Source organism: Poeciliopsis prolifica, unplaced genomic scaffold (genome assembly GCF_027474105.1).
Source record: "Poeciliopsis prolifica strain line A6 unplaced genomic scaffold, Auburn_PproV2 SCAFFOLD050, whole genome shotgun sequence".
Taxonomy (NCBI): domain Eukaryota; kingdom Metazoa; phylum Chordata; class Actinopteri; order Cyprinodontiformes; family Poeciliidae; genus Poeciliopsis; species Poeciliopsis prolifica.
In genome coordinates, this window is record NW_026562425.1 from 3187169 (window position 1) to 3329029 (window position 141861).

Genomic DNA, 141861 nt, shown 5'->3' on the forward strand with positions numbered 1-141861 from the left:
TGATGAATACTGTATATAAGCAAGATTTAGTCTGACTCCTGCTCGGTGCAGTCAGAGCAGAGCGTACATCAAATTGCAGGCCAGATCAAGCACATGAATACAAATCAGCTGAACCAGCCGCACACCATGTATTAACTTATTTCCAAGGTTGAAATCTGTTCTGCTTTTTGATACAGATGCAGGACAGCGTTGAGGCATGAAAGAGTGCTCCGACATAAGGTCAGATTTAAAGTGCCTTGCAAAAGCATTTGCACCCCACTGAATGTTACAATTAAAAACTTCAGGGGGCGAAGAGATGATGCATGCCACACTTTCCAGATTTTTATCTGCAGAAAAAAAGTACAATAAAAACAATTACAATGGTACCGCTTAAAGCTGCAGTATGTGATGTTTATATAAAAAAGCATGTTTGACATATTTGTTAAAATTGATATTTTGTCACAGTATAAGGCAGATAAAGGAAAAAACAAAAGTGGAGCTTCTCTGCTGAGCACCCTGCAGAGTAACCATGATCTTGTTCTTTTTTTATAATGTAATTGAACCTTTATTTTACCAAGTCAGTTAAGAACAAATTCTTATTTACCTGGCAGGAAGCGAAGTAAACCTAGGCAGATCAAGCAGCACACTTTTACAGTAAACATTAACACTGTTGAAGTCATAAAAAATTTTAAAAAACAACAATTCAGTCTAAAACTGACATTAAATATTTAACATGTGCAAGACATCTTGAAGGGTACTATTGGTGCAAATTAGAGGGTATGCAACGCATATGTGCTTTGCTAAAAAGGACTGCAAAACAATTGCGTAAAAATTACTTCTAGTCAGAATTTTCGGTATTTAACAGCTAATATATAAATGATGTGATCTGTAAGAGGTGAGGCTAAAATACCATTCAGAAAGAACATGTTGTGCCTCTACTCCTGACCATCAATGAGTAGGGATGTTGATACACACCGTTTCCACAACAAACCAGTACAATACTCGCATCGCTGCAGGTGGCGCACCAATCCACCTACCGATCGCCCACTCCTTCTTTCCCTCATTCTGGAAGAACATTCCGACATACTTGAACTCCTCAGAACCACATTTCCGACCCAATTAGACCACATCACATTTTCCGTGGTGTCAGACTTTGATCCTCGCTTGAAAAGTGTTTCTGTGAAAGCTGTAGATCACAATCCAATGAAACCAACAGAACCATCTGTAAAAAGCCAAGATCTGAACCAGATGGCCACCAAAACAGATTCGCATCAACATCTTGGTTGCACCTAGAAATCAGTGATAAAGGGCAACTTTATCCCTGAAAATTAGTTTTATTGTCAGCAACTCAAACCAACCTGTGGTACCGGTCCTACTTCTGGAACAAGGATTTTATTCCAGAAGTTTCCCTCACATGATTCCCAAAAGGACATGGTCAAACACCTTGAAGTCCACAAAATGAATGTACACTTGTTACTCACCAACTTACTTTGTGCTTGTCTAACAAAGAAAATTACAACTAAATACATTGAATTTTGTTGTGAAAATGTGACAAAAGCTGAAAAAGTTCCCATGATGTTAATATTTTTGCAAGGCACTGACTATGTAGGTGCAGAAATATCAAGTTTCAGAAGGAAAAATATCACAGTCAGTCCAAAATGGTTTATTTTGTAAATGGGGGCAGGTGAAGGAGATGAGAAAACATGGTGTGCTACTAAATGATATATTCAAATGTACATGTAATTCAAAGGGTATTACAGTCATCACTCAATATTTATTTTTTTTCTTCTTTTTCTTTTTACACATGAAGTCTTCACTCCAACATGGTTTCCAGATGTAAATGGATAAAAAGTTTATATAATTTTCAACATAAAAATAAGCATCAAGACAATTAATCCTTGGGATGCTGAAATTAATTTAAAAAAAAAGTTACATGCAAAATGAAGACTGATGAATTCATTTTCTCAAGCTGGAAATAAAAAAAAAACCTCCACAAAACAAATAAACATGAGTAACTAAAACGCATTAATTCAGATGACAATTTAAGGTGAATCCTTCTGCCCTTTTGTCCTCAAATAATTAAATCACATTAGCGGAAACTGCATTGTTTGAGTCTTTTATTCACTATAATATAGGTCAATAGGAAATATAAGAAACTGCTAGTAATGACAACTTGAGTGATCTTGGCTAGCCATTACAAACAGCACGTATGTGTTGAGATGCATTATGAAAATCACTACCCAAAATAAATTACATTTGCCAAAACCTAACGCACAGACTGGTTGGAGGGAAGTGGAAGGAAGGGTTAGGAGGAGAGTCGGTCTGGATGTAGGACCAACAGACTAAATGACTAGTCAAAACACACTGTGAACGAAGCTCCTCTGGATGAGTGGAGTCCAGAGGTACGGCTGTAGAGTATAAAGGTCCCAAAGTAGAAACTGCAGTCTTAACATGTGCCATACTTAAAATGTAGAGGAAAACACCCTTACACTCATCAATATGATGAGCAGAAAAGTCCCAAACCAAAGCTTTGAAGTCTTTATTTTTGCTATCAGGAGAGAGAGAAAAAAAATACTTGAAAACAAAAATAAAACACAAAACAGGAGAGGGAGGGAAGAAACGACTCCAGATATTATGCTGAATGCAGAGAAGATGAACTGCACGAGTTGGGTGAGACACTCCGGCACAGGGGGTTATTTCCTGGAGCTAGACTTCTAATATCCAAAAGTACTGGTCTGGAGGACCCATATTGGTCAAGGGCTGTCCATGGAGATGCCTACAGTAAAATACCTCAACAGTGGCATCTTAGCAGGCTGTCCAATAGAGACGCTATGTGCTTCCTGCTGCCTGGTTCTCACCTCCGTCTGAATTACCTGCAGGAAAAGAGAGGAAATTAGTGGGAATGTCACTGCGGGTGAGCAGCCTCAATATATTAAATCAAACCCAGCGTGAAAGCGCAAAAAATGTAATTTTCTCCTGAGGAAGCCACACAAACATGCTGGTTTGTGCCTCGTTCAACTTTGCGTTTTGGCAAAGAAGTGAGACTAGCAAATTAGACCAACAACATTTACTTCACTTTAATGAGTTACAAAAAAGGAACTTGTTATGCAGGAGTTCCACTTTTGGATACATTTTAAGAGAGCTAAATGAAGGCTTACAGCTAATAAAAACCCAGGATTTAACATTAAATAAGACAAAAAAAAAAGGATTTTAACACAGACATGTCAGCCTCCTGAAACGTAAGCCCATGTTTGCATTAACAGAAACACTCTATACTACCCTGTGCTTCCTTTTACATAAATAACTACATCAATGCAGTGTGTCTGTGGTTCTGCTGAGATGTTGAGGAAGCCCTGGTTGCTTTGATATCATCCTTCACGTCATCTACACTGTTGGATCTGGTGTCTCATCTTCTTCTTCAGGTCAGATCCGATTAAAGACCAATCAAGCACAGTATCAAAATGGTGTTTGAAACAAAGTCCTGCTAGGAAATGGAATCAGCATCTCCATGAAGCAGAAGGAAACATGAAATGCCTTAATATGTCTTGGTAGACGGCTGCACTGACTTTAAACTTGTTAGAACAAAGTTATAAAAAAAAACTTCACACTGGACCTCAAGCAACTTGGATTCTGGGATCCTCCAACTCGTCTACCAGACTCTGGGACTTATATTTCCATACGAAATGCAAACATTACTTTCATCAGAAAAGAAGAGTTTGTACCACCAAGCAACATATGTCCCTTTTTAAGACGCTTCTCACACTGTCTCTGGTTCAGGAATGGCTTAAGACAATAAATGTGGCGGTGGTATCCCACATGGGATCGTTTTGTCCTTTGTCCTCAGTCCAATGCTTGTTAATGTTCTGTTATGTCTTGTTTTGTTATGATGGTGTGGCTTATGAAAGGCATCTGTAAATGTCTGCTGTGTGAAACATTCCTGTTTAGAAAATCCTTTTCTATTGTTATTAGCTTTGGGCCTTATTTTTTCAATATACCACTAATAGAATTAATTTAACTTTTTAACCGAATAGCCAAAATAAATTTGTTTCTTGACTCTTCTAATTTACTGAGATACACTTGTATGGTTCAGATAAGCACTTCAAATGAGTACTTTAAATTCTTTCGCATCTGAAAGTACAAGCAGTGGCCAAAATAAAGTTTTACCTTCAGATAAGGATTTAAAATAGGCTCAATTAAGTATGAGTAAATATAAAGTTAAAAGGTGTTGCTTGACTAGCTCCCTTATACACGTCAAACTATGGACCAATAAACAGTGGTTTTTAATCTCAGAAATTTGCATTTTAAGATTGTTTCCTTGCAAAAATAAATCTCAATTTTATGAAAAGTAATGTCACTGATTGTAAGTCAATCCACATACACAACATCAAAAATTCTCATTGTTCTCAACCATTTTATGATAAAATTTTAGTCTCAACCTCAGACAATAAATAATTCAGATCTACATTACCTTTCAAAAAGCTGTTCCTGTACCTGGCGCTCCTGTCTCCAGATTCAAACTGGTTGCACATTTATAAAGCTCTCTTAATTGGACCTGACTGTCTCATGTCTGCCGTCATCATTAGTCAAAATCTAGAATACTCCTCCAACTGCATGCTGCTTTTCTCTGGGCGCTCACAACATGTATGAAAAACGCAGGATTATTTTTCCTCTTGTAAAAGCAAAACATGAATTACTGCAGAAATTGCTTCATCTATCAACCTGCTGCAAGATTAAGCAATTCAGTTACTGTCATCAGATTTGTCAATAGAAACTTAGAAAAAAAATCAGGAAAAGTACACAGACAGACTTTATTGTCATTCAACTGTACATTTATAATGTACATATTGAGAGAACTGACTTGTAGCAGGAGTGGAGGCTGCAGCGGAGGCAGAACCCTTGTCTTCCTCGTCGCTGTCTTCCTCGTTGGACTGCGGCACCTCAGCTTCAGGGATACTTGTCGCCGGGGTCTCCGTCTCCTGCTCCGCCCTGCTCTTCAGAGCTAAAATACGATGATGTAACGCTGCAGCCAGCTGACCTATGTCTTTCGAGCTACCCTAAAGAAACAGAAAGGGAAGCTAGATGTAAGGAACCTTAAAGGTACATATATTGTAAGTACATTCCTGCGTGCAGATGTTTCAGATTTAACAACTGTCTGTAGGCTTCGTGCCCTTTAAGCAACTGGAGGCTAATCCCAAACATCTGGGAAGAGACGCGATAGAGCTCAGTGGGCAGGAAAAAAAAGCATTATTATGTAAATGGAGGCAGAAAATATAATATAAGTGTGTGAAGCAAAAGGTTAGACTTGATGGAGCTTTTTAGGTTAATTAGAAGAAGCCCAATAGTGTTCATCTGGAAATAAGCACCACACCATAAAAACAGAATATTTGGAACATTTTAAGTAAAAGCAGATCAGGAAACTTCTATGTCTCCTAAGGCGAAAATAACAAACAATTAGTTGTCAACAAGGAATTGTATTACAAAACCAAACCATAAAAAAATGATTCAATTCGGGTAAATGGCTATTATAATTCATTAATTGCAAAGTTTTCCAAAAACTTGCGTGCCATCGAGAGTTTGACATTTTCTGTTTGTTGAAATTTGTCACGAAATCAATAACTTTCCCTGCCTGCACTGCATGTCTGAAGTGAAAAAATTCCAAACTAAAAGTCAGGTGACTAAACAAATGTTCCTTGACGTCAGAAGTCCAAGAGAAAACGATTGAGTCTTCACACATATCCATACTCAAAGTCCAACATGGCTGCCATGCATGTAAAAACAAACACCTTCTGAAATAAACAGCCCATTTGGACCTCTAGAAGGTTTGCATCTGAATGAATCTTTCATTTCTTTCATTCATAAATGTGTTAATAAGGAATAAAATATACAACCTATATTTATTAACATATTCCTTTAGTGTTTAATTCCGTAACAAGAGAAGCATACAGCCATTCGCAAAAAGCTAGAATCTATAAACACTTGAGACCTCCTGTAGAAACATGCATAACGGCCTATTTTAATAGTTCAAATATATCAAAAAAATATCATAATATGCTTCTATACGCTCAGTGGAAATTGAAATTAGCACTACCGCAGAAGCTTATATCTATGGTCTTCCTTATCTCCACTTTTGTGGACACAACCAATTAGCTCCTTTTTAAAATGTGATAGCAGAAGTCCAGGTAGCAACATTTTCCTAATCAAACACCAAAAAGCCATTTTTAAGTGCAGAGAATGTTGAAGTAGCTTTCTTCTGATTGAGCTGTGTGCCTCCTTGCAACATGAGACATGTTTTTTTCTCAGTGTGCAATAAAATCTGTCTTCTCTTTCAGAACTACAACATATGGAGTACATTTCTAAAATTAAAAAAAGAGAAAGAAAGAGAGGAGCAACAGCCATACAAGAAAACTTCAGATAAGCACTTCAAATGAGTACTTTAAATTCTTTCACATCTGAAAGTACAAGCAGTGGCCAAAATAAAGTTTTACCTTCAGATAAGGATTTAAAATAGGCTCTATTAAAGACACAAATTGAAAAGTCTCTGATCCGATTTCCCTCAACCATACAAGCCATACAAGCAACAGCCACTTATGTGGAACTTTTATGTTCCACATAAGTTAAATGTGGAACATAAATATAAATATGGGCATATTTAAAAATATCTAAGACTTACAAATAAGGTAATTTAATAAACAATGTTAATTTATTGTTTTGCGATACATACTGATATTAAGAAGACCTTGACCCCCTGGTCCTCTGTGTCCATGGCAGTGATTCGCACACTCTTCTCACTGGCCTTGTCCACCTGCATCTGGGGCCAAAGTTTTGTGTTGAGGATCAACCGCAGGCTGCCCTGCGTCCTCATCACTGCGAAGATTAGGGGACAGAGTCACATGACTAAAGAGAAGTACTGCAAGATCATTTAACTGTTAAGGCTTTTGATTATAAAGACAAAAAAAAACACACACACACACAATAAAGTTACCATTAATGCAATCTGATTAGTCTTAGATGTGTGTTTTAATTTCTTATACTTCAATTCAATCAATGTCATTAAAACAAGGTTTGAAATGATTGGTGTTTTTATTAAAAAGTTTGAAGTAAACCTTATAAATTTACATTAATAAGGGATCAAATTATTCGCATGACTTAGCGCCCCCTTGTGCCATGCAAAAGGTATTGCAGAAGAAATTAAAAACAAGCACTTGAAGCAGTTTTAAGACCTCTTAAAGTCTTAAACTTTGCACTTCTGTTCATTTTTAACAGGGCTGAGGTTCTTCTCTGTTCAAGGTTCGGCAGGTGTGTTTACCAAGACGAGACTGTAGCGTGCCGTCGTCAGTAGAAGCCATATCATTGAGTCTGAGTAACCCTCGACCTCTCTCTATCCACGACTGAGCTGTCTTCTCAAAGACGTACAACTTGCACTGCATCTGTAGCAAAAACAAGGAGGGGGGAATTAAAAAGGGAAACATTTACATCACTTTCAATTGTGTTGAATGCACAAGGCGCGTCTCGTCTTTTTACCTGTAAAACATTGCTTTCCGACTCCTCCCCGGTTTTTACGTCAACCTTCTCTAAGATGCACTTCTTGGCTGTGGCTTTGGTGTAAGCTGCTGCAGATTCTGCCAAAGACTCTGACACACTGTTTGCTGTTAAAATGAAATGCAGAATAAATAATTTACTCCTTGCGTGAAGATTTTTTTCCCTGATCTGACAAAGTAGTCGTTCCCTAACTTGGAAGCAAAACACATTGCCTTTGATCCTTTACAAACTCTGTATTCAGTACAAAATTGTTTGGTCATATTACATCTACAAATTTAAACCTATTTTATTTGGATTTTATACAACAGAGTGCAGCAGATGAAAATGAAGTGGAAGGAAACTAATGCATATTTCTCATAACACCTTTTATTAGAAATTCAAAGAGCATGTACCAACTGTAAACCTGACAAAACATCCAGATGTCCTGACAAATAAGACAAGGATTAGGCCATTTTTACACATGTATTGATCGCAAATGTAACCCATCTGCGATCAATATAGGACTTAATAGCAATCCGAACGGCACGCTTTACATCATTACATTTCCGACTTTCCGACTTTGACGATCTTACGTGAGACAAAACGTTGAGAATTCGGACAACAATGACGCACATAGTGTCGCCACTTCTGTTTTTAATTAGCTTTGTTTGTCTAATTATGACATTTTGCCAATTCTGTCAGTTCCCACTTTAATTGGGCATCTGACACATCAGGCGTTAATGGAAAAGTGGCACAAAGAAAGTCAAAAGAAGGCTTCCAAAATTTAATGTTTTTTTCCTATAGGCAAAATTACAGTTGTCTTACAAAAAAAAAAAATTGTGAAAAATACTGAAAATATTTTTCACAAAAATGAAACAGGATGTTGGTGGGGAAAAGGCTGGAGTTGATGAGAAGTTGGATGGAGCTAAAAAAAAGGGACGATTCTGGAAAAAAAAAAACCTGTTGGAGGAGTCACTTGACAAAAAAGTTCGCATTCAAACACAATCCAAATAAGCAACACAAAATTCTAAAGATCTGTGCAGATTTTCTCTAACACTGGCCAAACAAATTCAGTCTCTAAATGAGCAAAACTGGAATAGAAATAAAAGACTTGCAGCTGCAACTTAAACACTGCCGCTGCAGAGTATTGACTGGAGCAGGGGGGAAAATGCCCACCACACTTGTTAGATGTTATTTCCAAGAAAAATCTATATTTGCTTTTTTCCTTTCACTTAACATATGATACTTTCTGCTGGTCAATAAAACATTGCATCTGTGGTGGTAAACAAGTTCCTTTAGGTAGAGAACATAGGAGAATATAATCAGATTTTGTTTCCCTGCCTTGGAAAAAGACCCTGGAACCTGCAGGCGTGCATGTGGCTGTGTTCATACATTTCTTTAGATCTTACATGTTTGGGTTTTCATCAAAGTCCAGCTAAGTTTTCTGTCATTTCTCATAGTAATGAATCTGAATAGCAAACATTTTTGAAGGGCAAGAGAGAGTGTATTTTTACCCTTCTCTGGGGTCGTTTCCTGTGATGAGGGCTCTGAAGCAGGAGCAGCTGAAACCTCTTTATTTTCCTCGGTTGAGGCCTCGCCTTTTGGGGGACTCTGAAATTTAAAAAATAAATAAATGAAATAGAAAAAAAGATGACTAAAATGTAATTCGAGGTAAATCTCTGGGAAGCAACAGAACTTACCAGAACTCTTTCAGACATATTCTGCCCGAAGACAAATTTTGCTCCACCGTCTGTACTGTTTGTGGCATTTTTTGAACTGAAAGTAAAACAAAGGAGTGAAGAAAAGCTTCAGTCGGTGCACAGAGGTTACCCATGAATTAAATTGAGATGCTAAAAATATGTTTGAGACACAATCTCATTACCTTGGGGTAGAGATGTACTGTAAGAAATAATTAGTGCCCTCTGTTTGAGAGTCCAGTTGCGCTGCGTCTTTTGAGTTGTCTTCTGTGCTATTCTCATCCAACTGGAACAAAAACAACAAAAACATGAGAGGGAATCAAAAAAAACAAAAGAATAAATAAATTCACATGGCAAATTAGCTTAATAGCTTGAAGCTCTGTAGAGCAAAATACACAAATAAGTGCATACAGGAGATAACTCCTTTTAAATTGTTGTCATTTTTCAATGAAATTAGTAATTATATTAAAGTCCTCTAAGTACATCTTAAAGTGTACTTAGAGAAAATCTAATTTAAGAAATGTGTGTCTGTGTGTGTTACCATTAGTCTTACTGAAATATTTAAAACATTCAATAGCAAAATGTTATGACTTGAATTTGGAGCACATCAGTGTTGAGAAAAAAAATTATTTGCAGATCAAACAAAGATAATTTGAGAAAATACAAAATGTTTTTAAATGATCGTTTACCTTTTCCAACTTTTACTGGGAAAGGTAAGTTCAATTCACTTAAACTGAACCTGTCTGACAGCATGAAGTAGGCTATAGGACGTCAAAAAGCAACACAGCATGAGCCAATGTGATGAAATTAAAGCAATTAAAAACAAATTCATTTACATTTATGTATCTGGAAAGGGTTGCAAAGATGTTTCCAAGGCTTTGATTCATAAAAATTAACCACAAAGAGCCAAATGGAGAAAAAGTGAAACAGCAGCCTTCCCAGGAAAATGCAGCCAAGCAAGATTATGTCAAATATGCATTGATGATTCATCCAGAAGGTCACAAACCAACCCAGACCTACCTCTAAAAAACTGCATATCTAACTGGCCACAGTTAAGGTCAGAGTTCATGCAAATGAAGAAAATGGGGCAAAATAGCAAAAGGTGAAAATCAATGCAAACAGAAAAAAATGGCCTGGGCTGCTTTGTCGCTTCATAATCTGGGCAGTTTGCTGTTATAGATGGAAAAAAAAATCTCTCTTTTGAATTCTGAAGGAAATTTTATAGCCATTAGTTTATCACCATTAGCTTAAACATACACAGAGTTATGCAGGAGGCAAAACTACATAACACATCTGGTAGTCCTGAAATGATTGAGGTTCTGCGGCGCTGTAACTAAAATAAGCCTTTAATGCATAAAACCCCCAAGAATTAAAACGATCCTGCAGAAATTGCTCAACATTGATGTGAAAGACTCAAACTCAAATTGAGTTTTATGGATAATCACTGCTCGTGAATAAAAATAACAGATTACAGTTGTTGCCATTAGAGGGTGGCTCTGAGTGGAAAATTACTTTTTCTACAAACAACCAGGTAATACTGGATAGCTTTTGTTTACTCTTTCATTAATGAGATCATTGTTTTAAAACTATATTTTGTATTTATTCAGGTAGTTTTTGTCTCATGTGAAAATTTGATGATCTGAAGCATTTAAGTGTGAAGAAAAAAACAGCAAAAATCAGAATATATTTATGAAAAGAGTATATGCTTTCTAAATGCGCTGTAGAGTATCAACAATCTAACGCAGCTCACCTTTGCTCTGTCTTTGATATTTTGACCAAACACAAAAGACGTGGGGATATCAGAATCCTTCTTGTCTCTTCTGCCCCCATCTTTGTTGCCGTTTGCTCCATCCTCCTCATTTTCATGTTTCTGAACCATTACAAACAAACAGACTTAGCTTTTCTTCTAATAAAGCAGTTTTTTTCACTTTAATAAACCACAATGTTGGTAAATAACACTTCTTACAGGTCAGCACTGGTTTAAATTGAAAATTTAAACCAGGTTCAAACAAATTGAGTTTTATGGATTAAATGATTTCTTTTATCTGCTCACACGCTCACTGCTACGTGCTTGTAAAACCATATAAGACTGACGACAGTCACAGATACAAACCTTCAGGAAGGGTACAGAATGAGGAGAAGAATAAAAGCAAAACTCGCACTGCAACCTTTGCCTCACTTGGTTGCATCCGTAAGGTGTGTTAAGTGTGGCCCAGCGCTGTGACGGTGAATGTCACTCTGTATCTATTCCATTTGTATGACTTGTAACATTTGAACATTTTTGGCATTATAGCCTGTTTTATATGTAACCATATTCCATTATTTCTCAAGGCAATGACTCTGAGGGGTCAGGACCCATAACTGGTAAAAACAAACCTGGGTGTTGCAAAGAGAGCAGAGAGGGTTGTTCCACAACATGAAGGTTTTCTTTGTGAAGCGCAGAATTAAAAATCAAATTGCGATTCTCAAATTTAGCAATAATATATTAGAAAAAAAGTTAAGATTCTTTATATTTTTGGCTTTTATTATAAAAGATTTAGATGAGAAGTTTTTCTCTGGATTGTAAAAGTTTCTGAATCCTGCATGCAACGACTGCTGTCTGCAATTAGTAATGCTAATCACTAATTTGAGATATAATACCTTTTCCATAATAAGTCTGTCTTTTTTTTTTTAACAGGAAAACTTGCATCAAGTTAGCTCTACTTTTTATTTACTTGTGCAACTTTTGGATGCATCCCTGCTCTAACACACCTGACTCAAATGAATGCTTAATAACCAGGCCTTTGCAGGACTTGTTGACATGTAAAAAGGCAGCTAAACCTTTTGATTCACTTGTCTATTGTTTCCATTAATCGGACTGAAGGTGCAGGCCTCTCGTCCAGACTAAACATGTCCTGTTGTAATTTTAACAATAAACAATTTGCATGCATAAAGAAAGCAAAGAATGATTTAAAATTCTTGCGCAGGACATTAAAGTTGTCAGTTAAACGGTTTACAGAATCAGAAACAACTGAAACCAGTGAAGCAAAATTAAGATTATTGATCCATTCAACAGAAATGATGATGAAACTCTCACCAGTGACTTGGTTGGCGTAGTCGAGTGCTCTTTGTTGTTCAGGAAGAAGGACTGGCTGACCAGTGATCCTTCTGGTGACTTCTTCACACCGTTCGTTCCACAAGTGGAATCTAAGTTTAAACACACGACAAAATACATATACGTTGTTAATTTTTCATTTCTTTGTTTCCTGAAACACAATCAGTGCATTAATTACACAGAAAACATTTCACAATAGAGTGTCTGGAAGCCATTCCCATCACTTTTCCTACATTTTATGTTACATTCTTATGAAATTAATGTTTTATTTATAAATGAATGTCTTCCTACAAAATTCTACACACAAACATCCTACTATAACAATAAGGAAAGAAGTTTTCTAAATTTTTTATTTATTTATTGAAAATAGGAAACCATTAAATCATATTTAAGTAATAAAATTGCTGTGTTCAGGTGTGCAACCAGGGAGCAATCGTCTAATTTTGAGGAAAAACAGAAAGGAGTTGAGAAAAAAGGTTAGATCAACACTTAATTTCACAATGAGATCAATAAAGTATTTACGAATTTGACAGAATCCACGCTGTGATTGCAGCCAAATGTGTATTTACTAAATATTGACTTGACTGGGGTAAATATTTATGCAGTCACTTATTTTATGTTATAAATCTATTTATTAAAAATCAGTTTTCACTTTGACAATGAAAAGAGTGAAAATACTTTTATTAGTCACTGCATGTAGCAAGAAACCAATCTAACAAAGTGTCAAAATGGTATTTCTGACTCCAAAGAGACCAATAAAGTCAAAGTTTACAATGTTTACTATTTACTCCTCCTTTTTATACAGTTCAACTAGTTATTTGAGGCAATGTGTCACTATGCACTCTTGTTTGCTATGGCATGCCAGAGGCTCTTGAGCAACAAGTTTGGGCAACAAGCCTGACAGATGAAGTTTGCTGACTGATTTGTGGTCTTCCATGACAGGCAAGCGGTACCTCCCTCTCTATTTTGAAATGTTCTGGCATAAAAAAAGGCAGAGTACTATAACGAGGCTAGTTTATTGTAGGCATAAATGTCTTACTGCTTCATTACATAAAGTCATCAGAAAGTCATAAGAATGTCATGTGAAATGAAGATATCTTCCCTAATCAAATTGAGAGTTCAATAGTATTAAATGTAGAAATAAATTAAAATGAGAAGAAAGTTCTCTTTCCTCTCATTTTTAGCTTGTGTGAGAAATCAAAATGACGTCTTAATGTTAGTCAGAGAAAATTAAAACTTTACATATTTTGTTTCTGTTCATAACAAATATGTCAATAGTTAAGATAAGCAGAGTTCAAAAAATGACCATTTCAATTCGGGATATTGAACAATCAGAGTGAAAAACTCAACTCCTCACTATTTTTTGTTTATTTGTAAGTGTGTGATTGTCATGTGACTTGCTTTGCTTGCTGTGGTCATATTGGTAGACTTCTCAATGTAGTGCAGAAAGCAACTGAAAACCTAGGCATTCAGTTTCACTCTAAAATTTGTCTGTTTTTTAAACTGTAAATAAATTAATGGGTTAAATGTCTGATGGGAATGGCACTTACCCAAAATAAGACATGGATTTCCCTCATTTAAATATATTTTTTTAAATCAATATGATTAAGATAAACTTCCAAATTGCCGAAATAGAACTGTCACTTTCCTTACATTGTTGACAACTACTTAAATTTTTTTGGACAGGTTCTCTTAATTTCTTAGACAAATTTGAGAAGAAAACAAAACATACTATTGCTATACTATATGGTAGAAGTTTTGCATAGTTACTGAATTAAAAAAAGACAAAATATTCATGTAACTCAGACTGACATAATTCTCAAACAAAACTCAACCTATTTTTTCCCTTGTTAATCCTATGAAGTACCTCAGCAAACTGCCAAATATGTTGTGATTGATGTAACCTAAGTAGAAGCTGTACTCACTGGACTCTAAATGTGATTTGGAGGCTGGCGCCTGGAGAACTGCTGGGCGAAGGACACTGCGCTGCTGCTCCTTGGGTTTTTGACTTGGGACGCCTAAAACACAGAGAAGTTGTCTTACATATTGTATAAATCATATATATTGCTTTGTCACTGTATGCTCAGAAATCCAGTGTATGTGTGAAGAGTCCAAGTCTGCAGAAAATGTATTATGTTATGATCCAGCAGTATGATGACAATAACAAACCTACCAGAGCTCGGTGCTTGGCCATGTATGAGAGTCGGTGGCTTTAAACGGAACCCCATAGGTTTCTCCTCTGGTGAAGTAGAGCATAAAAGTCAACAAATATTAACATATCTAAAAATTACAAAGCAACACGAATAGATATGAATCTAACCACTGAGTGTGTTACCACAGCAACGCTCATGCAAAACCTCAGATAATCCAGCTCTAACCTGACAAAGCAAGTTTTTGTCATCTGACCCATTTTTAAGCTGTTTCTTCAGCTCACTGGCTTTCTTAACTAGTCTTTATCAGTGACTGAGCACAATATAAAAGTACATCTTTTGCTTTATTTGGTTTTTGCATTTAATGATTCACTTTTGTGTCTAAAATGGCATACGATGAAAATTCCCTTGAAGGTTTGCAAATACTACAAATAGGTAAAACTTGCTGGCAAAAGCCAAATGGTTTCCAGCCTTGAAAAGTACAAAGTTTGGAAAAGAACATTTAAATCAAGCAATTTGAATCCTCACTGAAAAGGCATTATGTTTCAATTGATATAAAAAAATATTTTATTTAGGAAGAATTAAATGTTGCCCTTTAAGTATATTTAAAGAGTCCTTTTGGAAGGATCTATGCAAGCAGCAAGTCTCACAACGAATCTGAAGAGGTCTGTGATCGAAGACTATTGATATGCGACAGCCTCATAAGCGTCACAACATGTTAACAGATCTTACTTCACAACAACATTTCCTGGATGATGACATTAGTTGTTGACAAGAAATGCTAATCCAACTTATTTGCTTTTGCCACTCCTATTTAAATCTTTCAAACTTCCTCCTCCTTCTCTCTCTCCATCCAGGAAGACTGCTTTTCAATTCCTCTGGGATTTGGGGTCAAGGTTCAGGTATTACAGTACTAGAGCTTTTCAGATGCTAATCAGCTGCTTCCAGTAGTAAAAAAACAACAAAAAAACATCATGGTTACACATCACAACAATCCAAAAGAAAAAAAAAAAAAGAGTAAAAATGCCTCCAGCTACACAGAATCTATGAGGGAATAATTGTCCAACAAGCAACGCCTCACCCAGAAATGTTAAAAAAAAAAAAGTCAACAAAAAGAACTAATCAGAACTAACAGAGCTCCTCCACCATCCTGCCACTATGAGGAGCATGATTCAAGAACTATAAAGTTTATTAATAGAAGGAAAAACAAGCAGCTAAAACAAGGGTAGCTGCAGAAGGTTAAAGGAAATCTTCCACAGGAGGCCCATTTCCAGGTTTTCTTTATCCTAGCTGTTAAATAACAGAGCTGTGTTTATAGTATAGTTTTTTTGTGTTTACATTTTTTCCTGTCAAAGTTCACCTGCATGTATTTCAGTTATCACTTTGCTTTCTATTCACCTTTAAGGAACATTCTCACTTTTTTGCAATTTAAAATTGTGGCTTATGACAATTGCATCTTACATGTTTTAATGTTTCTGTACCAGCCTGACGTATTGAGGTAACTTTGTCAATAAGAGCTGTTTAACAAAATTCATAATAACATTTATAATAAGAAAATTACTAAAAAGCAACACATAAATGTTGCCAGACTACACAGGATCTCAACTTGAAAACTAAAATAGAGAAGCAGCATTTAGTTTTTATGCTCCACTAATTTGGAACAAATGTAAACAAAACAGGTGAAACACTGAGTTCCTTTAAATCAGGGTTAAAACCTAAACCTGTTTCATAATAACTGGAACGCTGACCAAAATATTTGCTCAATGTTGTGTGAAAGCTTCAGATTTGCAGAACATTTGCAAACAAACATCATGAAGACCAAAGAAGAAAACATACAGAGATATAGTTATGAAAACATTTAAAGTAAAGTAGGTTATCCAAACTCTGGATGTCTCAGTGCTCTGTTCATTCAGTCATCTGAAAATGGAAAGAGTATATCACAAACCGCCAAGACATGACGAGGAAGGGGATTTAGTGGGAAGAAGAGATAAGAGGATCAACAGTCACTCTGGAGGAGCAGCAGAGCAACACACACAGTGATGATAAAGAATAACAAGTCTTATTTTCAGACTGACACAAGCCATGCAGGGGGCACAGCAATCATATGGAAGGTAGTCGGGTTAGAAAAGACCAAAAGGAAACTTTATGGCTTTAAAACACAATCTGAACAAACAACTTTGAGAAAAACACAGTGGCAAGACGAATCATGACAATTTAGTTACAGTTATTTGGAAGATAGAGGGAGCTAAAAACAGACGAATCCTGGAAGAAAGCCTGTTGGAGAGTGGGGCAGAGATTCACCTTCCACAGAATGATTTAGATCAGACATCTCAGACTCAAGGCCTGTGGGGCCAAATTAGACCTGGGATCCGATTCTGTCTGGTCCATGAGATGATTTCATATACCTGTTAGTAATGGCCCACTGCTACGGTACATGTCGCCCGTGGCAGAGTCAAAGACAACGAGGATATGTGCAGCACTTAAATGACAAGCTAAAAATCTGCACCACTGTGGTCTCAAATGCAGTTTCAGGACTTCACAGGGAACTTTGCTGTTTTTCAGAGCAATAAATGACATGAAATTGTTCGGTAATGGAGAGACATGGAGAGCATTGCAAACATTAATATGGAGCTTATTTAGCAGAATTCACCACCAAATGTTGATGAACTTGTTCTTAAGATATTTTGCAACATGTATTCAACATGTATATAGTTTAATTTTTTGCAACAACTTAAATGTTGTCATTTGCTTTTTTTATTTGTTACATATTGTGCACTACTTGATAGATGTTTTATTTTACCTACTGGGAAAAACTATTTTTTTCTTGGACTTTCAAACAAAAATTATTTAACTTTTATAAACAAGCAGTCTCATTTATAAGGTTAGATTGGATTTGGCTGACCAAAGCCAGTTAATGCGTTGGAAAGGCCCAATCAAAGCCCTAAATCCAACTAACGTGCAAAGATGCGAAAATGTACGCTCAGAGTGGCTCTGCATCCAATCTGACTGATTTAGCGATATTTGGCATTGAAAAATTGGCAAAAAATAAAAAATATTCAGATGCGTAAACACCAAGGAAGACTTGTAGCTGCAGTGTAAGCTTGCTCTATTATTTATTCACTCAATAAATAATAGATTGTTAGTGACGGTAACAACTCTTTTTCTACTAGTAAAAAAAGAGTTGTTAAATATCTTCAAGGGAAGTGAATACTTCTGCACAGCATTGCAAGTGGAATAACATCTAATAACACCAAAGTATCTGTCTGAGTCACTAAAAAAATCAAAACACTTTCAAACACATGCTTAAAAATGTATTTGCCAGTAAAAGTTTGCAGGCGTAATTACAGGCCACACATGGTCCTAATAGTTCTCTGAGTGAAAACATTTTTTGAATTTCTCAGGGTTTTAAGACGTTCTTACAAATAAGCATGCCAAACTCAAACAGCAAAAAGTTTCACTTCTCTCCGCTCTGGATAAAGCATGACTTAGTTTCAGCAAACAAAAAGCAACACAGATCACTTAATAAAGCTGAGCAACCCATCAGAAAAACAAGCACACAACATAAAGTCAATTTTGACATTTCATTTTGTTTAACAGTATTAAAGGAATGTGTTTTTATTATCGTAAATTTAAACTTTTTTTTCACAAATTATCCAGAGTTTGTTTATAAATGCTTCGTAACCTCAGATCAGTTTTCACCAGAGTCCAAACGGCCAACATTTTTACTAGCAGCCCAGTCCTCAAACTAACACCGAGGCTGCAGCAGCAGCCAGACAGCAGCAGCTGCTCTGACCAGAAGTGCGACTGATTGGCTCTGTTTGAGCCAGCTGCTGGTGAAACGTGCAGCACGATCTGCAACGAATAGGTGAAAAACACAACATGTAACCCTATTAAAGCTAACATTTACAAAAAACCTGTCCTGTTACTCTAAGGTTGGCAGTCAGTTTAAATGTGATAAATTATTACAAGCCAGACAAGAAAACAACAACAAAAAAAAAAAACATACAATCAGAAATTGCACGTATTTCTTTTTCTATAAATAACACTAAGCCCCTGAATTTAAAATTTAGTCCGAACTTAGAACTAAAAGAACCACAAGACGGTTTGGTGGGCAGAGAGTTATGTGTATGCAGGAAGCTTACAAGACGGCACTGAAAATGTGCTGGCAACCCAAACATCAAACCCTTTTTAAAAAAAAAAAAAAAAAAAAAAGATCACTTTGAAGATACCTTTGAGTTGAAACTAAAAGCATTTCAACACTGGGTCTTAAAGCCTTACCTGGCTCAGAATCAGAGTTCCCAGTTGGAGACTGGCAGAAACTTGAGGGCATGAATACATTGTTCTTGGGAACTGCAAGAAGCCAGACAGGACACTGCACTCAGCATACAAATAACACCACAAGAAAGAATAAAGCAAAAAACAAAAAGAGGAGAAAATGGTCTGCTTAGTCACTACATGTCCTTACCAGAATGAGGGGGTGGGAATGATGATGTCCGTTCCCTTTTCACAGGGGGGCAATAGCTTCCCTCATCTTTGTCTGAGTCTGAAAACAGGAGTAAAACATTTTTATCGTTAGTTTTAGAGAAAATCTATAGCACAAAATAGAGATTATAGTATTTTGTTTACCCTCGCCATCTTCTGCACTTGAGCCTTCTGCAGACCGCTGCAAGACATGACAATAAAAGCTCCAGTTATTAAACATTCAAAAATACCTTTACAAGTATTTTAGAACCAAAACAATGTTTGTAATTAACTATAGGAATCAAATTAATCCATTTAAGTTTTTCTTCCCTGGAAGGAAAAAGCTGTTCACTGTTGAAAAACAAACATGCCTTAACATAGGTTTGGGTGAATGTTTGGTGTCAAGATAATGCCTAAGGTTTGGGTAAAAAGTAACAGCTTTAAAACATGTCAACATCGTCTGCTATATACTTCCAAAGATTTATAGTCATTTTAACGCCGAAGTTACTGCAGTTGTCTCTGGCTTTATGGATCAATGCTGGGTAAGTGACTGCAAACTGCCTGGCAGAGCAGTAGGGTGCACCACAATAGAAAATCATGTCATGGTGGCATTATGCTTAAATATTGCAATATTAATATAATCAATAAATCCATGTTTTTTTTTTTTGCCTTTTGAATCTCTTTAGATATGCCCCAATCCAGGATTTTTGGTTTCAACCGAATCCCAAAATATGACTCTAAATATCTGCCGATACCAACAGCTCAAAATCCAAAATGTCTTCACAATATTAACCGTTTTTATCCTGCTTTTGCAAACAAAAGTGAACAAACCAGTCAGCAACACCAGCGCATTTTATGTCTTAGAATTCACTTTTAACATAATTAATATAAGTTTATTATTAAAGCGAAACTAATTCTTAAACATATACATCTATCTCTACATGACAGCAGCCTGGTCATTTATTTCCTTAAGACTTCAGGTTCTTCCTACAGGCCACTGAAATTCCCAACTCCATTATAATCCATGGCAGATGGAGGTAAAAGAATAAAATATTCGGTATTTTAGTCGGACACTGTCTGCAGAAAGAAACTTGTTGTTGCTCCTCTCTAATTTTCAGAAAATCCCTCCTCAAGTCAATTCAACTTTATTTACAAAAACACAATTTAAATGACATTTTTTATGATAAAATATCTTTAAGGAAGCTGAAGCTAAGCAGACGCTATATAATTAAACTTAGAATAGATACAATTTATGGATCTATTTTAAGCATCTGTGTGCATACAGACAAATCTGTATATTTTATTACTAAAATTTCCAACATTTCTCTTGACTGTAAGTTTAAGAGCAAAATTAGTCAACATGTAACCTGCAGCAACACAGGATCACAATGCCTGGATCGGATCAATCTCTGTTTCTTCTCCATCATTTATATTCTTCCAACTCTCCCTGTGACCTTGAGGGCATCATCCTGTGTGTCAGGATGATGCCCATCAACTCCATCAAGCATTACGAATATGTTTTTAGCAAATAAAAGTGTGACACTTGGAATACAATAGTCAAAAATTATTGCATTCCAAAGAAACCCTAGTGGTTTTAATTTTACACACACCATATAATTGCAAAATACTGTGTATACATCCTGGAGGCTAAGCTACTGGGTTAACCAGACTTCAATGGGTTGTACACTATAAAAGAGAAAAATAGCAACAGCTGTATAATGTTCTGCTTTATAACCACTACTAAACCAAATTATATTTCTGCTCTTGCCAAGGTACAAAATAAACAAGTTAAATGTGTAATAACACGACTGTGGCTGTATGGTAGAGTAGTAGTCTTGCAATCGGAAGGTTGTAGGTCGATTCCAGGTTCCTCCTGCCACATGTCGATGTGCCTATGGGCAAGGCACTTAACCCCAAATTGCCTACCGGTCTGTGTATAAAGGTGTGTGTGAATGGGTGAATGTGACTCTAGTGTAAAACACTTTGAGTGGTCAAATTGACTGGAAAAGCACGATTGACTGGAAAAGCACGATATAAGTTCAGTCCATTTACCATTTAAGAACTGTAATGACCAGTATGTTACATCATTTTAGCAACAAAAGGAGTAATTGTTTCTAGGCGCAAGTTCACCATGTTACATATTTTTGTTTAAATTTTTTTAAGGTGTAAACATGTGGTACTTTCACTCACACTGAAAAAAATCTCAAAAACCACCCATGCCTACTTTTACAGATTAATAAAGTGAAAAGTGCTTTGACAGAAAGCAGAAACTTACCTTCTGTGCTTTATCTTTTTGGAAAACAAACACAGGGGGTGCAATGGCAGGCTTGTCTGTTAAGAAAAGATGTAGGCTGGTCATCCAAGCATCAGCTTTAGGTTACCTGTATGGTTATCCAGTTAACTTTTCATAAGAGTTGCACAAAAAAGGCTACAGAATGAAAGCTGATAAAGATCACAAGCCAATATCCATAACAAATCAAGAGAGCCAAGTAAAAGCACAGTCATTACAAATACAGCAAAAAACACTTTAGTATTATGAATGGCATTTGCCATCTTTTAAATATTTATGTTAAGGCGATCTAATGATGGCTGCAATATGTTTGACAAACATCTTGAGTTAGAAAGGTTTCTCTAGTGACAGGCAGAGAAATCCACTCCCATACAAATTGGACTTAATCATACAATCCCATTAACACATCTGGGGTGAGCAAGAATATATTATGTAGATGAAAGCTAACCAACATAAGCAATAGCAACAATATTTTTAATTGAAGAAACAAGAGTGTTTTTGTTTAAATATTAAAATCTCCCTTTAAACAGCGACATTATATCAGTTTTTCATGAAAAATTTAGACTGAAGAATTAATTCCTGCTACAGGCTACTGCTGTATACCGGTGAAGAAGAGGACTCACAAGGCTAGGCAATGATCTGGAGTCACTTCAAGCCACTTAAAGCATCTTCACGGTGTAACCTCTGAGATGTATAATCCTATAACGGTATCAGACAAAGGTTTTTCTGTGTCTGAGCGGGGCCTGCTCGGGCAGGTGTAGGTAGCATCATTAACGCTGCCTGCCCTACAAAAGTGCACATGCAATGCTGCAACAGATAAACATCTGGGGAATATGCTGCGAAGCTGTTTGACAATCACTGCACAGATGGGTCATGCTGGTTTTGTTTGGTGCAACATCGCAATAAATGCTAAGTGACCTACATTTATCATCCATCCTTGTTTTCATTTTTCATTTAATTTAAAACAGCCATTATGGTAAACGTACGGATTCCTGCGTGTAATGCTGGTGTTCACGTCAGGCATTCAAATTGCCAGAGGTGGTCCCGGCTTATGTTAACCAGCTAGCACTTTTACTATGACCCTTTCCAGCAAATAGTCGCTGCTACCGGTTCCTCCATGAAGCAGAGTGTAGGCTATAGTTAGCGTGCTAATTCGCTTCATCCCGCATGAGTCATCTCTCCTAACAAACAGTTCAACTAAGATTACCATCCTGTTAGCTTTAGTTTCACAATAAACTCAATGGGAATCAGAAAAGGGCATAAATTACAAACTTTCTCAAAAGCTACTTGAGCCTTGACTTAATAGCCATTTTCACCCTTACGCGCCTAAACAAGCGGTAGCCACTTACGACAGTCAAACAGAGGAATGCAGCACCAAATTAGCTTAAATGCACAGCGTTGTTCCAAACTCATAATATTACAAAAATAAAACGTTTTATACAACTTGCTGAAAGCGTATCACAAATGGACAAACACACAGGCTAAAAATAGCCGGGGCGCTAGCTTTGAGAGGTAAACCGGGTAGCCCCGACATATTCCAGGTATTAGCCCGAGCCCAACCGTTAGCATTGTTAGCATGTTTGCTAACGTTGTGGATATTATAAACACCGCGACGCCACACGGTTCCCGAAGACACAAATAAAGATAGGACCGAGATGTTTCATTGCAGCTCCCGCATGTGCAGACACAATTGTAAGGAGCATATATCAGCAGGTCAGGCTTGATGGGGTTTTTTCTCACACTGCTACTTACTCACCTTCGTTTGCCAAGTCCGCCATTTTACTTCGACGCTCTCACACCCACAACCCACCGCGCAGATAACACAAGCCGAGGCAGGAGTGTTTTCTGTCAGGCCCGGGGGCCCGACGAGTCAGGGGTCTCCTCTTCCTGTCCCAGAATTATAATTATGCTGTTCAACAATATGGGACTCTAATTTAAATCTAAATAACCACAAAGAGACAACGTACCAGAGGGAAAAGAACAGACAAGAACTGCAAAAAGTCGTGAAATACATCAATTAAGACATAATAAGCTGGCAAGAGAAAGGTCCACAAAGTAAGAAATCTACAAAGTAAGAAATCAACTCTCACTTTTCTAGGGTGATATCCAAGATTTGGATCTTTGTTTGCTTGTTTTCTGATTTTTCTTTTTTCTCTCTCTCTTTCTTACAATATAAAATATTGTTAATAACTAGGATATACAGGCAGAAAAGCATTAGGGTCCCTAGGGAAAAAAAATCAGAAATCCAAGAAAAAAGTCACAATTCTGAACATGGCAATAAAGAAAAACACCACTATGCGTGCGCGCGCGCACACACACACACACACACACACACCTACCCACACACACACACACACAAACACACATGCATTCATAACTAGAGGCAACTTGAAGATCAAATAACCTGAAAGAAAAAGATTTGGGGAGGAAAAAAGTTATTAATATTGAAATAAGATAATATTTTTTGCAAACCATATAAAGCATATGTTTAATGTAACATAACAGAGTGCTGTGTGATTATGATTACCTCTCATCTGGAGGTCATAACCTTTTCCATCCACAGTTATCATACTTCTTGTTTCTATGAAGCAAAAATATTCCAATTTCCAAAAACTATTAGGCCTCTAAAAGAAATGGATAGTCTTTTGGATATGTTCTGTATTTTTATTGAATACAAATTACATTTCAATCAATAAAAATACTATTATTATTTTTTTTTGATTAAAAAAAATTATAGAATTTTTTCAACAATTGTAATTTTTTTTTGTATTTTTACAAATTAAAACAAATAAAAAATATCAAACTTTCACAGTCCTTTGGAATATTGAATAAATAAAATAAAATAAAATGTGCAATTTGCTGCAAAATTACATAAAAGAGCTAAAAAAAATCATTGTATCTTTAGAATCATTCTTCTGTAGAAACTCTTAGATAACACGTCTGCCTTAAGAAATATATTTCTTATGTGGCATATGTTTGTTGATATGTTTTATTTAACTTCAAATAGCAAACTTCATTGACTTTTCCATCATTTCGAGTCTGACACAGCAGTTGGCTTGGCAGTAACAGGTTTAAAGCATTTTCTGCAGCACAGCAGGTTTATAAAAGACCTCAATTGTTTCAACCCAAAGAGCTTTTGAAAAAGCAAATAAATAATTAATTTCTGCTTGCTTTTTGTCAGTTTTGTGTTTGTTTTGTTTTTCTTTTTGTAGCGATGCAATTCAAATTTCCTGCCAGTAGAGGGCGAACTGCCCTCACCTTCTGTGGAAGCTTAAACAGGCCTCACTGTGAAACTTAAATCGAGAAACATAACTAAAGTGATGCATCAAACTAAACATTTCATTCATACATTTCACGTAACATTTATACGTAAACTTCAGAAATTACTTTGATGTAATTTATCATCTTTGTAGAATTGGATTAAGAGGGTAACTTGCATTTCCAACTAAATAAACCAAAGCAAACACTTCAACTCAGCATGTCTTAAGTATTAATTTTAAGAAGTTGATATTGTGCTAACTCAATCAAGATGAAGAAAGTTAGATTATCTGGATTTGTGAAAAAGAAAATTAAAACCTCCAGGGGAAAAGAAAACACTGACATGTTTCGTGCGGGCCCATTGAGGTATGGTTGAGAAATGCTGAATGCTGCACGTTTCATGAGAGTTTGCACTGAACAATGTCAAGCAAGAGTTTGGAGAGTCAAGCTCCAGATATCCTCAGGTTAAATTCAAACAGGCTACTGCATGCATGGGAACTGTCTGTTACGGATGGGCTTCACTTGTCAAAAAAGCTTGGCTTCAGCTTCGAGACTAAAACAGTTTTGGTTCTTCTTTCACGCTTTAGTGTAGTTAATATGTCCTGTTCGTCATAGTGAACATACTGAACTTGATTAGGCTTTATACAGCCACCTACAGCTAATGAAAAATGTTTCTTGCAAACTTGCATGTTTAATACCAGAGTAGTTCTTCAACATTTTACAACAATCACAACAAGCATTGAATACCTCAAAACAGTTTTATGACAAGAAATGAATCTGACTAGTCAATTTGATTCACTTCATTTCAAAAATACTTTAAAGTCTGAGGATTGGAAGGATCTCCAAAGCACACAGTCTTGCAACGAATGTGAAGAAGCCTCTGACTGAAGAGTATTGCAGTGTAACAGTATCGTGACTGTCATGACATGCTAACAGGTCAATTTCTGGAATAGCAAAGATGATAGTCCATAGAAATCTCCTGGAGGACACAATTAGCTGTTGGCAAGGACTGCTAATCCACTTCATTTGCTTTTGCCACTCCTCTTTGAATATCTGACTGGCCTTTGAGCAGAAAAAAGGGCAGAGAGACATTTAGAAAGTTCAGTCCAAAAAGTACTGTATCTGCCCATAACAACAACGTTTAGAACTTTTAAAAAATGTATCACTATTATTTTATTATGTTAACAAAGATAGGCCAGGTTTCCTATTACGATCTCAATGCAAACACCCTAAATATTATCGTGTGTACAATTTTTTTTACATTATATTCTAAAGTTTGTTTGTTTTTTTGCCTGTAGTGGCAAATAAATCCTGTGCATGCTATTGAGATTTAGCCCAATACATCAGTTAGAAAATCCAGCAGGTTTTCAAACATGAATCAGACCAGTTAATTGGAGTTTGGTATAAATTTTCAGACCAGAAGTCAGATTGCAAATGTAACAGAACCCAGTAAGCACCAGCAATAACATGTATGAGAGGTTCTGATGTAGCAAAAATCAGTATGTGGCAACAAGTCATCTTCATGGCTGTCAGTAGTTATTAGCTCTACCTTCAAAACTGAACCAAAGTTGCTTTTGAGTTACATTCACTGCAGCTCAAGTACCACTGGTGCTTGCACCACAATGTGAAAACATTGGTAAAAAAAAAAAAAAAGAAAAGGAAGAAGAAGAAAAGATCGATATGTAGACACGCTGCCCTCTTGTTTAGTCTGTTACCGGTGAAAGCTTTCTACTGTCTTTATGACAATCTTACATAACAACCTGTTTTTTTTTTTACATTATTGTAACTAATACCTCAAAAACATGAGAATGGGGATTTCACAAAGCATTTATGATTATGTAATCAAAAACTTCAAACATATCAGATTTGTTTCATTGTAAGGCAAGGCAAGCTCTGTCTTATCTCTTGAAGCCAACAGCTGAATAATTATACGAAGGAAAAATGCTTTACTGAGAGGAGCCTTTATGGTACTTCAACAGACAGGCTTTAAACAACGTCAGTCTTTGATACAAAATGTGTAAAATGTGGGTACTAACACAGTAATTTATGTTGTGATTTATATTCTTTATGTCCTGCAGGTTGAATCTCATTAATAGTTATTTAACAAACTGGAACATTTCTCAGAGATCATAAATTATGGTCAAAATAGCTAAATCAAATTTTACTACACAGCTTAGTCCTTTTCACGAGTCTGTGCAGTATTTGTAAAATAATTCAGGACTGTTTCCAGATTTGGAAGAATAGAAAATCTTTTATTTGCAGTATTAACTTGATACACTTAACAGACGTCACACCGACATGTAGAGTGATATATAACCTTATTAATTTAATAGGAGCTTAATACTTTTTTGATTGTGTCTGGTTGTAGAAACTGCAGCTTGAAGCCCCAATAAATCATCCTCATGGTTGTTCATAAGATTGTAATTTTCCAACTCTAACATGATATTTGTGATTTGTATTCTTTTAACCTGACCCTTTCAGATGAAAAAAGAAACTAAATATGTAAAATGTAAACTTCACAAGCACATTTTAAGAGTTGTAGCAACATTCATGGTTGAGTTAGTCCAGAACATCAAAGGTCAGATGTTGAAGGTAAGGTAATGTTATTTATATAGTACATTTAAGGTAGAAAGGCAGTTCAAAGTGCTATACATGAATTAGAAGGAGTGACAAACAAAACAACAAAACCAAAAGAAAGAGAAAAATGCACAACAAAAGAAAACTAGATGTTAAAATGTTCAATTTGATCTGGGTTGCAAAGTAGCAAAATGTTGGTTCTCCATGTTTGATTCTTGTTCTGGGTCAATAAGTTCTCCACAATTTATAAACTAACAAGAGTTTCTCTAAGTCTTGCTCCGATATTAAATGTATAAAATATAAAGCTACATGTTGGTCTACAGTAAGACGTACTGCACAATTCATTACCTGGCAGGAGTTTTTTTTTAAAAGCCTGGTATGTAAATTAATGATGATTAATGATGATTTACAAGGTATACAAGTACTGCAGCACACTTCCCTCCCCACAAAAATGGCTTTCTCAAACAGAAAGGCATTATCAGTTCATTCTACCGTAGAGAGAATCAGAGAGCTTCTCTGATGTCAGCAGCTAGACCAATGAGGTATTGTTTGTGAGCATAAAGTCTTCCATGTGAGAAAATGTGGTCTTTTACCACGGTTTTTGTGTTTTAAGTGTTCTATATTGCGTTATCTTCAGTAGCAACCATCCATCCATACATTATTTGATCACACTAACGTTTATTGATGGGGGCTGATGCCTTTGGTCAATGATCATCAGCTTCATCACAGGCTGGAGTGACGAATTTTGTTTATTGTGTCTGTGCCAAATGAACAAGAGAAAGTATTTGTATGTCATAAAATTGGTTTTAGTGTAAATAATCATTGTGAGAAAACTAGCTTTGCATGGTTCTATAATTTAAGTGGCAAAATAGACAGTGTCTTTGAAACATCTGAGACATTACTAAGATGTCCTCGAACTCATCCAATGAGTGAAACAGATGCAAACTGTGTGTGGATAAAAGGAATTTTCAGCTCCTGCTATGCTTTATGCATAAGCTGCACCTTAATTCTAGAAGAATTGGAGTGCATCAGACTAACAATGCTGGTCAGAACTGGAGCATTTACCTGATTGCTGAACAAGTACTTTTTTAAAATTAAATTTCTGACCAAAAGAGATCATTCATACTTGTGACAAATGACAGGCAGACTAGACTTCAAAATCCCTCGGAAGAGTGCCAGTTTGTTTGGTCTCCAAGCTATTGGTCTGAGAAAAAATCTCTCCTTATTCTTTCATCCTTACTTTTCAAGTTCATATATAAATCTTTAGTTTATTTGCTCAACCCGAGCTGCAGATGTTGTTGTCTTTAGTAACGTCTTTGGTGGTCATTGTGTTATGCACTGAAGTCAAGGTGACCATATGTAACACCGCCACTCTTTGGCAACTTTCAACCGTATTCAAAGGGGCTTTCTCCTGGCTTTCTTTCTGTCGTGCTATTTTTTAACTGCTTCTGAACTTCTCTGTTGTTTGTTGATCAGGCTAAGTTCCACACATCTTTTGGCACCTTTTGTTCGAGGACAAGCAGTTGCTTGTTTTCCACTTTCTTCCACTCTTCCAATGTTTGAATTTGGATGTTTGCAACTAAGTGAGAGATTAGCTTCTTAAAATACACAAGTCATACTGAACAAAATGTTAAGTGCAAAGTTTTTGTTATTATTATCATCCTTCAGTTAGTAGGAATCTGTTTCATCTTGACAAATTTAAAAGTAGAAGTTCCAACCATAAACCAGCAGAAAATTAATGTGAGAAAACTTAATCCCCTGATGTTTGTGTTTAGGCAACAGATAAATCAAATGACAAAGACTATTTTACTTTCTGTTTTTTGAATTATTCTTTTTAATCCAGTTTAAAAATGGGTGGTTGCAACAGAAGAAAGTGTTCAATATGTGTTATTCAGTCCACAGCATTTGAAATGGTTCTGCTCTTGTCCACAATGTAGCTTTTCTTATTCTGTGTGCCAAGATAAAGAGTTTTGTGTCCTGATGTATGGCGTCTTGGAGACATCTTCCTTTCAAATGTATGTAAATGACAGCAGAGATGAAGGGATAAAGCAGCGTATCATGCTGTCTGAAAGGAACGCTGAAGACAACACGATGAATCATTACCCGGACCGAATCCAAGTCTCCTTGGCATCGGACCATCCAATCCTGACAAATGGGCCCATTAATCCATCAGGATTTCTCAAACATGCAAGCCAAGATCAGAGATCAACAGTGCCATTTTTCTTTTCTTAATAACTTACAAGCTATTTTTCCAGTAAACAAAATATGAACGTGATCAAATGTACACAGACAGCAGGAAACATGTCAAGCCAAGATTGCACAACAAAGGCAAGTAAATTGCCAGTAAATCACAGAAAACGTAACATAAAATGCTGTAAGATTCTGGGTGGCATCTGGGGAGAAATATAAATTTTCTGACTCTATGGGTGTGTTTTTATCTTTATGTCTAGGCAGAGGTACCTAGCAGGCAAGAGCAGTGAAAGTAAAGTAAAGATGCATCTCTTTTCTGGGTTTCAGCAGATGATGTTAGAAACAAAAACAGTGAGTGGCCGGATCAGATGTCCACTCAAGCACTCAGGGCCTCATTAACATCTGTCACCTGCAGTAATGCAGAAATTCCTTTGAAAGTGACATAAAGAGCTATTTTCAGGAGTTATCCGGAAAAGTCGAAATATGATATAGGAGTGCTGACAAGGGATTTAATGAAATGTTTCTCCACAGCCGTTGGCAAAAAACAACAGAACATAACAGTCTTGCCACAAGCGATGGTTCATAATGACATATTCTTTTGAGAATAATAAGAAGAGCAAACATTAAATCACTACGGAAAAAATAAATGCTAATAAATGTGAGTAAATTCCCCTAATTCAAAATGTGGAAGAAATAAATTATAGTTGCTCCTAAAATGAGTTAATGTGCACTATAAATTTAGTTGATTGATAAAAAATAATAGATTGCACAAGAACACTTTAAATAGTTAGATCAAATCTAATATTGAAGGGTTTTTATCCATGCTGAAACCTTAAATCCTACTTTGAATAAATACTTTTGCTTCAAAATTGTACAAACTTCCTGAATAAGATTCTTTACAAAAACATACCTTTGAAAATCAGGTGTGGTCTGAGGCACAGCTCAGGCATACCAATACCTTAACGGCTCTATTATGCTTCCTTGAACAGGTTAGGATAGGTCTATGGGCGATACAAAACATATTCATTACATTTTTTTTGCACAAAATTACTTTTAGGCAAAGAGCTTCTCGTCTGCTCAATTCTCAGTTTTGGATTCCTTTCAGAATGAACTCCTATAGGGTCTGTTATCATTTTAAATTATAAGCTCCCTGCCAAACCTAACGTCTTCAGTCACATGCACACAGACGCACAACTACACAACTGTGCACACAACTTGAAAAGCAGAAGTGGAGCCTCCTGCACAATCAACAAGAATGCAACAAGTGGTTTCTGGATGGTAAGTCAACAACTAAACACTTTTAGTACAGCCATTGTACAGTGCACACAACAGTAAAACCCGTTGACCAAATGTGTTGGAACGCAGCTTTAGGTTGCTAGGTAGCAAGGTGGGCTTCGCTGGGTTTGCTAGGTAAAGGTGAAGTGCCTCTTGAATGTGACTTAACAATTGGAAACTCATTTTCCAGACACCAAAATAACTTCAGCTGATTTCAGAGACAGAACTTCAATTTGCTCTATCTGACCAAATTGAAGCACAAAATTGTGCAAAATGTGAATTTTGCATAATATTTCCCCTTTAACTGTTGACTGTGAAGTTTCATTGCATGTTAGAAATAAGGCAAAATAGGGAAAATTTCCCCTAAGGTTTAGAGATAATCAAAATAGGGAAAGGAAGCTAAAAAATGACAAAGGCAGCGAAAGAGGAGAAACACCTGGAAGCTCAGTTCACAAGTTAAAAGGTAAGATGGAGGTGGTAGAAACAGGAAACTATCAAGAGCTGTCACCAGGTTTCCTGAGGTTCCCTGAGGTGAAAAACCCTCAACTGACAGCAAAAGACCTGCAGCAAGACTTGTTGGCAGCAAATGCTGAGGTTTCAGCTTTTAGCTCCTAAACAATGAAAGGCTTCATGCGTCTTCTCCAAATGATAAGCCACTGACTGTACTGACCCAAAGGTGTGAGAAAAATCAACTCATGAATAAATAAGCCAAAAGTAAAAAAGTTTTAAGTTTCTAATCTGTGACTTAAAATTGGAAGTTTTTCCTTCTTTGGAAAGGAAAAAACAATGTCTGAAATAGGGAAGAAAGTATTTGCTAAGAAAGAACACCATGCCAACAGGAAAGCACGGTGGTGGCTCTGTAATGCTCTGGGGCTTCTTTGCCTCCTCTTTCTTTGGAAACACACAAGATGAACTCAATTGGATGTCAGGAAATCCTGGGAGAAATCCCATTCTGTCTGTCATGAAGCTGAAACTTGGGTTCATTGGACCTTCAGGGAACTTTAGAAAATCTGATGATACTATTAAATGTTGCGATGGCAACATCAGGTTCAAAATATGCTTGTTTTTTCTTTCTTCTCCTTCTGATCTGTGCTTCCGACTCCATGTGACCTTTAACATTTTTGGAGGTGTCATTTGTGGCTGATGTGAGCTTTTGCTGCCCGAATGGCTAAATATTTTATCAGCGTAAAAAAAATACGACCTTCAAAACTATATTAGCCAACAAGGGGTAAACTCAAAGCCATCCTGTGTCACGTAAATGTTGTGCACACTGATACTGTGGTGATATTTTCTTGATAACTCTCCTTTAAAGGACTCCAATAGTCCCAGGTATATTTCAACATCCTGGAAGATTTTACAGTGTCCATCGTGACTCTCATAAAACTTTCCTGTAGGATTTGAAAGAAAGGCAGCTGCAGCACGCAAATCCAAGACTATTAGTGAACCGGCTGCCAGAGTCTGTGTCTGGCTCTGAATCCCAGTGTCAGCCACTTGTTATAACATAAGGGTGCTCTAGCATGCTCGTCATGAAAGGCTTGTATAACTTTGAGACTATAGAAGTCACTGGAAGTGATATTCTGTGTGGAATTTGGAAAACTCTGCTGAATGTAGCTATTTCAGTTGTTTTAGTTTAGTTTATTTCATCCAAACAGCTGCTAGTTTATGTATTTTGCCACTAAACCTGCTTTGCAGTGGTTGCTTGAATCATTTTAGATCCACCTGTACCCTAAATAACAAGGGCAAGGCAAATGTGATGATAATCCAGTAAGATCTACGTGTGAGGAAAGGTGGAAAACTAAGCCAGAAGAAACAAAGCGAGCTTTTCAACACTAGAAATGTGACAGAGATACACATTACACCCAGTTACTTGTCTAAATGAAGCTGGGCTGTCAGAAAGGGTTTGTAAAGCTTAACAATATGAACAAAATGTCAAGTAGGAATGCTATGATTAAATAATAAAACACATGAAATGAGCTGTAAGCTGAGCTGTCCTAGTTTTTTTTTATTATAACAGATAGAGGTTAGTCAATCTAAATCTGAATTGTTACTCATAATATTATAGTTCAAACAAAATTTTAAGTATCGGGAAGGAACTTCTTGTATGATGATGAATAACTGACGGCTCTCATTATTAGGCCAATTGAACAACCAAATGATGAGATAGCCTGCAGCCTTTATGAACCCATAAAACATTTTGCGTAACAACGTTTGGAAACTTCAAGCAGCCAATAAAAGTAAATAAGTAACAAACAAACTTTCACAAACTCTGTGCACTATTCTCTGTTCCTCGCCGTACCTTTGAAACTCTGACCGACGGAACATGATGCGTCTGGGAATAAAATTCATAAACATGAAAAGAAAACTAAAAACAAACAGCTGCAAGATTTTGTTAAAATAAAAGTAAAAACTTGGTGATCGTATGACTAGGGTAAAGTTGGAAATGATTGCGCAGCAAATTTTAAAAAAATGAAAGTGCGGTTCATTGAGCTCAACATTCACTTTGATTTCTCTGGAAATCTTGAATTAGATCTTATGTGGGCATATGAATAATGCTATGCTTCTTTTATATGCTATTTAAAACAACACCTTCAACTTTAAGTCATAAATCCTAGTGAAAAGTAGGTCAAATTTATCATTCCTGGTCACTCATGCAAACTGGAGGATATTTCCAAAACATGCCATCAGAAATGTAAGTGACCTGTAGCCTACAGCTCTAAGAATAGCATAAAAGGAAGTTGTATCTGAAAATCTCAAAAGAGGAAACAATATGCAAATCAATTGTAACACTACGTCAACAAATTTTTACTCAAGTAAAAACTAGCCGTCAAAAAAATACTCAAGTTATAGTGAAAAAGTACTGAGTAACTCATCATGACATCACTCACCACTACAAATACATAACATAATAACACAGAAAGACAAAAGGGTCTTTGATGTGTTCATAAATTTAACATTAACAGTGTTTTTATCTTTGGATAAAACTGCAAAAGTTGCAATTTAGGGCCCCCAAAACACCAGGGGCCTCCCACAAATGTTTACATTTTTACACAGACCATAAATCTAAGAGTTTTAATGATCCAAAGCAACTTTAAGTAATTTTACGCATACTGAGTTCAATGTTTAAAGACACACTTATTAGTGGAAATGAATAGATTTACAGGTAATTATTAAATGTTCATGTTGTAGGTTAAATAATGTTAGGTGTGAGGTTAAGTAGTTCAAGTTTCGATTCCTAACCTAGAGCGAAATTGTGACAGGTCAGGAATTACTTCAAAGTTTACTGTAATTTATGAGATGTTTATCATCCAGATGCTGTTTCTAACTGGAGTAAAAAACATAGTTACTTGTGAAATAACCAAACACAAAAAAAATTTATTCAAAGTTCAGATAAAATAAGTAGTTTAATTTTGCACAAAACTGTTCCATTATTTTTTATGTTGTACAAAATTAGTTTATAAAAAGTCAGACTGGTTGAAAAAAGTTGTATGGAGAGTCTAGATGAGAATCAGTGGAAATTAAATAATAACCTCTGATTCTGTTGATTCAGTCTGAATTAAAATGGAAAAACTTTGAGTCATAGCAGCATACATGAACAAGGGAATTCAAATACTTTACAGAAAAAAGGACAAGAACTACTTTAAAGACAAAAATGCTCAAATAAAAAATTAAATTGTAAGCATTGCTGTTAATAGTAAATTGTTTAGAAATGGTAAAACAAATTAGTGAATATTGTTTTTATTTCATGTTCAGTATTTATGACAAAACTTTGCACTTTGTTTTATGTTTTTTATATGTTTTATGTTTTTATCTTTGTGTAAATCTTCATGTTTTGATTGCCTGTCACTTTGCTGCTTTTGCCCTGGAATTTCCCCTCTGTGGGACAATAAAAGTTGTTTTTCTGTCCAAATGAAAAAGGCTTTTGCCTTAATATAAATTGTATTTACTTTTCACTTTCTGTACTTGGATGCAAATGTTTCTCTTTCTTTCTTTTTTTGAAACCTTTGGAAAGTGAGTTGTCTTTCTCTTTATGCTGCCCTAAGATCACTTTTGTTGTCATTTACTAATGAACCAAATTAAGCTGAATGCATTTATGAGTTTATGACTCAACTATTGCACATAATTAGAAACAATTCAAGCAATCTTTTCTATTTTTCTCAGAGGCAACGTCTGAGAAAAATGCACAAACACACCAGGGACAATTTGAAACTCATAAGCCATCCTTCAGAAAGAAAAAAACCCCGATAAGTACAAAGGTGAGTCTGCTGGCATTTTTCCAGCACAGACGTCTTATAAAGAGAAGTGCCTGCACAGGTTTGGTAGACACAAGAAGAGGGAGCTGCAACTGACACCGACAGCATCACAGGTGAGACATTTTAGAGTTAGAGTTAGTTTGTCTTTATTTTTCTAATCATATTCAATGTTTTTGCTTTGATTAGTTGGTTATACTAAGAGGAAACAAGAATTGCCATCATGTCCAGGATGTAAATCTTTAGTAAAATCATTAGGTTAATTATCCAAATCCACAGGAGAGAATAGGAAAGAATGTTTGTATTCTCATTTTTCCTGAAAAGCAACTGCAAAAAGTTATTTTTGACGTAAATGGAATATCAAGAATGCATAATTATTAAAGAATAAAAAGCAAACATACTTGTCCGTTAGAGGAATTTATACAACAGAAATATTTTTCCATAGACCAAAATAAATTAGTTTGTTGATCCAAGGTGTGAGTGGACAGGTGTTAGCCAAAGACTGACATTTCGGCATTTGTCAAAAGTTCAAAGTTTATTTGGGAATGTGTAGGTGGAACGGAGCTGCAGTGATCAGACTGATAAGGCTCATTGTGTTGATTTTATTTTTTCCAGATTTGCCTCCACAGACTTCACCATGCGGTTCAACACGCTGTTCTTCCTGCTGGTTCTTTCTTGTCTCTGCTTCACTTTGGCACAAGGTAAAGAGTTGATCAAACAAACAGCTGATTTCTGGAAATAGTGTTGCATATCTAGCATGCAATAAAGAAGTAATCAAAGTTAATAAGTTTGGTTTATTGCCAGACTGCTGGGATGGGTAAATGTGACTTCCTGTGTTTTTACTGCTTACTTTACAACCTGATTAAACATCCCCACATCTGATACATACTATTGTCTGATTAACTAATATTAATCAACTATAATGTTCCTACAAAGTTAGTATAAAAGTTGTGATGTTTTTGTAATATTTTAGTGTCCTATGAGGATTGCTGCCTGAAGTATGTGAAGAATCTCACCAACAACGTTCAAAAGCACGCAGTGAGCTACAGACGCCAGAAGACAGATGGCGGCTGCAACATCCCTGCCGTAATGTCAGTTTCACAAACACAAAACGGTTATTTTGAGTCAGGTGTGATCGCCTGAGCCAGAACCTCACCCGAACTCTTCACCTTCCTTTAGCTTCATCATGAAGAGGGGACGCAAGTTTTGCACAGACCCCAACGAGAAATGGGTCAAGGAGCTTGTGCTGAAGATTGATGAGAAGAATGAGAAAAAGGGGAATGTAGGAAATACTCCTCTTCTTGAAATCTGCAAAGAGGTAACTAGTAAAAAAACATTTCTAAAAGTTCGGATTTTTCTGTCTTTGCAGCATTTCAGGCATCCGAGAAGAGGCTGAAGAGGACGGCTCCCCACAGCGACGCCACCCTCAATCTTCCTGCTGTTTGCAGTTTTATTACCGAGCAAAGAGTGGCTTTTACGGCGATTTTATGGGGTCTGACTGGAGGACAAAGTCAGAGGGCTGGCCAAGAAAATGTTGCAGCTCTGCTTTTGCTTTCGCTCAGCATTAACATAGCAGGTCAAAAGCTACTCTAGAGTTGCAGCTGCACTTTGCTGTTAACAAATGGACTTTTCAAGCTGATAGGTGACCACAGAATATATTCTCAGACCACACATGTCAATGCATGGCTGCTTCAGCAACCATTTTCATTCCATCAAACATAAAATATACTGCTTGATAATAGAACTAGTAATGGAGAGTAAATTATAAGTGTTCATACAATATTTAATACATCTGCAGTGTCTACACATTTCATTTAAGTAATTATATGACTGGAACTGTAATTGCTTTTTTAAAGTTTGTGCCATAGAAAATGAGAAGCTTTATCATACTTTAATTTTGATTTTTTTTTTAAGTGTCTTTCATTTCATGCCTTTGTGTACAGGTTTTATAGCAAATTATGTGTTCTAATAAAAAAAAATGAGTTATAACAGCTCACTTGGTGGTGTTTATGTGTCAAAAATGATTAAAGATGCTCACACATAGACCAGTGTGTTTTGGTGCAAATTTTGCAAATAAACCATAGTTTATGAAGAGGAAACTGTATACTGCAATTGTGAAGTACGAAGGAGGCAGTATTATGTAGAGTGGGTTTTTTCCTGCAAGAATGGCTGGAAAGTTAAACCTAAACATTATGCAGAAATATCAAAGCAATATCTCAAGACATGAACTAGGAAGTTAAAGCTTGGACCAAATAGATGATGAGTAACCCAGCAAATTGGTTTCTAAGTGCTGCCTATAAATTTGACCCAGTTCCACCAGTTCTGTCAGGAGGAGTCGGCCAAAACTCCAGAAAACTGCTGTGAGTTATTTTGGTAACCTTTTTGACCCAATTCATAAAATAATTTCTACCAAATACTAAAGAAACATGCATTTACTTTGAAGAAAGTTTATAAAATAATCATGTTCATTGTTTTGGCATTTAACAAAATGTGTTAAAATGTCAGACAATGAGATAGTGTGTGCAAATATTTAAGAGTGACATTTAAGCTGAATATGATCAAATAATTGAATGTTTCTTAAACTGTTTGATTCATTATCTTGAAAACTTTTCATTTCTTGATATGAATGTTTGATTTTAAATCAACTTTACAGAACACAAGATGCTTCAAGTCAATATGTTAATATGTAACTAGTCGAGTCTTGAGTGTTTTGAAATACAATAATGTGGGGAATTACAGTAATAAAATAATACAATAAAGCACTTAAGTTTGAGTTTAGATCACATATTTACTCTATTACTGCAACAGGCTGCAGCAGAGCTTTTGTTCATTGTGTATTCAGCATCTCCAGTACGTTGCATAAGGACTCATATAACCTTGAACCTTTATAACTACAAACCTCGTTATATTTTATTTGAGTTTTATATGATAGAACAACACAAGTTATAATGTAAAAACTTTTTACTGGAAAAAATAAGAGACCATTATCTGGAACCCCACTGAAAACCTCCTGGTTATTCTGCCAAATGTTAATTTCTGAACTCTTCCTGAGTCAAAACATTAATATTGTTGTTTCTAAATTAACATGAACTTGTTTTGTTTGTGTTATTTGATGTCTGAAATCACTGCAGCGTTTTTGTAATTTGACCATTTCTCATTTTCTGATAATAAATATAAATATTTTGCTTGTCCTTTCAGAGACATGTTGTCAGTAGTTTAAAGAATGAAAGAACAAAGTTCATTTTACTCAAACATAAAACCTATAAAACCACAATAAGTTCTGTTTAGAGGTTGTCACAAGCCAGATGTCTCAGCTATCATTTGGAAGAAGCAGTTCTGGCCATCTGGGATCAGGTTTTCTTATATTAGCTGACATATAAAACATATGACAGACCTGTGAACCATGGTGGTGGTAGAATCATGCTGTGGGAATGTTTTTCTTCAGCAGGGTCAGAGGAAGTTGGATGGAGACAAATAAAGGTCAGTTAGAGGTGAAACAAAACATGAGCTGCATACAGCCAGAGCCACAGTGGGATGTTTTAATTCAATAGAGTTCAGACTTTTTGCAATTAAAAGCAGTTGTGGTCACCAAAATTTTTTTTCTTTTTATTATGAAAAATGCAAAACATAATTTTTGTAGAAAGAAACTAAATACACAATGTTTCTACACAAAATCTAATCTGTAAATCATTTTAGATGTATTCTGCGAAAGGAAAATGATTTGATTCTCACTTCTTATTGTTTTATTTAATTAAAAAAATCTGATTTAGACAAGCTTAACAAATACTGGATGTCTGTGGTGATAAATACTCTACAATTAAAATTAAATGTAAAAATGTGTCTATTATAAATTAACGGTTTATGTTTTAGGAGTATTTTAATTTGTCTGTAATCTGATTTGTTCTTTCAAATTGAATTTAAAAATCCACATTTTTAGAGTCACTTTTGAACCATAATAAGTGAAACATTGATCAACATTTTGACGTTATTACACTTGACAAAATCTAATGTTTACTGGTTTTCTCAGTTGTTGACTGTGGTGTATCTTCTGCAATTTTGTTTTTTAATGATGTAAAGCAATTTGAACTGCCTTGTTGCTGAAATTTGCTGCGCAAATAAACAGAGAAAATTTCACTTTGGCTTGTTTTAATTGTGTCACCATCAACAGTCTGGTGAAATAAATCCGTGCTATTCTTGACTTGTGGAGAAGGGATGCAAATGCCTCCTCTATGTTGGGACACAGCTGGTTTAGATCAGAGCATATTCAAGAGTGCCATTCGGAAAAGAATTAGAAAATCATTTTTAGGCTGGTGATAAAGCGTAAAATTGATCCTCTTATCTTCACTGCTTTCATTTTGAAAGGACTTTGACCACATTTATGCAGGTTTGGTTGGAATTTGGGTCAAAATTTCCCTTTCCACTTGCAGCTCAAGCAAGAAAGCTTGCACAGGACTTGTGTATCAGCGCATGATTAGAAGTACTATCTGATAAGCTGTGGAGCTTGAATTACTAACCTTTTATTTGTATCTTGCTCCCTCATCTCCATGGGCACTGCTGGGGCTTGCCGCAGATAAGATCTTACCATGCCTAACGCAGTGTGTGTTTGACTTTGCTGCCATCAGAGATTGATGACTTCCACACAGGTGCCTTGCAGAGGCTTCATCTTGCACAGAGCAAGATGAAGCACAGATAGTGAGTGTCTCAATAGAAAAATTATTAGCCCACACAGGCCCACTTTAAAAATGTGATGTATGTTGATTAAAGAATGAGTAGGAACACCTTTAAGCTTGTCATCGTCTCTGCTTAAAACACCGGTGAGACAAAAATTACTGTTAAGGCAGTTTTAATGTAGTGCGACTGAGATTTAAAAGCCAGGAGGCCTCACAGACTTCAAGTATCTGTTTGAAAATGGTGCCAACTTAGCTCACAGGCAGAAGGAGTGATGAATAGCCTGACAAATGCAAGATAATTACCAAAACAGTTATTGCATATCGAATATTGGTGGACATCCAATGCTTCTTTGAAAGTGACTAATAGGAGAACCACCCTCATAGGTCAAAAACAGTGTTGCAACTTGAAAGGGATTTTGGCGCTTTCGCTTCTTCTTGTCTATACCTTAATAATGCTCAGAGGAGAGCAACATTTTTTTAAAAAAATGCAAGCTGGGGCAAAGCCTGCAGGTTCTTTTGTGAAGGATGAAAAAAAACATGAAAGAAAAGTCAGAAAACCAAGACAGGAAAGAAAAGTTTACACTAAAACAATGTCATAAAATCTGAGCTGTTATGGCATATGCTGGAAAGGTGTGAAAATTATAGTTATAAATTATTAAAGCAGGCTTGGAAAACAGAAATAATGACCTCATCTGACACACTGTGACTTATTTATTAATGCAAGTTGGATGTCAGACACTAATAACAGTGCCATGGCTGTAAATTTTGGCTCCCATAAAAATTTCAACGAATAAAATGAAAGGTGAAATGAAAGGTGTGAAGCGTTTCAGAAAGCAAACGTTTCCTTTGAATTACATTTTCCACCAGCATCAACATGTCGCAACAAATACTTTATGTTATATGAGACCGAACTGAAGACAACAAATCTAATTTACTGTCATTATATAAGAAAATTCTGTTCCTTCTTCAGTAATAGCAGGGTGAGTTGTTCTGTTCAAAGCAAAAGAAAAAAGTAATATTTAATTGCTTTTAAAAAGATCTTTAGTGTGCTTAATATCCTCATAAGTAATATTTACTGCTTGTAACATGTACAAATAAAGCAAGGTTGTATATTTAAGAATAACTTTGTGAAATATTTGACCTTCTTTGGGTAACAAGAGTGTGATGAAAAGAGTTGAGCTGCACTACAACTGGATAATAATTTATTTCATTAAAAAACAACAACAAATTAATGATACTTGCACTTTTATTGACACAATTTGTAGTTGGTGTTTTACATTTTCATAGTATTTTCTGTCTGTATTGACTTTATGGCCAATTCTTCGGTCAAAGTGTGAATGTTGAACAAGTTAGGACTGGATTATACAAGTTACTTGTCAGCTAAAAGGCTAAAGTTCTCCAAAGTGATTAAACTTATGTATCATAACTAATGTTATTGACACAATCCATAGACTTTAGCATTATTTTACAGCATAAATGTACATTTTTTATTTTAAAATAGTGGCCTGATAAGAATTATGGAGTTTTGTCTCTAACCAAATAAACACGGTCAGTAATTCTCTAAAGCAGAATTTAAGGAAAATAAAAAAATAAAAAGAAACAGGATTTTAAAAAAAATTTATACAGTTGCATAAAACCATACAGAGTAAAAACATGTATGTTCCCCCTGACAGTATTTGAAGAAGGAGCAATTTTTGTTATTTGCTGTAAACTACAAACAATTGAGTTTGACATCAAAATATTACTATGAGACAAGAGATCAATTTCCAGGCTTCTCATCTTCTGCTTTTTTGTCTTCCTTAAACCTTCCAGATCACTAAACTGATTATCATTTCTAATAAAGACACTTTACAAAATACTGTTTTTTTAAAGGAATATTTTAAATATTAAGAATAAAAACGGTCCAGATAATTTCTCCCAACCATTGTTAAATCATTGTTTTTTTGTGATATTTTTTCAGTTTCTATAACAGTATGTCCATGAAGAATCACTTAAAGCAGAAGAAACTAATATGTTTCTTACCTATTTTGTTAAAAACATTACTATGTTGTGACAGCTCTGTGGCGGTTCCTCACAACACATCTGGCTATGAAAGCTAAGGCTAGTTAGCATAGCTTTTTTTCTGGGAACATAAGTTGTTTTCTTGCTATTAGCACATTTAGCAGCGCGTTCACTAGGTAGATTGGCAGCGCTAAGACCTTCCTCCTGGCTCTGATTGGTAGTTTTTTTAGGTCAGGAGAGATGTATTTCTTCAGAAGGCAGCAGTAGCTCAGAGAGAAGGTGGAGAAGCTGCATCCTTTCACAGATTGTCTGTCTCATCTCATACTGTAACAAAATGGCGACAGTTTTAACAATTATGTGAAAAAACATATTTTCATAAAAGTGTCAGACCGTTGCTTTAATTGGAATCTAACAATCTGTAATAGGCTAAAAGATGCCCAAAATTAAAAGAATGGATAAAAAAAACAGCCAATGATTTTCACCAGTAAGAAAATGGTTACAAAGCAATTTCTTTGACCTAGGAACATACACAGAACCACACTGAGAACCTTTGTCCATAAAGAAACCATATGGAAAATCCTATGATTCTTCCCAGTGGTGGCTGACCTCCAGGAGAGAATCAAGGATTCACACAGGAGAACACATGAGAACCCCAACATCACATCTGAAGCTCTACATCCTCACTTAAGGTCAATCAATCAAATCCAGGACATTGCTGCTCAGTTTCTCACTAGAACCAGGAAGATAGAAACCATAACACCAGTTTTAAAGTCCCTCCACTGGCTCCCTGTAGCTCAAAGAATAGACTTTAAAATATTGCTGCTAGTTTACAAATCACTGAGCGGTTTAGCAACACAATACATCAAAGATCTGCTGTTGTTGTATCAACCTTCCAGAACCATCAGGTCTTCTGGTTCTGGTCTGCTCTGCATCCCCAGAACCAGAACCAAGAGAGGAGAAGCAGCTTTCAGCTTCTATGCACCACAAATCTGGAACAAACTTCCAGAAAACTGTAAAACAGCTGAAACACTGACATCCTTTAAATCTCAACTAAAAACACACCTGTTTAGAATTGTATTTGAAACGTAATCAATTAAAAATTGAATGATGTAACAATGTATTGTTTATTCTATGTTGCATGACTTTGTGTTTTTGTGTTTATGATGTAAAGCACTTTGAAATGCCTTGCTGCTGAAATGTGCCATACACATAAAATTTGATTGATTGATTGATTAAGGTTGGGTTTAATGAATCATTCTTAAACATAATATTCAGGAGACCAGAGCTGTAAAAACACCCCCAAAACAGCATTCCTAGTAGAGCAAAACTCACTGGCCCAGTCAAAGCCTGGACTTAAATCCAACTGACATGCTGTAACATGTCAGTTAAACAGGCCACTTATATGTAAAAAAAATGAAACTTTTCTGCAAATAAAAATGTTGATAATCTGTTGGATAGACAGGTTTTTGTCAAATTCAAATGTTTGCTGTCAACATTTGAATACATTTTCTTTACCATTCCAATGCTTTTGGAGGAGGGAGCATTTTCTTAAACTGAATTCTTAGATTTGCTAAAGGTCTCCGAATTTGACTCATGCATCCCCGAACAGGGTGATGCAGGCATGAGAAATGCACGGCTGGTTGCATTCACTAATCTACAAATAAAAAACCTCCTGACTTGCTTTTTTATTTCTAAATTCCTGTAGTCATACAGAAGGAGGAATCTGAAGAGGGTCACTGACAACCTTCAACAAATTTCCTTCACGCTCAGCTGATTTAAGTGCAGCTCCAGTTGCAACAACTCTGGATGTTATTTTAGTGGACAAGAAGGAGGCCAAGTATCTTCATGGAGCATGCTACTGTGTACATTCTCAGAAACCTTCATAATACATGAAATCATGCTCTGTCCCTTCAGAAACCTCATGCTATTGCCAAAATACTTGCACTTAAATCAAAGTGGGTGGACATAAACAAAAACAAAATGATCAAGTTATAGTGAGTGTGTCTAAGAACGTTTTTCACAATCGCAGAAAATATGCAAGTTGGGGCCCATGCCGTAAAGCTCAGAGTGGAAGCACATTTTAAAAAGTTAAGGATGGGGCTACATGATGGCGCAGACCACAGAGTGGCGCTTGTACAGATGGCCCTCTGACCCGGCTTTCCTCCTCAGTCTGTTCAGGGACTCACTCGTGTGTGTCCGACTGTAACCCGCAGCGTCTATCGATCTTCGCTTCTGGATCTGATGAAGCGCGATCCGATAGGTCCCGGTGACAGGGCTTCTCAAGTCGAGACTGCTGTTGAGCAGATGAACCGCGCTGATGCCAAGATCCTCCAGCGCCACTTTCACGCTCAGATCATCTGAGGTGAAGACGTGGTTCTGGTCGACCAGGTGTGACGGAGTAGGCCTGGAGGGCGGGTAGGCCTGAGGGTATTCGATGCCCGTCATCCAGTCACTCATCATGATCTGCGCCAAGGTGAGGCGGTCTACGGGAACTGGCCTCAGGAGGCCCTTTATGATCTCCTGACAGGACTGGGGAACATATGAGGGAATGGCATAAGAACCCTGCAGGATGCAAATCTTCAGCCGGGTCGTGGTGGCTGCTTTAAAGGGCATTGTGGCGGTCACCATGAAGTAAAGCAAAATACCCAGAGCCCAAGTATCTGCATAGTGTCCAATGTAGCCTTTCTCTTTGAAAATCTCAGGTGCTGCATAAGGTGGAGAGCCACAGAATGTGTGGAGTATATCACTGGAGCAGCAACACGTGCTAAAACCAAAATCCCCCACTTTAATGCAGTAGGTGTGGGTGTAGAAGACGTTCTCGGCCTTCAGGTCCCTGTGGACAATGTTATTATCATGCTGGAAAAGGAGAAGACAAACACATGTTATTGAAGCAATCAGAGCTGATAAGAAAAGTTAAAAAGTTGAGATCTTTTTTTCAAAGCTGCAGTACGTGACTTTTATTTACAAATATAAATCTTTAAATTTGTCGGGACAGTATGATATGAGACAGTTAATCTGTGGAAAAAATCAATCTCTTCCACCTCCTCACTATTCTGCTATTGTTGTCAGAAGAAATGCACCAGTCCCGCTCAAAAACAGCCAATCAGAGTCAGGAGGAGGGCCTTAGAGCTGTCAATCAAACTCATGTACACGCTGCTAAATGTGCTAATGGTGTAGAAACACCTTATCGTTACTGCCGACAATGGTGGCTATGGTAATTAGCCTTACCATTCACAACAAGCTCTGCCGGCTGCAAGATGTTATATAGTAGCGGGATTGACAGTGCTAAGACACACCTCCTGGCTCTGATTGGTTGTTTCTGGGTTTTTTTCACAGATTATCTGTCTCATACTATACTGTCACAACATAGTGACAGTTTCAACAAATATATTACATAAATATCATTTGTCTGTTTTAAATATATTCAAAAAATATATTTATGTACTGCAGCTTTAACCCCCCACACAGCGAAGTTGCTGCTTCCATCTAAAGTCTCGTTCCCACTGAGCAGTGTAGAACATGTTGGTGTGGTTCGTTATGCTATTTCTCTGTTTCCCTTGTATGGTTTATATGTTTTCCTGCTTTAACTCACATAAATTCAATTGAAGGCTGATTAACAATTGCAGTTTAACCATTGCAGTTTTGCACACCTATGTTGGGTGTGCAAAACTGCAAAAATCAAATCAGTCCATTATGGGCTGCTGCAGGAGGATCAAACACTAATTTGACAAAACTCCAGGTGGGGGACATAAACAGATTTGGCCCTCACTGAATAGTGGGGTATAGTATAGATGCAATACAATATATACAACTATATATCTTTGAAAAGCAGAAGTGGAGCCTCCTGCACAACCAACAAGATTTCAGTAAGTGGTTTCTGATTGGTAAGGCAATTACAGTTGACTCTTCCAGCAGTCATTATGCATTGGATATAACGGTAAAACCAGCTTAACAAACATTCTGGAGCTTCGTTTGGGTTGCTAGGCGATGGGCTGGGTTTTTGCTGGGGTTGCTAGGTAACAACAAACTGTGACTCAACAATTGGGAGGTTTTTGAAACAGCTCATTTTCCAGACACCAAAAAACCCCAAAAAACATTAACTTATTGTTTAAGCACTTGGATTGTTTATAGAAGCTGTTAATTTCCAAAATTGAAGGGCAAAATGTGAATTTTGCATAATTTTTTAGGCAAAAATTCTTCTGTATCATCATGTCAGTTCCTGGACCCGTCAGTGTTTGACCCGGTTTGACGTTTTCCTCTGAAGCTTTTTGCTTTCGTTTTCCCGGTAAACCCAACGCCCACTCGGTTCCCTGAAAACTTCCTCTGGCTCTTTAACTCACCATGTGCTTGACTGCAGAGAGAACCTGCGAAAACACCAGCTTGCTTTCAAGGTCCGAAAGGCGTCCCCTGCTGGTGATCCTGGAGAACAGCTCCCCTCCGCTGGCATACTCCATCACCAGGTAAAGCCGCTTGAAGGTTTCCACCACCTCGTACAGGCGCACTATGTTGGGGTGGGAAAGCCTCTCCATGCAAGCGATCTCAGAGGCAAAGAGAGCTTGGGCGTGTTTGCTCAGACGTTCCTTATCCAGGACTTTCACTGCTACTCTCTCTATATCACACAGTGACACACAGAGAAAAGCAATCAGAAACACAATTTTCTCTTAAGCTTCATGATCTTCTCATTTAATTTTCTAATAAAATGCCGCGTTAGACCTGATTTGTCTCCTCTAGCCCTTCACAACAAAGCTTCCATGTGACTCAAAAGCAGACGAGGATGAAAACATTATGGATTAGTTAGGATGATGAGATTAGTCATGTCTTCTGACATGTAGAATGACCCAGACTGATGCAAGTATGTCTCCTTAAGCTAAGCTGGATGTCTGTGCATTCATCTGAAAACTGAAACATGCAACATCCAACATGTCACTTCAGACAGAGCGGCAAAAATTTCTCAAAAAATGAGTCACAGGAAGAGGAAATGGAAGATTAGAAATCGTCTCTGTTCAAACCGCACAGACGCCGTGTTGTACTTTGATGTAAAACATTTTTAAGTTTGTTCAGCATGAACAGTGGCGCCCCCAAAAGAGGGATGTCGGGGGCCACGAGCCCCTCTTGAAAAATGCTGGCTACCCCAGAGAATCATGTTCATGTCATATTAAGGCAAACAGAGCCATATTCTCCAGTGAAGACATAAATATAAAACTCAATGAATTAATAAATACAAAATATACAAAGAGATAAATAAATAAAGTTAGGGGATTTTTTTTCTATTTCTTTTCTTGTCTTTTTTTGTGCCCCCCTAAATGTTTTAATAGCAACCCTCATGAAAATGTTCTAGGATCTTCACTGATTATAAAATGGAAAATTCAAATAAGAGGATCATTTTACACAAAATTAAGCTCTTTTATGCTTAAATAAAAGTCTTGTTATAAGTGAAAAACACTGTGAGTTTAATTAGTATTTTTTAAATAAATCTTAAGAAATGATTTACTTAAACCAAGCTCTTATATCTTGCTGAAAAGTTACTTCTAAGTTAGTTGTGTCTTATTTAAAGTAAGATATTTGCACTGGAAACTAAACAGAAAATACAGTGTTTTTGTGGTGCACATATTGTTCTTCATAAACGTAAAAGATTCTGTACGTTGTATTAAAATCAAAGCATCCAAAATCTCACCTTTAGTCAAGTCATGTATTCCCAGTCTAACCTGCGAAAAGTTACCAGAACCGATTTCTCCCTTCAGCTCGTAAAATCCCACCCGCCGTCCAAGCGTCAGGTCGTCCATCACCCTCTCCGAATGGGTCATGTTGTACACGGCCTTCCCGAAGGCGGTCCTCTGCAGCGACTCTTCATCCTCTGTCACCTTTCTGTTTCTCTCCAATTTGCTGTTCTCCTTTGGTGACGTCAAAGTCAGGATTTCTTCTTGATGGATGCCTGACCGTAAATAAGAACCTGACATTGAGAAAGAGGAAGTGAGGTAACGGCATGAAAACCTTCTGCAATTTATATCACACTTGCTGGAGTGGGAATTAAACTGTGTGTCTGTACTTACATGCTTTCCCTTTTATGTTCTTCTTGCTCCTCTCTGTGTTGATTGCATTGTTTCTGTTCTTCAAATACATGATTTCAATCCAGATGGGTGCACACTCTTTTCCTCAATTTCAATAAATACAGTGATTTGAAGGAAAATAAAATATATTGTTTACTCAAATTGAAAGATTTAGTGGAAAAATGTGGAGCATGCATCAGGAATAAAGTCTTCTCTCCCAGAGTATACACTAGTATGCACTGGCACCTTTGCTGCTCTGTATGCAGCAGTGTTGTCTCATGGTTTATAATCCAGAACTACTACATAACGCCCTATAATCCCCTCTGGTGTTGGCCTCCTCCAATGCAGACAGACAATATGTCGCTTCTGGAGGCCTTGGAGATGAGCAAACCACCTGACCAACACTCAGTCTTTAAATACATGTGGATCTATATCTGTACAGTCATTGTATGAATGCTATGAATTATTCATCCTCCTACCTCTACAATATTTTTCCTATTTCAAAAATGAGCTATTTTAGACATGACAGCAATTAAGAACGTCCATTATTTCTAGAATACTTTTTTTAAACAATTATTCCTTATTCCTTTATTTACATTTAAGGCTGTTGCATCATAAATGTCACAGATTACGTTGCCCTGTCTTTATTAAAATAACTTCAAAATACATTCATGTTTTGTCAGTGAAGAAAATGCCAAATTTTCTAGTTATGGATTTGGTTTGATTGAAATGATCCTGAAAAAAACCCCACTGAAATTGAAATGAATAAATTACTTGGTGAGATCATTAATGTGCCAAATATAATACCCAAAAGTGAAAAATAAGAACTTTTTAAGGAATTGATTTGATTATAAAGAGGGAGATAAACTAACATTTCTTTATCATCACAAGAGAGGAGAAAATCCTCCATACTTGGGAAGCATTCAGGTCAATTTCAACCCAGCCCACATAAAATCATACCTGTCATTAAATTCAACATGTTCCAAATGACATGAAGAATTCATAAAATGTCCTGCAAGCTAACTTTAGGCTCTAGAGGACATGAGTGCAGGCCTCTCTGTGACTGACCCGGTGACCCAGACAGACACTGACTGTGACAACAGACAGATGTCGGCTCCCCATCAACCTCTGAAGCACCGAGACTGGACAGCCGGGATTATCCTGGGAAGTCGTTGCGTAAAAACTGCTTGCTCATGCCACAGGTGACTCATTATTAAGCCGTGCTCAATAAAGCTCTTTGCACGTGCAATACTGAAAGAAAGGCTCTTATGAGAAGAGGATCGCCTGGATGGAAAATACCTCCATGTATTTTGAATTTTGGATTTGAATAGAAAATGACTCCACAACTTTTTATATGTGACACACTTGCAGTGGGATGATCTCATGCTGAAAAACCCACCTTGATTTTAGAGCACAAGTGTCAAACTCGAGGCGCAGGGGCCAAATATGGCCAGCCTTAGCTCTTCATGTGGCCCTCTAGATCCCACATGACATCAATAATTCCCTCCAGTTTTTCACAAATCTACAGAATTGATGTAAAATTCACATAAAATCAACAGATCATATTTTTTCTGGTTTTACTGAAACTGTTTTTCTCAAAATTGGCCAAAAACATTGGGATAAAATGACTCAGCCTTAGTTGATGTCAAGTTATAGTCCGTGACAGGTACAGCGGTTGATAACAAGTCACATTAATGCAAATATTTAAATAAATATTTCTAAATTGGCACCGCAAAATCTGTGATTCTGATTGATAAAACAGACACACACAGAAACACTCAGAAAATTCTGGATGAGCATATCAGTGTGAAAAGATGATGAATATTATTCAGTTTGAAGAAACACAGCAACCATCACTGCCGATCTGCATGTTGAAAATTATTACCGCCATCTGCTGGTCACATACAAGTTTTAACAAAAAGAAAAACTACTCATCCAAAATAAATCTTAATATAAAAGAATAGATTTTTTTTTAATGTGAAATAAACATGGGATCAAAATGGCTGCCTCAGTGGTTTTTCAAAGAGTACTTTTTTGTCATTTGGATTTGTTTAAGTGAAGCTTGGCCACTGTAGGCTAATTTGAGAACCTAATATGTAATTTCTAAAATAATGATAATAATTAAAAAAAAAAAACAATAGTCCAGATTTGAACATACATATTTATTCAACAGCCAAAGTAATTTGGAAAATAAAAAGGACAAATAGCTCAAAATGACCTTTGAATCTGTTTAGGGTTAAGCTCTGACCCGTTTCATTTAGAAGATTGATGCTCATTCTCTGAATGCGCCAGCTTAACTCTTCACATTGTCTCAGATATATGCACATGTACAGTTTCAGTCAGAATGAGTTAGAGAAAAGGAAAGAGTTGAGATTCGTGAAAGGTTTAAGAGTGTCTGACCATTTGGCATCATGCTGAATAAACACAGAGGCGCTGGAGTTTTCTGGAGGTGAGGATCACGCTCGCCCCCCTGCTGCTCCCGTTTATGTGTTTAGACCCGGTTTTGTTTTAAGTCAGAGGTGCTAAACACCTTCCCCCTGAGATAAAAGATGATTGATGCCTTTGAGGGTGACTCTTTGAATGGCTCAGGGTCTTTTTAAGCCCCTTCATCAGTAAGAGCTCAGATCTGGTCAGCATATTTGGGTCTCTCTGCAGCAAAAAACAAAACAACAACAAACAAAAAAAGAATAGAGATCCGCCTGTGAAGTCACCCCTGCATTGTAAGGCATTCATCATGGAAATTTGATTAGCTCTCTCTTCTTAGAAGTGAACAGGACAGCACTGAGAAGCACGTTCAGATGAGTCATGGATGTTCTCCAACTTTTCCTTCTGCTCCTGTTTGTGCTTCACATGACATGTAAGTACTGGTGGCCAATCCTGTCTGATTTATCTCACAGACTGCAAACAACAAAAAAGTGCATGCTAACTTGTGAAAACGGTAAATAATTGTAAAATAATATAATCTAGAAATGGGGATTGCAGTTTTTGAGCTAACAATATTTTCTTTCAAAATACAAAGAATGAGTGCTTGCAGAGGTCTATGAGCTTTATTTTTCTGCTGCTTTAGACTAGTATCTTATGTTGCAACAACTTCAATAAATGCTATCCATCAACAAATGACAGGACGGATGCATTCCTGTCTTGTGTTTTTGCAGTGAGCAAACAGATCGTTCACAGAAACCTGTTTACACAACGACTATGCTGCAAGAGGCTGAGTCACTTTGTGTACATTGGGCAAGGTAAGGAAGCAAACATAAATATATTATTTATATTTATTTATCAATATTTGCTGTCTATTTTGATTGCGACTCTCTCTGGGTGTTTAGACATTTCAGGGAGTCCTGTCAGCGTAGATGTGGGAATGTGCAAGCCACGTTGTGGGATGGCCATGAGGTCATTGCATGAAGCAAGACAGCAAGAATACTCAAAACATTCCTCCATGTTGGAATTTCTAAGGAGCAAGAAGGTATGCTGCAGTTCCACCTCCTGCCACAAGACGGCAGTGTGAATTTCTTGTAATTTATAAGGTTTTCTTCTTCATGCCAAAATACGAGTGAGTGTTAGGGCCTCTGAGGGGATGACGAGAGTAAAGTAAAAAAATAATAAGAGAATAAAATCAGAACATTACGATTTTATCATGGTAATAATGCGAATTTAATCTCGGATTATTTATATATATATATATATGTATATATATATATATATATTATATATATATATATATATATATGGTGTTGGTAGGGATCGTTCTCAATGCTGCATTCACATTCTCAATGAAAATAACCCAAGTGGCTGATATCAGTAAATCCTACCAATGGCTGGAAAAAGCTGGACTCAAGGACAGCACAGAGGCCCTCATCCTGGCCGCCCAGGAACAGGCCCTAAACACCAGAGCAATAGAGGCCCAGATCTACCACACCAGACAAGACCCAAGGTGTAGGTTGTGCAAGGAGGCCCCTGAGACAGTCCAGCACATCACAGCAGGGTGCAAGATACTGGCAGGGAAAGCGTACATGGAGCGACATAACCAAGTGGCAGGCATAGTGTACAGAAACATCTGTGCAGAATATGGACTGGAAACCCCGAGATCAAAGTGGGAAACACCCCCAAAGGTGGTGGAGAACGCCAGAGCTAAGATCCTGTGGGACTTCCAGATCCAGACAGACAAATGGTAATGGCGAACCAACCTGACATTGTCGTAGTGGATAAACATCAGAGGAAAGCCATTGTGGTAGATGTAGCAATACCAAGTGATTGCAACATCAGGAAAAAGGAGCACGAGAAACTGGAGAAATACCAGGGCCTCAGGGAAGAACTGGAGAGGGCCTGGAAGGTGAAGACCACAGTGGTGCCTGTGGTCATCGGGGCCCTCGGGGCAGTAACCCCCAAACTGGAGCAGTGGCTACAACAGATCCCAGGAACAACATCAGACATCTCAGTCCAGAAATGTGCAGTCCTTGGCACAGCCAAGATACTGCGCAGAACCCTCAACCCTTTGTTTTGTTTAGAAATATATATATATATATATATATATATATTATATATATATATATATATATATATATATATATATATATATATGGTGTTGGTAGGGATCGTTCTCAATGCTGCATTCACATTCTCAATGAAAATAACCCAAGTGGCTGATATCAGTAAATCCTACCAATGGCTGGAAAAAGCTGGACTCAAGGACAGCACAGAGGCCCTCATCCTGGCCGCCCAGGAACAGGCCCTAACACCAGAGCAATAGAGGCCCAGATCTACCACACCAGACAAGACCCAAGGTGTAGGTTGTGCAAGGAGGCCCCTGAGACAGTCCAGCACATCACAGCAGGGTGCAAGATACTGGCAGGGAAAGCGTACATGGAGCGACATAACCAAGTGGCAGGCATAGTGTACAGAAACATCTGTGCAGAATATGGACTGGAAACCCCGAGATCAAAGTGGGAAACACCCCCAAAGGTGGTGGAGAACGCCAGAGCTAAGATCCTGTGGGACTTCCAGATCCAGACAGACAAAATGGTAATGGCGAACCAACCAGACATTGTCGTAGTGGATAAACATCAGAGGAAAGCCATTGTGGTAGATGTAGCAATACCAAGTGATTGCAACATCAGGAAAAAGGAGCACGAGAAACTAGAGAAATACCAGGGCCTCAGGGAAGAACTGGAGAGGGCCTGGAAGGTGAAGACCACAGTGGTGCCTGTGGTCATCGGGGCCCTCGGGGCAGTAACCCCCAAACTGGAGCAGTGGCTACAACAGATCCCAGGAACAACATCAGACATCTCAGTCCAGAAATGTGCAGTCCTTGGCACAGCCAATACTGCGCAGAACCCTCAAGCTCCCAGGCCTCTGGTAGAGGACCCGAGCTCAGAGGATAAGAACCACCCGCGGTGGGTGAGAAGGGAATTTTTTATATATATATGTATATAGACAAAATCTGATAATCACACCTCATGTCATCGTTCTTTGTTTGTTTTTTTATTTTATTTTATTTGTGCTTTTTTCATTTGCATAAAATTCGCTATAAATCGCCTAAAATCAGCCCATACCTAGACGCTGACAAGGACAGAAACATGTTCTGACGAGTTCATGATCTCCTCAAAGATGCGGACGCGCCGCCCGGCCGCCCCAGAAATCTCGGAGCCGCTGACCCGGCTGACCCCGCTGACCCTGCTGCCCTCCTGCGGGGCGAACCAGATGTGCGAGCCGACGGGGATGCGAGTGGAGCGGCTGCTGCTGTTCGAGGGGCCCCGGGAGGTGGAGGTCATCGAGGAGTGCCACTGTGAGGTCAAGCTGACCCAATGCATCCGAGTCCCAGCTCTAAGGACTTACTATTTAGAAACGCCGTACGAGACGGTAATAGACGTGGGAGGATGCTCCCGCTTGAAAGGAACCCCAGGTATTCACAGTTATTGGGTCGTTTCACGTTTTGTTTTGATTCGTTAACACAACAGAGTTCAGTGTGGGTTTTTATGTTTGTTTGTTTGTTTTATGTAATAAACCAACACTACAGATATCGCGTGACTGGCATGGCCATTCCGTTCGATTCTCATCTCTTCAGTTGTGCCTCTGGGCTTCCTCACATTGCAGTGGATTTCTGTGGTAAAATTCCAACCTGGCCAATCAGCAAACAGCAGGAGACATTGTGGAAGGAGCTTTATTTTTTGGGAGGTTGTTTTAAAATTATAGTGTGCCTTTAGTTATTGCAATGACCATGGAGGAAGTGAAGAAGCTATTCAGGCAGTGTTGGCCACACTTCCAAATAACTGTGTAAAATTGAAAACTTCAACAGAGTTCCTGCTGCCAGCTAGAAAGCAAAGTGTTGAATAGGAGGTTGGTTTTTGTCAGGGTAGGACTTAATAATCAAATGGAATAACAATTATGCATATTTTTTCAATCAAATTTACTTTTGAACTTTTTCTACATCTTGTGTGTCTTGCCAGAAAGTTTGCTCTTCTGTTATGAAATGTGCTACTAAAGATAAGGGATCTTCTGTGTCCCTTGGTCTGTTTGGTGATTATTCACTAATGTTCTCTAACAAACTTTTGAATTCCTCACACAAAAGTTAGATTTATACTGGGAATAAATTACAAACAGCCAAATACAATTTGAGATAGTTATAATTATAAGACCAAAGTGTTCAGATTTTATTTCTAAAAAAAATTGTGTTAAGTTGTGTCAATCTATGACATTATGCCCTTATAAAAACCATTAAAATTTGTGGTTGAAATGCGACAAAATTTGAGATCAAAGGGGATAAATACCATTTATAAGGCACAGAAATTGTCTACAACAACAGCAATAAACATAAAACAACCACTTTTCATTTGTGAATTAAATTATGTCGCATAATTAGTTAACAAAGCTGCCATCTGGTCCTCATTTATCATTAATATAAATGATATTACTATTTAAAATATATATATATTTTTTTAAAAAGCCTGTCAAACTAAGGAGTTGCTGTTTTGTTCCCGCACCAGCAGAGGGCCCTCAAGAATAACTGAAGTCAGGTGTTACTAACAGATTCAGCTGCTAGAATCCTAATATTATAATATTTAATAGAGATGCAGAGATGTAGAGACTGATCACTACATCAGTACTATGACAACTTCTGTTTTTCCAATTTGGACTGATTCCAAAGAGGAAAACTTGTGCTTGTTTTTACATAGAAGTAGTAGCTTTGTTTTCTGCAGAATTATAAGATGTGCATCAAATAACATGTTCTTATTCTTTATCTGCCAGTTTTAACAAACAAAACAAAAAATGTGTTGATCCATTTATTATGCTGGTAGTTATCAGTTTTGATGTATTTAATATTAACAATAAGAAAACGATCAAATTTTTGAGTATTTAAACTGATTTCTTCCAATTTATTAGTAATTAGTGAATCTTGATGTAATGCTTCTGTAATGTAATATCTACAATGTTAAAGAGATTAAACACAAATGTTTTAACACCGATATAATGTTGATATAGAAACCAATTGATGTGAAATCTCAAATTCTGTTTGGCAGCTAAGCTAAGTTAGGTTGGGGACATTCACTAACTCACGCTCTCTTTGGTTATTTAGCAACAACCTGTTGAGTAACTCTCTGTAGCTGTTTGTGGTTTTGCAACCGTGCCTCATAACTGCTTAAAAACAAAAAAAAAACAATGAGCTGGCATGAAAGGAGAAAATGAATTCAACAACTCAATTGGAAACTGTTGATAAAAGAGGAAGGGTCACGCCACAGGTTTGACAGTATTTCAGTATTTCTTTCCTGTTAACATTTTCCTTCATCGTTTGTTTCCAGAGGGTTTTTCCTGCGTCCCCACAAAGTTTGACTCAGCGCTGCTGGAAACTCCTAACAAAGTGGATGTGGTCCAGACCGTGTCGGCCTGCGAGCTGAAGGAAAGCTGCTACAGGGTCCCACATGTGGAATACTACTATGAAACAGTCCAGCATGTAGATGGACTCAAAGAAAAGAGGCTTAAAGTAAGTTAAAAAAAAAAAACTTCCTTCACGCCATTAATTTCTTTGAATAGCAGAGTATATTCAGCTGTTTCCTTTAAGATGCTTGCTTCGCATGCCTTTGTGATCAAGAGCAGAGGAAACGGGGTCTTAGCTGGGTGCCAGACAATAATGAAGTGCCTTTAAGCACCAGACTCAAAAGTGGAAGTCGGTGTTTAATCAGGCCAATTCGGAGGCTGGCACCGCACATCCGAGTGTGAAAAACAGCACCGCGTGTTGCACTCTGCAGAACCAAATCGCTACCAAATAACATTTAGTAGCGATTTGGATTTGGAAAAGAGACATTATGTAATGACAATTCAGAACAGAGACGCTTCACAAAAACCAAAATATACACATTCCAACTGATCCTGGTTATCAAACAAAATAATAATCTGAATCAATTATTCAAAGTGGTTTAAGAAGTTTCTATTTAAGGAAACCCAGCAGACTGCATTGAGTTTCCATTACAAAAGTGTGAAAAACATTGTTAATATTCCAATAATGTAAAAAAAAATGATAAAAAGATGCAATTAGAGTCACACATGAACAAGTTTATTCACGTAACAAGTGATTAAAAAGCTCATCCTACACTTCCTGTCGTTCTTCTTTGTGTTTTTACGTGAATCGTTCGATGCTTTTTGTTTCAATTTTGGTAAATAAAAAACTTTTAGTTGAAGTTTTTTTTTAATTGACTTGTTTCCATTAAGCAAATTTTGTTTTGAAATGTAAAATTGTGTAATAATATGGTCAGTGAATTTTTCTATGGAATGCATATTATTATTTTTAAAATTATTAGTTGTATTTTAGCAAAACATAGAAATACATACGTATTAGTTTTCCCTTTTTATTTTAGAGAGTCATTTGTTTGGGGTCTGATTTTAAACTAATGTTATATGAAAAGTGCTGCATCAATTGATATTGGCTTGTTGATTGATTAGTACTTCCTAAGTTTATCTGACCAAACATTGATCTGCTCTGCTTCCTGGAAAAACAGGGCTGAAAACAAAAACATTAAAATCCAAATAAAAAAAAGGTATTATTTTATTAAGTAAGCTACAAAACAACTACATTTAGCGAAACGAGAAATCAATAACTTATTGAGTTTTCTGTTTTCTTCAGTTTTGGTTTTGGTTTTCTGATGATTCTCTGCACCAAATGGGAGATTGGAGCTAGTAAAAACAAATGGCGGCTGCAGGTGTCGAATGAAAACACCTTTAACTCTCCAAGCGGCAGCTGCTCCTCGGCTCAAAGTGGGTCAATATTTGCGGCCAGCTCTGTGCTGAATTCCTCTCTCTCTCTGTCTCTCTGTGTTGCTAATTTTCTACAGGAAGTAGATGTGGGCAGATGTTTGGGAGGTTGCACAACAGGAAACCGATGCCTTCTCAGGTCAGTATGAACACAAACACACACACACACACACACACACACACACACACACACACATACACCTCCTCTGCCATCCCCCAGTTGTAACAACAACCTGTAAGTTTTGACACCTTCTGCAAGCGGGATGCATTTTGATTCTAACACCAAATGCTCTTTTCAGCTCTCCAGTCTTGTTATCAGATTACAGACATTAAATACCGAATCTTATTTAGCATCTGCATAAGAGGAAATGCCGTTTATTTGCAGAATGTTTCGCAAATATATAGCATAGTTTAAACATTGATTGTGAATTTTTTTTAAAAGATACTCTGCACCTACATAAAGGAAAACATTAATACAACAAAAACAATTTGTGACATTGATGTTATAAAGTAATTTATATTATAATCACTTATGGGTTGCTGTTGCCGATGGCTGTTACTGCACTGCAAAAACACACGTTGAGGAGCTTGTTTTTAGCAAATAATTTCTTAAGATTGATGAAAAAATACCAGTTGCACAGGCAGATTATTTCACTGAAAATGTTACAAGCACTTTTTGATCAATATTAAAGAATTATTTACTAAAAACAAGCTCCTACCTCTTGCTGGAAAGTTACTTGTAAGTTAGTCTTGTCTTATTTCAAATGTACTGTTGCATTTTCACTAGAAACCAGATTTATAAATACTTGGTAAGATATAGAGTTTTTGCAGTGAGGCTTTATTTCCACTTTACATGTTGACTTGGATCTTTTCACTAATGTTTTCCTCTTTTTCTGCCGCTGCAGGAATCCATCTGATCTGGAAAACTGCCTGCTGTGGTCAGACAGACAGCCCAGCTCCTGCGTTCCTCAGGGATACGAGAGCCACAGCTACATCAACCAGCATGAGCTGCTTCATACTCTCCTCTCCATCACCTCCTGCCGCTGCCAAAACTGAGCACAGCGCCCTCTGCTGGAAAAGCAGCTTCCACAGCCTCCTGATTGACCAAACTCTTGTCAAAACGTTAAGGTTATCTTGTCTTATATGTAATATATGTATATGTGATAATTTTGTAAATAGAATGAATAAAACAAAATAATAAATTGAATGTTATTATTTGACTCTGGAATGTAAAAGGCTGTATCAGTATGCATTTGTGTTTTTTTTTATATTATTTTATTTTTGTCATGTGAAGAATTCAAACTAACCGAATACAAATCATTCTGATTTAGAGATGCAGCAGCCAGGCTTTTTCTGGCTGAAAAATCAGCTTCTGGCTTTGTTTGATCTCTCACTTGCCTGGTCATGTTTTAGCTAATTAGTATTTTTTCTTTATTCTAAGGATTATATTGCACAAAAGAGAAAAATGTGCTGCAGCTTCTTTATTAGAGGTGGTATTTTTAACAAAAAAATAATAATAATTTCAGGATTAAGACTTTTTGCTCATAATATTTTGTACAATGAAGACAATGCACACAATCATGTGTTTGTAGGCTGAAGATGTAGGAGTTGTTAATGTCTACGCATTTAATTAAAAGGAAACAAATCTGATATTTTAGGATCTAAACCACAACTGTTCAAGGTATAGTTCTCTGACTATATTTAAGGATTTTATCAAATACAGAGCTTAAATATTAGTGAAAGTCCAGCTGTGACCATCAAGTTTGATTAAAAACCAACAATTAAATCATTTTCACTAAACTAACTCTTCAATATATGATTTCTAATGGATATTTATTGGAAAAACAAAGACTAAACTGTGAGTGTTTCTCTGGACAAACACATGCAAACCATTACTTCCTCCTCATTTTGATGCAGACTTGTGAAACAACACCTCTGTCATAGTTTTCTGCCTCTACAACAGTAAAAGGTTTTATGACTTGTCTGCAAGGTGTCATGCAGTGAACTAAAGCTTTGATCTCTTCAATGTTTGTTACAGCAACAGAGGCAGATTACCAACCTTGGTGTATCTATCTATCTATCTATCTATCTATCTATCTATCTATCTATCTATCTATCTATCTATCTATCTATCTATCTATCTATCTATCTATCTATCTATCTATCTATCTATCTATCTATCTATCTATCTATCTATCTATCTATCTATCTATCTATCTATCTATCTATCTATCTATCTATCTATCTATCTATCTATCTATCTATCTATCTATCTATCTATCTATCTATCTATCTATCTATCTATCTATCTATCTATCTATCTATCTATCTATCTATCTATCTATCTATCTATCTATCTATCTATCTATCTATCTATCTATCTATCTATCTATCTATCTATCTATCTATCTATCTATCTATCTATCTACTATCTATCTATCTATCTATCTATCTATCTATCTATCTATCTATCTATCTATCTATCTATCTATCTATCTATCTATCTATCTATCTATCTATCTATCTATCTATCTATCTATCTATCTATCTATCATCTATCTATCTATCTATCTATCTATCTATCTATCTATCTATCTATCTATCTATCTATCTATCTATCTATCTATCTATCTATCTATCTATCTATCTATCTATCTATCTATCTATCTATCTATCTATCTATCTATCTATCTATCTATCTATCTATCTATCTATCTATCTATCTATCTATCTATCTATCTATCTATCTATCTATCTATCTATCTATCTATCTATCTATCTATCTATCTATCTATCTATCTATCTATCTATCTATCTATCTATCTATCTATCTATCTATCTATCTATCTATCTATCTATCTATCTATCTATCTATCTATCTATCTATCTATCTATCTATCTATCTATCTATCTATCTATCTATCTATCTATCTAGGCTGGTAATCAGCCCTTTTTGACTTTTTATAAACTGAATAATTGCTTTTACAATTTGCAAACTGTATTTTCCATAATCTGACATTAGTGTAGATTAATAATGTCCTGGATTGACCTCTCTAGGTTTTGCTCTCCATCCCATCAAATGTGGCAAAGAAAAAATCTATAAAAGAGAACTTTTTCAGGTTTTTTTTTTTACACAGCGAATAAAGGGTTTAAAAACTACAAACTGTGATTTATAGACAATATCACAAGTCAGTTTTATTTTTTATTAAATGACTTCTTAAAAACATCTTCTCACAGTATTTCATTAGTGTGAGACCATTTCTATCTGACCATTTCAAGTATTCACTAATAGTGAAATGCAGCGGAATGTCCCTTTAATCCTGTCTTGAAGCGAATCAGGTACCAGCTTCAGCCTGGTGATTGTCCTGCTGGAGCTCAGTGGGCAGTCATGTAAACATTTCCAAGTGTCACCGGTGACACCAGTAGCTTTATGCAGGTAATTGGTTTCCACCTAAAACAATGCGGCTTTTATTCCAACTTAATGGATTCTGTTATGCGCAATTGGCCACCCACAGATTGCGTGTCCGCACCTATCATGTCCAAACTTTAATTAGTTTGCACTTTATGAGGTCAAAAATCACATTTTTTCATCGGCGACTGCAAGAATAAGTTTCCCGTTTTGCAAAAGCATTCTATGGTTTATTTGGGCCTTCATTGCGAAGGCAGTGGGCTTAAATAAAAGTCGAGCCCACTTGATTCGGTGTTCGCACTTTGGTAGTACCGCCATTAGTCTCCCTTTCCATTCGCTGATTGGTGATTTACATTTGCGACCAAATAACATCTTTACTGCTGTTTGCCGAGGCTGCAGAGGGGAGCTGGGTGGTTTGATATAAAAGCCTCGGCGCCTTCAGAGTATGTCCTCACTCCAGCTCCAGGTTGCGAAACTTCCTCAGGTTCCGACGATGTTCGCGTGTCCGCTCAGTTTTGCCTCTCTGCTGTGCGTCACCGCAGCGTGGCCTGCGCTCAGCGGCCGGGAGAACCGCTTCTCCTCAGAGGGCAAGTCAGAGGAGGTCCGCTCTGCCGCCATCAAGAGGCTTCTGGAGGTCTTCGGGATGGAGGACCCTCCTGCTGTCCACGCTCACAAACAGCCTCCGCAGTACATGCTCGATCTGTACAACACGGTGGCCGACGTGGACGGCGTGACCAAAGATCCCTACCTGCTGGAGGGCAACACTGTGCGCAGCTTCTTTGACAAATGTGAGATGTTTTTAAAGCATGTGTGCAGAGGTTAAATGGACGGCGTTGTCTCTAATAGTGGTTTTGAATTGCAGTGCGCAGTGAGCAGGTGGAGTTCAAGTTCAATTTGTCAACAGTGGCAAGGAGTGAGAAGGTCCTCACTGCAGAGCTGCATCTTTTCAAGCTGCGTCCTCAGGGATCCCTCACGTACAGCAGACATCACTTCTGCCAGGTATGTTCAGCCCTTTAAGCAATAACCGCATGCAGAGCTGACCCAACGCAGAATGGACTTACTTTTCCTGGTGAAGAAGCATCTGTAAAGATCAATGTTCAATTTCTGGCACAGATTTTCAACTGGATCTATGTCTGGACTTTGACTAGGTCAGGGGTGTCCAAACTTTTTTGTCACGTGGGCCACAGTTGTCAGTTCAACAGTACTGACAACTGTACTGTTGAGCTGACAATATGTATAATTTTTAAAACTAAAATCAAAATATTTTTGTGATTTTTTTTAACCTCAAACTAAACATAAACTATCTTAATTAAACTGGTTTAATTAAAATAGAAATCATAATAAGCAACAAGTATGTTTTTTATTTAGAAGAAAATGCAGAATGGTTTAAATGTGTCATATTACTTTAAATATTAAATTTACAGGAAACAAGATTACAAGATTGATATCTTATCTGTAAAAGTGACAGCAGCCATCAACAGGAAGAGATTATTTTGTGGCATCTCTGTTAATAATATGGAAATAGCATTTATTATTATTATTTTAAATATTTATTTTTATTATTCTTGGTTGGCCTTGGTGGTGTGGCGGCCCTAAGTACATTTTCTCTCAGTTAATTTCTACTTTTATTCTCTATATTACTCAGGTCAGTGTTTATCAGCTTTTGGATATCAGAAAAACTAACAGCACGCAGGCGAAGAAGTTGCTGTCTTCTCGACTCATCCCGGTCCACTCAGCTGGTTGGGAAGTATTCACCGTCACACAAGCTGTAAGTATTTCTCAATGCCTAAATAATCTGAGTCCCAGCAAAACGCTGGACGGTGTATAAAATCTGTGATGTCCTGAAGGTCCGCTCCTGGATGGCAGATGAAGGCAGCAACCTGGGGCTCCATGTGGTGGTTAGGACTCTGGAAGGAAGCCAGACGGACTTGAAACTGATCCGCTTTGCTTCAGGGCGCCACCACCACCCGAGCAAACAGTCCATGCTCGTGCTTTTCACCGACGACGGCCGCCGCTCTGCGGCTCTCGGGAGCATAAGTGAGATTTGCCTCAGTTTTAATGTCATTCATCAAATCGGAATGCACAGTAAAATATAATCCTGGATGTTTAGTGCTGGCCTAAACTGATAAAACAAAGAGAAAACCGAAGTAGCAATTTGAAAACATTTTTATTTTATTTGGGTGGTATTTTAATCAAAATCTCAGAAAATAATTTGGCTGTTAGGCAGTTAAGCCACTTAAATTTGTAAGTTTGAATAAAAAAATGTTTTAAATATTCCTACTATAAAAAATTTGATATTTCTACTCAAAATAATTGTTTTACTTACTCAAATAAAGGAGCTCGATTCTAACTTTTCTGTTGACTATAGAATAGTTTATTTTATAGCAGGAAACGAAACAAGGTTCCTAGCAAGTTTGAGATTAGCATCAGCTGTCTTGCTAAGCTAGCTAAAGGTTAAACTTTTTAAATCTATTCTAAGACACTGACTTATGAACTGTTTGCCTGAAAACCACAGTTTACATATAATTTTCATTAGTATCAGCAGCCTTAAAATTAGCTAGCTTGTAGGTTCAACTTTAGCATTTGTGCTGTGTTGCTAAAAACGGAACTAGCTGCAAGTTTAAGCTAAAGTTTAAACATTTTAAATTCATTGTAATATGTTGACATGTGAACTGTTTCCCTGATATAAGTTTCCTTATGGTTTTTATTAGTATTGACTGCCTCAGAATAAGTTAACTTGTAGATTCAACTTTAACATTAGCTCTGTTGCTAAGCTAGCTAAAGCTTAAACATTGTAAATCTATTCTAAGAGGCTCATATGTAAACCACAGTGTAAATATGCTGTAATGAAACCTCTGGCTGAGGAAGATTAGCTAGATGACAAGCTTACATTTAACCTTGTTGCTAAAATTGCTAAAGTGAAAGGTTAAGCTTTTGAAATTCATTATCGTATGTTGATACATATAAACTGTTTCCCCAAAAGCCACAGTTTAAATATGTTGCTCAGTAGTAACTGACTCAAATTTAAGAACTTAAACTAACTGGTAGCTTTAACTTTAGCTTTAGCCCTGTCCATTCTAGCTAACGCTGGATACAAACTTAATTTTGACCACCAGTCAACAGTTTTAAAACTTCTACTAAGTTGAGACAGTCATTCATACAACCTGAGAATATTGGCTACCAATTGACTGAACTTGCATATTCAATTAAATTCTTGTGTTTCAGTACAATTTCTTACCAAAAAACATAGTAAATATTAGAATTTAACCACTGCTGAAGATTAAATATAAGTAGCTAACATTAGACTAGACTTAGACTTATTTTTATTGTCATTGCACAAAGTAACATAAGTAAAATTGGCAATGAAATGTCCTTGCTTGGTCACCGGTGCACACACAGAAATACAAGGGTGCTTATAATTAAATAATATGCAAATAATATTATTTAATATTAAATAATAGTAAATAATTACAATTTTCAGTCTCTGACAGTTTTTATGATGGGATTGTTGAGCAATTTGATGGCCAGTCGGAGACCCATATTTCTGAGTCTGGCTGTTCTGCGGCAGATGCTACGGACTCTCCTCCCAGACAGCAAGCGGATGAACAGATTATGGAGAGGATAGGTTCAATCAGAAAGGATCTGGTTTGCTCTGGCTAAGCAGTGTCTGTGTGCAATGCTTTGGATGGGGGAAGTGGCGCCCCAATGATCCTCTCCACTGTCTTCACCACTCTTCGCAGAGACTTCATCTCAGAAAGTGCAGGCGCTGCTGTGCCTTTTTCACCGGTGAAGTGATGTGAATTGTCCAGCTTAGGTTGTCTGTAATGTGAACCCCCAGTAACTTATTGCTGCTGACGATCTCCACTGCTTCGTCATTGATAAGAAGTGGTGTGTGGTTGGGTCGAGACCTCCTGAGGTCGACAATGATCTCTTTTGTCTTGTCGACGTTCAGGAGCAGGTTGTATATTCTGCACCAGTCCACAAGATGTTGTACTTGTTTTCTGTAGTTCCCTTCATTATTGTCCTGAATGAGTCCCATAATTGTTGTGTCACCTGCATATTTCATGATGAGGTTGGTGTTAAACCTGGGACGACAGTTGTGGGTCATCAGGGTAAACAGCACGGTGCTCAGGACACAGCCCTCTGGGTAGCCAGTGTTTAAAGTCCAGCAGCCAGTTGCACAGTGGAGCATTGAAGCCCAGGGGGACCAGTTTGCATACCAAGTCCTGAGGGATGGCCGTATTGAATGCTGAGCTGAAGTCCAATACAGCATTCGTATGTGGGGGTTTCTTTTCTCCAGGTGTACCGGGCTCAGATGAAGAGCAGAGGAGATGGCATCCTCAGTCGAGCGGTTAGATCTGTATGCAAACTGGAAAGAGTCAAATGATGGAGGCAGTATAGCGATTATATGACCCTTAACCACTCTCTCGAAGCACTTCATGATGATAGATGTTAAAGCAACGAGTCGAAAGTCATTAAGACTTGTGGTGGTTGGTTTCTTGGGCACTGGATTAGCTAGCACACTTTCCAAAATTCCTTTTTAAATTGTATTTGGTTCTCGTAAAGGTTTACTGTCACTATTTTACAAATATCCGATCCTGTTTGCTAATCTAAGGAACCGTTTATTTCTCTTACAGATCCCCACGAGGCCATTGCCACCTCCTTCCTCTCCCAAACCCCAGTCAAATCCTTCCGCACGGCTCGCTCCCTGGACTACAGCGAGAAGGAATTGCGGTCCAAGCCCTGCCAGCGCCTGCCTCTGTATGTAGACTTCGAGGAGATTGGCTGGTCGGGCTGGATCGTGTCTCCTCGTGGCTACAACGCTTATCACTGCAAAGGGTCCTGCTCCTTCCCCCTGGGTCAGAACATGAGGCCGACCAACCACGCCACCGTCCAGTCCATCATCAACGCCCTGAAGCTGATCCAAGGCATCGAAACGCCGTGCTGCGTGCCCGAACAGCTGTTTTCCATCAACCTGCTGTACTTTGATGACGATGAGAATGTTGTGTTGAAGCAGTACAACGACATGGTGGCTGGAAGCTGCGGCTGTCACTGACCACGTCAGATTTAAGTTTTACTTTATCTTGTTGCCCTTTCGGTGTTCACTTGTGAGTAAATGTGCTGAGATCTACAAATAACACTGTAAGATATGTAAATAGACACATAAATTATAATATATGACTGTTGGAAGAGATGACCACAAAAATGTATAAATATGAAAATGTTATGTTTTTCTGTTTCTTATTTTTTTATGAAGAATAAATTGCTTTTTTTTAAATGGTATCACTTTAAGCTTACTTGAACTTTTCTACTTGAGATCAAGATGATTTCAGAACATTAAGATTTCAAACATATACCCAGCCACCGATGAAATGTACACACACAAAATCCAGCATAACTACCTTCACTTATTGATCTGGAAATGATTAGATGTTTATCATTGCTATTTTAATTTAACTGAGTTGAGTTTGAGTTGTTAACATGGAGCCTGAGCCATTAGAGCGGAGTCGTGAGTTTAAACCGTCAGCCAGATTACTTCCTGATATATTAGGAAGTATATTAGGTTAATATATTAGGTTAAAACAACATTCTTGACAAACGGTCAAGGTTTAGTTTTTATATTCACTTGTATTTAGTTATTTGCCTAATTAATCACTACAGGGCTTGATTTGACTATCAGTAAGTGTCATTATGAGAAAATAAGAGATGTTTGCTACCAGTTACCTTCAAACTGAATAAGGTGGTAGTTCTTATCCATCAGTTTCATTCAACTGGAGATGAGGAGGGCTGCAGTCCATGACCCATTTCTTGTATTATTCCAGGAGGCGGTGCTGGTATGATTGTGAATCTCTTGTACATTAGGGAAGCAGTCAAGAGATTCTGGTAACTTAGGAGGAGCTGCAGAGACCAGTTTCTCTTGTTTTACGTTTTATAGGTATGTTTTTGAGTAAAATGAACATTATTATCTTATTCTATCAACTACTGACAACATGTTTCCGAAATTCCAAGCAAAAATCTAGTATTTATTTGCAGAAAATGAGAAATGGTCAAAATAATGAAAAAGGTGCAAAGAAAACAAGTTCATATTCATTTAGAAACAACAATATTAATATTTTAACTCAGGAAGAGTTCAGAAATGAATATTTGGTGGAATAACTATGAGGCCTTCAATGGGTTTCATTGCAGTGGGCTCTTCATTTTCTCCAGAGCTGCATATAAACTCTGTCCCACTTTGCATAATCTAAAATCGCAGTAAAACTTTGAGGCTGCAACATGATGAAATGTGAAAAGGTTCACGGTGAGTTTGCAGCTGGAACAAAACATCAGCCATGTTGTCGTCAGCCATCAAAGTTTCTTTCAGTGCGTTACAAAACCTCGTCTGTAAAGAACGTAACCCGATCAGCGAGCGAGGCGTTGGCCATAGAGTGGCACGAAAGGGGGTTGAAACCACCTGGCATGATGCTGGACGACAGCCCTCATTCATTATCAGAGGGGCCGCTATTCACAATGGAGCAAACGATGAAATGCTGCCATTATGGTGGCAAGCAAAGGGCCCGGCTGCGGCCCGACACCCGATCTCCTCTTTGGCTCTGGCCTCCTTTTGTCTCGGTATTTCATATCTGACTGGGCCACCCCAATAAAAAGCATTCGCTCGGTGCTGGAGCCGCGATGGATCTGTGCTTTCCGAGCTTGAAAGCTCAGACATGGGGAATAAACAAACCATCTTCACAGCGCAGCAGCTCGACGCATATCAGGTCGGCATCAATCCCGTTTTCTATGAAAACTGGAGCATCAACTCGACGTTTGCAACTTTAGCGGTGAAGCAGATTACATTTGTTCTTAATTTATTCTTTATTGGGAAAGTAAGAACCAGCCAGGGCCACAGAATGCAGCGCAAATGTACCCTGAGGGTGTTTATTGATTTGATTTACTGTAATCCACTGAAACCAATAATTTAAAAAAAACAACATACCGTCAACGTATGTTACATTTTAAAAAATAGTTTTAAATTCAGACAAAAATTGTTGATAATAAAAAATTATATTTCATTTATTATTATTAATTATAATAATGATAATAATAATAATTGCTATTATTATATTTTTTGTACAATGGTTTTCAGATTTCTTAAATGTTTCAGATTGTCAAACTGATTTTAACAATAACTGGCATGATGATGTTTTTTATTCTTCTTTAAATAAAGAAGAATAAAACAGAGCAGACCAACTATTTTGGTTTTTTTATCCTAAAATGATTATAATGATAGAAAGTATATATAGTGAGAGCAAAATTTATTGATCCTGAAACAGGAAAACATCCCCAGACTCTCACACTTTCTTAAATGATAAGTTTTTTTTTTTGTTTTTTTTTTCCTCTTTTTTGTACTCAATCCAAACATTTTGGGGATTTTTCCAAATCTCTTGGATATCAAGATGTTTTTTTTTTTTGAAACTGTGATTTTTATGATCAGCAGTCTCTCTAAATGCCTATTTTTCACCCATCTTGCTTTTTTACTCTTCAATCATGACCTCTGACCTTAACTGAAACAAATGACTGTTTAATAATTTTGGATTTGGTGGCCAATTTGGGAAGGTTCATTACTGTTCTCCCTTTAGTGATCATGCCTCTCAGTCTGGAAACACCAGAACTGGCTTTCTAACCCTTTCCAAAATGTTTCGGCTCTTCCCCTTTCTTACATCTACTCAGGTAAAGGTGTGTTGTTTTGCTTTTTGCACCATTTTAACCAGCTTCATGCTGCCAGACAAGTTCAGCTCAGGTGATTTTATAATTTTGCAGGGCGTGCAATAGTGAGAGCTGATGTGATTCGTGAAACTGAGCCAAAAATGTGGTTTTATCTTAATTTATTTACAATTTAAGATACAGTTTGATAGCTTTTCCCTCCTAACAAATAAAGTCACATTTGAAATCTGCTGTATGTATTTATTCAGGTTTTGATTTTTGATATTAAAATTGTTTGGAGGATCTGAAATGTTTAAGTGGGACAAAAAAAAAAAAAAGAATATTAATAAAACACCGTTTTATTAATATGCCCAATGTAATTTCTTGTATTTGCAGGACTGTACATATTTCACCAGAAAAGAAATTCTCAGGTGAGCATAAAATATATACAGCACCATTGGCTTTTATTTTTTATTTCTATTTATTTTATTTTTTTAATTATGACTGTGACGAATAAGACTGGAAGAGCTGAACTGTTTCAATGAGATTTTATACCACTGCAATAAATGCAAATGCATTTCATGAAAAGGTTTTTTGTCAAAATCCCTTGTTTTCTACGGATTCCTTTCCAGTAAATCTAAACGAAGTCCTCATTGATTTGACCCGTCATGCTGTGGGTCAGACTTCCTCTCAAATCCCATTTAGTTCAAGTTTGACCTTTTCATTTTCAAATGCTTATATGTGAATGTTCTCAATGATTTATGCTCATTAAGAAGCCTTTTCTATTATTAGCAACAACTGTTTAACAATGTATGCCTTCTAATTTAAAAGATGATTTGTAATCCAACACTGAAAGTGAATGTTTTGGACCTTCCTAGACTGTTCTACCGCTATCGGGATTTGGCACCGCAGCTCGTTCCTCTTGACTACACCAACCACCCAGATGTGAAGCTACCATACGAGCTGATTGGCAGCATGCCGGAACTGAAGGTAGACCCACTGGTCCGCAAAAAGCCCGCAGACCCGCTCTCCCCCTCTGCTCCCCATCCATAATTAATGACCAACTAATCGACAGAATTCATTGAAAGGTTATATGTTACCCGACTCCTTTAAACTTGAAGAATGCTGCTGGGTCCCTGAGGGCTCACTTGTTAGAAATAGGTCAATTATATGCTCCTTTACGCAGAGGCCAGCGACGTAAACATATATTTACTGCTAACTGGTAGGCGTTGAGAAAAGGAGGGACCTGGACAACATTGAGGTTAACATTGGTCCAGATAAGAATGTTTCCAACTTTTTAAAATTTTTAATCGATCAGAGAAAAGCTTTCGTCTAATGCATGTAGTACAGGGAGCTCTGGGGGAAGGCATGGGATCTTGTTTTCACAGATTATCTGTTTTATGTCATCATGATACATGATGTATATTAAAATTACAGACTGCAGCTTTAATTATTAATATATAAATCCAAGCTATAGTGTCAGGCATTCCAAATATTTAATTATGTTAAATATTTGTTTTTTAAAGATAGCGAAATTGTTCTTCCATTCATGCAATTAAGCAAAAATAAAACTTCATAGGAATCCAGTCAATCTGATATTTTTTCTTTTTTTTTGAGTGACAATTTGGTCCCCCAGGTTATGCCACCCCTTGCAGACAGCCATTTTCTCCATATAAAAATTTACTCATAAGAAATAAGTTTGTGTGTTAAAGTTTTGGCATTTACCTGTTCGTCGCTCAAGCCGTTTCGGTGGTCTTTGTGCTCAGGACAACCCATTTCGTCAAAGGATCGCTGAGGTTTTCTCTGAGGATGGAGAGGGAAACATGACGTTGGACGACTTCTTGGACATGTTCTCAGTGCTCAGTGAGATGGCGCCTCGTGACCTAAAGGCCTACTATGCCTTCAAAATATACGGTAAACCTTCACGGGGTGAACTTCATGTTCAAATGTGGTGCGTTTTCTCCTTTTACTGGTGGTAATTTACATGACTGCAGCAGCATTGATGTCAATGCATAAATAAATTACTGTGGTTTTTATTTATCCAATACGATACTAGATAGCAGTAGATTAATCACAAGGGTTGATTGATCACATTATTCAAAAACATCTTTCATACAAACCAACTGATCTAGAGTGCCTGCTCAGTTTCCAGAACGCAAACGAGAAAAAAAAAAAAAAATGGCAGTGCGTTTTTTGTTTTTAAATAAGCTGTTTTTTGAGGCAACTGAGCGCCGAAGACATTGAAACGCAGTGATCACATTTAACACACACAACTAAACGTTAGGTAAGATCTTTGTTGTACTTTTGCTTTTCCAACAGATTTCAACGACGACGACTTCATCTGCAAGTCGGACCTGGAGAAGACGCTGAACAAGCTGACCCGTAACGAGCTAACGGAGGACGAGGTGAAGATGGTGTGCGAGAAAGTGATCGATGAGGTAGATCTGGACAACGACGGACGTCTATCGCTTGAGGATTTTCAGCACATGATTAACAGAGCTCCAGATTTCCTCAGGTAAGTAAAGCCTGGTGCCCCACCAGGCTTATAATACACTGAAGATATTTGCATGAGAAACAAGACTGGAATTACTTGGTAAGATTTGTGGTTTTTTTTTTCTTGGACAGGCAAAGTTGTGTTTATCAAATACAATCCCAGTAAAATGTGTGAACTTTCTGACTGTTGCGTGACAAAACATGAATATCGCATCTAAAAATCGGCTTTTATTTTGCTCCACAGCACCTTTCACATACGGATCTGAGAAAACCGCCAACTAATTTCACGCTTGCAAAAGCCCAAAAGGATGGACTGAAAATACTACAGAGCTTCACAAATCAATCTTCAGAAAATAACTTCTACTTTTTGTTTTGAACCCACGTCATGGAAGCCCAGCTAACCCATCAGGACAGGCATCGCTAATTATGACCATCAACCATGGATTTGTTTTGTATCTGAAGGGGTTTTGGTTACACTGGATATAGAGGAGCAGAATATTCCAGTGGCTCCCAGTGGAGCCAGTAGAGACGAAGGGAGCCGTTTGTCCAGAAAGCAGCTCCAGCAGCTCCTGGTCGCCTCGGCCAACGAAAACACTGAAAGAAGGCAAACCATTTTTAGATCCTTTTTATTAAATCAAAAGTACACATTTCATATGGGTTTAGAAAGTACAGTACAGTTTATATATTTATTTTTCAATGTTCAATGATATTTATATATTTCCCCCCCCAACCCCTCTAAACTTTTCCCTGTGAATTTCCCAACAGACAGAATGAAAATATGGCTGCTAAAAATGTGTGTTTGCTTTATTACAACATATGATGGGATTTTAAGAAAAAGTAATAAAAAAAAACAACAACAAAATAAATCTGTCAAAAATAATTGCAGCTAAAGTTTAGGTTAACATGCAGTTTTTAAATAAGCCTGACCTGTTTCTGGCTCAGTGAGTGACAAAAAAAACACATTAAATGTAACAAAGCAAATAAATTCATCTGTAAGGGTTTATGATGTACAAAGGTCCAAGATTCACAATGCATAGCTCAGCTATGAGATCTGACGGTTAAGACAAATGGTCCTAGTAATCACGAGGTCCCAAATCTTTCTTTGATACTTAAAGAAAAAACAACAGAAAAAGAAGCTACAACCAAACCATAAAAAACCCAAACCTTTCTGAACGCTGTGGAGTTTCCAGAAAAACGACTATCATAAGAATGCCAACATGAGGTAAGCAGGAGAAATGCATTTCAATTAACTCTGGCCTTTTTTTTTTTCTTCTGAATATATGTAAATACTGAATCAAATTTGTGTTTAAGTGGTTTAGCTAAGAGAGGCTCACTGATTCTCCAGCGCCACCTAGCTATCAAGCATCAAAACTAAATGTGGAAAACACCTGATAAGAGCTTAATTCAAGCCTGCTTTGACGTCAGCAGAGCACAAACTTTTAAAGAACAAAGTGGCAGGCTTTAGCTTAAAACTCTTCTAATCTATGCCTACATACTGGATTTACATCAGTTTGCAGAAATTACAAGGAAGCAGACGCTTCAAGGTGACAGATTACAGTTGGAGGATGCTGGATCACTTGGTGCTGTTGGATTTTGGTTTCACAGACTCGACAGATCAACATCTGGTTGTTATAAAACGAAGCCATCGCTTGGCACGGAGAAAAACACGACGTAATGGTAAAGTGCTGGGAGGGCTCGAAGGGAACCTGCAGTTCATGACCAGAGGCGTCATTTGAGCTCGAATGTTATCGAGAAACGATTTTTCCGGTGAGAGATCGGCATATTTTGTTCACCGTCTACATGGTAACTGCGTCTCAGTCCGGAAGATATGAAGTTTGTTTTTTCATGCCGGATCCAATTTTCTAATTTAACTTTCTTCCTGTATTTTCTAAAAAATAATAATAATAAAAGATTAAAAAAAATAAATTACAAATATTTTAAAAAGTATTTATAATTTTTTACTGACTTTTGAAATAAAATCAGTCATTAAAAATAACTGATTTTATTTCAGTCATCTCTTCTGTGAGTTATACAACATAATATTATGGGAGGGCTATGAAATTTTTTAGCTTAATTACAAAAATATAGTCGTAATATTAGAAGAATAAAACTTTTTCACCAGAATTTAATATAGTCATCAAGATTTGACGTGATCAGCTGTTTGTGTGGCTCTTTCTTCAAAATGAACATTCCTTTGCACAGTTATTTCAAAATGCTAACAGATTTAGCATATCCTTATTTGAAAAACTGGTACAAAAAAACTTTACAGTTTGATCAAAATTCCTCATTTTAACTATTCATTTTTGGGTAAGAGGTCTCAAAAAATTCTATCAAATGTTACGACTTTATTCTGGTAATATTATTCTCATACCATTCTGACTACATTGTCGTACTATATTATTCTTGTGATACTACGGTTTTATTCTCTTCCTGGCCCTAATACTTTGACGTAGAGTTGACCTGAATTCAACGTCAAAACAAACAGTAGCTGTAAAACACGTGCCAAACAAAATGGCGGCCTTGGGCATGGTGACATCACTCTGAACCATAGAGTGATGAAACAAAAAAAATTACACATTTTCAAAAACCAAGAACTGAATTAAGTAAAAAAAAAATAGATTAATCACCCAGCTCAACTCTACACTTTAGCTGGAACTGTGTTTCAATCGGACTGATTAGACTTTCCACACATTTTTCATGCCAAAAATCCCCAATTTCCCAGACTTATTTGTCAGTTTAGGCCTCCATTTCTGTTCACTATGAATTAGCAGCAGCCATTGCTACTGCAGTCATGCATACATATATGGAAGAAGTGTTTGCATGGGCAACCAGCTGGACAGACAGCAGTTTTAAAACATGTGGTAGGAATTAAAGCTTCCCTTATATTATCCACATCTGGAAAATACTAAAATATAATACAACGCTTTTGCCTGGGTGAAAAGGGAATACATTGAAAAGCACCTGATGCCCACTGTTAAGCACGGTGGAGAATGTCTCATGCTCTACGTCTGTTTCATAAACTTTGGGAAAATTGCTAAAAAACTAATGCAAATGTTCAACACATCTCCAGATTTTTTGTAGAATATGAGTTTTAACATCTGAGGACAAAGGAAGCATAAACCTCTGATTCCAAACAGGAAGTAAATAAAGGGTTAATATCTATCCATCTCATAGAAAACCTAATGAATAAATACTCTATTTATGTTATTTGTTTTTAAAAACTAAGGGTATTTCTACAAATTTAAATACTTAATTTTTCCATGTATATGCACAGCAATCCATCCTTCAACCAGCTACAGCTACCACTATAGAGACACATTTTAATATAGGCAGATTTAACTTGTGGAGGTAAGAAGTAAATCTGGTTTCTAAATTTTGGACCTCAGAATCAGTCTGTTGTGATTGAGAACACTTTAGGGCTTAATCTTAAAGAGTTTCTGAAAACACTTGGTTTTGGGTAAACCTCCGGCCCACATGCCTGTGTGGCTTTCAAACACAGATGATAACGCAACCCAATCTGAAAAACCGAATGTTTATTTATCATATAATAGTTTATTACTCTTGACCTCTTCGGTTATTTCCAAACATTTAACGATATATAAACACAACAAGCAATCTGACAAGCCCTGGAATAAGCCAATTTGAAATGTGAAATCTCACTGTTTTCAGTGTATGGCATATGCTTCAATACAATTCATTTTCAATTTAACAAAACTCAACAGACGGTTTGTGGCTTATGCTTTGATGGGGATAATCTCATAAGTCCTTCATTTTCTGCTAGAATTGAAACAGCAACTATTTATCAAGGAACCATTTGACCTTTTTATGCCTTCATAGAAAGAAATTAGCATAAAGAAAAGTTTTTTTTTTCTAACAGGAAAAGCCTCATAGTCCATCTCTACTAGGAATACAAGTTGCCACTTTAAAGACCCGTTTACAAAAATATGCCACCTCTTATTTTTTTTAAGTTAAACTTGGACAGGAGGACTGAGAAAACAAAGGATGATATTTTACCTACACTCGAATGCTACTGCAAAAATAGTTTGGAGGCAGTGATCAAGACATTTTCAGTCTCATCGGATGATTGTCGAGAACAACAAATAAGAACAGATAAAAACAAAACTTTCTGAATAATTTCGAATGGACTTTATATGCCTTGATATGACTTCAGCTGCTGATATGAAAAAAGTGCAACTGTGTTTCACTGAAGTTCAGAACCATCAGCCTCTGCTCGGCAACATGTAACACAAACACCTAAAGGGTGCCATTAAAGGTGGACCAAAATACCACATTTGATTTCCAATTAAAAAATATTATAATGAGGCAAGTATCTTCTGTCGCTGGCTGTGCTACTGACTGAGAGAAATACAAGAAGCCCCCGATTTTGTAACAGAAAACACATCAGTGATGAGTCCTTCGTCAGTTAAAACTTCTTGAAAAGTAAAGACAAGTTTTCCACTAATAATGGAAGTGACGCACCTCTGGAAGCCTTCAGAAAAGGAAGAGTGGAGGGGAAGTCCTCCACTTTATGACAATAGTGGTTTTTGCAAAACCGGGAGAACCGGGAGAGGCCATGGTTGGGTAGAATAAGCAAAAAAAAAAAAAAAAAAAAAAAAAGAAAAAAAAGAGAGGAGGAAGTGCTGAGAGAGCACAGTCAAGTTGTGTCCAGCCGGCCTGTAGCCAGCATGGAAGGCTTTGGTTCTCAGAGCAAGCTGCAGCGGAAGAAACTGGTCTTTTTCTGTGGCTCGGAGATCTTGACTCCATGATTGCTGCCCTGAGGGGCGTTACCTTCCTGCAGCAAATCACAAAAACATCAATTTAAAAAAAAAAAGTTGAACAAGTAGTTTTGTCACATTAACAAATTTTGTTAAGATGATCAAATGTCCCAGAATGTATTGCGATAAATGATGAAAATGGTCTCAAAACAATAATGTTAAGCAATAGTGGTAATGGCACACTGTTCAATAGAATAGCAATTCTATAGAACAGTTTTAATAGAACTCAATTGATTCCAATTGATGAAATTGGAAGACATATTAAATATCCAAAAATAAATAAACAAAACAACAGAAATAACAGATAAAATTAATTATGAAATGTCTGTAACATTGAACCTGGCTGAAGATTTTTGTCAAACAGTTTTTGATAAAAAGAGAGAAAAGAGCTAAATCATGCAAATGGAAATCAGTGGGTATCATTTTATGACTTAACAAACACAAACTGAAAAACACTTGATATTGCAGCGGAGGTTCATTCTCTAGTAGAAAAACAACCGTAAACATAAAACCAAAGCTCCAACTAAAGGGTTTAGACCAAAGTCCATAACTGATCATAGGGGCCTAGTCAAAGTCTAGACCCAAATGCAATTGAAAATCTGTGATTAGAATGTGAAACTGTTGTTTATGAATGGTTTCTATAAAATTTGGAGCAGGGAGACTTTAAACTATCCAAAATATTGACTAAGAAAGAATAGTAAAACTGCTCACCAGCAGCACACGCTGTGAAGTTTGTGATTGTAATTTGAGAAAATATAAACTCATATAAAGACTAAAAAAAAAAATACTGTTTAAGGAATGTATGAATGAAATGGCTTCTTACCATTTTTGAGTCCATCTTTGATTTGATGTCTCTGGCAAGAGTCAAAAATGCCTGTGAATCCAAAAAATGTTAAGGTAAGTAAATAATGCTTTAGTTATGAGTCCAAAGTGTCTGAAATGAAAATGGGAAATTTCAGGACTTTAACACTAAAGAAACATTAGAAAATATTCTTAATAAAGAGAAAATAAAAAAATATCAAATGAATGTAAAACAATAAAAAGTACTTAAATGTTGTACATGTTTTAACAGTACTGGGTCAATTTTAAATCATCCTTTTATTGATATTTTATGTCAAATAATAAGATTAAGGTTATATGTTGATCATCATCCATGACAATCTTATAACGTTTAACTCCAACAATTGATCAGAAGTGTCCCATTGCCTCCTAATAAAGCACTTTGGTTTAGCACAGTGCTTCTCAATTCCAGTCCTCAGGACCCCCTGCTCTGCATGTTAGATGTGAACAGTTCATCACAATGATTGCATGACCACTTCCGCAGTCATCAAGAACTGCAGAAGCCTGTTAATCACCCACAGATTCAATCCACATGTGTGGCAGAAGGGGAACACCTAAAACATGCAAAGCAGGGGGGCCTGAGGACTGGAACTGAGAAACACTGATAGCGTCTTATATTTGTTTCATTACATACCTTAAAATTAAAAGGAAAAAATAGAGCAACTTTGTTATGACACATTCAGCCTTCCTCTTATTTGTTGTAGTCTTGCTTTCTCTCACTTTCTCACAGCCTAAATGAACTCCAGACATGTAGAAATCCAGTTTCCTTTCAAAGACCTTGCATCTCTGTGCTTTCTCTTGCTTTAGTCTTAAATGTCTCACCAATAATACAAGTGGACAACTTTTAGTTGAAAGTCATCAGGAGTAAACCCCCTAATTCTCTGACCAACATCCTGAAATATCTCTATGGCTTTATCTGACATACAGACACATTTTGCATATTTCTGACACATTTGGAATTGTTCGTAAGGTAATCATACAGACATTGCTAACAAAGTAAACAAAACAAGTACATATGTGAAAAGAGTTTTAGATAATAGCAGTTTACATTTTCCACATTGATGTTGGCCTTTGCACTGGTCTCCATGAACTTGATCCCATACTCTAGTGCAAGCTGAAAGAAAAAATACATTTTCCCAAATTACGCTTTTGTTGAACTTGCTATCATATGCATTACAATATTATTAATAAATAACCTTCCATCTATATTTGACCGAGATTCTCACCTTCTCTCCTTTATCTTTGGAAACCTGCCTCTTGTCATTGATGTCGCATTTATTGCCAAGAACCATCTTCTCGACATCAGATGACGCATGCTACGTTAACAGAGGAAAAGGAAACATTTTAAAATGGAGACGCAAACGTGTCGGCGAGAATAAATTTGAAGCGGTACGTACTTCCTCTATGTTCCTTATCCAGTTCTTGATATTGTCAAATGATTTCTCATTTGTGATGTCATAGACAAGCATGATCCCCTGCAAAGAGCAGTACATGAAAAATGTTGCTATAAATACAACTCAAGAACTTTTTAGTGCTTTAGAAACAGAAACTAGTAGCATGTGAGGCTACCCACCATTGCTCCTCTGTAGTAGGCTGTTGTGATTGTTCTGAAACGTTCCTGACCAGCTGTGTCCCTGCAGGAGCCAAATACATCAATTTCAATAAGAAAAAGGAAATTTCTATCTTTAGGATCAGATTTAAAAGTTTGATTTTCTTTTCAGCAGCAGCAAGTCATAGACATGAGTTTTAGTTAAAAAAAAAAAATCCACTACATGGTTGAACGCATATCACCCATAAAATTTCCTCTTCCTGGTTTCCTATAAATGTAAATAGGATTTGATAGACCTGAATAATTCTCTCATGTTTTGTTTTCTTCTATATTACAAGGGTGATATTTATTTTTTCACTTGGGTTTTACAGAAATACAACGTACAGCAAAGACAAAATGAGCTGTGACATGCAAAAGTATTCAAACCACTTAAACAATGTAGAACCAGAAGCTTCCATATATTATTATATTACAGCCGGTGTTGCACTGCTTGCATGGTAACTGGAGCTTGCGTGGCTTCACAAAAAAAAAAAAGAATCCGTCTTTAAATTATTCTCAGGTGGAGTCTATTTACAAGTTTTGAAGGTAATAAGTTGCTATGTGTTTTATTTAGGAGTAGCAGGCTGAAGAAGACGAACAGAAAAACACACAAAACTGAAGAGATTTTTATTATTTAAAGAATTTTGAAACTATTTCTAATTTTCACTCAACTTCAGTCAAACACTACTTACTGATCCCCCCCCCCCCAATCACATAAAACATGTTACAATACTTGTGTATTGTTAGAACAAATCTGCAATGTGTCCTGCATCACAGCACCATTATTTACATTCATATACAAACAGAATATAGACGTTTATATTGTAAGACGATAGCATTCAACGCTAGTTAAACTTCCATGTTTTGCTTCAGGATTTATTTGTGTGCAGAAGCATTTCTCAGTTGAACCTTATGAAACCGTGGATCCTTTTATCTTCAACCTGATAGCAACAGTCTGCATTCCTGGTTCAGAGCATGGTCAGGGTCAACTTTACACTATTACAGTAAGATGTTTCATGCAGCTTTGGGACTGGGGTGCCCTACAATCTTCGAGCAAGTTTTCATTTTCTGAAGCAGTTTAGATTCATCAGGAATATTTTGACTTGTACTAAAATGTTTTATAGTACTACAAACACTGAAGTATAAACAGTGATGTCAGAAAAGCGTTACTGACGCTGAAAATCCCAACAAAATAAACAGAAGCTTGTATTTGGAAAAGTGATCAAATGTAGAAGGATTCAAGGGGCGTGAAAACTTTTGTAGTGTGGCAACAAAACAGTGCACCGGTTTTTGAAGTGCCCTTACCATATCTGTAACTTTATCTTCTTGCCATCAAGCTCTATTGTCCTAATCTTGAAATCAATACCTGCAGGAAGATAAACGGAAACTAGCATTCCAATCACAACGATACCTTTTAAGATGCAATAAGCCCCCACAAAAAATTAAGCAAACCATTTACACAACAAAAAACAGCACACCATATAAAAGGAGATAACACTTATTTAAAAAAAGAAATTAAACAAAAGCGTTTAACGTGCAACACATCAGCTTTTCCGGTGTCTCTCCGGAACATAGTCGGGTCTAACGGTTAACACTTGGGCTTACACATAATAAATGTTATATCAAATTAGTTCTAAATAAGCTATACATAAAATTTTAACAGCTTTTCTATGCCACGGTTATTTGAGGGATCATGTTACCTAATGTCGGCACAAAAATTTACATTTACTAGCAAAGACAATGTGTCATTCCCATATATAGCATTACAAGCATTCCAGCAAATAGACGTATCCGGAGAGCCAGTCCCTCTACGTAGTGTAAACACACAAAACACACCAAAATGCCCCCCGCAAAACGCACCTATTGTTGAGATAAACGTTGAGTTGAAGGCGTCTTCTGAAAACCTGAAGAGGACACAGGTCTTCCCGACACCAGAGTCCCCGATTAGCAGTAATTTAAACAAATAGTCGTATGTTTTCGCCATACTTGATATTATTACGGAAATCCCGCCCGGCGAAGATGCAAAGCACAAAAAAATGACACGACGCCCCCTGCTGGTCCGGAATTCACTTACAGGTGTTTTTAGCGCCAGTAGACGGGAAGTTAACCCGGAAATGCGGGACGTGTTATTAGCCACGTGTTTTGTTTCAGCAAAATTTGAAGTCTCATTTTATTCCTCTTACATACATGTGTACTTCCTACTAATTCATATAATTTACACACAAAATGATCTAAATTGAATCAATATTTTGTGAATCTGATAATTACAAAAGAAAATGTATTGATAAATTGATTGTTTTCACATTTTGACTTTTTTCATACCACATCCCTCGACTTCGACCTGAATTCGAAGTTCTCAGCATAACAAGTCCTGCTGTGGAATTTGTTTGTTTTTTTAAAAGTTATCCAATGTGTTTATATATCTTGAAATTGTCTTAAATTGTAACATTCATTAATATTTACATTTTGAATTCTTAAATTTTACTACTGCAACGTTGATGCTTACAATTGAATAAATCTTTCTGAAGTAATTCACTTATGTATCTTTTTTTAAATTATATTTCTTAGCTGAATTAATAAAAGACATTTGTGTCAGACTCTTACGTTTATGTTATTTAGTATTTGGAGCTTAACGCTTATGATTTCACTGTAATCTACAGGAAGGAGGATGCAGCTTCAGTTCTGACCCCCGGGAGCAGTGGCGGAGCCAGAGGGGTGGCCGGGGTGGCACTTGCCACCCCCAACACACCCCTGTCCACCCCTACTGCCACCCCACTGGAAATGGTAATTTTAAAATATAATACTTATGAGATCGGCAAAGATTTGCCAGGAAAACTGTAATTTCCGATTGTCCCTGAAGGCAGCCCGATGCTGTTCATTGGTTAAACTGACATGTGGATCCTGCTGGATCCAAAACACATCCGGGGCTTTAGAGTTACACCGTCGAGGAGTTTTGCAGGTATTTACAACATTTTACCGCTCAGCGGTAACCGCTGTTACCTTCCTAATGAGAGGCGGCACTTGTCATACATTTCTAAAAAGAAAAAAATGGTTGTCCACCACTGCATAGTGCCTCGTTTATTATATTAGCCATGCTAGTGCTGATAGATCGTGTTTTAGACAGATTCTTTTAACATATGTTTTAGTGCACATGCTGCCCTGTAATGTTTTCTATCTCCCAGCTCTTGCTTGAAATGTGTGTGGTAAGAATATGTGAAAAACCATTAAGTTTTATAATGACTGAAATGTAAGTAGGCTATGTCATATGAAAGCTTTGAATTTAACCTCACTAGTTATATTAATTAATTTTGAACGAAAGGAAACAAATATTTTTTCCTTTCGTTCCATGGAACGGTCCATTTGTATATGGACCCCTCTGATAAAGCCTTGCTCACCCTTTGGCCACCCCTTGAAAAAAAGTCTAGCTCCGCCACTGCCCGGGAGTCAGCACATAGCTGCAAAGATGTTGTATCTTGTTTGTTTTTGCAGCACTTCATTTGACATGTGGAGACTTGTCTTTGGAAAATATTTCTCATTAAACGCATCACTTTAAAAATTTATATTGAAGTAATTGCATTTAAATTATGGTGCTCTGTGTCACAGAGAACCGACACTAAATCAGTATTTAGAAAGTCTCGAGATTCCTTTTCCTCAACAATACGAAGTGAGATTGAGTTTTGTGCAATCTGAGTGATTTAAAAAGGTTGAACTGCCAATGACATGGTGTTTTTCCCATGATAAGATCAGAGTTTGCTGATTCTTTGGATATGGAAATGTTTGGGAAAACAAATTCACTGATTTCATGCAGCAAAATGAAACTAAAGCATGTTTGCGCTTGCCCCTTTTCTACTAATCTTTAAAAGTGAGTGCTGAAATTGCCTCCAGGAAACCAACTCTTCCAGCAACCTCCACACCCAAGTTGTTAATTTATTGCACAAGGCTCTTTTGCAATCACGACTGCTGTTGTCCTTGTAACACTTCACTGTGTTGGTTGGAGCAAAAAGAGAAATACCTTTGGCCACTCCTCTCTGCATATCCATCCAGACTCCTGTGCCATCTCTTTTTCTCTCTGCTCATTTTTATGTTGATTTTCCGCAAACGTTGTGGATTATTATCCCCTAGAAAGAGCCAATGACAAGCCATTTTCAAGTTTCTAACATCTCTGGAGGAGTAACAACTCTGCAGCATCTTCCAACATACCTTAGAATGGGAATGTATTTTCCCCAAATATTCATCTTGTTAATGACAGCAACCCCAGTGAGCTAGCGCCTGACGACGTTTGCTTTGGAGACGTAGTGAGCCGACGTAGCCGGTGCAGCTAACATTAAACTTTTGAGATTTAAACCCCATGTCACAATTTCTGACTTTCGATACAATGGACGCTAGTATTTCCTTGAGCGCCCATCTTAAAAATACGTAAACTGCCTATTTTTAACAACATGAATGAAACAGTTGAAACCGTTTTAGCGCAACCACACAAGTTAACGGCTATGGTCTCGCGGAATTAGCCAATCGTTATCACGGAGAATAAAAGGCGCTCCTGGATTGGCTGCTTTGCACACGCCAGCCAATAGCGTATCGAGTAGCATTACGCCATGAAATGAAACAGCCGCGTACTTGCCAGAAAAACCCGTCAACACTGAACAGCAAATAGGCAGGTGTCCATTTTGTAAGAAAGTTTAGGTAAGTACTCATCCTCTCTGACCCGCATCCATGTTTTTCTTTTCTTTTTATGTATATTTGGACTTTGAGTCTGTGTAATAATAAAATCTAGTCTAATCTAGTAAAATCATATTTCTGCGATAGAGACGCATTCCCCACATGATGCTTCTACCTCCACAGTGGGGATGGTGTGATGGTGGAGGTTATGATGTGTTGTGTTCACTCTAGTCTCACATATAGGGAATCTTAGGCCTCCTGCTGCATAGAAGTCCATTTATATAATCACCAGAATAGCATATGTGTTTCTCTTTCCCATGTTGAAGAGTGCATAATATAATTTTTATGTCTATAACCCAGGGAAAATCCAGGGTTATAGACAATGATCAACTTAAAGAAGTGTGAATCAAATATGTTTCCAGTTGTATTTATTTCATATGAAATCTTATGGCTGCCAATAATATGGGATTTTTTTTCACATCAAATAAATGTTCTAAAATTAAAGTTTTTTTTCTTCTTTTTTTACGTTTTACAGAGTGAGATTAATCAGCAGCAATAGAAAATTGATGTAATTTTACAATTTTCTTTAACATGGGTGCCAAAAAGAGCAGAAGGCTAATCAGAAGCTGCATGGAAACTGACATCACGGGCTTTATTTGTTGTCAGATTTTGGTCCAGAACACAATTTCCAGCACCAATACTGAGATCGTTTGGACCCAAAACCATTAATTAAAAAAGTAAAAGAAAAAAAGGAACCATAAATACATAAATTGGCTACATGTGTTAAAAAGTCACAGACGAGACGTGGAATGACAAAGATGGATGGCATGTAGAAAATATTCTTTTACAAAAAAAGGTGTTTTTGTTTTCCATTGCTGTTCGTTCTTTTTTTTTTTTTGTTTGATTTTTTTTTTTTTTGTTGTTCTTGTTGTTTGTTTTTGTTTTTACAAGCTGTTGAGCTCATGCAGTGTTTGGTCCAGAACCTGGTGCATTCCTAGGTTTTCCTCCTTTGCCTTCGACAGGTTCTCTGCAACAGAAAAGGTAGCGGCGTAATGACATAAGCATCCCGGCTTTCAGGAACATAATTATACTGTCTGGAAAACTGAAATTATAAGTAAAGAAGGGAGTAGAAGAAAAAAAATGTCTTTATTGTTTTTCAGTTTGATGCAACGTGTGAAAGGAGCAGACAGAGGAAAGAAAAAGTGCAAAACATGAGGAAACAACAGAAGTAAAGCGGCAGCTTCACAAGGTGTTCATATCATTGAGGGCATGATCCAGCTCCTCGCTGATAGCCTTGTATTTCAGTTTCTGAGTGTACAACTCGTCTGCAAGTGGGAATGGCAGAGAAGAAAGCAGAGGGTGAGGAGGTTCAGAGCCGAATGCGGGCCAGGTGGAGGAAAAAGAGAAGTGAAAGAGCAGATTAATTATTAACTAAAGATTTACAAAAGGGCTCAGTAAAAAAAGGAAAGCAAAGAGTGGGAGAGAAACAAAGTGTACCTTCTAGGTTGTCTATGGTCTTTTCGAGCTTTGACACCGTCCTTTCTGCAAATTCTGCACGGGTTTCCGCCTTTTGAAAACAAAACCCAGAATAAATATTAGTCATCCTCACGCAGCCTCCAAATATACAGACAGCTGAAAGAAAGACACGAATATACCTCCTTGAGTCTGTCATTCAGGATTTTAATCTCCTCTTCGTATTTGTCTTCTTTCTCAGAGTACTGCACAGAGAAGGACGAAATTAACCAGTCAGCTGCTAAAACGTAGCTGTGTTTGTTAGAACATCAGTTTTAGTTTGCAAAAGCATTCATACCCATTCACTTTTTCAAATTTTATTGGGATTTTAAGTGATATTTGTGAAATAAATAATATAAATATTAGTTAATAGTTATGTTTTATTGAGTAACACTTTGGAAAAAAAATCTACTTTCAGAAGTACGTTTATTTCTCGTACTTTTTACTTTTCCTTTTATAGCTTTATTGTGAGTGACTTAGCTGAATAGAGAACAATATTACTCAGAAGCCTCCTTTCAGCAATCTGCCTCTTTTGAGTCTGTATATTCCTATTGCTAAATTAGCTTATCGTTAAATATGCGTATTTTCTAAAAGTGTTTAGCAGCAGCAGGTGTATATTCTGTTACCTTATCAGACTGAGCCTCTAGAGACTTGAGGTTGTTGGTGACGTTTTTAAGCTCTTCCTCCAAATCACTACACTTTCTGCAGGAGCACAGTAAAACATTTAGGTTAATTTGTTTTGCAAAAGCATTTTAGCAACTACAGCTGAACATTTTATACGTTCCACTTGAGCTTACAGTTCAGCAAGTTCTGCCCTCTCCTCTGCCCTCTCCAGGTCACCCTCGAGAATCACCAGTTTGCGAGCCACCTGTTATTAAAAAGAAAGAAAACAAGAGAAAGGCAGGAGGATAAATCAGATTGCATCTGCTTGTTAAAACGTCAGGGAAGAGCTCATGTTTGAGCACGCACCTCCTCATATTTGCGGTCAGCTTCCTCTGCGATGTGTTTGGCCTCTTTGAGCTGCAGCTCCTGGATCTCCATCTTCTCCTCGTCTTTCATGGCTCTGTTCTCAATCACCTTCATGCCTCTGAAGGTGAGAAAGATTCAGTGTGTTAAAAGAGACTCAGATCCCACTAAAGTGACACTTAACACTGATTCAAATGTAAAGGAAACAATTCCCAATATACAGCTGACACCAAAATTCTCTATACCCCAAGCAGATTTAAATTCCAAATAATTTTTAAAAAGAAAAAATATGTTGAAAATGCATACCCTTTCAAACTTAATATAGCAGCCAATACAACAATCAGACGTTTTATGTCTGAGCCACTTTTTGCAAGTTTCCACTGTTATTCCAGCTTTTTGTGATGAACTTCATTTTTGCTGTGATGAACTAGTTTTTTGCGTAAAATTAAAAGACTATGTAAAATCTAAATCTGCCAGGGATTTGAATAATTTTTAATTTAACTGAAAGCAAGAGTTACTTATTGTAATTGTATTAGAAGTGTCTTTGTATTGAATATAATCGATGAAGATGTCATCGTTACTCAACAAAGAGTTCATGATGTGGTTTTATATACCTTTTAAAAGACAAAGTTGGCAAAATAAATAGCAGGGATGACGATCAGCCACTAACCTTGGCTTGTTTTTAATTTTTTTTATTAGAAAGGATGTAATGTTTTGTCTTAACCTTTGATAACTAGCATTGGTTTAAATATAAAGCTGGTGCAGATATTTGTATGTTTATCCTAAAGGAGATGTTTGATTTATTTATGAAAGATTTTTATGTCTTTTATTATGCCTCTAAAGCTTTTTATTGCATTTGATCAAGTTATAAAACCTAGAATCTTGTCATTCGGGTTTGCTTGTGAGTCTGTAGAATAAAAGGGTGTAACTGTGTGTCTGTACCTTTTATAGTTTATAAATGGGCTAGAAAGGAATGCTTCTTTTCTGCTCTTTTGTTTGGACTAATTGAACAAAGAAAATGAGTCAAAATGAAATTATTCTATGACAATTAATGCATGCAGGCGAACTTCAGTTATGTTTTTTCTGTATGGAATAAAAAAAAAAAAAGAATGCCCTCGGTCAGGGAATTAAGGTTCAAAATGCAGATAGAAGCATGTGTATTCACAAAGATTAAATTAAAAATAAAACTACAGTAATGGCAAATTAACAGCATAAGAAAAACTACATTTATTTAAAAAACACAAACTCAGATTAAAAGAAATGCACAATTGAATAGGGTCATTCATTAAAAAATGTGCATGTATATTTGTGCTTATAAAAACTGACTATAAGAAATAATAAAAGTGCAAATAATAGTAGGCATGTAAACACTCATTTAGTTTGTTGGGAGCAGTGATATTCAGAGTCTATTAGCTGCTGGGAGGAAGGATCTGTGAAAACTTGCGTGTGCTCTTCAGATGCAGCAGTCTGTCACTAAGGGTGGATTCACACCAGCAGCTGTTTAATCCACTTTAATTGGACTCTAGTGTTTTTGTCTAGAAAGTCCGGTTCTTTTGGGGAGGTGTGAATGTGCACTTAAATTCTGACGCAAACTTTGGACCGTCTAAAACCTTGGTCTCAGTCCGGTTGACGTGAACTCTTGCACTGTTCAAACGTATTTGTGAATCCCAACTGTACCAGAGACAAGTACAAAAGCAGGAAGCGAACTATAGCACAGAGCATTCTAGGTAAATACAACCAAAACAAATGTGTGTGTCCAAGGCTAGTGGGAGAAATGGCTTGTGGTCTTTCACTAGGCACAAAAATCCTCCAACCACATTATCTGACACTACTAAACTTCTGTTTACATTTTGTGAAAAAGAAAGTTGCGCTCATGTCTTCTTCTGAGGTTTTCATGTTATTTCTTTCAGTGGTTCATGGTGCAGCACCACCACAGGTGAGGAGGAGAACAGGTTTTTCAATTACTTTGATTTGTTTATCACATTGCAATATGAAAGTGAACTGCACCATCTAAAAATTTTGGACCTCAATACAACCGAGTCTACGGGACTATCAGATGTGAAAACACCCTTTAGGAGCTCTCCAGCTTAGCAACAGTTTCATGCATGTGGTGGGATTCATTGTCTGTCAGTGATGTTATTTTAGCCAGACTTTGTCTCTCACCACCTGCACTGGGTCGAGGGACATCCCAGGACAGAGCTGCCCTTCCTGGTGAGCTTAATCACTTCCTCTCAGCTTATTCACAGTCAAACATCACTGAAGGTCTGCTCCCAAAACGGGTTACAGTTTGACATTAATTAAGTTTGATTAACTTTAATATTGAGAAATATTGTGAAAGCTACATTTTATTTTCATACTTTTGTTTCTTTTCACATTTTGCTCTCTCACAACCTTCCTGCTAATAAAGACTTCTGGATAGTCTGAGATCCGAGTCGGTTGTCACCTTTCGCTCTCGTCCGCAGCCTTCTCGGCCTCCTCCAGCTTCAGCAGGGCTGTGGACAGCCTCTCCTGAGCTCGGTCCAGCTCCTCCTCCACCAGCTGGATGCGTCGGTTCAGAGAGGCCACTTCGCCCTCGGCCTGCAGCCACACAGAGACAGATTGACAGAGAAAACTTAATGGTTTGAGGTCTGACAGGAAACACAAAGCTGACAAACTGGAAGGATGTCGGATCAGCATCCAGTGCAGGGTATTTACGATGCAGCTGCAATGACATGATAAAGCACATTGATGGATTTGGTAATTGTTAGGGTCTTGTTAAACTGATTTATGTTTTTTGCAACAAAACATATTTTGAGCAGATTTAAGGAGCTAAATGGGCTATAAAAACATAAAATTTGTGAAAACCTATTCCTTCAAAGCTGCAAATTGTAATATTTTAAGTTTTAAGAACAAAATGATATATAGCACAAGATCCGCTGTTTCCATGAAACTTTAAGAGGTTTTTACTTTTTCATCAAAATACTCAATTTTAGAAATTCATAATATCTGAATCCCATTTAAATTAAGTTGTTTCCCACAAAACGTTAGGGCTTTGATTTTCACTCAGAAGCACATTTTGGTGTTTTGCAATAAACTCAAGGCTGTTTTTGACTTAAGCGATCAAATCTCACATTCCAGAGTGTAAAACTGAAGACATCCATAAGTCAGTATTGAGTCATTCTCTCAGTGTCGATTCACGGTAGCAGGAATTTGGCCACAAATGGCCAACATCCACATGTAAAAAGCTCAGGCTGGGTTTTAGAATATGTACAGAAATGTTACAGTTTATCTGAATTTTCCTCTAATGCCACATTTTGTACTGGAAAAGTGACACTCAGCTTTATTTGTGCTGATAAGATTTCTGGCACGAAGACGTCTCCATTCCAGCAAATACAAGCCTGACTGTGGTCTGTCTTGACTTGCATCGAGGTGTGAGAGGCCTGAACTCCTCCGCTTTGAGATTACATCACATGCATTCAGCAGAAATCCAAAATGAGGAACAAACTAGGACATGATTAGGCTGGCTACCAGTATCAAAGCATATCAAGGTTTTAAAAGTTACAGTTTCAAAACTTTTCTTCATGTTGTTCCTGTCAGTGACGGTCTTGGGGCCATGTGGCTCTCTGCCCAGGGTGCCATGATGCTGGAGAAGTTTTTGTTTGCCTAACTGTGTGTCTAGTGAAGGGTGTGGAGGAGTTTGATCATCCCTAGTTTAAAATACAAAATAGTAACAGATATAATTGCGTCATGTATGCTGGTTGATCTACTTTTTCCTTCTCTTACAAGATGCCTATGAACCAGACAAGCCATGACATTATGATACTTTCAACTAATGGTTATTGTACCTTAACAATCTCATAATTTCTCGTAACATTTCAAGTTAGCTGCTCTATTTTTTCTATAATGAATTATCTCTGTTCTGCTTTTCTTATGAGCAATCAGTTTCACCTTTAGCAGCTGTAACAAGCTGTGGACTTTGCTGCCTGAACAGACACTTTAAAAAAGAAGTGATGACGCTGGCAAACAGAGAGACAATTTAACCCTAACAAATCTGAAATGCTTCAGCTGGTTCTGCTGCTTCTTTACAGGCTGTTTCCTGTCCGCCTGATATCCCAGATAACCGTGTCTGTCCCCTCTTTCCTGTGCAAAGGCTAAAGAGGAGGAAGGATTACAAGCTCGTCATTTCCAGGGAGGCTTTGTGTCAAATGTTATTTAGTCAAAAAAGTATTCAAAGGAAACAAGGGGAACAAAAGATTTGCTAGATGTCTAACAAAGCCAGAGTAAAACTTTTGCCTGATGTCTTTAATGACTGTCTTTATATATCACGTCACTAAATACAACATTTTCCATATATTGTGAAGAAATTCTACAACAGCACTACTTGAGATTGGACGTTTTACAAAATCACAAACTACAAATAAAAAAAAAAGTTGTTAATTATATTGCAAGATGAAAGAAAAAATGTCCAATCTCCTGGAGAAAGATGGTTGTTTCTTCCCAATCTAACTTCAAAATCCAACATGGCTGCTGATCTAAACAATGCTACACAATTTGTAGCGTTTGAACATATTCAATTGCATTACACAAAGTTATCATGGTGCGTTCAGTTTGTATTATAAAATCAGACTTTCTAGATCTGTAAGATAATTTTAATCCAAAGTTGAATTTCTAAATGGGAACGCCTCATTTTAACTCCACAGTAAGGTTTTATTTTATGGTCCGGCCATGTCATTGTCCTGTGTATGTACAATTGTTTGGACCTCTTTTCTGATGGAAACAGACAAAATGGTGCCATGCTGCTCAGCAGAACCGTGGCATTGGCTCCCTCCATGTTTAGCATCCAATATGGCTGCTGTGCAATTTAAACATAAATAAATGTGCAGTTATAAATTTTTAATTGCATGTCTATCATACTTTTTTTTACACACAGTTGCATATAAAATCCCTATCTGTCTTTTAGTGTAACATATTGAAGGAAATATTGCTGTACTTGCGTTGCTAGTAGCAGTGTTGCGTTTTCCTAATGCAGGTTTTCCGAGTTCTTCAGTGTTTTTTGGTGCAACAAGAACACTCCCTCAAGTTGAAATTCCAACCTGAAAAGTCAGAAGTCTCCAAGCAAACCTGACTTCAGCAACTAAAATAGCTACCAAGCTTAAAGGAAGTAATGAAAGTTGTCAGCATAAACTATTTATGTTTTTATTATTATTATTATTATTATTAGGCTTGTGGCACAACTGTATTTGTAAAAACATTCTCATAATTTAGATATATACACAATCAATGTCTTGCTTCATAAACGCTACTCACTGCAATAATTTGCTATCCTGACTGGTTTTACCAACTTACAACAAGATTGTGTTAGTCTGATGGTGAAGTCATTCCCCACTGTCACTGAAGAGACCAATCAAACATGTCATTAATAACTGAGAACAAAATAAATCCTACTTGTAACCAGAACATTTAATTTATGTTATTCCACCATCCAGTTACTTTAGAGAGGAATTAACCCAGCAGAAATAGTCTGTGGCACTTCTCAGTTCACTGTGGACTGCTCCAGTTCCTTCTTTTGGAAATATTCTCCACTGTATTTTCAATTTGAGTGATATTTGCTTGAAGCAATGATGAATGTGCTTGAACTACTTATGAAACTTTAGGGTTGGAATGAGATTTTTCTACATTAAAATGCTAAACTGTTATCACAGACCCTGGTTCTGAAGGTAAGTGCTTTCGGCTTGACACCTTTTAATATTTAAGACCTAGTTATTAAAGGATGTAGTTTTGAGCTGTTGCCCTGTTGTTGACTATGAAAAGACATTCTTGAGTTTCGTTTGTTACTGTGAAAAAATATGTTGCGTAGCATTGGATTGCATTTAAATAAATGTTGTAGGTAAATTGTCGTAAAATGCTCAAATATAATGTATAACTGAAGTTGATTGAGCATAATCTGATTGGATGAGTTGCTGTTTGCTTACAAAGAGGGCAGAAATGGACAGATGGTTGATACAAAACACCATAGTTGGTCAGTGAACCAGCCCAGTTGGTACCTAAGATGTTGGGCATGCACAACCCCCCCCCCACCCCAAAAAAAAAAAAATACAGGTATGAAAAGGCAAAAGTGGAAAATGACCAGTATACCTTTACTGGTTTTAAATTGTTGTTTGGCTTGTGTCAAAGTATTTTGTGTATTTTGTAAGCTTTGTGAGAGTATTACAACTGCTAACAAGGCTAGTTAGCATCTGCTACTTCCTGTGGATACTAAACTGCAGGGCAATTTCAAAGACAATTTAATCATCTCTAAAATCTGAAAAATAATCACAAGATGGCTACATACCCTTTAAAACATGGCCTTTCATTTTCAAAGCGTTTTCTACAATAGCTAAAATGACAAAAGGAGGGCTTTCATTTCTCAAAATACAGCTAAAAAGTCATATCATTCCTTCAAAACCCAATATGACACAATTATCACAAAAGTTGGATATGTAGTTACACTCTATTAGCTCTACAATCCTAGCTAATTTGTTTCATGCTAATGCTGTAAATAGCTGAAAACACAACTTTCCTCTGTAAAGGCAGCACAACACAACAAATATGCTACTCAATGGACCAGAGATCTGATATTTGCCAATTTTCCTTTTATCTCTGCAGGTCACATTCTGGACTATTTTGTCCTAAATTACATTAATGGTGGCTTAGAATACTGAAAATACATTATCTAACACTGTTCTGATGCACTGTTCTGAGTCTATTAATAAGTCAGATAGGGGTGTGATACATAAATGATATGTTGTCATTTATTTACAGTTTCAAATCTACTGTATCTATCAGACAACCTGCAGCATATTTTCTTCATTGCAGTCCTTAAAATGAAAGTTGGTAAAAATAAATTGAAATCGAGCAGATCTCCAGGACAATTAAAATTCGGTATCGGCCGGAAAACGCCGATCGGTGCATCTGCAGTTATCAGCCACACCGGGGAAGCGTTTCAGCGTGTTTCCGTGGATATGGGGCGGGTGGGAAGTTAGGTAACAGCCTTACAAAGAAAGTTTCTGCAAAGAAAGTCCCCGACTACAGACTATAATCTGAATTCAAGCACTACAAAACAGAGTGAAAGGGAAACAAATGTGCATTTTATTTTTGGACACTATGCGTTTTGAGTATCATTAGCTACCGCTTCTGTCTGACGGACTATAATTCGTTACTTCTTTGAAAAAAACGTATTTGACAGAACTTTAACTTTAAGTAACGAGACAATGCGGCTTAATCTGGTGAAAACGATAAATGATCTCACTTTTTCGCGCAGTTCCCGTTCTGTGTCCAACTCCCTTTGTACTGCCAGTGCGCGATCTTCTGCCTCATCAACTTGCTGCTGCAGAGCCTGGATTTTCTTCTTCACCATCTCCATGATTGCGGCTGTTTGCTGTTACCTCAAACTCCAAAAAAGAAACTCTGAAGAGGTGGCTAAAAGGTAGATGGCAAAGCGAAGTTTGCAGCTTTTTTTTTTTCTTCCTCGGGCAGGAAGTCAGGGACGATGGGATGGGTGAGAGAAAAAAACTGGGCCGGGAGTTTTCAGGAAATTTATGACGAGATCCTCCAATCCGGGCGAAGCAGTCGGTCTGGGATGACATCAGAGTTTTCAGGAGGGGAAGGGACGGAGCTTTTTCCTCACCAAAAAAAAAAAAAAGGAGTGGAAGTTTGGCTTTTCTATTATGGACTTATATGGCAAACAAGGTGCATTTTCCTGCTCAGATCACGGGAAGAGTGAGATATGAACGAGCAGGCCTGATTTAAGGTGTGGCTGAACGTGGTTGCCTCATAGTGAAACTGACTGAGGTAAAAAAAAAAATAAAATAAAAAAAATTAAAAAAAAAAGCAAGAACAAAACCTGAGGACTTTATTGAAATCAAAAATTTTTCCGACAGAAAGTGGAGGAGGGAGGGTCGAGGGAGGGCTGGGGTGGGGCTGCGATAATCCCATTCAACTGGGGTTGTTGACCTGTGCCTTGGAATGTAAATTGATTTGTTTGCAGACATGACCCGCAGCCATGTTGGTGGGGGCGGCAAGACATTCCTTCAGAGTCCTCGTCAGCCTCCTTCCGCAATGGAGGACCAGAACTGCCCAAATCAACAATGACTACAATATACTTCTAGGATTATTTTACACAACGCTGAAATATACTAAGATGTAACTATATAGAAAATTGCGGAAGAGGATTAAGATGAAAGGGAAAAACAAGAAAAGAATTCTGACTTTAACCTCAGAATTCTGAGAAAAGAATTCAGAATTCTGACTTTAACCTCAGAATTCTGAGAAAAGAATTCAGAATTCTGACTTCTTTTCAGTGGCCCCAATCCTCTTCCATAGAAAACACAATATTCAGGGAACTAATAAACAGTAGAGTTTGTGTTTCTGTTTTATTCTTTACTTTTAATATCAATTTAATTTTAATTAATCAACTTTTTGCTGCAATGCACAGAGAAAGTATCTACCACATCACATCTTTTGTCTGTGTTTGCTTTTTTTTTAATCACCTAAATGTTTCAAGTCAACAAAAAAAAAGACAAAACATATCCCAAGTAAATATAAACCGGAACAGTTTTCATTCAATGATGATTCAGTTAATTAGATCCAAACCAACCTGGTCTGATGTGAAAATATAAGATTAATTTATTAGCTCATAAATCAAATATGATTCATAAACTTTCACGAGCCACTCAGAAACACAACCTGCATGCCAACATGAAGTAGACGAAAATATCTCAAAGTTCAACACATCATCCACTGATTCCTAGAAATTTCCATCAAATAAAAACCACTAGTTCCATCCAGACCTTTAAAAAAGCTAAATTAAGCACATCTATCAGTACGGAAATAGTTACTGAATCGTTTCTAATTCTTTGGGACTCCATGGAACAGTAAAGAACGTTTCCAGGAGTGAACAGCCTTTCAAAATTATTACTTTGAGAGAGCACAGAGAAATAACCCAGAGCCCTGCAGGTCTCACTTCCCTCAGTTAAGATCATAATTCAGCAATAAGAAAGAAAACTGGAATCCATAGAAGAGCACTGATGTAAAAACACTGAATAACTTAGTTGGAGAGCAACTACATTTACTTGGTAAAAATTCCAGGAGTATATTAACTATGTTGCACTTGTTACTTGTACTTGAGTAACTTTATTATGAAGTACTGCTATTCTTAGTTGAGAGATATTTCTGGATACTCATTGTGTAACTTCTCTGAATGAACTTCAATTCACCAGACAAACACCTGCAGTTTTAGTTTCAGAAGTTCTATAGTGAGTGAAACTGATTTGGAAAACGTTTTATTTTTGCCTGATTTGGTAATTGTGTTATTTATATGCATTATTCCCATTTTGATGGTTAAAGTGCTGAAATCTAGAAAAGCTAAATCAACGTTGCTGATGTCGTTAGAGTGGCTTAGTCGCAGTCTGAGCTTCAAACTGCTTGAGATTCTGCAGCATGACCTTAAACGGGCCGTTAAAGCTTGTTTGGCTGAATTAAAACTATTCTGCATAAAAGTGTTGGCCAAAATTCCTCCACAGTGATGTAAAACACTGACTGCCAGATACTGCAACTCCTGCTTGGAGCAGCTGCTGCCAGTGGTGACACAACCGGTTAATAGATTTTGTTGGCAACTATTTGTTCACATTGCGCCAGATGGACTTGGACGTATTTTCTTTTTGTACTTGAAGAAAATTAATAAGTATTTCACATCTATTTATAGCAGGAATTCTTATATCTGTCTATTATTAAGCGTTAGTTTGATCATCTAGAAACCGAAGTGTGACATTTACTTTTTTCATATTTTTTCACAATTTTTGCCTTCATTCTTAATAATCAAAATGTTTCCTTAAGTTCCCTCTTTGATTGGGGAAATTACAGAAAGTTTGCCTGTAGTTATTGGGCAGCGAACCAAACCAAAACGTCGTCACATCAGGTGTAGTTTAAATTTTATTTTCTGTTTTGTTTCTTTTTTCCTCATAATTTCTCCCTCAATTTCAAGAAAATTGTTTATTTTAATCTTCATTTTGTCCTTCTTTGTTCATTCATTGCCCCTTCATTAAAGAATCTAACCATTTATAACTGAACTCCAGTTCTATTGAAGATACCAGTAAATTATAACATCTGTAGAATAAAAAGTGTCACATAATATTTCTCCCTATATGTTTTTAATTATTGAATTTTCCTGGCTCTTCTTTTCATTAGTGTGATATAAAATGACTCATAGTCATAAAATGACTTAGTGGTTTTGTGTGTTATGATGTAAAACACTTTGAAATGCCTTGAAATGTGCTATACAAATAAAATTTGATTTGATTTTGATTTTATTTAAGAAAATAAATAAATATCCTCAGTGGAAAGGCTGAGAACCCCCCATTGACAGATCAGATTTTTGTGTTGTGACCTATTAGATGTTCTGACCATAAAGTCATTTGAAGAGGCTGATAGTAGTTATGTACAGAGAAACAGTTGCTTTGCAACACTTACTGAGTGCTGGCAAATAAATATTACTGATCAAATAGATTCATCTGATCTTTTTGCAGAAAAATGGATGACCACATGCCATTTTTTGGTGCAATCTGTTGGCATAGCAGTTATGTTTTTATTTTTCCACTGCGATTTGATTCAGTAAAAATAAAAGCTCACTTTCCCTTTCTGAGAGTTTTCATGCTTCAGATCCAGTAAAACTATTAACAGGATGCACCTGATACCATCTGCCTGATCTTGATTATTGTTGACCTTTGAGACCTTATCTCACTTCCCTTTTGAGAGTTAGAAGCTGCTGTTATTCTTCAATTTCCAAGTTGGAAACATTATGCTATAACTAGAAATATCCCAACAACATTATTTTTAAATGTGTGGATTTTGGTAGTCTTTGAAAATAGATCCAGGTTGATCGGGGCTTATTTGGCCAGTGCAGCTAAGCGCTGCAAAGGCCTATTGTTTTATGATTGTCCTCATATTTATTCCTCTGCAAATCAAAGATGAGGTCAGTATTTTCTCTTGAAAAACTGGTTTGCCTACAGTTTTTTTTTCACTCTTCTGTTTTTCTTGATTGAATTCCAATTTCTTATACATGACAACGAATAAGCAATAAGAATAAAAGAAAAAACACTGTTGCTCTTTAAAATCCGGCCTCCATTAAGCGGTGCGCAGTGTAAGGCTGGACTCAGCTTTAAATCCCGCCCCTAAAAGGCCAAAGCATTGATTTCATTAGACACTGCAGTATGGGGTTCTCTGTTTGCTTAAGCTGCATTCCTGACATTCCTGCTCGGCTACAGGCCGGCCAAGTTGTGTCTGTGCTTGAGAAACAACTCATTTAGCGACCGCGGCGAGCTACGAGTAACTTCTCAGAAATGTCTGCGTTCAGGGATACGTTTTTGCCATTTGATGTGTACTCAACATATGAGATTAAAGTGTCACAAAATAAAGAGTTTCAGATTGTAGTAGTCCTTTTTTTTTGGCAATAATTTACCATAATTCTTCTGTCTTTCTTTCTTTTTTGACCTCATTACTTATAGTTTTGTAACTGAATGTCATAAGTTAAAAGTTCTATTATTTGCTTTGTCACCTTAACAAAATAATTTTTCTGGGTTTTCAGAAAGACAAGAACTTCTGTCTCTTCTGCTCCTTTGTTTCGAGGCAATCAATGACTGCTGTTTAGTTAAGTCCATCTGTGAGAGTGGATGTCGATAATGTACAGGGAGGAAACCCAGACGCTGCGGTGGTATTGTTCTGTGATTAATGTGTTTCAGATGGTGAGCGGCACAGAGGTTGACTCACATCTGCAGCCTTCTTCTCAGACAGTTCCAACTTCTCCTGAGCGTCCTTCAGCGCCTCGGAGAACTTGTCCAGCTCGTCCTCTGTTCCTTTCAGCTTCTTCTGCAGGGCGAGCAGCTCGTCCTCCAGCTGAGGTACAAGAAACGCTTTATAAAGTTACTGAGAAAACCAGACTGAAATAAATGTGGCACAAACACAACAGTTTTTTTTTTTTTTTTGGGGTGGTTTTGATCATGTACTGGTAGTAATTATGTATTACAATGACACACATTTGTTTATTTTATTGAGATTGGTGACAAAATGAACCAACACAAAGTAGCACATAACCGAAAGAATAGACTGAAAACTATTGTGACTTAAATAATTTAAATCTGAAAGGTGTGGCTTGCTTTTTTTCACATTTACTCTGATTACTGAATGAAATTGTGCAGCCAATTGAAAAGTTGATGACATATAAGCTGTAGATGCATGGAAATAGAGGTGGGCAACATAGACTTAAAGTTTTGACACTGTATAATTAATCATAAAAGTGACAATAAAAACTGTTACTTCTTTTTTAGGTAAAGATATAGCTGAAATTGAATGGCACTGCAATCATAGCGGCACAAACCCAAATACTGCTCTAGAAAAACATTTCCATCTGAAGTAAGATTCTTCAGGATTCCACTTATTTATACATATCTCACTAAATTTTAATCATATTTTCACTTTTTCTTACATTTATTGATGCTCTCATGTTTTGAGCAAATATACAAATCTGTTTTTTATCTAACATCATTAATTCAAATGTTTGAAGACAACAACAAATCAAAATTCTTATTATAATAAGAAGTTTTTAAACCATAAATGATGAAATATAAACAATATGATTTGCTAAATACCCATCTGAAGACGGAATTGCAAGGAGAAATTCCTGAAGATTTACCCTCCAGCAGAATAATGACCCTAAACATGCATGCAGAGCTACACCAACTATGTTTCCATGAATGCTTTTCATGCACATTTTGAAGTTATCACATTAGAAAAGGCTGAAACAGTTAGATGTGACATAGCTTATTAAATAAGAAGGTTTTGGCTTTTCTGGAAAAGAGCTAATGCACTAAGAGTGGTAATGGAAACATGTTTGCCAAATAAGTTGAGTTAATTTCACCTGCCCAATAAAAACACATTCCTGAAAACCTCTCTCCATTTTTCTGAGAAGTGTGGTCCATCTCCGACCTCTACTTCCTGTTTATTACAGCCATTCATAAAGTCAACATTTGACTAATTTACACTTTGCGTAACCTGGTTGGTTTGCTCAAAACCAGACGATGGAAACATGTCTAATTCACTCTTTTAAGATATTTCTTATAACACTTTATAAAAGTTTGCTCCAAATAAATGGCAATTGGATTGAAACAAAACTAATGAAATGGTATAGATTGAAGCATGTTCAGGTTTGAATGGCCAAGCATAAGTTGCAAATCTTGAAAAGTGATTTTTGAAGAGGCCTTACAACTCTTCATATAGGCCCACCTGACTATTGGGAAGTGAATGCAAATGTATGCCACATTAAAAAAAAATTTTTTTTTGCAAAACAATTTTCAACCTACTTCACAATTTGAATCAGTTTTTCCACATAAAATCCTGAGAAAACACATTGAAGTGGTTGAAGGTGAATACATTTTGAGTCACTCAATGAACTGTTGTAATTTTATTCTTGATGCTTACAGCAGAACCCTCTGAACAAACCTCCAGTTGGATCTGAACATGCAACGCTAGCCCATCATTAGGATGCATCCCCTAATAAAACAAACAAAGAAGACCTGCAGACTTTCATGTGGCATTCTCATCCAGCTGCAGTTCACATATTGCATGAGTAAAAATCAAAGCAATTCTGCTGCTGCTGCTGCATCATGTTGACAACATGATGAAGAACTGTTGTCAACAGTTCTTCAAGAACAGTTGTCAACAGTTCTTCATCATGTCTCTGGATTATAAGCATAAACTGGGGCATTTCCATTGAAAACACCCAGAGCCCCTGAAATTTTCCAAATTCCTCTGTAATTTGGGTGACCCGCTCCTCTAATTACTGCCGGAGACAGAGCCTGATCCTCTGTGTGGTGGATGTTGACATTGCATATTGAACTCTATATATTTTCAGTGCTTTCCGTCAGCCAAACGGCACCCTGGCGTTCGACTTGTCCTGCCAAGAATAGCAAAGAAAGTGTCTCTTTGCTCCACTTGTGTCCCGGCTATGTTAAACAAACCCAAGAGCTCTGTGTGATCTTCTTGAATTTCGTGCTGACTGCTCACTAATGTCTAAGACAAGATGAGGGTCCATATGTGCAGTGCCAGTGATAACTGTCACGCCTGGAGCTAGCTGAGGGTATGAAGAGGGGAAGTAGCCTCTAGAGGGACGGAGGGATTCTTTCCACTTGCTTTAATGCTTCGCGAACCTCTTCTCTGCAGCATTCCTCCCCTTGAACCACAGAGACAACACTGTCTCCAACTGTGCAATAATTGCCTCTATTTAGAAACCTCAAATGCCCCATTACATGTCCAGATTCTGCTTTGTTTATGTCAAGCGGGATAAGAGCGCTGTCATTAGGTTAGAGGCTTAGAAACGGCGAGCTCTCCAAGGCTTGTGTGCTGCAGCACCAAATAAGGTTATTTGGGATCTGTGATGTTTTCTTTTCTGATAAGGGTGCTGAAGTGAAGTTTGACGAAAAAGGAGAATGCACACCCTGCTGAAGAGGATCGTTTCCAGCAGCACATTTAGCTGCACTTTGGATTCAAGATGGATCCCATTTGCATTTGCACATTCAACATGCCAAAAGGAGATCAGTATCAGCTACTCGCTGTGGAAACCACCCTATTATTATTATTATTATTATTATTATTATTATTATTATTATTATTATTATTATTATTATTATTTACTTTCAGATTTTTGTAGTATTTCTCTCAAACCTTGTTGTTTCATAACCCAAAGAAAATAATAGTCATATTTTGATTTTTAAATTAAGCTTTAATTTGCTAGTAGAACTTAAAATTCAAATAAATTAACTATTTTTAAAAAATCTTTTTTTTAATCTATTTTATCAGTGCAAAAACACAAAATGTCACAAAGTAGAGTGCTAAGATCTAAGTAAATTTTAAAACTAACTTACAAATAACATTTTAAGAGTTTGTCTGAAGTAAATAATTCCTTAATATTACTAAAGAACGAGTTGGTGGCAGGTTATTTCATCTACGACATTTCAACAGGTTCAAAATACCATAAATTTATACAAAAACCCATCATTATTAAATTTTGTTCCAGGTTTTCATTATCGAAAATATTGAAAACACTCTATATCCATTCTGTTTTTTATTATTTAGAGACTTAATGAGACAAAATTAAATAATCTTTGTATTTTGGTTCAGAAATCAAGGAGACCACCACCTCACCTGCTTGGATTTATCTTCCGCCTCCTTCTTGTCGGACTCGGCCTGCTCTGCCCTGTCGATGGCGTTCTCCTTGTCCAACTTCAGCATCTGCATCTTCTTCTTGATGGCCTCCATGTTGGCTGTCGGCTCTCTGTGTCCTGCAGGGCTCAGAAAAAGGGAAACTTATTACAGTTTTCTCCTGCAGAGGAAGATGCCTCACAGGAACTCGTGCAAGGTTTGCAGATGGAGAGGAAAGAGACTGGGGGGATGCAAAGCGAGAGTCGGTAGAGCTCTGTGTGATTTAAACTTGACTGGAGGTTTGGAGGCAGCCCCAGTCCCCAGTGACGGCCCTTTCCCACCCGTTCACCCCTTCTGCCACTCCCCGACTTGACTCCTGCAGAATTTACTGTGCACCCGCCACCCCCACTCACTCCCTAATCTAAACTTTACCTCTCAAGAAGTCTGTGGAGGAAAAAAAGGCAAAGTAAATGGTCAGTCAATGCCCTTGTTTGGAGAGGAGCAACAGATAAGAAATGAGCTAATGCGCATCAAGAAAGTTATTCACATTAATACTGAACTGCTTTCTTTCCTCTCTCCCTTTCGCTTTAGAGCATCTATACGCCTATGCTCCCACACAGGAATGTTCAAATTGATGTTAATACCAGAGTTGGTTAGAAAACGACATAGTTTTCATTCTACTGCTGAATGAAAAAGAGCTGGATGGAAAATGAGCCAGCCAAAGAAAATCTGGGGGTGAACGCAGTCTGAATGTGATCCAGAGCAGACACTGTTACAGCCGGGCTGCAGAGACACAAACCATCGATTCTCTACAATTAGGATTCTGCTAATTACCAGCAGGATGACAGGCTTTTATTTAGATTTATGTTCTGTGATTTCAAATGCAGAAAACATGTAAAGTTTAGCCCGCTTGCACAGAGTCTGACATTTACAGGTGTTATGTTTTTAAACTAAACTCATGGTCTTTTTCTGCAGATTAATGTTAGACCAGAAGAGAAACTGGAAAGAAAAACAAAAGTAAAAACTACATTATCTCACAACGTATTCACACCTCTTGAGCTGTTTTTATATGACACATTATAAACACAAACCTCCAGGTATTGGGAATCAGAGGAGGTCCTAGCCTGTTTGGAAACCTGTCTGCTCCAGCTGAATATAAAAATTACAAGGAAACAAAGCCAAGGAATAATTTCAAATCATATTTGAAGAGAGACTCTCACATCTCTCACTAGCCTGACCCTTTTTATTCCTCAAGAGGAGTTGGTCTTGACTCTGGATTGATGCAGGAGATGTTGTTCAAAATAAGCTGCTTCAACATCTAAATCAGGGTTTGCCTTTCACGTAAAACCCACCTTTCAATTTTTAAATAATTAACAAAACCCCATTTAAACAAATCTTTCAACTATTCATTTAGTTCTCACTCTGTGATGATAAGCCCCACCGCGAACCTGGAAGAATTAGCCGGTATGGTTAGATGATTCATTCAGGAATTATACTGTGGCTCTTTTCGACCACATTTGTCAAACTCAAGGCCCGGGGGCCCAATGTGGCCCGCCGTAGCTTTTTATGTGACCCCCTTGTCTCCGAATTACAACAATAAGTCCTTCCAATTTTTTACAAATCTGCAAAATTCACTCAAAATCAAATTTTCACATTTCTTTTGATTTTACTACAAATTTTCTCAAAATTGGTCAAAAACATTGAGTTTAAGAGACTGCTGCTTCAGCCTTACTTGACGTCAAGTTGTAGTCCATAATTGATACGGCGAGTAATAAAAAGTCACATTTGACATCATACATCAGCACAAACATAAAACATTTCTGACAAACATTTCTAAATTGGCACCACAAAATGTTCAATTTTGATTGAAAAAAACACTGAAGCAATCACAAAATCCTCACGGAACAGCTATTTATTTATATTTTAATAATTTAATTGGTTTTATCAATGTATTGTGGCACAACAGGCCCTTTAAGAGTATTCAGATTTTCGATATGGCCCAAAAAGAAAAAGAGTTTGACACCCCTGTTTTAGAACATCATAGCCATCAAATGAAAGATTAAATGAAATGTTTTATTGGCAAAGGAAACAATCTGCTTCCACTTTTTCTGATAGGAGATGTGATCACTCTCATACGATGAGTTCGATGGCCTTTAAAAGTTAAAACACACGTGCCAGCATCTTGGTTTTCCAAACACATCAGTAAATGACATGCGCTGCAGCAAATACTTTTTTCAGTCTTTTACACTAATACATAAAGCGTCTTGCAGTGTAACCGGGAGGGAAGAGCACAGAGAGAGAAATACAGACAGAGTGAATCAGAGTGAGGGAAATCAGAACCCTCCCACAGGAAATCATTGCTGAGCCCCTCTTCTCCTTCTATGGTAAAAACTCCCCCAAACGCCACAGCTTCGCCTTGGGAGCAGACTTACAGTCCTGCTAAGTACAAATCACAAAGCATCAAGGATGTTGGAATAGAGTTCCTCCTTGAAGAGCACAAGCTGCTACAGTTTGTTTTCAATAGCAGCAACATCCGCACATCCAGTTCTGCTCACATGAACAGTTGAACTCAGTCCCTGTCGTGAGACAGATCATGCTCGACTAATTTTCACACGCTGCTGTGGCAAACCCCATATGTGTGACTAAGCCAGAATGACACCTGTATGATATCACAAGACGAGCATGTTTGTCAATCAAAGTTAGCATGCCAACTTTTTTCAGCTCTGCATAAACACGTCTATGAAGAATCTACTAGCAGACAAATGATGTATAACGTTAGCTATGAATCATTTCTCGTGTTTTGTTTGCCACCACAATAGTGACTCTAGTCAATTTTCAATCTGTAATACTATAATAAGATGCTTACTGTTATATTTTGAGATCCATTCGCTTCCACTTGAGTTTCAGAAATCCTTTTCATCCTGCTTCTCGTGATGTTAGAACTTGATGCTAAGCTTTAAAAGTGATACTTTAAAATTGATACCTGAAAGATAAACTGCTTTGGGTTCAACAGATGCTTAATAAAATGAGCCAAAATTGAAAGTTTTACTCATTTATTTTGATCAAGTTCAACTTTAATGAAGTTCATATGAGTATTTGTTACATGTTGGGTTCATATAGCGCCTTGCAAAAAGTCTTGATAAACTTTTCCACATTTTATCAACCACAAAGATTGAACATTTCATTGGAGTTTATGTGATAAAGTAACACAAATCGTAGCTCGTAATTGGTTTCAATATTTTCTATGTACAAAAATTTGAAGTGTAGCATGTTTTTGCCTTTTACCTCCTTTACTCTGATACCATTAAATAATGAAAACCTAAAGACCTAAATTAATCAGTAAACACAGTACAGCTCTGTTTACTTTCATTACAGTTCACTTTCCTGTGAAGGCTTTGAATGTTTGTTAGAGAACATTAGAGAAGAAACAAGTTGAAAGGAAATAATAATAATAATAATAATAATAATAATAATAATAATAATAATAATAATAATAATAATAATAATAATAATAATAATAATAATAATGATAGAATACTTTTGAAAATAATGTATTTGTTTAACTATGATAAACCATAGGAATTTATGGGAATGGGGAATTAATTTTAACTAGTGTTATGGTGCTATCTTGTGGTAATCATTATGTGATTCAAGCAACAATCCATGGATTTTTTAACTATAATTTTGAGCATTTAGGACTCCACTGAAGGGACCCAGTAAACAAAATAGAAAGCAAAAATCATCAAAAAACAAAAATCAATGTGTTATTGTGGTCTCTAAATTCACTAAATGTTTTATTGTTATATTTACTATTATGCTTTCACAATGTTTGTTTTATTAGTCATGTGAAAAAATATAAAGAAATTATTGGTTAAAAAAATTGCACATTCATTACTTGTGGTGACATCCAATTATGATCGTAGGAGGAAAAAAGAGATGTTTTTGCATCAAACACAAAAAAAAACAAGAAAAAATCTGATTTCAGTTGTAATAGTAAAACTAAGGAATAATTTTAAAATGATCCAAACATGTTTGTCAGTCCATTTTAAAAATTATATTGAGAACATTTTATTTATAATTTAGAAACCTCCTGAACTAATTCATATGGAAGCCCGTTTCCGCCACTCTGTTAAAAAAATTAAATAAAATTATCTCATTATAATGAGATAGTATCTCAAAATAATGAGATAGTATCTCATTATAATGAGATAGTATCTCAAAATAATGAGATACTATCTCATTATAATGAGATCGTATCTCAAAATAATGAGATACTATCTCATTATAATGAGATACTATCTCATTATTTTGAGATAGTATCTCATTATAATGAGATTGTATCTCATTATAATGAGATTGTATCTCAAAATAATGAGATAGTATCTCATTATAATGAGATTGTATCTCATTATAATGATTGTATCTCATTATAATGAGATTGTATCTCAAAATAATGAGATAGTATCTCATTATAATGAGATAGTATCTCAAAATAATGAGATAGTATCTCATTATAATGAGATAGTATCTCAAAATAATGAGATAGTATCTCATTATAATGAGATACTATCTCAAAATAATGAGATAGTATCTCATTATAATGAGATACTATCTCAAAATAATGAGATACTATCTCATTATAATGAGATTGTATCTCAAAATAATGAGATAGTATCTCAAAATAATGAGATAGTATCTCATTATAATGAGATAGCACCTCAAAATAATGAGATAGTATCTCATTATAATGAGATAGTATCTCAAAATAATGAGATAGTATCTCATTATAATGAGATAGTATCTCATTATAATGAGATAGTATCTCATTATAATGAGATAACTTGAGTTGGCCCTATAGTTTGAAATATGCTCAGCTTGATAGAAAGAAATGGATATTGATAACATCATTGAGCAATACTTCAGAAGTGGTTTTACTAATCTTGAAATTTTGGGAGTTTTGGAAGAAACCCATAATGTCAAATTAAGTCTCCGGACGCTGGAGAGAAGACTGCAAAAAGAAGCGCCTTTGGCGTAGAAAAAATAAGACAGATGTTGCAGAAGTGGCCTCTTTTATAGAGCATCAACTACAAGGATCTGGGAGACAGCACGGCTACAGGTGGATGCACCAGAAATGTTGGATGGCTGGCATAGTCACAGACAGAGAAACAGTACGTCTTTTGATGCGCCTATTGGATCCCAACCGGGTTGACCTGCGTGCACAAATCGCTTGAGACGACGCTTATATGTCAGTCGGGACCAAACTATGTCTGGCACATCGATGGGTACGATAATTAAAGCCTTATGGGATATGTATTAATGGATGCATAGATGGCTTTTCAAGGAAAATGATCTGGCTCGAAGCATATAAGACTAATAGTGATCCTCACATTATTGCTGGCTATTTCATTGACGCTGTGATGGAGTATAATGGATTTCCTCAAAAGATACGAATGGATCATGGCACAGAGAACACTTATGTGGCAGCGATGCAAAGATTTCTGCACAACACCGAGAATGAAAATGGTTTTGACTCTCTTATTCTCGGTCCGAGTACAGGAAATCAAAGGATAGAGCGATGGTGGTGCACTTTAAGAAGTGAATGTACCCAGTTTTGGATGGAACATTTCGACCAGCTTAAAGCTGATGGCTATTTTGTTGACAGTTTTCTGGACAAATCACTGATCCAGTTTTGCTTCTTACAAACAATACAGGTACTATAAATTTACTTCTTACTTTTAGCACACAAATTTGAAATAAGTTACAAATAATACAGAAGCATGAATTTTTTTAACAACTATTTTATTTTATTTTTTTCAATTTTTTTATCATACAGATGGAGCTGGATGAAGTTGTTCATACATGGAATGACCATCGAATACGATCTACAAATAATCCTCGGGCTCCTCCTGGTCGTCCCACATTAATGCATGGTGTTCCCAACCTGTATGGGGTTCCAAACTTTTTACAGTCTGCTAATCTAACAAAGCTGGAAATATGTGTAGAAGAATGTCATTTCAAGGACTTTCCCTGTGATGTCGATGTATTTCACTTATGCACTGAACTCATGACAGAGCACAGACTGGTAATGACAGATGATGTATATGAAATTACTAATCTTTATGTAAGACTCCGCCAAATGATCAGTGATGGGCTGAGGGAATAGTTTCTCTAAATCGCCCAGGTTAACAAGTCAGATATTATGTCAGTATGTCCTGTGTAAACATTGCGATTGTAAAACTTAAATGCATGAATGAGTTACAATTTGTTTCTATGGTTTATTTAAAAACACTAATACATTTTAGTTTCCTTCAACATTGAGGTCAAGGTCAATCTACTAATTTCTATGTATTAAATCTTCTTTATTATTGCAAAAATACAAGCCTCTTCTTCAAAACAGCACTAAATAGTGGCAGCATTTGCAGGTTCTCTGTTTTCTTACCCTTACTTAGTCGGGGAAAGTGTTATATGTACAAGGCAATGTTTTAATCATGTTATTACTAACAGATAACCATTTGTGACAATTTTCCTACCAACATGATTGTTTGCAGTTGGTATTAATTCGATAAGAGTACAAATGTTGTCATTACTCTTGACATACAGTACAGACCAAAAGTTTGGACTCACCTTTTCATTCAATGAGTTTCCTTTATTTTCATGACTATTGACATTGTAGATTCACACTGAAGGCATCAAACTATGAATTAACACATGTGGAAATATGGACTAAACCAGGTGTGTCAAACTCATTTTTGTTTTGGGCCAAATCAAGATCATGAAGGCTCTTAAAGGGCTGGTTGTGCCAGAATGAGTTGATAAAACCTGTTCACAAACGGTTAATATGTCAATGAATTCTTAAAATTACATAATATTATTGAAGATTTCCCTTCAGGAACTTATAATAAATGTGACTGTTTATTTACTCGCTGTATAAATCATGGACTATAATCATACATCAACTAAATACTCAAGAAATTGGAGGGATTGGTTGATATAAATTGGCAGTAAACAGATAAAAAACTGCATTGATAGGATTGATAATATAATATTTATTCACACTTAGTGTTTAGTGTAGTCTGTGGAGGGCCACATAAAAAGCTACGGCGGGCCGGATTTGGCCCCCGGGCCTTGAGTTTGACACGTGTACTAAACCAAAAAAGTGTAAACCAACTGAAAATGTGCCTTATATTGTAGTTTCTTCAAAAGTAGCAACCTTTTGCTGTGATTACTGCAAAAGGTAAATATGATTAATGCAAATCACAGTAATCACAGACGACCTCTTGATAAGCTTCAAGAGGTCATCACCTGAAATGGTTTTCACCTCACAGGTGTGACCTGTCAGGTTAGTAAATGAGCTTTCTTGCAGGTTGTGTCCAAATTTTTGGTCTGTACCGTATATATGTTTTTCAGTATTATGGCCAATAAATATGTTTACAGTGCAACAGCAAAATATAAACAGACCCTACACTTTATTCAAAATATATTTATTTTGTATTCTTTCAACAAAGAAAAATCCATTATTTTGACATTCCACTGACAGTTAACAGATCTGAATTTGCAGAACTTGTGCATATATGGTAGAGTTTTGACAATCTACCCTTAAACAAACTAACAGCTGTGCTGCACAAACAAACATTCACCTCTCACAAATAGGTGATCCCTTTTTATAACATCTGTAGAAATTTGGGAATGGTAACATCACCCTGGTAAATTGTTATCTGTAAAACCTTAAATTCTGATAAGGAAATTTTGGGGGAAAACATCTACTTAGATTTTGATAGGCAACTTGTTACTTTAAATAGCCACCTTAACCTCTTTTTTTTCCTCTTCCTCCATCACTTTAAAATCTTTAAATAATGTCCATGACCCATACATTAGAGTCCAAAACCTTGTTCATTTCAGCACTGAAATCTGGATAGCTATCATAATAGATTGACAGCTCGAGGACACAGCTACATGTGTGAGCCACAGGTCTTCTGAGAAACCCTTGAATCTTTGTAAAATCAATAAGAATTTTCTTATCCAAGAACAGGTCTGAACCTGTGCAGAACCTTAGAAACAAGGACAGATGCTGCAAATCTGCGTTCCTGATATATGTGCTAACATACTTTTGAATGTCCTTCTGATGACCACTCATTTCCTGAGGAAAGACAATGGACTTCAAAACTTTTCTTGCATTTGGTTGTAAGTTTTCATACACTGAAGAAAGATCCTGGAAGCTGTTCCCGGTGTTACTGAGTGTTTTGGCCCACTGTTCAATAACATAAGCAGGCTCTTGGACAAGTGTTTTGTGTGCAAGCTCCTGGAGGATTTCATTTACGTTGCTGGCAGTTGGCATTCGTCTGCAACTGTAGTTATCAAGAATCTCTATCAATTCCTCTTGGTCAACACTGCTGAAGTCTGACTGCCATGACTGAAACACAAAGCGCTCAGATTCAGGCATGCACTTAAGGAAATTCTCCACTACATCACTTTTTACCTGTCCAAAGGCTGCTTGCTCTAGTATGACAGGTGCAATCTTCATAGGAAGATATTTCTCTCTTGTCCATCCAAAAACAATTATTCGGCCTACACTCTCCCACTGGCTCTGTCCATAATCATGTCTCAGAAAAGGCACTCTGTAAGTGTTTCCCGTAGTACATTGGTCATAGAATTCTTTCCAGAATTCAGAAAGACAGTCTCTGACGACTCCTCCGTCATCATATCCCATCTCAGGAGTTCCATCTGGCAGTACTAGCTGGATTTCGAAGTCTCTATCTAAAAGTCTGTCATCACAGAAATGTGCTATGAGCTCAGGAAGTACCTGTCCTCTGTGAACTATCAGTATCTCCTTCACTGCTTTGGCAGATGATGTGGATTGGGGGAATATTGGCAAAGTATCGTCCAAAATCTGTGGCTCACTGTCAGAAAATGGTCCTAGAAACACTATGCCACTGCTATCCAAATCCTCCTCCCTAAGCTCTGTAGACTGAAGTGAAAAGTTTATATTGTCATGATTTGTTATGTTTCCAATAAATAGAAAGTCAGGAGTTACTTCTGTGGACATTGTGGATTGGCTGGTCATTGCAACATTAACAGCAGATGAAGAAGAGGGCCGACTCACAGAACTGGCTTGATCCTGAAAAAATGGTGAAGGCAAAACTTCATCTTGACTGACTGGTTAGCCTTCTTTTTATGGGTGGTCAGGTAAAACCTGAGAATAGTCAGTTTTGTAACATGAAACATTTGTCCAACAGTGATTTTGTCATCAACTGCCACTTCCTGATAATCTTTCAGATCTATTTCAAAATCTGCTATGGACCCTTCTCTATTTCTTCCATTTGGAAAGAAAATGCCAACAGCTATTTGGATTACCTCACTTTTTTTAGCATCCTTTGAAACATCAACCTTCCTTGTTCCACCACCTCTTCTTGCTCTTACTTGTTTAAAAGCCTGTTGGTCTTCATCATAAAGCAGCCAGCCTATTTCTATTTTTCTCTTTGACTTCAGAGCATTCTTCTTAACGTTTGTTTCAGATTGCTCTTCTTTTTCCAGACCACAACCATCTTGATGAGCAGTTTTCCTTTTACCCAGTTTTGATTTCAGGCGCTCAAACAGTTTTGATTTGTTTGGGGGACCAGTTTCCTTCCTTTTACAGTATTCTAATAGGGCGATGCGGTCTCCATATGATGGCAAATAACTCTTTAGCTCTTCATCTGTCATGAGTTGGATGACACTGCTATCAATCTAAACAAGAAGAATAAAAAATAATTTATTTTAAAACTTATGGAACTAGAATTGCATGCAAATTATTTGAATTCAATTATATAACATTGCTAGACACATGCCTTAAACAAACTGTAATTTTTGAAATACTGATTTATTTTTTAGCTTGTACCTTCTCTCTCAGCATGGTCTCAATAGTTTCCTCAGGAATATTTCTTTGTCTCAGGAAATCACTCAGGTCATCCATTCTGTGATCATACACTGGAAGGTGAAGATACACAAGACCATCATGTTTCCAATAAAATGTAAAGCAAGTCATACTACAAATTATAATTTTCCTGAAAAATTAATTATAATTCATAATGCCATTTATCCATCCATTTTCTAACACCATTGTCCCTAGTGCGGTTGGGAGGTGCTGGTGCCTATCTCTAGCTGCGTTCTGGGCGAGAGGCGGGTCACCCTGGACAGGTTGCCAGTCTGTCGCATGGCAACACAGAGAAAGACAGGACAAACAATTATGCACACACACACTCACACCTAGGGAGAATTTGGAAAGACCAATTACCCTGACAGTCATGTTTTTGGACTGTGGGAGGAAGCTGGAGAACCCGGAGAGAACCCACACATGCACAGAACATGCAGGCTCCATGCAGAAAGACCCCGGGCCGGGACATTCATAATTCCTTTAAGCGCAATTTATTTATTTTTTTGTGAAATGATTTTACTAGGGGGCCTGCACAGTGGTGCAGTTACTAGCACTGTTGCCTTGCAGCAAGAAGGTCATAGGTTCGATTCCCTGCCCGGGGTCTTTCTGCACGGAGTTTGCATGTTCTCCCTGTGCATGGTGGGTTCTCCCCGGGTACTCCAGCTTCCTCCCACTGTCCAAAAACATGACTGTCAGGGTAATTGGTCTTTCCAAATTCTCCCTAGGTGTGAGTGTGTGTGTGCATGGTTGCTTGTCCTGTTTGTTTCTATGTTGCCCTGTGACAGACTGGCAACCTGTCCAGGTGACCCCACCTCTCGCCTGGAACGAAGCTGGAGAGGCAACAGCAACTCCCAACCCCAATAGGAACAAGGGTGAACAGAAAATGGAATGCATCTTTTTAAACTTTTGTTTTATAATAACTATTACCACAGTTATTTTATTTGTGTAATTACACAAATTTATGCATATACAGTGGTTTAAATGGACACATCTTGAGAAACCTCTTTAAATTCACAGAAAAGATAAGAAAATATTTATTGGTAATAACAAAGAACTGTACCGTTCCATACTGACAATGTCTTTAGCAGTAGAAAAGGAAAGAAAACATAAAATGAAGCTGTCTGAGGAGCATAAAGGTCTTTCAATGGAGAACTGGAGAAACACACTATAGCAGAGAAGTCACTTATACCGCTTGTGTGATGAGTTAAGGCTTGTGAAAATCCAGCTGGTGCACACCATCCACTCTTCTCTTTCTGAAACAACCTGCACTGTACAAAACCAAGCACATAATGTTTTGTTTGTTACTTGAACTTACTGATTAAATCAAAGAAATTGATTTGCAAACAGACAAAACAATTATTTATTATTTTATTTATTTGCTTGGGGACCAGGTACATAAAGTATTTAAAATTTAATAAAAGAGAGAGATTCTGACAGAGTACGTGACATAAAATGCCACGACATATTTTAGTTTAACTTAAAAAAATACATAGGCTAGAGGTATCGTTTTGGCGTCGCAATGGTTTGGGAGCGTGATGCAGCATCTAGGAACTACTCACCAGTTATTACACTTTGTGGTAGACTGAACATGTATCATTACAGCAAATAAACGTACCACGTAATCCTCAGATATTAACTACAATCAACGAAAAGTCAGTTGTGCACTGACGAAGTGAAGAAACAGAAACCGGTAGCTAATTTGATATCTTCAAAATTAGCTACCGTCGTCAGTATAACAAATTGATTACTTTATACTATGCTAGCTTATATTGCAGACTTAATTTAAATTAACAAAACCACAATTCTTACCGTTGTAAATAGCTACATTTAGCTAGGTGATTTCAGGCGGCAGGCGCGACCGATGGTACCGTCAAATCGGTCCAGGTGGACTGAACCAATTCGAAAGGGGGTTCAACCTCCACAGTCTCCTATCTCATTATATTGAGATACTATCTCATTATATTGAGATACTATCTCATTATTTTGAGATACTATCTCATTATTTTGAGATAGTATCTCATTATAATGAGATACTATCTCATTATATTGAGATACTATCTCATTATTTTGAGATACTATCTCATTATATTGAGATACTATCTCATTATATTGAGATACTATCTCATTATAATGAGATAGTATCTCATTATTTTGAGATACTATCTCATTATTTTGAGATAGTATCTCATTATAATGAGATACTATCTCATTATAATGAGATACTATTTCATTATAATGAGATAATTTTATTTAATTTTTTTAACAGAGTGGCGGAAACGGGCTTCCATAAATTCATGAGCCGCTTGTACCTGTGGGGATTGTTCTTCTTGTTCTCTAGGGGGCGCTCGCTCGCAAGCTGTACTGCGGATGTCCAATAAACGGGAAGGATCGTCTTCTTCTCAGTATTATGAATGAAAAGACAGATTTGTAAATGTTTTATGTAAACGAGTAATATCACTTATCGATCAGTTAGGGTCACATAACGAGCTGAGCTGAGCTCGTGTAAAACAGGTTCAGGATGTCGGCCAGTGCGGTGTACGTGTTGGACTTAAAAGGGAAGGTAAGGTCTAAACCAAGCACTATGGCTAAGCTAACTAGCCTAGCTTGCAGGCTAAAATTTTCCGTTGACAGATTATAATATGGCTCATACCAGATGGGACAGATGTTAGTGTGTGCCTCTTTTCTGACTTTAGGTGTTTTAGCCCTAAAACATAACCGACTGTTTTTCGTCGGCTATGACGAAAAACAGTTTTAATTCTGTGTGACAATGAATCAGGTGACCAGCTGTTAGCCGCAGTGATGATTCGACACAGATGTTTCTTCTTCTTCGTGTCCAGCGGTTCAGATGATTCTTAGGGACTAATGGCAAATATGTATACGTTATTTTTTCCACACATGTTCCGCTTTTTCTTTAAGTGATTTTGGATATCTAATATGGAGGACACTCTATATACTGGCGAAACCTTATGTTTTTTTTGCACAACAATGGCTGAATGAAGAATAAAGCTTACTCTACACAAGAAGAAGAATATTATCCTCTGATAAAACATATTATGCATGAATATGATTTCACGTTTTTTGAAAGAGATTTAACCTGAAACTACCTCACTTACTTAATTGTGCAGAGATGGAAAAAATTGGGCCAATATTAATATTGCTGTTATGGCCGATATGTCCTGATCTTATTTATGTCTGCATATCCCTACACTTTTACCACCATTAAAAAAAATAAAAGACCTCACAACTGATATTGGTTCTCTGCTTCAATTAAACACCCCATCACTATTTGACCAACCTTCTCTTTTTTTCTCATAAAACACAAATGTCAACAGGATGGAAATAAAACTAAAATATTGATTCATTAGAGAAGCACCGGTCATTAAGCTGAGATTTAAAAAGTATCTGTTTTACTTTTGACTGAATCTGTTCAAAATCTGGCAAGTCAGACCTAGAAGAAAACTAGAAATTGATATCAGCCTGGTAAAGCTTGATGATGCATCTTTGATGCATTTGTGTGTTGTGCAAAGATGATTATAAGCCTCCTAGTTGCAGCAACAAAAGAGCAGATTAAATATAGATGGAAATGTACAAAGCAAAGCCCAATATGTAGATAATTTTACTCAATTGTCGTCAGAGTTGTAGCCATAGACTGAATTCTTCATCTGATGGTTTTTTTCAGGTCCTGGTGTGCCGTAATTACCGAGGAGATGTGGACATGTCTGAGATCGAGCACTTCATGACCCTCCTGATGGACAAAGAGGAGGAAGGGACACTCTCTCCCATCCTGGCTCACGGAGGCGTCCGTTTCATGTGGATCAAACACAATAATCTTTACTGTATCCTAAAGAATAATTTACTGCTCTGTTTGTATTCAAACCTTTAGATTTAAATATTTGATTTTGCACAAGGACATTGTTGACACTGATTGTGTTTCATGTGTTTTATCGAGTCTTTAACTCACTTGTCATCAGTGGTTGCCACATCCAAGAAAAATGCCAGCGTTTCTCTGGTTTTCTCCTTCTTGTACAAAATTATCCAGGTATGAGAAAAGCTTTGCTGGGTTTGGTGAATGTTTTGCAGCGTCGTAAGGCTACGTTTCTGTTTTTCAGGTGTTTTCAGAGTATTTCAAAGAGTTGGAGGAAGAGAGCATTAGAGATAACTTTGTCATCATATATGAGCTGATGGATGAGCTGATGGACTTTGGTTATCCCCAGACCACTGACAGCAAGATTCTGCAAGAGTAAGTTTTAATTTCTTTGATTCCTCCTAAAGCAGGTGACTAGTGATTCACTGATTAAAAGTAGAGCTATTGAATTAGTCAGTATGCAGATAAATCATTGCTCAAGAAGCCCCCATAAATATTTTTTTAGTTCTCATTATATATCTTTACACATTTGCTAATACTGAGTCCCGGCCTGATGATACATTTAAGTTAAATTGAGCAGCATTCAGGTTCTATGTACCACAAATCTGGAACAAACTTCTGGAAGATTGTAAAACAGCTGAAACAGTGAGTTCCTTTAAATCTTGACTAAAAACTCACCTGTTTAGAGTTGCTTTTGTACCATAATAAATGAAACACTGGTAGTGATGACTGGGTCTTTCAACAGGCCAGTGCTGCATTTTATAACGCTCATGGTGCAAAACATTTTGATGTGTAATGATGGCACTTGGCAAAATATAATTTTTAAATTGTTAAATTTGTGTTTTATGACTGTGTATTTTGTGTGTTTATGTATGTCTTCGTACCCCACAAATTTGCCTGGCTGAATTTTGCAAAAACTAAAAAACATTGAAAGGTGGAAGCGTTTTATTTTTAAGCAAAAAAAAAAAAAATGATCTGGACATCTTGATGGCTTCTGATGTTCTCTATGTGGCGAGGTTGCAGGAGCTTCCTGATGCTCTGGGAAGAATTTTAATCTAATTAAACAATAGATTCTGGCTCCAGGTTGCATGGGAGTATCAAATTATGGATGACTATATGGCGATGCTGCAGCAGGCATCTCTTTCACTGAAGGACTTCCGCTATGCAGCGATGATTGGGTCTTTCAACAGGCCAGTGCTGCATTTCATAACGCTCATTGTGCAAAACGAAGGATTGCTGCAAAGTCAGTGACACCAAGCAGGTGCCTATGTGTTGCTACATGTTCATCCAGGAGGAGTGAAGTCAGCAACTTTATACAATCCTCTTTGACTTAATGGATTTATTTGACTTGAAATCTGTTTGATTTGATTTAATTGATTCTCATGTTTTGTTTTTGTGTTGTGAATTGGAGGTAAATAAATGAATTAAATTGATGTTCTTCCAGGAGAACAATGTCCCTCTTCTCGACTGTTTTACATCTTCTAATCTAAATAGATTTGTAAAACCTTTTAGGTTTCTGGATCAGTTTCTGAAAATGGATGTCCTTTATGATACCATGATTTTGCTACCATCTCAAAATCTTCCTGGAAACGCTTCCAGTCACTTTGGCCACTCAATACAGAGGAGTCGTTTCAGTTCTGTTTTGTTTTTTGTTTTACCTTTATGTTTGATCAGCCGGATTTTAAATGTCGTTTAAAATAAATTGCCTGCTGTGTTTGTTTTATCTCTTGCTTCTGTTTTTTAATTTTGCTTAACTCACCACTTAATTACTTGCAAGCTGTGCAAAAAGGTGGATGTCAACAAATTAAACATAGCAAAAAACAATAGATATAAAAGAGTATAAAAGAGATAAACAGCATGAGGAACCAATTAAATGCATTTTGATTCATAATTGCTCAGAGTGTATTGCATAAAATCATTTTGAACTTCGAAAATGTTTCTGAGGTGATAAGTCTCTGGTGACTTATAACCAGAGAGAATCAGAAATATAATATTTTTTTAAATTATCTTAATTTATGAGAAACACAAATATTGCAATTTGTGTAATGTCTGAATGCATTTTGTGCATTCCTTCTTTCATAAAAATGTTTAATGCAAAGTTAAAAAACCTAAAACCATGAAGGATGTGCAATCAGTCAAACCTAAGATAATTAATGTTGTGTTTAAATAACTGAAACTAAAATAAACTAAAAACAAATTACTTTAAAATATAAATGCGTTATTAATACTTCTTAATGCGTCATTAATTTAAGTTAAACTTCTTACATTTTCGTTTTGAACAATATTAAATATCAACACTTAACTGTTTTTATCAAACATGATTAAAATAGTAGAGATGTCTTTTAAAAAAATCCTGGTTATAAACTTAATTTGATTCAATCTGTTTTTGTGAATCAGTGGCACATATAACTCAAAATGTATTTCTTTTAATTAGGCTAATTTGTACATATTCAGAAGTATAAATATGTATTCTGTTTTTAAACAGTAAATACAGATGAGTAAGTAGATCTGTCCAAATGTGCAGATTGGCCTCTAGATGTCACTATATCGCACTAATACGTGGATAAACGTTCTTCCTGTTTTCTGTAATCTTCCTTGCAAAGTTTACTGTCTACTTAATGATGAGATAGCAAACTTTAGCCTAACAGGATTGTGAATGAAGTATGCATGTAGCAAACTAACTGGATTTCCCACCTCTGTTCAGGCTGAGTACAGTAATAAGTCACACAGTTCTTCTTTAAAAGCCAGATGAGTCTTTGTTCTCCTTTGGCTGCTGGGAACATGGCAACACAGAAAGCTAGTTTCCTTTTTCCAGTTTGTGTTGACATTGTTTTTCTATCCTCCCAGATACATCACCCAAGAGGGACACAAGCTAGACACCGGTGCACCGCGACCCCCGGCCACTGTTACTAACGCCGTCTCCTGGAGATCAGAGGGCATCAAGTACAGGAAGAATGAAGTCTTCCTGGACGTCATTGAGTCAGTGAACCTCCTGGTAGGAACTCCCTGTTTAAAAGGCCAGAGTTGCTTAAGAAACTTCTCGTTGTGTGCGTCACAATACTGAAATGTCAGCCGAGTTGATCTTGTGTTTTTATGACTTAATGAAGTAAACAACACTTTCTATAATAATTTATTTTTCTTTCTGAATCATTAAAGTTTTAAATCTCCTTATTTTCAGGTCAGTGCCAATGGGAATGTTTTGCGTAGTGAGATTGTTGGTTCCATTAAGATGCGTGTTTTCCTGTCTGGGATGCCTGAGCTGCGGCTGGGTCTGAATGACAAGGTTCTGTTTGAAAACACCGGACGTAAGTTCTTTACTGCAGCATCTCAATAAAATAAGATCTCAGCAAAATTTACATTTATTTCACTAATTCAGGTCTAAAAGGCACTGTTGTAGTCGTTTTATTTCTCTTTAACTTTGATGATGATTTAGAACTAATGGAAAAACCAAAGTTCTGCTTCAGTGCATGAGAAACAGAAATAAACTTTTTGATTGCATCTTGATAAGATGCATCATTAAGTAGACAGTAAACTTTGCAAGGAAGATTACAGAAAACAGGAAGAAGGTAAAGATATTAGTGCGATTTAGTGACATCTAGAGGCCAATCTAGAGGCACATTTGGACTGTTTTTACAAATTATACAAATCTGCTTTCAGTTAATCTCAAATAAGCATTTTTCTTGCTACCATGAAGTACCATAAAAGTTTCAAAATACAGTTCAACGTAGATATAATTGTTCTTGATCAATATTCTTTTGTTCAGGAGGGAAGAGTAAATCGGTAGAACTGGAGGACGTCAAGTTTCATCAGTGTGTTCGTCTTTCTCGCTTTGAGAATGACCGCACCATCTCCTTCATTCCTCCAGATGGAGAGTTTGAGCTCATGTCTTACCGCTTGAATACTCATGTAAGTTATGCCTCAAAAGTGTTTTTCGTTTTGTGAAATTTTACCAAGTCAAACAAGAAAGCATTATCTCCAGATTTTTCAGGATTTCCTCTACTGACCAGTAGATTTCATCTGGTCATCTTTCTGACCTGGTGTTTGTTTTTGTAAAGCTGGGCGTTTTCTTTGCAGAACATTTTAATATTTTATTTCTGACTTTTTATATTGCAGGAGGTTTTCCTTCTGTTAAAAGTTTATTGTGTTGAGAATCTGTCGTGCCACTCCTCGGAAAAAATCACTGCACAGGAAACTGAGAGATTTCTTGAATGTCGCAATTCAAGGGATTTCTCGGAAAAAGAGATGACAAAAGAAAATTAAAACTCACCCCTGCTTGCCTTTCAATTTGATTGCAAGTGATTCAGACTTTTATGTTGCAAAATGTGTTTCTTATATGTTAACTTTTTAACATGGCGTTCTCATTCTATTTTCTTACATGTTTGTTTGAATAATCTTCATTTCCCTGAAAGAAGTACCAGAGAGAATCAGAAATATTTAATTACTGTTTCTAAATCATAAAGCATTTAGTGGTTAATATTGAAGAGATGATCCAGATGTTCTGCATAAGATTTGAGTTGGATTGTTTGGTGTTAATCTTAGTAGAGGACTGATTGGGGATAGAGATATTAATATTTGTATCGATCCTGATACTGAAAATAATTCTAGATTTATGACAATGTGCCAGATCTAGCAAATTAAAGTTGTATTGTTTGACCAATCTTGTGAAACTGTCGGTGTAGTTATCAAAAAATTTGTAATTCAGTACATTTATGTCTGTGTTTAAAAAAAGTAACGCTTTAAGTCTATTTAGCTATAATTTATTTGTATCGGATTGTATCTGTCGATTCTATTGGAAGTGAAAAACGTGGATTGTTGCGTCGCTGATTGGAAAAAACCTTTAAGACAAATGAGGTCAAATCCAATATTCCAATATTATGGGCTTCTAGCTGTAATATTTGGTTGAAAATTTTTAAATTAACCTTTGTTGAAATAAACTTTTTGATGACACTTTCATTTTCTAAACCTTAGGAATATCAAATTCTATTTCATTTTGGGCTATCTCAAAAATCTGAATGTTCTAAAAGGTTGAATGTATAAATAAAACCCATTAATTTCTTAAAATGTCAATAAATAGTTGTTTCAGCATTCAATAAGTGTTTCTTAAAATTAAATAATATTTTACATTTTTTTGCAATAAAAAAATAGATTTTGTTGGTGCTAATTTAGAAATATTTGTAAGAAATGTTTCTGATATTTGCAGTAAGGTATGATGTTAAATGTGACTTATTATTATTGTTGTATTGAACTCTTTCTATAACTTGATAACAAGTAAGGCTGAGGCAGTTGTCACTTAAGCCCAATGTTTTCGGCCATTTTAAGAGCAATTTGCTGTAAAAATTAGAAAAAATGTGGGAATCTTGTTGATTTTATGTGAATTTTGCAGGTGTAAAAAGCTGGAGGCATTTATTGATTTATTTATTGTGGAGACCAGAGGGCCACATGAAAAGCAACTTGAGTTTGACACGTGTGCTGCAACAGTTAATTTCTGACTCTTTTCTAGTATAATTCATTGTGTAGTAATTGGAAACATCCACTAGATGGCAACCGTGACTCTCTATTTAAACTGTCAAGCCCTTGAAAAAAGCTCTGAAACCATCTGTTTATAAATATTTAATCCTGATTACATCGTCTGGCAGGTGAAGCCCCTGATCTGGATCGAGTCTGTCATCGAGAAGCACTCTCACAGCCGGATCGAGTACATGATAAAGGTACGACGCTTTCTCAACACATGGATTAACTAACTGCTGTCATCCACACTGCTGCTGCACCCTGGTCTCATGGTTCCTATAAAAACACAAACAATAACAAGAAAAGGTTTGGTTGTAAAGGCCGGTCTGAAGTGCGTTCACGTGCATTGCAAGCTACACTGACTTGTGAATCTTGTTAAGAATGAAACTCCTGACTGTATAATTCTTATGTCAAGCTACATTTAAGTCCCAGCTCAGGCAGCGCGTTGTTTTTAACTTGCCCTGCCTGTTCTTCCTCTCCCAGGCAAAGAGCCAGTTCAAGAGGCGCTCCACCGCCAACAACGTGGAGATTCACATTCCTGTGCCAACGGACGCTGACTCACCCAAGTTTAAGACCACAGTGGGCAGCGTGAAGTGGGTACCCGAGAACAGCGAGATCGTCTGGTCAATCAAGTCTTTCCCTGTGAGCACAAAACGTGACCTCGTAGTTCCATAGTGACGGTTTACAAACAACTAAAGGCTGTTTTTGTTCAATTCAGCTCCTAATCCAGCTTTTGTTATGTAATATCCTTGTTTTTTTCTGTGTTTATTTGTAGCTCTGTTGTTATTGACAACAAATATGTGTTAGTATTATTCAGTGAAAAGTAACATTAAAAATAATCCAGTTATAATCGCGCATCATTACGTTGTGCTAAAAAGCTTGTCGCACCCTGTGGCAGGGAGGAAAGGAGTACTTGATGCGGGCGCACTTCGGGTTGCCGAGCGTTGAGGCTGAGGACAAAGAGGGGAAACCACCAATCAGTGTCAAGTTTGAAATCCCATACTTCACCACCTCAGGGATCCAGGTGAGCCTAGCACACATGTGACCCCTGTCGAGCAGTAATCCCACAAACATTTCTTTTCAACTTGAGCAGGAAAGTTTAAAACATTCTCTAAATCTGCTCAGTCAACTGTACAGAGTTTATTGTTCATGTTGTTGTTGATTCCAACGTAGTGCATGGTCTGATCCGGCAGCGTCATTCTGGTTTTAGACCAGAGGGGGCAGCGCAGGAGCACTTTTAAACCGTCTCTGTGCTAAAGTAAACTTGTAGAGAAGTTAAGTGCTCATCAGCTTGAACTTGGCCCTCTGGTTTGATCATAATGACAGCACTATAAACCGTCATTTCTAGAACCAGGTTGGTAGATTAATAGGATTTTGATTGTAATTTCCATGCACCAGCGAGAAGTTAATGTTTATATTTCAGGTTTCCCCTCATGCTGACCACAGACTGACACACGTGTTGCGTTTACTGTGTGATTACAGTTGTCCTGTGATTATACGTGTGGCACCACAACACCAAATTACGCTTTCCCATGTCCTGGTCAGGGGAGGAAACGATACTTGGCGTCATTTGAGAATATTATATCGTATGTGAACCTCTGGATAATTACATTCCCAGTTTTATGTTTGTCGGATGTATTTCTTTAAGTCTGGAATGCTTCATGCCTTATCACAGGCTTTAAAACTTTCCATTATTGTTGTTTACAACTGTTCTCCCAGTCTAGATAAATCACATAATTTCATACATGAACAGAATAAAAAGCTAAAAACTCTCATTTATAAATTGGAACAATTTTTTGAATTCTGTAAAAGGCAGTAAAATAAGTAGCAGTAGCATAATCTGTACTGAAATCTGGCAATACAACAAACACTAAATCACATTATTGAGATATTGTATAACTTTATTAATCCCCCATGGAGAAAATGATTCTTGACATAGCAGCCTACAAAATAACAAAAGAAATAATTAATTTTTTTTTTTACTAGCTCCACATCTGTTACAACCTCTTACAACTCGTTTTCTTCACATTGATCAGCTTAACAGGAAACATTTAGTTAATAATCTTTGACTTCCTGCTTCCCTGATGTCCTAGCATGAGTTGGCTTCTCTTCAAAATAGGAAGGGATAGCCTGAAGCCAATTTGTGTTCATCTTTAAAACTTATCTAAACGTACCCACATCTACAGTCAGAGGTGTAACTAATATGAAATAAATTCTGTAACTGTGACAAGCAAGTTTAGACAAAGACTTGAGTTTATCTCACCAACTCACATAGCACAGAGGATCTGGACAGTCAGTAATGCTAAAAATACACTTTGTCTGCTGGTAAATGTTTAATCCTGTTTGTTAAAAGCAGATATGAATGAACTGAAAGCACTCTGACTCCAGATCAGCTTGTATTTCAGTAACCAACCAGCTCTGGTTATTTTGGTTTGAGGGCTGAGTGGTCCAGTAACAAAGCAAGCATTCACATTATATGTAAACATTCAGTTTCTAAACTCGCCTCAATAACAAGCTACATATTTTTGGCAATGGGTTCTAGAATAAACCTGCAGTTAATACCTCGAGGCTGATATCGGACCTTCATCATGCTCACAGAGTCGCGTTTATGTCCCAACTTTAAGTGCTGTTTTCTGTATGAATCATTATACGAGCCAAAAGGTCACATTTTCCAGCTTCCCCACATTTCCCATCTTCCTCAGTAAAATGTTATTAAGTTGGTTGGTTATTATGCAGCCCACTCGGAAACAAGACGCTCAATCCAAAGATAATTGATATGCATGATAAGTTGCAATGCAAATTGTTGTCATTTTTTATAGTTAGCCGAATGAGCTGCAATGATTTGTCGCTAATTCTCTATTCATCTTGTCAATACTTGCATGAACAGAGCGACCGTAAAGGCGGGTTTTCACTTGTTTTGCCTTAATTCTGCAGTAAATGAGCTAAATCCTTTCAAGTCTTTATTAAATTAAAAATAATGCAGAAGACAATAAGATGCTTACGTTGTAAAAGCAAATCGTTTTTCTCAGTTTGATCCAAAAAGCTTAAGAATGCAAAGTCATACATGTCAGTGGGCAGTGCGATCTCTGCTCTGATGAACTTCTGACTTGCTCATCTGCACTGTTGTGGTGGATTCTTTTTTTGTGGTTTTCTACAAACCTTGATGACTTGTATTCAAACACATGAGGGTTTCCTGTTCGCTACAATCTGGACACACCCTACAAGTGTTATTGCCGCAGCTTTGAGAACAAGGCAACCTTTAACTGTAAGTTGGTTTGAATTTTCTCAGATCAACAGTTTTTTTTTTTTTTTTTTTCCAGTGTTTACTACACGAGCGACTTCCTGACCTTAAAGTTACCTGAAGAAACAAACAATTAAAGGGTGGAAAAAGTCATACATTTTTTGTTCTCATCTACAAGTAGAAAATTGGTTTGGCTATGATTTTTTTTTTAACAGCTGGAAAATAAAAAGACCATCTTGCTTCTGCAAACTATCAAACTTCCTGAAAGGAAGCCACCTGTAAAGGTCGGTTTGTGTATGCCACACAACACCCAAACGATTTTTTCTAACGTGTTTCAACCACAAACTCCCTCTTTTTTTTTCTCTTTTTTTTTTCCAAATAGCTTTTGAACTTTTTATTATTTTGCCACATTACAACCACAAACTTCAGTGCATTTCACTGCAGTTTAATGCGATAAACACAAATTCCAGAATATTGTGTCTTTTATAGTGGCAGGATTTGAAGTAGCTATTCCATATCAGTTATTTTTATAGACTGACATTTTTGCAGTTTCTGCAGCACAGCTCAGTCTGAATCTGATTTGATCAAGAATTTTAAGGTCTGAACTTTGACTGGGCCATTCTAACACAAACATGCATGGATGTAAACCACTTAGTTACATGTTTGCATGGTGTGTCCTGTTTAACAAAAGCGAAAAAAATAAATTAAAATCAGGTTTGGTGTGAAAAGATAAGAGATTTTATTTTGAAACCATATCGTCCGGCTCCTAAAAGAGCTATATCCTTTTCTATCCACTTCAGTCATAACATAAACTAATAAAATACATCAAAGATTGTGATTGAATATGAAAAAGAAGCATCAGTTTTTCCTGTTGAATATGTTTGCTGAGATAAGAGACGTAAATAAGTAGCTTTATCCTTCACAGACCCACTGCGGCTCCGCTTTTTGCAACCAAAATCAAAGTTTTTTTTTTTTTCCCATGCCAGAACCAATGGCTCAAACAACCTACCAAGATCCCAGTTCCCATCAGACTCCTGTGTGAAGCGTGCAACCTTCCCCTTATTACAGGGCAACAGCAGACTGGGTCGCAGGCTCTAATGCAGCCAAGTGACACCGCTCTCTACGTGTGAGAAGAGGCCGTGAAGTTTAATTAGACGCATGTAAATATCAAAGCATGAGAAAGTTTCTCTTAACTCCACCACTAAGTGTAGGGGAGCGCACATGTGAAGCATGTATGATGCAAGCAGCTCCACCTTATATGTTTAACTGGAAAACCATGTAACCCCACACGTTGGTCTGGTGGAAATAAGAGCGTGTTTTTGAATGGAGGTGAGAGAACTCAAACAAGTTGGCAGATGTGTTTTTTTTTTTTTCCTTCTCTCTTTCCTTTCTGGCCATTCCATCTACAAGCAGCCTGATAAATCCAGACCACACACGCAGTCTGTACTTACCAAACGATATTCTACAAACATCCTCCTGTTCCCTTCTCATCTTACGAAGCCATAATGATATTTTACGGAGGTTTTGCTGACTGCGTGCCCACGGCCAGGCCAGGACGAGCGTTTGGCTGCGGGATGCGAGGAAGAACTGCTGCGCCGGCAGACTCGGCAATCCCGCGTCTGCGTGTTTTGTCGTCATGTCTTCGGTGACCACGGCGCTCGCTCTGACCTCACAGAGAGCAGAGGAAGGTAATAACAAGGCGGCCGGTGCCGTGGCCTTCCCAGGGTTCTGATTCACAAATTCCTGCGCTGTCTGTCCCAGTTTCAGCTGGGAACAGCCGAGACGACGGGGAGGTTATCACATCAGATTGAAACTTTCTGCTTTCTTTAATTATTTTCTCCTGCTGTGAATATTAAGCGTGAGAAGATTTTGACAGCAGGAGCTCATTGAAGCATGAAAGATATTCTGGGTAAGGGCGTTGTAGGCATGCTTTGCATAAACACACACAAAAATCATTAAAGCGTTTCATTTAGTCAACTAAAGCAATACTTCACTAAAACTACAGAATCTTTACATTTCCTTTACGGTTTTATTTCCCCATCTGATGGGGAAAAAACGTTCCGCAATCGTGTTCGATAGCGCTAAGACTGCACGGGTATTTTTAGCCTTTATTCTCGACATTCAGCTCTGTGGTAACACCAGGCAGCTGAAATATCGGTTATCTTGTGAAAGTTGTAGCTTATTTGTGCTGATGTGCATTTTTTCCTCTCACAGAGATCACACAAAAACCTACAGTTATGTAAATTAACATAGTGTGTCCCTTGAAAGCTGCTTCCTTCTTTTCTTGTGACTCACACTACTTCTTCATCATCAACAACACGACTACAGCCTGCTGCTCTGCACAAGCTTAGAGGTGCAGACAGCGTTTGATGTGAGACACTTTCAGCTTCAGGTGGAATAATCTCAGATCAGCAGCAGTTTGACTCGACCAATGAGAATTTAACAAATGTTTTGAAAAAGTTCCCTTGAACTTTCATCACGTTATTTTATACCACAACATTAAATGTGCTTCATTGGGATTTTATATGCAAAGTAGTGCATGGCTGCAAATTGAAAATAAAATTAAATGTGAATTTCTCGAATTCTGGAAAGTGTGGTATGTTATTTGTTCACCTTTCTCCTCCTAAATGAGATCCAGTAATCAAATTGTGGTTCATTTCTGATGCGCACCACAAAAAGGGAACTCTGGTTTATCTAAGAACTCCAGTGAAATCTGGGGCGGTTTGAATTCAGATGTGAACGCTAAGCGGACCAGAGACCGCTCCAAAAGCAGAAAACGGACTACAAGACTACAGGATCCATTCCTGGATCCTGAATTCATATGCAGGCCGTGCTTTTCTTCTTTTTGCTTATATTTATAACAAAAATAGGGAAGCTTTCTTATTCTTTTCATTTTTCTGTCTGTTGTTGCACTTTGACTTGAGTGGAACAGGCCATCATAGATAGATGAAAAAATAATAAATAAATTTTGCTTGATTTAAAACATAATAAAAATTGGCAGTAAAATACCAAGAAAATGAAAAGACAAATAAAAGCCAAGACATACTCAATTTCAGTTGCAGCAATTTCTCCAAAATTATTGCACTACATTGAGTCTTAGAGCACCGCAGGTAAAAAAACTTCACTGGACATTAAAGTTGATGTCAAATTTAACAGGCTGTAGATATAGTTTAGTTTGGTTGGTCAGTAACCAAACCAGCTCTGACCCAAACAAGAAAACAAAGTTATACATTTTTTCTGAAATGTTGCTTTCAGCTGCTCTAGTTTGACTTTTTCTTCAGATACATATGTTTTTCTCTCTGCGGTCCTGCAGGTGCGTTACCTGAAGATCATAGAGAAGAGCGGCTACCAGGCGCTGCCATGGGTGCGCTACATCACCCAGAACGGAGGTAGGTCATGGGTTTATCTGCAACTGTGCAAAGTGCCCATATGTGCAGGTATTAGGCAACTGTTGCCCAATGCTGTGCAATGTGGTGGGAACTAACCTTGCAGAGAAGCAGTTCTATGAAAAGGGGATACAGAGCAGAACATGAGGCAACGTGGCAACGCCCTGCCAAATGTGAGAAAGTGAGCTTTATTTTATCGAGCTTCCCCCTGCTCATCTTCATGAGATTACCAGAGTTGCACATGTTGGGCTTGTGGCTAATATCGCCCCTAATTGCCAAACATCCTCCTCTCATTTCCTTTGAATTTCATCCAATCCGGGGTGGAAAGCATCAGCTGCTGATTTTCTCTCGGATTCCCTACTTTTCATTTGCACATTTGATTAAGTCTTGTCAATTTCCTCCACAGATTACCAGCTCCGGACCCAGTAGGCACGTGGGCAGGTGGAAGTCAAGACAGAGTGGAGTCGAGGCGCTAATGCGCTGGAGAAGGCAGGTGGCAGTCAGGAGAGAAGAGGACTGTCAGTATTTACTTTAGTTGTATAGCTCTCAATTCGTTAAACCTCGATCCATTCACGATCAATGCAATTATTAGAAGGAGGCTTGAGTTAGGCAAGCTTTAGAAACGTGATTATGTAACGGTTGATTGGATCCTGAAATGATGGAGAGCCACTTACACGCCGCAGAGCTACAATCTGTCGCAGTGGGTCAGACAGTTTAAAATGTTACAATTCCCATGTAAAGTTACTGTAATCACCTGCACAATGGCCACTCAGTTACAGTTTGTGTTCTTTGTATGAAGCTGCTTTGTTCTGCCACAATTCCTTGTCATTTTGTTCATTATTTGTATATATTTGTTACATGTTAATGAACTCAGTGTTATTAGTTGCATAACTGTACATTTAAAGCAAAACGTTTTGTATTATGACCTGCATGGGATGCCATAGATACATGCCAAAACATCGCCTTCACATGTTTTATTTTTGTTCCACAGATTTATTTCAGCTTCGCAAAAGATGTTTAAAATGTTGAGTATCGGCTGCACAGGAAGCACCATGACACCTGCTTTCCCTTTCTCTGTCTGCAACCGCGCTATTTTCGGTCATTAAATGTATATTTAGAGAAAACTGTTCCGTCATCTGCTCGCGTCATTTCTTGTGTAATATCACTGGAGTGGATGGTTTAATGGAGGGAAAAACTCTGTTTAGAAAAACAGAGAAGTGGGGGCACCATGGATGGTTTCTTTCCATCTCATCCAAGTGGAAAAAAACCACCCAACAGTGCAACTTTTAATACTCAGCGCTGCGTAATAGTGTTAGCAGGAAGGTGCAATTCCTCCGTAAACACACAGGAAAACTGGAAAGGATGTGAGTCAAGCTGCGGGCAACGGTCAGAGACGTGTTGGAGTGAGAAACGCAGGACAGACAAGTTATTATTTGCAGTGGAAGAGCGTGAGGTCATTTGCTTTAAGTTTGTCCCGCATGAGAATGCAGACATTCTTTAATAAACATGAGTCAGAATGAGCTGGTGCTGAGGATTGTGTGTCTGTCACAGAGATTCAACTATAATAAACTACATTAATCTTCATAAATGAGTATTATGATCTAAAAATGTATCATTTTCTAAATGCTTTGATATTTACCTTATGAATGTAGATTTTTGCATATCAATCAGGATTACTCTTCAGCTAATTAATACGTTGAATATTAGAAAAATCAGTATTACATTTATTATTAATCTGATATCCATTTATTAATAATTTATTAAAAACTGAAGCTATGAGGCAAAGTTTTTGAAGAATTAATGTTTAAATTGTCATCTAATTCTGGGTTGTTCTAATATTTCTATTACATATATGAAACTATAGAAATCGTTCCAGATTACATGGGGAAAATGTTCTTTTGGAAACAAACTAACTTTGAGGGACATTCAACACCAGGAAAATAAAACAATTGTTTGACTTCAAAATAAAAGCACATATTCGAATTTGTGGAAAGAATTAACAGATGCGTTACATTTTAGAATGCTTTCATACCTGATCGTCCGGATCTGGAGACAAAAAGTCGCAACATTTGTTACATTTTCAGCTGGTACGGTTCGCTTTCACACTGTACTGTGAAAAACCCGTTCCCCTCCTGGCCTGTGGAGGCGCTACACCAGGAACCACTGAAGCAAGCGATGCAAAAAGCTTTGAAGAAAACACACTCGCAGCTTCCTTCTTCACAAAATGTAAACAAAAACAGAGTAGCATCGGATTATTGCGGTTGTAGGATTTTGTCTTGGGCAAAACACCATGATCCGTTTGTCCTGCAAGCACGAGACTCTGATGTTTGTTTTGGTTGTACATACCCAGAATGCCCTGCGCTATTGTTAACCTGCTGCTTTCAAACCAATCCAGAGTTCATTTCACCCGAGCAGAGATTAGATTTGCAGACATAATTGCAGATACCTAACAGGATAGATTCACGTGTTGCTCTGCCATCCTCAGTCTTTCTCGTCAAAAAACTCTTTTATTCTCATGCAACCATAGCAGAAGTGAAAGATATGATCTTGGTACTCTGGGGACACGATTCTATCAAATCAGAACGTTTTATTTATCTTTCTTTTTTTTTTTTTTCAACTCACGCAGCTGGTTTATCAAGTCTGGAAGAAAACTTTCTAAAGCAACAACTTTTATTGTTCTAGAAATCAAGATAAAGGTCAACTTGAAAACATCAAAAATATGTACAGTGCGTAGGATGTCTTGTTATCTAAAACTATAATTGTCTGTTCCTGTTGGAAGTCACAAGACTTTAGCGTAACATTTTAGCCATGGTTGGGTAAATTTCTTCCTGTAAGTGAGAAAAAAGTAGAAACCCTCTTTCAGCCAGCTGATTGACAGTTCACAGCAACCAGTGTTGCCTAATACAGAAAACTTTGGCAAACATTTTATTATGTAGGAATGCATTAGTGGCTTTTATAATGAGGATATAACATGAAATACTGCAGATCTGAAGCAGGACGTTGGTCATATTTTGGCAAACGATTGAAGATTCGATATGGAAGACATTTTCTCCAATTCGAGGCTTTGCTTGTGTTTTCGTCTGGTTCACAGCCTTAATCTTCACATCTGACCCTGTGTGGGTGTCGTGTTTTGTTTTTTTCTCCTGCCTGGGAGCGCTGATATGAATGACAGGTATGAGGCTGGTGAACAACTCCTACTCAGACCAGATTAGGTTTATCTCGTCTGAATCAGGCTTTCAAACGGTCTCTCGGAAAGACAACTTGAGGAAAACCTCGAGAAAATACTTACCTGACACGACTGGATGCCAACTTACATAATCATTTAAGCATCTCTAACTGCTGATCAACATGTGCTCCCTCCCACTAACTGAGGAGTGTTTCTGTGAGACTCGGCAGAGGATGTGACTGCATGCTATTTGGCACATGATGAGAAGGACACATTCACAGAGAAAATTCAACCTGTGGAAACCTGACATACCTCATGTTTCACAATTGCTAACAGACACGTTGGTCGCAGATAAACACAAATGTATGCTTAAATATGAAAGAAAAACACATACATTCTTCGAGTTAAGCCAAAGCGTTATTACAACATATTGCTTGTTTATTTCAAAATGTGCTGAGCATAATGTTTTTTTTTTTTATTACCTCTGTTGCTGTCTCTCCTGCTTGTACAAACAGTCCAATACCCGGCCGTTTTCTTCTAGCGTTGTGTTTTAACTGTTAAAAAAAACATTAACTTGACAGCAAGTTAATGTTTTTTTAGTGTATAGAAAATGAGCCACTTCAAAAACCTCCCGATTGTTGAGTCACACTGAGTCAGATGGGCACTGCTACATCGTCTAGCAACCCCAGCCGACCGCAGCCATCACTTCGCAACTCAAGCAGCACTCCAGCACATTTGGTGCCATGGTACAATGGCTGCTGGAAGAGACGAGTGTTTTGTTGTCGACTTACCATTTAGAAACCACTTGCGGCATTTGTGCTGGTTGTGCAGGAGGCTCCACTTCTGCTTATCAAAGATGTACAGTAGTGTAATTGCGCTTCTGTTTCCAGTAACCTCAATCTTTACTCTCACATGTGAATGTAAACTTCATGTTGGGGACGATTGAGGGGCAAATTTGTATCATTCTTGAATTAACTTCAAGGTTAAGTGACTGCTAGCTATTTACTGAAAATATAGAATTTTTAATTTCTTCTTATTATTATTTTGATTGGTACAATTAACTATACCTTTCAAAACAAATATAATTGTTTTGATTGGTACTTTTGATTTGACTATTGGCCCAAGTAGCAAAAACTTTGGACACCACTGATGTACAGGATCAATAACAGGGACGCCAATTATCATTTATTAACATTGAACTTTTTCCTTATTAAATAAATGATTAAGGCGTTTCATGCAGTACCAATAGAGGGAAAGTAGCTGTTCAACTGTAAAATGTATTTTCAGCCATGACTTGCTGTTAAATACAGTAAATGAACCTTGTCCTGCTTACAGTATGACTGCACAGTCAGATGAGCAACATAAACGCTTCACCGTTTCCTCCTTTACTAACTATTATTCGGTTGTCATGCTAACGCAGCTCTATTGATACGCACTTTATAGCGAATTCCTCGTAATGGAAAATAACTACGGTTACTCAACAGCCAAAGGAACAACAGATAGACGTCTGACAGCGTGGCAGTGTCAACTTCAAACACAGGTGTGCCACGAGGAACCTCGTTGTTTATCCACAACCGGAAATCCGTCTCCCAGCAACTGGAGGGAATCCTCTCGTGTCATATCAGGACTCTGATCTGCGCGTGACGTCAAAACCAGGTCGTTCCTCTCTCTGGCATGCGAAGTGTCCCTGCAATCCTTGCGTGAAACGTCAATCCCTCCGCTTGTGAAACACAAAGCGAAGCCGGTGAGTCACTCTGAGGAAGGATCTGGAGTGAAGGTATTTCACTGAAGGTGATGGTGGGGGAGCGTCCGCCCACGTGAACCTGAAATAGTTGCTGCACTGGTTGGAAAAGCCTCGGCACTGCAGCTCGGTGTGTGGTCCAGCCAGAAGGCCTCCAGTGCAGGAAAATTTCCATCCTCCTGTGTAGACTTTAGAACAATATTAGTCTAAAGAGCATATAGCTGAGGGTTTCAGTCTTTGAGATCCTGCAGCACAAATCACCCGGCCCACTACGTGACACCGAGCCTGGTGGTTGTGCTCACATTAGGTCAGTTCCTCACACTGTCACTGGGTCAAAGTGCGCGCCAGGGTAAGCATTTTGGCACCACGGCTGTATTTACTTCCTTCTGCAGATCTTATTTAACAAGTGTTTTCGGTGCGTCCTTCGCCTTGGAAACTGACTCATCAACTCTGGAGTCCAAAGTCTGAAAGATCAGCAAACTACAGCCGTGCACGTACCAACCCTTCTCATTTGGCAGTCCCACACCGTGTTATTACGGAGGAGTAATGATTACCGAGCTGCGAGTGTGACCCCCCAAGAGCCTCCATCATATATCAGAGGGGTCAGCGGGGAAATTAAAGGGATATAAAAGAAAAAGCTTTCACGTGTCTTTTATTTCACCCTCTTTAAAACACTGCTTTTTATCTCCTCGGCCATCGAGACAGGAGAAGAATCACACACTGCTCTGTCATATCCGGTCCCGATAAAATCCTTTCACAGCATCCTCCACACCTACTGAGATGTGAAACAAATCAAATCAAAAATAAATAGATCTTTTACGAACACTACATAATCTCATGCTGAAAAAATTGAAAAATCTTTCCTTTAATTATTCATGGGGAAAAAAATTGAGAGATATTTTCCTTACACTGTCACTGGCGCCATGAATATTGGCACTAAAGTGACTCCTGTTAAACAAATGTGCCTGAAACTTAAGGAAATGCTTTCAGTTGATCAGAGTGTACCTTTAATTAGTAATCCATCACTTTGTTTCCTTGACATTTACAATGTCAAATAAAGGCCAATTTCTCAGAGGAAAGAGGACTAGTCAAAGATTCATCTATTGATGTCTTACCTTCCTAAAATAACGGGATAAGTTAATTTTGAGAAGTGATTGTAGCAAAAAATAATAAAATCACAACCTTTCTTTCCAAATTAGGCAAAAAAAAACAAACAAAATCACTTCAAAAAAGTGTATGTAGTATGTAAGATATTAAATTTTATTGCCGTATTTTGTTGTCCTATAGTGAAAAATTAGGGACAAAAACTACTTAGTGCTTATTTTTTGATAAATATGACTGATTGCATATGACCACATACACAAACAACAGGCTTCTTCGGAGTGATTTATATCGCTAAGCTGCACACAGTAAGACATTTTCAAATTCACTGATATTTATTGACGTTCTCGTGGAACAAACATATTTCCAAACATACCTGTACGACTATTTTTGCAAATTTACGATTTACAAAAACTGAAATTAATGAAATTTTTATCATGATAAAAATAAATTCACGCTGATTGATAATACAAGTAAAAAAACACCTTTTAACCCAGAGAGTGAGCTATCTGTGTCTTAATGTTGCACTTATTTTTTGTTTTTATGATGTTTTTCTTAGTTATTTTTGTGCAATTTTGTGAAATAGAGTCGAATGGTATAGATACAATGCGGTAGATGTGTGATATCCATCCTTACTGTAACTACAGCAGACCCTGCTGATAATTTCCCAGCTGTAATCGCACCGTTTAATCGAGAGAGGCGTCGATCAGCGGTGTTGTAAAACCACTCCACTTGGCTCGCCTTATATTCCTCATAACTCATGTCAGCAGCGAGGAGTTGTAACAGTCAGACCTTGCTTTGTTTCACCTTGCATGTGGAGAAAGGTTGAGTCCTGCTGTCACGTTCATATTTCTTCCTGTCCTGCTTGGTCGCTCTCAGCGACTGCAGCTCCAGATATTTCTCACTTATTTAGAAGCTGGCATTTTTAGACCTCTAAATAAAAGTCTGACTTCATAACGCACTCTTTCTTTTATTTATTCCTGGGAAACTACTTGGAAGCCATTGAGGGAGTCAAGGGAATACCAGCAGTAACAACTTACTGTCAGCTCAGCTTTTGTTTAGTCAGTTGCTAAATGCGTCCATCTTCAAACTCAGCGTTAAAAGACAAGCGGTTTCTACATGCGTTTAAACTCTACAGTCATATATTTGTCTTCCTGAAGGCTTCAGTGCCAGGACTTGTCCCACACACAGCTGAGGGATTATGTGGAAATAACACATCTATAATAATGGCCCATCCAACCTTACTCGGGTATGAATAATGTTCTCACAACTGTCTTGTTATAGCACCGGAAACCTTGAAAAGTAAACAAAACCCTCCTAAACAAATATAGATGTGTCCGGTTTGAGTGAAAAGGAAGCTGCGTCTTAGGAGAACCTTTAAAAAAAAAGTAAAGCGATGCCCTTCGTATAAATAGCACCGTGCGTAATTTATGTTTTATTACAGCGGAGAAAAGGCTTTCATTCTTTTCTGTCGCTGAATGAGACCGTCAAAATAAATGTGGCTTGAGGCTGCGTGGTAATCGAGAGGTCTTTTCTTCTAGCACAATAGAGGTTAAAGCCTTTTGTCTGTCGCGTCTGAGAAATGCAGGACACCTGGCTCCCTCACAGAGGTTCAAAGACACGTGAGAACTTTCTGTCTCAACACATAAATAAATAACACCGCTGCATATTTGTTAGCCTTTTAGTTATATTTCCTGTCTGGTCGGAACTTTTAATTAAGAGTCCATGACTTCCTGTTTTCCTGGAATAAAGAGGTGACTTTAGAGCGGCACTATAACTTTTATTAAAACATTTTTGTTGAAGCTGTCACTATGTTGTGACAGTTTAATATGAGACAGATAAAATGCAAAAACATCCAGCTTCTCTGTTTTCCCAGAAACAAGCAATGAGAACCTGGAGGAGGGCCTTAGCGCTGTCAATCAACCTCCAACTGGTGCTGCTCATTCACCCTTCCCCCTCTCAGTTAGCATGGCCACCGTTGATGGTTAATAAGTTGTTTGTCTGCCATTGGAACATTTAGCAGCGCTTACATGAGGTTGATTGATTTACAGACTTTCCTCTTGGCTCCGATTTGTGATTTTTTCAAAATTTTAACAAACTGTCACAACATGGGGAAAGTGTTCATAAATATTTAAAAAAAAACATTTTCTTATAAAAGTTACATACTTCAGCTGTAAATTGACGGCCATTTCCCTTTTAAAATGGGAAAACACGAGAATGTGCCTCACATCCTATGCAGATGTGTGGACAGGTGGCGATGGTGTTTCCATTAAATAACAAACAATTAATATCACAGTTGAATAAGTTTGTTTATTATAAGTTTAGTAAGTCATTAAAAAACATGCTGCACTATTGTCCTAATACTACATCCTGTCATCTCCTTTTCTTTTTCCAATGAAGTAGTAGGAGGAGGATGACGTAGCAACATCTGAATGTTGATCATGTGTCTCGTATGATGCAAAAGTGTATTTTCATGCAGTTGTGCAAAAAATACTAAGTTCAATACATCCAAAAAACCATGTCATTCGAGCCCAAAAATGTTTCTTTTTTGGGGGAAAATTGCCTTCTTTCAGTGAAGCAAATTTATTTTCGCATTTCCAATTTTCTTAATTATATGGTCAATGGAAACACAGCTGATAAGACGACGACGTCTCTTCTGATATCAGTATATTTTATGTAACTGTTTACATCAGTTGCCACCATGACTTTTAATAACTTACCAGTTTTAATTGTACTTCTTATCAAATGGAATTGTGTTTTTTCCACTTTGGCAGAATATCAAAAGAGTTTTGCTCACCTTTGTAATGGAAAAGCTGCTTCCGTTGATCAAGTCTTCAGTCAAAGAAATCGTTTAAACCTTAAGAAAAGCCGGAATGGTGACAAATTTTAAGAAAAGACTAAATATTTCAAAAGATAAATATGAAAATAGTCTCACCCAACCCACTGTTAAGCATCTGTTTTGTCAAAGTTGGCCTTCTAAGACAGGAATCGCAGCTTTTGTTGACCATGTCAACAATCAGAGAAAGGGTTTCAACCTTTAAAATAGCTGGAATGGTGACAAATTTGAACAAAAACCAGCATATTTCAAAGGATTAACATAAAAATAATCATTCCCAGCCCACTGAGAGGATCGATGCTGCTATGAAAATTCATTTTCAGCTAAGTTTGCTTCCAAATATCAGAAAATCAGAACAACAAATAGAAAGTATTACTCTAAATACCCTCCAAATAAATGAGAGAAATCCAACCCAGGACGCCTGGCTCTTAAACTGAAAGTTCATTAACTTCTTGTTCTTGTTTGCTATTTGAATGCAGAGAGGCAAGCAGGAGCAAAGACACCTTGCACACTGAGGATGACTGCAGATGTTCAGCAGCACCACTGGACAAACCTCCTCTCGCCGTCCTTCAAACTGCTATTTTAACATGTCTGCCAGATCCACATCTGGATATTATCTGGATACTAACAGCTGTAATGAACCCTGACACACTCATCAGAAAGCCCCTTATTCATCCTGAGTGTCCACCAGAACGCCTCTTGGTTTCCCTCCTTGCTACTGAAAATATTTGTGTTTCGCCTCCTCTGGACATTCGATAGGACTTGGACGCCGTCCGACATACTTTCTGCTGTCTTAATGGCGGCCCTTTGCACCAAATGGTATTTTAGCACAAGTGCATGGCAACAGCAAAACAAAGAGGCACCAGATGAATTCCTCGGCCGACCACTTTTTGAATTACTGATCATGTAAAAACCCGCTGTGGCTCCCAGATTGCAAACATCAGTTCTTGGAGCCTGCATGCAAACCAACCCTCTAAATAGGGTTGTCTATTTCTGTTCGGCTGCGGGGGAAAACATGTGTTTGACATCAGTGTCACTCGCAAGTCGTTTTGCAGCGGGGCTTCGTCCCCCTCCTCCTCGCTTTTACTCCACTCAGATTAGCGGTCGACTATAGCCGTATTCAACGAACGCCGCTAATTATCATCCAATCAATGAACTCATGTTTGACGACAGGCCTGCCTGCTGAGGTTAAAGGGTATTTGGATCAAACGTTTTGTCTCGTTCTGAATGTGTCTGGGCTTCTGTTTATACTGGCTCTTTGCAAAGGGCTCTGGAAAGACAGAAGCAAAGTAAACACGCAGACAAGGCATCCCGCACCACAACAAACTCCTCAGTACTATCAAGAAATGAACATCAAAGGGAACAATTGAAAGTGAATTTACATCACGGTGTCACCCTGAAACCTGACGCACGGCGACGATTTGGGTTGGGAGAAGAAATAAGAAACGAGAGCGGCTTCGTCATTTCAAAGCAGCCACTGCAGAGGAGTTCACATATGCCAATGATCAGGAAAAACACAATCAGTCAGTAGATCACAGGTGTCGGTTTGGAGGATCCCGTACAGTAAACCACAGCTGCTCAAACATTTACTGAAAGAATGACATTCAGGTTTAGTCCTTGTAGGAAAGATTCGCTGTAGATTTAATACAAGTCGCTCATTTAAAGCTAAAATCAGGCGTTTTCTGTAAAATCGGCTAATTTTCAACAAAAAGGAGCAGGGATGGACCAGCGTGAGTCTCATACCTCATTTGGAAATGGGACCATTGCATTCCGGAAGCAAAGGGGGCGCTATTTCCTGTATTATCCGCGGCCTCCTGTTTTTATTTTCTTTTTAAATCTGTGATATATCTTAATTTGTTTTAGGAAGGATTTTCACTGGAGAAGGTGTGACATGTCTGCACTCCAGAAGAAAACAATAAGACCTGTAGCGATGATAGCAATAGCTCCTTAAAGTAGATACTGTGGCTACGTTTTAAAGCATAAATTATTCCTGTACAGTTAAATATGCATGAACAGCATCATTTTGTTTGTCAAAAAGCATAAAAAGTTAAAAAAAATTGTCAGTTACTACAGTGTAAACTCTAAAAACTGCGATAATTTCACCATAGGATTACATTGTAAACCTGGAAACGATCAAAAATTTGCATGAAACTGAAATCGCAGCTGTGGGAAAACCGTAAGAGATATCAGAAAGCCAAGATATCTGAACATAGTTTAAAGTCTTGTGACTTGTTTAAAAGTTGAATGGAGTTTCTAGATTGTAGAAGTAGTAAGAAAAAGCAGAACATTTTAGCAGAACTTTGTGGAATTTTGTAGAATTTCAATGTATTTCAATGAAATTTGCACAAAAACACAAATATTTCAAAAAGTAAAGTAGTGAAGTTTAACAAAAGACTTACAATGCTGTCCAGAAAAAGCAGAACATTTTGATATATGAATTTTCACAATTAGTTGAAGTTAGTAGAAGTTGTTAACGACCACAAAATGTGAGCAGGATCTCACTGACTGTCATCTAAAACACCATATTTTTCCATAGCAAGGTTCTTCTCAAAATGAAGTACCGTCAGATTTCACAGTTGTAGGATTTCTCTTTTGTCATAGCCATTTCTGTCGCTAGCGCTAAACAAAACAACCCTGCGACACACCACTTCCTGCTTTTTAAGCAACCTCTGGTCCATTGTTGGTCAGACCAGAAGAAACAAACTGGACTTGTTTAAAATGGAGTAAACAAGGCTGGTGTGAAAACATTTAGACATCCATCCATCTTGTTGCAGAATCCCTGGTGCTTTTCTTCAGAGGTCATTAGGTGAGAGTCAGACTGCTGCCTACTTAAATATAAAGCACAATAAAGCACAACTACTGTAGATAAAGGAAGTTAGAAAATAATTTGACTAGCATTAGGAGGCTAATCTGGTCAGCTGATGTTTACTCTTAGCTTATCAGCTCGATGATTTTCTCGAGAACAAATTATGTTTTTTTAGACAGTGTTTATTTGTTTCTGGAATGTCAAATTGCTTAATTTCTGATGAGAGAAGTCAGGCTGCAGCTTTTTCCTTGGATGGATTTGTTTTGTAAAGACAACATTCCCTTAAACAATGTGTAGAATCTGATTGTGAATGATGAGAGTACCTCAAAACAAATGAGTCTGGTGACACTTAAATGAGGTTGCAAGTTTCTCAGGGAGGATGAAAAAAAGCAAAACAAAGCTGACTGGATATTTTTGCTTTAGATTGAAATTATAAATGACTAATTGGTAACAGAAAATCCATATTCTGAAAGTATTTCCATTTACTGAGCATAACATTTAGCCACTAGCTAACATACAGTGCAAAAAAGATTATTAATTTAGAAAACTAACCTAAAAAGGGGTCAATATTTTGATTATTCAATTATGAGGCATTGAAATATGTGCTTGTGTTCTGGTGTATGGTCTTTGTCACACATTTTATGTCCACTATCTTATTGTTCTCAGTCAAATAATCTGACCTGACGGGAACCAAAGATAATTAGTCAGGTAAATCTTGAAAATATGTTTCCCTGAATTTACATTAAGGCCGTTTTTCTTGGTAAAGGAAGCATCATGCTGCCATCACCATGTTTTAGTGTTTTTTCTCACATTTGGTTTCACCTGAAAAGCTATTTTTACTTTTTCACAGGAGTGCCATATTGTTTCTGGCTGATTGAACAGTGAGATGTACAAAGCTTGACATATTTCTTCATGACTGAACTTAATTGTAATCTTCTCTATAACTTCCTCCCCGACCCGTCTGCTTTGTTCATGATGCTGCTGATCCACAAAACTCTGAGGCCTTCAGAGAATAAACGGCACACAAATTGAATTTATTAACTAATTATTTGACTTTATTTACTTGCATCTTTGTGATCTATTATAAAGAAACATGAGTTTATGGATGCAACATAGGAAATGTTATCAATACTACCAGATGATTGAGTTTTAAAGTGGACTGCACTGTAAAATTGACTTATATTTGGTTGTTTTTATGATTATCTATCTCCAAAATACTTAGTTTTTTATAAAAAATTAAATATGTAACATAAAAGTAAATATTTACAGCAATGAAAATGTCATAAAATTTTTACATGGCTCACATAAATAGTTGCCCAGGGGGGCAGAAATACAGAACCGTGAAAAAACATTACAACTTTTGCCCCTTTAACGAGTGTTTTTATTGTTTTTAATGTGGGTGTCATGACTAGCATGGAGGGTTTGTGAGGAACTGCACTGCGTTTTTTTCTGCCTCAGAGCCTCATTTTTCTATTAATGGGTTGGGGAAGTGAAAGGAGAAGGGGCTCGTCCATTCATGCAAAAGTCGCCACTCTGTCTAGCTCTATTCAGCAAAAAACCTGATTGACTTGCAGCCATTTTAATTATTACTTGAAATAAATGAATTATGCTGCTGCTGGTGTTCTGACTAAAACCAGGAAGGTAGAGCGCATCACCCCAGTTTTAAAGTCCTTACACCTTAAAATACTGTTGTTGTTTTTTTCCCCAGAAAACTGCAACTCAGCCGAAACACTGAGTTTCTTTAATTCAAAAACCCACCTGTGTGGATTTGCTTTTGACTCCTAATAACTGGAAGATTGATCAACATATTTGATGTGTATTTACTTGATGAGTTTAACATTATTCATTGTTTCATAACTGGTGACAATATTCTGTTTTTATGATGCAAAGCACTTTGAATTGCATTGTTTCTGACAGGTGCTATGCAAATATATTTCACTCAAACACTTGAAATCTGTTGAAAATGTTTAACCTTGGTTTATTTATAATTTTAAGCAGATTTTGTAATGGAAACGTTGCTTCTGTAGGTCAAGTCTACCGTCAGAGAAATTACTTAAACCTTTAAAACAGCTAAAGGTGATGATTTTCTTTTCTTCTTTTTTTTTTTTAACAAAACCTGAATATTTTAAAAGACAAAAATAAAAATAATCACTCTCAGCCCATTGTTAACCATCTGTAGACCTTCGTAAGACAGGAAATATTTTCTTAAACTGAAATATTTCTTGATGTCTCAGATGTCTGGTGAGTGCTTATTAGGGATGCACCAATTTATCGGAGTCGATTTTCTTAATTTTGGGATATCTGCATATATCTGACCTTATCGGCCTCAGCAAAGGTTTAAAGATCAACCACTGTCCTCTTCAGATGAAAGGCTCACCAGGTCAGACCTCCATGTTTACAGTAACAATAACATTAATATTAACTGTCTGCAACTCAGCAACTTTGTTCCTATATTTAGCAACATTACAGACAATCGGAATCGGCAGGTTAAGCTTTTTTAATTGGCCAAAAACCTGCAATCAGTGCAGCCCTGGTGTGCTGTGAGTTTTAATGACTTATTGCATCAATAAGCTTATTCATGTGTGATTATAATTTTGTTTCTGTTTTTTTAACATTAGCAGAATATAGACAAAGATTTGCACATATTAGTAATGGAAACGCTTTTTAAAGAAGATTCAAAGCCCTGCTTAGAAAGTGCACAGCAACCATGAACAAATGCCGCCTTTTAAAATAAACAATATCCAGCTGTGAGGGCAGGTGAAGCATGCGACCAGTATCCTCATGAACCAAACCAGTAACTTTTTCCCAGTACCAGAGACGTTGTGTATTTACCCAATCAGCAATGAGAGGCCTGTGTGACACCAACACTCTCCCTCTGTAATTTCCGTCCCCATTTTCCACCAAGACCACTCAACCTCCACAGCCATATGGTTTGCTGCCATAACCATTTGCAGCTGAGCGAAAACAAACCATCAGGACGCGTCACGGGGGACGGGGGGCTCGAAGACGCACTCGCCACCGCGCGCCTTCGGCTTTGTGCTGGTTACGATAACCTACCGTGACTCATCCTATCTGCAGATGATTTTCCTCATGTAAGTTGCAAAGGCGGGGAGTCTGGTCAGGGGATACAATATCATTCAGTTAAAATTCAAGGGTGAGGCAAAAATAGCACATCAACCACATGAAGAAGCCGGGACCAGAAATAGCTTGTTTGATGGGTATATGTTTCAGTGGTGCAATGATGGGGTCTCTCCGCAGAGCTCTAAAAGAACCCACCCCCCCGTCTCGTATATGATTTTGGGTCGGGTGGTTGCACACGTGGTTGGTTCACTGTGTGCCTCTGCATACGACACAGACGTTTAAAAAAAAAAAAAAAATCAAACAGCCCACAATCTTAAAACGCCAACATCTTGAAACGTGAATCACACATATCTGCATTCCCCAAAGTAAACACACATGTCAAGAATGGCACTTATTGGTAATCTTAGACATAATTAATGAGATTAACTGAAGCTCTGACTTCAGTTGTTCTGCAAACACGGATTGCCTGATGTAGTAAGCGTTGTATATTAGAAGGTGCGGCCGTCGTCTCCTGCCTCCCACGTTTCAAATGTGCAGACAGGCAGACGCAACCTTCACCCACCTCAGAGCAATTAGAGATTACTGTCTATAATTATTCTTACTTATTTATGGCCTAAAATGTATTGTAACAGCTGCTGTTTCTCAACGGGGGGAGAAAAAAATCCCCACAAACACCTTCATGAGTGAGTCACTCTTCTTTTGTTTTTTCTCTAATTACTTCCATGCTTCACTTTGTCTTTTCAAACTGACTTTTCCACACAAATTAGAGGCTTTTGTTACAAGCTTTTTACAATTTCGCGACTTCTTTTCATCAGTGATTGAGTAAGTTCACCCCTCCACCACAGCGATAATAAAGTTTCCTGATGATGAAATGTGCTTTAATTTAAAACGTTATGAAATTCTGCTGAAATTTCCCATCTGGACTCATCGTTACTCCGTTTTCAAAATTGAAAACTGCTACTTGTGTGCCGCCGGTCTTTCAAGCGAGTTCATCTGAAGCGGACAGAAACCAGTGAGGCTGAACTGCAAAGCAAAACCAAAAGTTCAATAAAAAGCCAACACACAGCCGGCTGCCAACGACAGAATCTGTTTCAGAATAACACGACCATCTGTTGCAGGACAAATGACCACAAAACGGCCTGATATTTCGTAAACACATAACTCACCGCCTGCTTAATTTCTTTAAATAACAGCAATTTTGTGTGCAGCTCACAAGACGTGCACAGAATGATTTTGTTCCTCAATAATCTTGCTTTACTTATAAAAACTAAGAAAACAAAACTTTAATCTCATATTAGTAGTTCCTTCTTTTGCACATTTTCAAGCACCTTTAATTCACATTGGTGTCCGTTATGAAAGTACAGATGATGATGAATACGATTTTTTTATGCAGA

General features: G+C 37.2%; 11 protein-coding genes across 17 annotated transcripts; 5 read left to right on the forward strand and 6 right to left on the reverse strand.

Annotated features, from left to right (window-relative positions):
* Nucleotides 1–1626: 1626 nt before the first annotated feature.
* On the reverse strand, nt 1627–23060 carry ranbp3b (RAN binding protein 3b). 3 transcript variants are annotated; one of them, XM_055058280.1, is made up of 17 exons: nt 22946–23058; nt 21175–21230; nt 19065–19101; nt 18904–18981; nt 18717–18788; nt 14462–14527; nt 14214–14306; nt 12271–12380; nt 10945–11064; nt 9380–9480; nt 9198–9273; nt 9012–9108; nt 7501–7625; nt 7286–7406; nt 6701–6843; nt 4838–5033; nt 1627–2852 (listed from the first exon to the last, which is right to left on the reverse strand). In XM_055058280.1, exons 1-17 carry the CDS (start codon nt 22965–22967, stop codon nt 2809–2811), a joined length of 1557 nt encoding a protein of 518 aa, XP_054914255.1. In that variant the 5' UTR covers nt 22968–23058; the 3' UTR covers nt 1627–2808. The 3 variants fall into 3 exon arrangements, with proteins under 3 accessions (XP_054914255.1, XP_054914256.1, XP_054914254.1); XM_055058281.1 differs by lacking the exon at nt 10945–11064 and having other exon boundaries at nt 22946–23060; XM_055058279.1 differs by lacking the exon at nt 22946–23058 and having other exon boundaries at nt 21175–21258.
* An 11720-nt stretch (nt 23061–34780) lies between these two features.
* ccl25a (chemokine (C-C motif) ligand 25a) lies at nt 34781–36732 on the forward strand. The gene is made up of 5 exons (XM_055058234.1): nt 34781–34852; nt 35352–35437; nt 35710–35827; nt 35916–36018; nt 36106–36732. Exons 2-5 carry the CDS (start codon nt 35374–35376, stop codon nt 36130–36132), a joined length of 312 nt encoding a protein of 103 aa, XP_054914209.1. The 5' UTR covers nt 34781–34852; nt 35352–35373; the 3' UTR covers nt 36133–36732.
* Nucleotides 36733–40600: 3868 nt separating this feature from the next.
* LOC129377946 (serine/threonine-protein kinase NIM1-like) lies at nt 40601–47527 on the reverse strand. Its single transcript, XM_055058168.1, has 4 exons — nt 47458–47527; nt 47082–47357; nt 45748–46016; nt 40601–44263 (listed from the first exon to the last, which is right to left on the reverse strand). Exons 1-4 carry the CDS (start codon nt 47525–47527, stop codon nt 43508–43510), a joined length of 1371 nt encoding a protein of 456 aa, XP_054914143.1. The 3' UTR covers nt 40601–43507.
* A 968-nt stretch (nt 47528–48495) lies between these two features.
* Nucleotides 48496–57861, forward strand: pnhd (pinhead). Its single transcript, XM_055058169.1, has 7 exons — nt 48496–48622; nt 50610–50693; nt 50781–50920; nt 53062–53356; nt 55251–55432; nt 56778–56836; nt 57603–57861. Exons 1-7 carry the CDS (start codon nt 48496–48498, stop codon nt 57751–57753), a joined length of 1038 nt encoding a protein of 345 aa, XP_054914144.1. The 3' UTR covers nt 57754–57861.
* A 2733-nt stretch (nt 57862–60594) lies between these two features.
* On the forward strand, nt 60595–65293 carry admp (anti-dorsalizing morphogenic protein). Its single transcript, XM_055058376.1, has 5 exons — nt 60595–60894; nt 60969–61105; nt 61752–61874; nt 61954–62143; nt 64744–65293. The coding sequence occupies exons 1-5, from the start codon at nt 60600–60602 to the stop codon at nt 65160–65162; spliced, it is 1164 nt and encodes a 387-aa protein (XP_054914351.1). The 5' UTR covers nt 60595–60599; the 3' UTR covers nt 65163–65293.
* Nucleotides 63684–70892, reverse strand: LOC129378093 (uncharacterized). Its single transcript, XM_055058381.1, has 3 exons — nt 70755–70892; nt 69512–69589; nt 63684–64475 (listed from the first exon to the last, which is right to left on the reverse strand). Exons 1-3 carry the CDS (start codon nt 70890–70892, stop codon nt 63852–63854), a joined length of 840 nt encoding a protein of 279 aa, XP_054914356.1. The 3' UTR covers nt 63684–63851.
* cib3 (calcium and integrin binding family member 3) lies at nt 66795–71056 on the forward strand. Of its 2 annotated transcripts, XM_055058383.1 has the most exons (6): nt 66795–66861; nt 68183–68217; nt 68665–68776; nt 69553–69700; nt 70106–70301; nt 70524–71056. In XM_055058383.1, the coding sequence occupies exons 1-6, from the start codon at nt 66811–66813 to the stop codon at nt 70543–70545; spliced, it is 564 nt and encodes a 187-aa protein (XP_054914358.1). In that variant the 5' UTR covers nt 66795–66810; the 3' UTR covers nt 70546–71056. The 2 variants fall into 2 exon arrangements, with proteins under 2 accessions (XP_054914358.1, XP_054914359.1); XM_055058384.1 differs by lacking the exons at nt 68183–68217; nt 68665–68776 and having other exon boundaries at nt 66811–66861.
* On the reverse strand, nt 70890–81932 carry LOC129378096 (ras-related protein Rab-8A). Of its 2 annotated transcripts, XM_055058385.1 has the most exons (9): nt 81683–81932; nt 81495–81600; nt 78788–78848; nt 77468–77528; nt 77292–77369; nt 77121–77210; nt 76943–77008; nt 75878–75928; nt 70890–75071 (listed from the first exon to the last, which is right to left on the reverse strand). In XM_055058385.1, exons 2-9 carry the CDS (start codon nt 81520–81522, stop codon nt 74982–74984), a joined length of 525 nt encoding a protein of 174 aa, XP_054914360.1. In that variant the 5' UTR covers nt 81523–81600; nt 81683–81932; the 3' UTR covers nt 70890–74981. The 2 variants fall into 2 exon arrangements, with proteins under 2 accessions (XP_054914360.1, XP_054914361.1); XM_055058386.1 differs by lacking the exons at nt 81495–81600; nt 81683–81932 and adding an exon at nt 79343–79515.
* A 620-nt stretch (nt 81933–82552) lies between these two features.
* LOC129378092 (tropomyosin alpha-3 chain-like) lies at nt 82553–100134 on the reverse strand. 3 transcript variants are annotated; one of them, XM_055058377.1, is made up of 9 exons: nt 99830–100124; nt 96401–96526; nt 87063–87196; nt 84623–84740; nt 84451–84521; nt 84280–84355; nt 83797–83859; nt 83639–83708; nt 82553–83168 (listed from the first exon to the last, which is right to left on the reverse strand). In XM_055058377.1, exons 1-9 carry the CDS (start codon nt 99941–99943, stop codon nt 83086–83088), a joined length of 855 nt encoding a protein of 284 aa, XP_054914352.1. In that variant the 5' UTR covers nt 99944–100124; the 3' UTR covers nt 82553–83085. The 3 variants fall into 3 exon arrangements, with proteins under 3 accessions (XP_054914352.1, XP_054914353.1, XP_054914354.1); XM_055058379.1 differs by lacking the exon at nt 82553–83168 and adding an exon at nt 83269–83466 and having other exon boundaries at nt 99830–100134; XM_055058378.1 differs by lacking the exons at nt 96401–96526; nt 99830–100124 and adding an exon at nt 91887–92147.
* A 7213-nt stretch (nt 100135–107347) lies between these two features.
* LOC129378094 (uncharacterized) lies at nt 107348–108416 on the reverse strand. The gene is made up of 2 exons (XM_055058382.1): nt 108303–108416; nt 107348–108236 (listed from the first exon to the last, which is right to left on the reverse strand). The coding sequence occupies exons 1-2, from the start codon at nt 108345–108347 to the stop codon at nt 107673–107675; spliced, it is 609 nt and encodes a 202-aa protein (XP_054914357.1). The 5' UTR covers nt 108348–108416; the 3' UTR covers nt 107348–107672.
* A 3670-nt stretch (nt 108417–112086) lies between these two features.
* ap1m1 (adaptor related protein complex 1 subunit mu 1) lies at nt 112087–127256 on the forward strand. The gene is made up of 12 exons (XM_055058375.1): nt 112087–112296; nt 113416–113572; nt 113708–113775; nt 113846–113976; nt 116449–116596; nt 116780–116906; nt 117365–117507; nt 119238–119309; nt 119593–119751; nt 120008–120133; nt 125664–125739; nt 126143–127256. Exons 1-12 carry the CDS (start codon nt 112255–112257, stop codon nt 126163–126165), a joined length of 1272 nt encoding a protein of 423 aa, XP_054914350.1. The 5' UTR covers nt 112087–112254; the 3' UTR covers nt 126166–127256.
* The last annotated feature ends 14605 nt before the right edge of the window (nt 127257–141861 follow it).

What these genes read in the sequence shown, in the direction of transcription:
- ranbp3b (XM_055058279.1), bottom strand. Translation starts at nt 21,258, where the DNA reads ATGACCAGCCTACATCTTTTCTTAACAGACAAGCCTGCCATTGCACCC. An exon ending in AAGTGCAGAAGATGGCGAGG is followed by an intron (nt 18,982 to 19,064) that starts GTAAACAAAATA and finishes TCCTGTTTTCAG; the next exon opens with ACTCAGACAAAGATGAGGGA. An exon ending in CTACGCCAACCAAGTCACTG is followed by an intron (nt 11,065 to 12,270) that starts GTGAGAGTTTCA and finishes GTAATGGTTCAG; the next exon opens with AAACATGAAAATGAGGAGGA.
- ccl25a (XM_055058234.1), top strand. Translation starts at nt 35,374, where the DNA reads ATGCGGTTCAACACGCTGTTCTTCCTGCTGGTTCTTTCTTGTCTCTGC. An exon ending in TGCAACATCCCTGCCGTAAT is followed by an intron (nt 35,828 to 35,915) that starts GTCAGTTTCACA and finishes ACCTTCCTTTAG; the next exon opens with CTTCATCATGAAGAGGGGAC. An exon ending in AGAATGAGAAAAAGGGGAAT is followed by an intron (nt 36,019 to 36,105) that starts GTAGGAAATACT and finishes CTGTCTTTGCAG; the next exon opens with CATTTCAGGCATCCGAGAAG.
- LOC129377946 (XM_055058168.1), bottom strand. Translation starts at nt 47,527, where the DNA reads ATGTATTTGAAGAACAGAAACAATGCAATCAACACAGAGAGGAGCAAG. An exon ending in GAACATAAAAGGGAAAGCAT is followed by an intron (nt 47,358 to 47,457) that starts GTAAGTACAGAC and finishes TCTCAATGTCAG; the next exon opens with GTTCTTATTTACGGTCAGGC. An exon ending in TCTCTGCAGTCAAGCACATG is followed by an intron (nt 44,264 to 45,747) that starts GTGAGTTAAAGA and finishes CTCCTTTTCCAG; the next exon opens with CATGATAATAACATTGTCCA.
- pnhd (XM_055058169.1), top strand. Translation starts at nt 48,496, where the DNA reads ATGAGTGCAGGCCTCTCTGTGACTGACCCGGTGACCCAGACAGACACT. An exon ending in CTTTGTGTACATTGGGCAAG is followed by an intron (nt 50,694 to 50,780) that starts GTAAGGAAGCAA and finishes CTGGGTGTTTAG; the next exon opens with ACATTTCAGGGAGTCCTGTC. An exon ending in CCGCTTGAAAGGAACCCCAG is followed by an intron (nt 53,357 to 55,250) that starts GTATTCACAGTT and finishes GTTTGTTTCCAG; the next exon opens with AGGGTTTTTCCTGCGTCCCC.
- admp (XM_055058376.1), top strand. Translation starts at nt 60,600, where the DNA reads ATGTTCGCGTGTCCGCTCAGTTTTGCCTCTCTGCTGTGCGTCACCGCA. An exon ending in GCGCAGCTTCTTTGACAAAT is followed by an intron (nt 60,895 to 60,968) that starts GTGAGATGTTTT and finishes TTTGAATTGCAG; the next exon opens with TGCGCAGTGAGCAGGTGGAG. An exon ending in TGCGGCTCTCGGGAGCATAA is followed by an intron (nt 62,144 to 64,743) that starts GTGAGATTTGCC and finishes TTTCTCTTACAG; the next exon opens with ATCCCCACGAGGCCATTGCC.
- cib3 (XM_055058383.1), top strand. Translation starts at nt 66,811, where the DNA reads ATGGGGAATAAACAAACCATCTTCACAGCGCAGCAGCTCGACGCATAT. An exon ending in AGCAGCTCGACGCATATCAG is followed by an intron (nt 66,862 to 68,182) that starts GTCGGCATCAAT and finishes TTGTATTTGCAG; the next exon opens with GACTGTACATATTTCACCAG. An exon ending in CTATGCCTTCAAAATATACG is followed by an intron (nt 69,701 to 70,105) that starts GTAAACCTTCAC and finishes CTTTTCCAACAG; the next exon opens with ATTTCAACGACGACGACTTC.
- LOC129378093 (XM_055058381.1), bottom strand. Translation starts at nt 70,892, where the DNA reads ATGGTTTGCCTTCTTTCAGTGTTTTCGTTGGCCGAGGCGACCAGGAGC. An exon ending in TCTGCTCCTCTATATCCAGT is followed by an intron (nt 69,590 to 70,754) that starts GTAACCAAAACC and finishes CTCCATCCTCAG; the next exon opens with AGAAAACCTCAGCGATCCTT. An exon ending in ACGGCTTGAGCGACGAACAG is followed by an intron (nt 64,476 to 69,511) that starts GTAAATGCCAAA and finishes GACTCTTTCCAG; the next exon opens with TTTGCATACAGATCTAACCG.
- LOC129378096 (XM_055058386.1), bottom strand. Translation starts at nt 79,466, where the DNA reads ATGGCGAAAACATACGACTATTTGTTTAAATTACTGCTAATCGGGGAC. An exon ending in GGATAAGGAACATAGAGGAA is followed by an intron (nt 77,211 to 77,291) that starts GTACGTACCGCT and finishes CTGTTAACGTAG; the next exon opens with CATGCGTCATCTGATGTCGA. An exon ending in CCAAAGATAAAGGAGAGAAG is followed by an intron (nt 77,009 to 77,120) that starts GTGAGAATCTCG and finishes TTTTTCTTTCAG; the next exon opens with CTTGCACTAGAGTATGGGAT.
- LOC129378092 (XM_055058377.1), bottom strand. Translation starts at nt 99,943, where the DNA reads ATGGAGGCCATCAAGAAGAAGATGCAGATGCTGAAGTTGGACAAGGAG. An exon ending in CGGAAGATAAATCCAAGCAG is followed by an intron (nt 96,527 to 99,829) that starts GTGAGGTGGTGG and finishes CTTGTACCTCAG; the next exon opens with CTGGAGGACGAGCTGCTCGC. An exon ending in AGGGCAGAACTTGCTGAACT is followed by an intron (nt 84,356 to 84,450) that starts GTAAGCTCAAGT and finishes GTGCTCCTGCAG; the next exon opens with AAAGTGTAGTGATTTGGAGG.
- LOC129378094 (XM_055058382.1), bottom strand. Translation starts at nt 108,347, where the DNA reads ATGAAGATTGCACCTGTCATACTAGAGCAAGCAGCCTTTGGACAG. An exon ending in AGCAAGCAGCCTTTGGACAG is followed by an intron (nt 108,237 to 108,302) that starts GTAAAAAGTGAT and finishes TTTGTGTTTCAG; the next exon opens with TCATGGCAGTCAGACTTCAG.
- ap1m1 (XM_055058375.1), top strand. Translation starts at nt 112,255, where the DNA reads ATGTCGGCCAGTGCGGTGTACGTGTTGGACTTAAAAGGGAAG. An exon ending in TCTTGTACAAAATTATCCAG is followed by an intron (nt 113,776 to 113,845) that starts GTATGAGAAAAG and finishes TCTGTTTTTCAG; the next exon opens with GTGTTTTCAGAGTATTTCAA. An exon ending in GGTCAATCAAGTCTTTCCCT is followed by an intron (nt 119,752 to 120,007) that starts GTGAGCACAAAA and finishes ACCCTGTGGCAG; the next exon opens with GGAGGAAAGGAGTACTTGAT.